The 140,114-nt window shown below is 38.4% G+C and overlaps 4 protein-coding genes across 8 annotated transcripts in view; 2 read left to right on the forward strand and 2 right to left on the reverse strand.

Moving 5' to 3' along the window:
* NKAIN3 (sodium/potassium transporting ATPase interacting 3) overlaps positions 1-26,242 on the forward strand; it is a 321,325-nt gene extending 295,083 nt beyond the window's left edge. Inside the window, exons 5-7 of one of the 3 annotated variants that reach the window (XM_015855766.2) lie at positions 5,793-5,853; positions 18,840-18,923; positions 21,724-26,242. In XM_015855766.2, the coding sequence (XP_015711252.2) occupies positions 5,793-5,853; positions 18,840-18,923; positions 21,724-21,737 (159 nt within the window). In that variant the 3' untranslated portion in view covers positions 21,738-26,242. Of the gene's footprint in view, positions 1-5,792; positions 5,902-18,839; positions 18,924-21,723 lie in introns of all 3 variants that reach the window. The other 2 variants (XM_032442741.1, XM_032442740.1) reach the window with 2 other exon arrangements.
* Positions 26,243-44,296: 18,054 nt separating this feature from the next.
* On the reverse strand, positions 44,297-57,053 carry GGH (gamma-glutamyl hydrolase). The gene is given in 10 exon segments (XM_015855745.2): positions 44,297-46,583; positions 48,183-48,320; positions 49,352-49,442; positions 49,547-49,653; positions 49,998-50,136; positions 51,905-51,989; positions 55,235-55,285; positions 56,188-56,302; positions 56,577-56,733; positions 56,736-57,053. Coding segments are annotated over 10 exon segments (1,308 nt in total). The 5' UTR covers positions 57,039-57,053; the 3' UTR covers positions 44,297-46,461.
* A 1,287-nt stretch (positions 57,054-58,340) lies between these two features.
* On the reverse strand, positions 58,341-73,261 carry TTPA (alpha tocopherol transfer protein). 2 transcript variants are annotated; one of them, XM_015855743.2, is made up of 5 exons: positions 73,026-73,261; positions 65,909-66,062; positions 64,571-64,764; positions 61,938-62,048; positions 58,341-61,033 (listed from the first exon to the last, which is right to left on the reverse strand). In XM_015855743.2, exons 1-5 carry the CDS (start codon positions 73,218-73,220, stop codon positions 60,854-60,856), a joined length of 834 nt encoding a protein of 277 aa, XP_015711229.1. In that variant the 5' UTR covers positions 73,221-73,261; the 3' UTR covers positions 58,341-60,853. The 2 variants fall into 2 exon arrangements, with proteins under 2 accessions (XP_015711229.1, XP_015711230.1); XM_015855744.2 differs by lacking the exon at positions 73,026-73,261 and adding an exon at positions 69,387-69,500.
* A 21,204-nt stretch (positions 73,262-94,465) lies between these two features.
* Positions 94,466-120,129, forward strand: YTHDF3 (YTH N6-methyladenosine RNA binding protein 3). 2 transcript variants are annotated; one of them, XM_015855721.2, is made up of 5 exons: positions 94,466-94,822; positions 96,530-96,554; positions 101,866-101,951; positions 103,178-104,770; positions 115,584-120,129. In XM_015855721.2, the coding sequence occupies exons 1-5, from the start codon at positions 94,799-94,801 to the stop codon at positions 115,605-115,607; spliced, it is 1,752 nt and encodes a 583-aa protein (XP_015711207.1). In that variant the 5' UTR covers positions 94,466-94,798; the 3' UTR covers positions 115,608-120,129. The 2 variants fall into 2 exon arrangements, with proteins under 2 accessions (XP_015711207.1, XP_015711206.1); XM_015855720.2 differs by lacking the exon at positions 94,466-94,822 and adding an exon at positions 95,073-95,640.
* The last annotated feature ends 19,985 nt before the right edge of the window (positions 120,130-140,114 follow it).

The following is a 140,114-nucleotide window of genomic DNA, read 5'->3' on the forward strand; positions in this document are numbered from 1 at the left end:
AACAGTAAACTTCACAGACATTTTGAGAAGATACATTTATTTTAGCAAACTTATTCACTTGTTTCTCCCCTATCAATATAAAGCAAAAGTACCCAGCAGCTCTTGTCACCAATTTTTTAATTCATTTTAAGACCTATCTAAGTTGTAGCCTCTGGGAAAGCTCTTAACTAGTACTATAAATGGAAGAGCTGGACAAGACTGGCTCTAGGTTATGCAATTGAAATTGCTAGATAATCTTGCTAACACTTGATAATTTTATTCAAGTCACATCCAATAGATTTTAAATTGAAAGGGAAAAAAAGATACTTAGATGCTTAGTATAATGTACTTCACAAGGTGGTGCTACCATATACTAGTTTACCTGTGTTACACACACATTCTCCAACAGTCAGACCTACAGAATGCTGAATTAGTTTATTTGGCTGATTCTTTGTTATTGTAATCAGAACTCTATGAAACACTGTGTAGTAGCTTAGTAGTGATAAGTGACCTATTGCGCACCTGATTTTGAAGAACAACCTAATAGCCTAGGGCAATGCTTCATGTAATCCCCAGTATGTAGTTCTGGTCTAGATGAACTGCAATATGTGCAGGAGATAGGAAAGTAATCACATTATGTGAAAGTGGATTTTAAGACAAGTAGAATGATTTAAATAAAAATTGCTTAAATCATCAATTTTAATAAAAAAATATTTTACTCTGAAAACAACAAACTTGATTTAAATAAACACTTTTAATTTTGCATTTGGCCTTGTTTTCCTAAAAAAAAGTTAATCCACATTAACTGGTAACTATTAAAATACATTAATTTGCAAGTAAATATACATTTTACACTCAATTTGGTTCTTCTCTTTAATAGGATATGTTATAGTAATATTCATTTATAAAGTAATTATAGCACAGCATGTATTTGCTCAAATGATTAGTTTTTTTAAAACGTCTTGTGTGTTTTCATAGTTTCTTACAGCTCAATGATGGACAATTATGTAATCTAATTTCACTTCTATTAATTTAGGCATTTATATTTCATGCAGATGTCCATATTGTGAGCTTAGAGATTTTAGTTAGACTAAAACATTTATGTTCCCTAGAGGGGAAAAAATAACGGACACTAGTATTTCATTTTTATCCGAGGCTCTTGGGAGAATATATATTATACATTAAAAGTCCTGATAATAACGTTGTATAAATGTACCTATGTTCTACTTATAGGAAAACCTTTTGTATACAAAACAAAGTCCCTGTCCCTTAAACAAGGTGACAATTGTTTCCCACACCCTGAGTTTTCTTGTGACTATGATTTGGGGAATGTGTGTGATTTTTACCAGCTACTCATCAAAGAAATAAGAGGTTTTGTACCAAAATTTTACATGAGACAATATGGTGCACTTGCAGCTTGGAAGGCCAACCATACCCTGAGCTGCATGAAAAGAGGAGTGGCCAGCAGGGTGAGGGAGGTGGCTGCCCCTCTCTGCTCTGCCATTGTGAAGAAAACCTCCACCAGATTACTGCATCCAGGCCCGGAGCCCCCCAGACACCAGAAAGATGTGGAGTTGTTGAAGCAAATCCGGAGGAGGGCCACAAAAATGATCAGAGGGCTGGAGCACCTCTCATTTGAAGAAAGACTGAGGGAGCTGGGCTTGTTCAGACTGGAGAAGAGAATAAGTGTCCTTATTATACCTAAAGGAATTTTATAAACAAGGAGGAGGCTGACTTTTTACATAGTCTAATAGTGATTGGACAAAGGGGAGTGCTTTTAAACTAAAGGAAGAGAGATTTAATTGGATGTTTAGAGGAAATTTTTCTTTCAAAGAGTGCTGAGGCACTGGTACAGGCTGCCCAGAGTGGTGGTGGATGTCCCATCCCTGGAGGTATTCAAGGTCAGGCTGAATGGAGCCCTGGGCAGCCCATAACAGTGGGTGGCAGCCCTCCTCAAAGGAGAGGTGTTGGAACTGGACAATCTATAAATTCCCTTCCAACTGAAGCCATTCTGTGATTCCAGCCGTGGCCAATGTCTGACTCTTCTGAGAGTTATTTGATTTTTCTGAAAGATGGACTAGATGCTGTGACAAATATCTAAGGATTTTATGTATTATTTATTCTTACCAGAGCAGGATATATGCTCTAAGAATGGTGCAGCTGAGTGAAGGCAGAGGAACTTCCACTTCATTTTCATTTTCATTTTCATTTTCATTTTCATTTTCATTTTCATTTTCATTTTCATTTTCATTTTCATTTTCATTTTCATTGACTTCTGAAACAGTTTACTAGACATGGCTCTTCAAGCAAAGTAGTCAGTACAAGGATCCCAAAAGGTTCCCATGTGTTTAAAATACATTGTCAAGACCACTTGGTGTCTAAATTGCTCTCTGTGTCAAGCTCTGGGTTCCCATTTATACCTCTAATTACTAACAACATTTGATATCTTGGACATCTTGCTCTAACTACTTCATCATTCCCTTTGAATGATTACTGAAATCCAAAATGAGCAAATTAAATATCTTCCAGGTCATTTGCACCACAGCTTCTTTAGTTATCAGGGGATGCACATTTATGCCTATCACTTGGTGCCAGGCCAATAGCCTGCATTTCCAATAGACAAACCAGGCAATACACATCAGTCAGCTTACTGCAAATTGGCAATTAACATGATGGCTGGATGGGTTCACATGAGCATAACATTATTAATTAAGCAGCAGCTGAGTTAATCAAGATAGTAAAAGTAATTTGTTGGAATAAATATTTTATTCATGCGTCCATCAACAAAGCATAAGATATTTTAATTAATACATTTATAAAAATATTCCACTGTGGTGAATGTAGCTCTGTTTAAGGATCTTAGCACAGGTCTAATTTGATCCCACTTCATCATTTCTTGTTAACTGTAGTGTAGATATCAGTTACCAATTACAATTACAAGTTTGTTGGTTACAAGCCAAATATTGCTGTCCACCACAGAGCGCGTATACTGGTTATTGTTCCTCTTTGTTGCATGTTCTTTCAGAAACGAGTATGTTCTCCCATTTAATTACAGAAAGTTGTTCTTGAAATATGGTCAATTACAATATTTTCCATATGATTAAAGACCTGATTTTTCCTTTTCAACAAAATTTACTGAGGAGATAAATACATTTGTTAATGTATGTTTTAAACAATTATGCAGGATAAACATGACATGTAGCTGTGATTTCTGTCTAATTAAGGAACTTTATCTAATAATTAAAAGAAATACAAAGAAACACTAATAAGCAGTGAAAGGCTGCTGATTTTATAACAGATATGGCAAAGACATTAAAACAGCCTTCCAAGCAGTAACATCTATGGGAAAAGGTCTAATTTAAGGGGAAGATGTACTGAAAGAGCAAGATGCAAGCTGTTATGGCTGTTAAAACAATCAGGTTTACCAAGCCCCACACTTTTTGGAGGGCAGACTGCTTACAGATTTTTCCCCCCTTTTGTTTGTTTGCTTGTTGCTTTCCTCTTTTGGTCCAGTAGATTATTGTATAGAAGAACAGAAATCTCTTTCTATGCCAGGAGGATGAGAGGTGGGGATAGCATTCTCTCTGACTTTGAGTAGGAAAAAAAAAAAATCATGAAGTACAGCAATGGCAAATGTTAAGGAAGTAGTTGAGCTGCCCTCAAAAACATTTAACCTACAAAGGTTATGGGCTGAACTGTCATGCTTGCTTCCAAATATTTCAGTCATATACTTTGGGAGAAGAAACAAACCCAAGTGACTCACATACTGTCAGTGGTGAATGGAAGTAGTGTATAAATGGATGATATTCCTTCATGAAAAGCCACCTATTTTCTGGCATTTGAATAGTACTTAATGCAATAGCAATTTACTCTATGTGTAATGTTCAGCAAGCTTAAGAAATATACATCAAGTATGATTTTTTTCAATCTCTTGGAATCCTTTATGTAACATTGCTTCAGTTTGCATGCACGAAAGACTCTTCCACCCAGTGTCCAACTGATTAAGGTGGCAACTTTTCCCTAGTAAATATGACTTCCCACCCCCCCAAAAAAGCATAAGAAAGCCAAGGTTGCTGCCAATGCTGGAGCCTGATCAAAACCAGAAGAAAGCTGGATTAAATTCACTAGTTCCTTTCCCAGAACCCCAGCGAGGTGATCGGCCAAGACAGGAGGCTCTGGCAGTACTAGGCCACAGTATTGTGGCAGCTCCCATTCACAGGGAACTCAGCCTTGGGTGTGCTGCAGCTTAATTCTCCACAGGGAAGATTAATCCCTTGGAGGAGGATTAAGCTGCAGTGAGCTGAGGCCACTTTATTTCTGAATGGGAAAGGCCACACAGGGATTTAATGTACTTTATCTTCTGTGCATTGATTTCACAGCTTTAGTTAATTCATCTTAACTTCCCTGAATTCCCTTGTGTGGACAAGCTTTTTGTCTGCGGAGACTCTTGGAGCTGCTTGTAAAGCTCTTGGTGTAGCCCAATGAGAAAGCAGGTTGGAGTGATTTCTGTGCCTCTGAAGGAGCTTATACCTGTCTGGATACTATTAAATTGCCTCTTTCTCAAACACTTGATCCATGACAACCTTAAAAGAACTATTTTAATTAGGGATTTTTTTTCTTATTGAACAGATCAAAAAAAGGATTTTTTTTTGAAAACTAATCTCTGGGTTATTTTAGAAATCTCTCATGAACAGCCTCTTCGGGGCTTTCAGATAGCACAAATTATGTACAGCTGCACAAACAGTATTTTCTCAAGCACGGGCACGTCTGGGCAGTGCAGTTTAATAGATTTCCTTTCCCAGTGGAATTTTCTTCTTTTTGGTGATGGTCATAAGAGAAAATTTCGTCCATATGAAAAGCAAATAAAACTAAAAAAGCAGAGTTCCTGTTCTCTGGTCCTGAAAATTTTAATCCCTTCCTCTCAGTGGCACAAGTGATACAGACCTAGGCTAAGGAAAATGTTCCTGTGGGAGCTGCTGTTAAAGTGGTGGCATGATTTTGCTGTCGTCGTCCTTTGGGAAAATGAGTTTTCTCTTTTCTTGTTTAGTGAATGTGATTTAAAGGCAGGCCCTACTGATAAAGTGTTTCCTGATGCTGATGAATCATATCCCAACTTTACTGTTTAACGTCATGACATTTCACATACTGAACTGAACTTTTGTTAAGCAGTTAACTGGGTCACTTTCTGCAAGACAAAGTGACATCTCTCACGGATTCTGTAATAAATTTACTAACAATTCCATAGCAGTCAGTAAATATTTTTTTCCCATTTTAATATGTAAATTAGGTAAATATGTAACCAGGTAGATATGTAAAATAGGGGACTATCTCTACACACTTATATTTAGCAAATGTACGTATAACAGAATTACAGGATCACAGGGGTTGGAAGACTAGGGATCATTGAGTCCAAGTCTGCTGCCAAAGCAGGCTCCCTACAGGAAGTTATACAGGTAGGCATCCAAACTGGTCTTGAAAATCTCCAGAGAAAAAAACCTAGCAACTTAAAATCACTATCTAAGTGCTTTCTCATATAATGTTCAGACCTAGTGTTTTGGAGTAGCATTCATTGGTGCTGATCTCAGTGAGACAGAAAAACAGGAAATGATTTTAAAATAAAATGCAGCATGAGGAAAGAGAGAAAGTATCTGTAATTTAGCTGTGTGTGCTGAATTTGGTGTATAAATTAATGAAATAGGAGGAATTTTTTTCTAAATATAGCTGTGATAGATGTACTTATATGGACTGTAATAAAAGTTTATTAAGTGTTCACTGTGTTCTTATGATTACTTTTCCTCTTTTTTTTCATGCAGCTGATTGGATTTGTGTATGCCTGTTATGTGATCAGTATTTTCATGGAGGAAGAGGACAGCTGTAAGTACTGATACTCACCTATTCATCTCTGGAGCCACAGTACCTGGGGTGAGACTTGGTCTTGCATTAACTACCAAGAAGAACAAAGCTTGAAAAAATGGCAGAATCTGACATAGTGCACAACCGATATTACTCAAACACATATTTACTTAGGTACTACAAATGTATGGATTGTCCTTTCTGAATTTGTTTCTGCACAGAATAGCACCTGAGAGTGATATAAATACAGTAGGAAAAAAAAAGTGTTGAGATCTCAAGACGGTATTTGCTAACATCTTCAAAATCTTATTGAAAACATAATTCGAGTAATTCATGACTATGATGGGAATGCAGACTTTTTGATTGAAAACAGTGTGAAGTGTTTTTTTCATTGTTACGAACAGTATTTTGTTCAGTTCTCCATCATAATGAAACAGATATTAGTGTCAAATATACTAATGCTTCCATTTAGGTTTTTAATGGGAAGAAAATGTATCAAAGAAATTCTCAGATGATACTGAGTAAGATGAAATCATAAATATGCTGTATATGTAGTTCACTATGAAAAAGGCTAAAGCAATCTGGACAAAAAGACTGGTACAGTAAATGAGAAAAAGTAAGTGAGAAACTTGGAGAAGCAACAGAAAATGTAGGACTTAAGGAGGAGGAAAAGCCTAGACAAATTCCTTTTGAAAGACAGAAATTGCTGATTAGTTGGGAACTTGTAACACATGATAAATGTGAAGAATATTGTGGCAGCAAGTCAAACATATAACTTGAGATGTGGATCAAAGACCAGAAAGAAATCAAGAGATAATTGTCCTTATCGTACAGCTGTGATGAGTCATTATGCAGGGCTTCATATTGATGTCTGGAAACTTTCTTTGTGAGACAATTGCTAACAGAATTGCTGAAAGTGTGAGACTTCATTAAAAGACCAGGAAGGCTGGCAGATTGATAAGCAAGAGAAACCAAAGTAACTCTAAAAAATAATGGTGTGTGTACATTCACATACGCATAAAGACATAGATATATCTGTACCCGAGAAGACAGACTCTTTACATTTTACATAAGTATTTTAAATTATTTGATTTTGGTGGGGTTTTTTTGGTCCTTCATTCTGTGCTTCACACACCAGTGTTTTAGGCATGCATTAAAGTAATACAAAACTCACATCAAAGCATATGGCATGTTGTTGGAAAACATAGTGACTTGCTAAAGAGTATAAGCAGTTTACATTCAGGGCCTTATAAGTGCATTGTTGTCAAGTTGATAGCCTTATTTACTTGAAAATATGCTGGAAGTGTCAGCAATGTCTGTGACCGTCAACCCAGTCCACTCTGACTGATAGCCACCATCTTTTTAGTTTCATGCTATTTGTTACCAAAAGAAATTTAAATCACTGAGAATAACAGTTGGCATCATTAATTAAAAAATGAAACAGATCAAGTTCTATGATGATCCAGTACTTCAAATTTACACAGCATCTATTCTCCATAAACAAGCCAAGTACCTGCATTCAATTTCTACTTGTATTCCAGAACTACCAATTGCAATTGGTGTTTTGTTAGGAACATATGGTATTATTTAGCTCTACACCCTTCATTAGCATTGTGTCAATTTGGTATTTTCAATTATACCTTTATAATCTTCCAGATTCTTGTGCAAATAAATTTGTTTTATTTAGTGGAGGATCATCAAGAGGAGGGAGTAAGAGTAGTGTGTTGGAAGTGGAGTGAAGATACAGAGCTGGCACATCTAGGAGGTTTTACAACAAGTGGAGTAAAATAATTTCTATTTTGTTGTTGCTTTTTAATTTTTTTCTGAGATCCTGAATCCAACCAAAAGCAGCCTCTTGGTATCTCAGCTGGGGCTAATTTGTTTCTTAATGCCCATTTGTGTTTTAGAGTCCTCCGTTTTTATAGGTAAATATATTAAAGACAAATGTTAACTCATTTCTATCAATTCCACAGATATGTTTTAAATAGAGAAACATCTATGTAAGCTACAGTGGGAAAATGATTTGGTTTGGTAATTAGCTGAGAATAGCAAGACTTATTCTGGAAGCTTCCAGCATAATGAACAAAACATTATGTAAAAGGGAATTGCTGCGGTACCTGAAAATAATCGAGTTAAAAGTATAAAGGTGATTACACTGGGATAAAAGTCCAAAAAGCTGCAATGAAAGAGCAACTTTATTAATTTTAATATGATGCATCATGTTCTTGTCTTAGGTAAATGCAATCATCCTTTTATATTTTTGCAGTAGTTTGCATGGAATAAATCCTCAGCCTTCTGAGAGTCAGAGCCTTCCTAATTACATTCCGCAATACTCAGTGCATCAAGTTAACCCCAGTTCTTGATCTGAAACCTGTCAGGGAGACTTAAAAAGTAATAATAGCTGCCTGTTTAGCCTCTGTGCAGTCCTTAAATGGATTTTGAGGCTGACATTTTGGCTGATGGACACTTTTCTGAACAGTAATAATGCTTGAGGAAACATTTATTTCCAGCTGTTGCTCACGTTACCTACATTTCAGACTGCGGTTAACTTTTACTTAGCAAGAAGATGATAGCAAGTCAAAAGGAATGAAAAAAAGACTTGTAAAAGTCACACTGCTGTAGTGGAGTTAATACCTTCCATCATTCATCCTAATGAAAAAGTCTATTTATATCTCTTCCTTTCATTTTTTTCATTTCTATCTTTGTAGGCCTATCAATCTATATAAGCCCCTTTGAAGGAACAGAATAAGTGAAATCCGTAATCATAAAAGCCTGTCACTATCCTGTTTGTGAATCATTTTCTACTAAAAATGAACTCAGAAGCTTGTTACTGTCCTGTCAGAGTTACAGAATGGGTTTAATAAAGTGAAGTTTGGAGACTTGGCATAATATGTTGTTAAAAAATTATTAAATTTATAAGTATTTTCTGGACTTCCTTTGAGAAATGAGTACTATTTCATAAACTTGCCATCAACACTTCTCTAAAGGGATGTTCTATACTGTATGTTACTTTGTGAAGTGGAAGCTGAGTTGTAAATAAAATGTGTAAGAAACAGGATGTGAAAGCAGAGGGGAACATTTATCAAAAACCTACAACTGTCATTTTTAGCATTTATTATAAAAGTAAGACTGAAACATCAAAAGGTCAGTCCGAGGAAGATTGATCCTCTCTAATAAATAAAGAAAAAATTTAAAAAAAGAAAGAAAAAAAGAAAAAAGGTGGGGGAGGTGGGCCCTTACATTCATCATATTGGAAAGTTTTATCCAAAAAATGAAATCACAAGAACAAAATTAAATAAACAATGTTTTGTCTCTCCCCTACACTGGCTGAATTCAGTGTTCAGCTGTATTTTCAGATCATGAAGATGAATCTGTTTTTAAAAATAAATTTTAATTCATACTGTGGTATCTGTAGGAACCTCCATATGGTGTCATTATATAAATATTAAGTAAACCAAAATATATTATTGCCAACATTTAAAATTACTATATTGCCTTATCTAACATATGGCATTGTATTTATACATACCATTGAACATCTGTTGTCAGTAATCTAATGAGATAGACAATTTTTTCTTCGTATTTAATTTTTGTAGCTACACAGTATGTCCAGCAGTGATACCTTTCTTATAAATACATTATGTTTTGCAAAAAGAATGAAGAATTGACACTGCTATTAGTAGCAAGAGACTCATACACGTCTGTATGATTACCTTTATATATAAGTCCACGTTTTGTAACTAGGTAGTATTTGGGAACTCACAACTAATATCTACATCAACTGCAGTTTCCTATATACTTGAGTCTGTTTACCTCATAGAGTAGATTATTTCTATAATAAAGCATGTAACATGAAAGGCAACCAAGATTGAGGAAACTTCTCCAAACTAAAGGGCCTTGCTAGAATTAAACATACCCAGACAGTGATTGTCCTAATTTTTCTTACTGGAAACAAGGACTTTTGAAGCTTTCCAAACAGTAGCCAAAAGCAAAGATCGTTACTGGGCTTTAGCACTTACTGCGGTCAGCTTTAGGTCATATATCAAAAATCAAAACAAAATATACTGTTACTGACCAGCAAATGAATATGCTTGACATAGATTTTTTTTTTTTTTTACATGATCATAAGAAGCTTTACGGCCCAGCATTCAAATATATAATCTAAAGAAATCTGTCCCATTGGTATTTTACTGACTAGATGCAGGCTATAATATATATATGTTTCTACTTACATCAGGCTCAGTTCTCTTCTATACTGTAAATATAAAGGATGAACCTATTGTTCTAACAACACTGTGTGGTGTTACAGTCCTCCAATCTATCATTACCCTTAATGTGTGAATTAAGTGAAAATGCATTCTCACTCCTACACTACTGACAGAATGAGTTCTGATATGTATAATGAAGAAGCAAATACATATGGGTCATTATACTCTTTAAATTAACACTATATTTCTCATTTAGATATTTCATTTTTCTTTCCTTGCATTTATTTATTTATTTACTTTTTTTTTTTTTTTTTAAGATTATTTTATTATACAATTTCCTGAACAAGAATTTGTTCTTGTTCCTATGGAAACAGTTGTGCATATATAGCTCAAAAAAGAAAGGTAGTGTAAAGCTGTTATATATATATATAACATATATATATATATATATATATATATATATATATGTTATATAAAGCTGTTAAAAAATGTAAACATAAAAACTATTGTATATATACTGTTGTGTGTATATACTATTGTATAATATTAATACCACTGTATTAACAGAATGTGGAAGACATATTGATCTTAGTTAAGTCAGTCATAAAAAAAAAGAAACATTGAAGAATGATTCCCTCTTGTTTATTCTGCTTTAAAATCCTAGATGAATAGTCCATTTCAGAAAAACAACTTAGAACAAAACACACAGTCCATTTTCACTCTTCTAGCAAAGTGTAGAAACCAGTCTTGTCTCCAGTTGTAATCTCCATGGTCTGTTACAGAACACTACATTCTAGCTGAGAGATAGCCTTTAAATAATAGATAATGCATGATATATAAAAGGGAAAGTCTTGATCCTGGAATATTTCTAGCAGCAGCAGACTGTACTGTAAATTTAATGTGAAATGCAACATATAAGATTTATCCAAATATGATGTAGATGAAGCGTGAGAGAGTAGTATCATCTAGAAGACATGTAAACTAGCTCAGTTCTTCATTGATAGAGCATAGTCTACTATAAGGTGTGATGCAAAGAACATGAAGAAATTGTCCTTGAGTTTCCATAGAACTTGGGCAAAATATCTTCAGTAAAGTATTCTTTTTTTTTTTTTTTTTTTACTGCTTCTAATTTTATCAATCTATACCATGTTTAATTATGTATTAAATCCAAGATATCTTTCCTGCCATATGTATGATAGTCAGCATGCTATTCTCATGCTAGCAAACTGCTTATTTATTTTTCATTATTGGAAAGAGTAAATCACGCACTCTAAGAGTCCTCAACTGTCTTTCCACAGTTCCTCCTACAAACACAAGATAAAGTTTTTTCCCGAAATTTAGTTAAAAATGCATCACCTCAGACATCTTAACAAAAAGAATTTCAATTGGATATTCCTGGAATGTTAGTAGATGAGAACAGTAGCACATATCTAATGGCTTATATGTGGCTTCAGTTAAAACGTTTAGAAATATCTGCATGGAAAGCAAAATATATTTTATTTAGTATTTGCAGAAAGAATTAATATATTTTTCTGCACAGAGAAATATATCAGAACAGTATTAAACACTGGAATGGGCTGCCCAAGGAGGTGGTTGAGTCGCAATCCCTGGATGTGTTTAAGAGCGATTTGGATGTGGTGCTCAGAGATTTGATTTAGCAAAAGGTTGTTAGAGTTAGGGTACTATGGGTAGTCTGTGATTGGACTTGATGATCTTCAAGGTCTTTTCCAACCTGGGTAATTCTATGATTCTATAGCATACATTGGCTAATTTTGACCTCTGTGGAAAAATGCATGCATAGACATATGTATACATACATACATGGATGTGTACATGTATATTTAAATGCATATACATATAAACATACATATTCTGTGTCAAACATAGGTATATATAAACTCCCCTTTGCCTTAAGTTGATTATCAGACTGATAACTAGAAAGGAGGATTTTTAAAGACTAGTTCATAACTACCTCATATATGCCAGTTTAGCAGTTGTAATTCATATCAATCATTTCTGCTACTGATTCTGAATAGTATATACCATACCCCATTTATATATATTAATATATACATAAAAGACTATTCACTTAAAATAGAGATATAGTTATAATTTTGTAATTTTCCTTAAACTGGAGATCACACCTGTCTTCAGTAAACCAAAATATATTATTACCAACATTGGTTTACTGATGTAATAAATAATGTTCTTACTAAAATGGAAACATGATTCTAATTTAGAGGGGATGTATTTCCTACTGGCAGCTCATTGACATTTTTTAAGTCCATGCATTGCTCACCTACTCCCAGATACTCACTGCATGCCCTTCTCTTCAACTAGCTGATTTGATTCAAGCTTCTACTTAGCTAATTTAATATTGATTTTGTTTTAGTCTCCACCTTCCACCTCCTTGGCCTTTCTGTTTAAATTAAATCTGCTTTTAAGCTGATGCCATCTCAGCCCCCATTTGCCAACACCTTAGCCTTTTCACTTAAATTGCATCTATTGTTAGATCAATCTTACTCCAGCATCCAGCGTCTGTCTCCTGAGCTTTCCACTTGACATCATATACAGGTCTAAGCAGTATCTGTTTCTGTCCCTAGCTTTCACCCAGCTTCTCCATTAAAATTAAATCTCTTTCCAAATCTATTTTCCACTTCTATTTCCAACCTCCTTACTTTTTCATTTCTAAATGGTAACAGTTTTGTGTCTGCTTTAATTTGTGGAGCTTGAAAGGAAACTTTTCAGACTCCCACACTTCTATATAAATACCATCTCCCCCAAGTCCTGTTAAATGTAGCTGGGTTCTTCCAGTTTCCAGGCCTTAGCTTACAGAAGATCCATGTCAATGTTTTTGCTGTTTGAGGGATAATTTCCCCTAGCCCAGCTACAACTACCCCTCTAATTGCTCTTTTTTGCAACAATAAGTGCTGCTTTTGATGTGAGACGAATAAGTCTGGAACAAAGTAGGCTCCTGTTGTGGAGAGGGATTACCAAGCCAAAGTAGTTACAAATTTAAGAGGATCCTCACCAGCAGTGAAATTGGCATAAAATATCTTGGTAAATTATCATAAATTATCTTGATAATATCACAACTCAGTAAAGTACATTGAATCAAGCTATGAATTTCATGTCACAGGTAACTTTGGAAGATAATTTTATTTGATAATATAATATTCCAAAGTATGATAATATCAAATAAATAAAGAATAGTCATCGGTAGTTTAGCTGTATTTTTTTAAATCTCAGTTCTGAATATCATAACCTAATTATAATTATTTATTTTATATTTTGGAGCCCAGAACTTCACACAATATCCAAAATGAGGCTGAACCAAACCTAAATATAATGAGAGAACTGCGTCTTTTGGCTAGCTGACTGTGCTGTGTTTAATGCACCCTAAAATGCAGTTTGCCCTTTTGTCTGCTAGGGCCCAATGCTATATTATTTTGAATCTTCTGTCAACTGCATTATTGTATTTAGAATGTGTTTCCCATGCGCTCTTTCTCTTGTCCTCTGTAATCTAGGACATAGCTAGACTCACTTCAGTCTTCATTTTACATAGTTTTGTCCCAGAACAGTCAATATTAACTGTTTCAGTGCAATTAGTTTTGTTAGCTGAAATTTCATCTCAGTGCATTTGTATTTTTCTCAGTATTGCAGTTTAGCAAAACTAAATAATGCTGTGTTACTTCCATCATTTATATGATGACTTTTACTCCTTGGCATTGATTTCTCTACATTTTCTTTTCCTTCTTAATCATCACAGTTAATCAGGACAATGTGCTATTTTATGGGACGATATTTCAGGACTTACAAAGTTTTCATAAAAATGTATTTTTTAATTCATCTTCCTTCAGTGAGAGATTTTTTTTATGGACAAAGTCAATATAGCATTGTCTTTCTTTATCCTTAACAGATTAATACACTAGTGGTGTTGCACATTCATCTTTCTCCACATTCAACTTTCTAACAATGAGAAAACCATTTTCCTTGCTACATGTTTCCTGACACACAAAATATTCATTCTTTTCTTCTGCATCATACATAAGACCACTGACCAGTGTAAGCTCTGGTTTTTTAATGCTATAAATTCTTTGTTCTTTTTTTCATAGCTGAGAATGTAGTTACAAGGTGTTTGGGATTTTTTTAAGACATAATTTGAGAATAAAGAGCTTAATTAGTGAAAACGCTGGTAATGATAAAATATATATTAAGAAATAAGCAAGACAACTTGAAGAGCCAGACATAAGCATTAACATGAGGTAGTGTTTCCCCATTTGCAGAGAAGCATTTACAAACTAGTACTCACTGCTACAGTTGGATGCAATTAAATAGCAGACTTAGCAGGTGCATCTACAGCAACTCTGAAACAGAAAAATCTCATATTCTAGGGGAAACAGAGCATCATAGAAGGACTCAATCATGTGTTCAGAGGGACTGGAGAATGCTGGTTTGACAAATCAATAGAAGGGTTATTTTGCCAGCTTCTCCATCTGAAAAAAAATAAAAAAAATAAACAAATAAGGGCAAGAGCAAAGGATGATCAGAGCTTGCTGGTTTCTGGTCATCCAGAGAGATCAAAGATTGAAAAAAGAGGTTTGATAATCTGGAGATCACAGAAGGAGTTTATCCAGTTCTATTTCTGATCTGTAAACTTGAATTCAAAGAAGGCACAGTAGGGCCACAATCTTATCTGCTGGCTAGTCAAAGCGAGTTTGTGCTGGGATGAGAATAGCACCTAACTTGTGTATTAGCAACTGTAAGTGGAATAGATCAATTCCAGTTGGTCCTAGCATCTGTGTTAAAGACTTTTGAAATGGTTGTGTGGTTTATGGCATCAAACTAAGCAGTAATATAATGGCACACTAATGCATCACATACATCCTTGAATCATACAGCTGAAAAATATCAGAAACCAGATTGTGACTTCTGTCTCTTCTGAAGCCACTGTGGACACATCTATGTGATCATGTGCTTGGAGAGGGGACTGAAGATATATATACATCCTTCTGTACAACAGTTTTTATTCTTGACTACCTGATCTGCCATTTTTGTGAACTGGCTGGGAATGAATTGTGAAAAATCATTGGCATTGTTTTTGTTTCAGTACTACGCATACCTAATTGCTACATGTGCCAGAGTGCTAGAGTTGAACTGCTAGAATGTGAAGAGCTGTTTTTGATGAATGACCATGAGTGAGTCAAAAGCCTATGGGTGAAAATCAGAGGCTGAGGCAACAAAGAGAACTTTGAGGCTGGGGTCTACTACAGGTGGCCCAATCAAGCAGAGCCTGTTGATGAAGCTTTCTTCCTCCAGCTACAAAAGTCATCAGTGTTTGCAGACCCTTGTCCTGCAAAGGGACTTCCACAACCCTGACATCTGCTGGAAAAGTAGCACAGCAAGATGTAGGTGATCCAAGAGGTTCCTAGAGTGTATCAAGGATAACTTTCTCAGCCAGGCAATAGACAGCCCCACCAGGTGGGGATGCATTGCTGGACCTGTTGATGACCAGAGAAAGTTAACTGATTAGTGACATCAGGATTGTAGGATTCATGGGCTGTAGTTACCAGGTAGTGGTGGAGTTCTAACTCTTGACAGATATCAGACAGGCAAAGAGTAAACTCAGGAAGCTTAATGCCAGGAAACCCAAATTCCAACTCTTCAAGAAGTTAGTCAGCATATACCCATCTGTCCTCAAGGACAAGGGAGCATAGCAGAGCTGGCAGATCATTAAGGAAGCTTTCTTTTATGTGAAGTCTGAAAGAACTGGCACCAGATATTTGGAACAATCTGACTAAATCAGAGAAAGATATAAGAAAGTGTGTTTCTTGATGCCTGGGAAACAACTGAAAAAGTAAAGACCTTAGGAAGAATGACTGAATCACCAAGGTTGAAAATATCCAACATTATCCAGTCCAACCATCGACCTACCACCAATAGCTTCCCACTAAACCATGTCTCTTAGTACAACATCTAAACAATTCTTGAACACCTCCAGGGATGGTGATGCCACCTCCCTCCTGGGCAGATGATTCCATCACCTGACAACTCTTCTGGGGCAGAATTTCTTCCTAGTATCCAACCTGAACTTCCCCTTGTGCAACTTCAGACCATTCCTTCTAGTCGTCTCGCTAGTTATGTGGGAGAAAAAAAAAAAAAAATTAAATGCTTATCTAGAAAGTTAAAAAGCTAAAAGTAGCTTGTAAAGCTACAAGTGCAAATATTGGAAAATCCAAAGTTTGAACTTCATGCAACTAGCCCTGACAGTTCCCCATTTTTGCTTCTTCTTTCTTGTTGACTTTGGCTCCTTGTCTCACTATCCATCACACTCTTTAACTAATTACTTCTGTTACTTTACTTAATGACCATGGTTACATTACAATATTGCCATTCAAAAAATCTTAGCACAGTGTGAAAAATGCAGTGAAAAATAGTATTTCAAGACCCATTGATTACTATTAGCTTCTGTAAATAAAAAGATCCATGCAAGCAGCTTCTAGCCTTCCCATGTCCTGGACAGGGGATAGCCAGAAGTGCCATCAATTCTAGCTATCATTTTGAAGGCTTACCCTCATTTATAAAAAGGAGAGGCAACCATCAAGAGGATCTAAGCTGTTGTAGGACAAGAGACTGCAGGATTTCTTAGGCGTTGTGTTATATCACTGCTCTACTCATACTCTGTACCTCCTTCCAGACACACTTAGAATGTAACAGCTTTGAAAGGAGAAATCAGTAATACAACAATGGGCTTACAAGCCGTGGCAACTGTTTGCACAAGGTCTGCAAGAAAGTCAGAGGAATATTACCAGAGAAGCTGAATTCCAGATGAAAGGTTGGGAAGGGAGAAAGGAAGTTTTCAGATCTCTGATTCTTCAACCTTACCTTCGAAAAGAAAGGAAATTTCAACTGGCATATGGATGAATGCTCTGCATTAATAATAGTAAGGCATACCTATATGTCATCTGTCTACAAAAGAATAGCCCTCAGAGTTATTGATGACAGTGGATACACCTTCTTCAGCTAGCAGCACGTTGCACTTTTCTTATTCAGGCAGATTATGACAACTGCTTCTCTGATATGGCCCAAGAGTGAATGAACACCATTTTAATGGACTACCCTTAGTGGGCAACCAGCACAGATTTGCACTTCCAAGCCCAGCAGGTAGTGAACTCCAAAAAAACATTTCATACTGGCCATGAAGCATCCAGCATAACTGCAAAACTGAGGTGACACAAGGAGAGAAAAATTCTCTGGGAATACAGATCATGTTATGCAGCCAGCTGCTGATAAAATAACTAGTTTCTGCTGCAGCCTGCTATTATCTGTGGGGTGCTAAAGAATCCTCCTCTCAGGATTTTAAGTTTCTCTCTGCATGACTGTAGTTAATGACTGGACTCTATGGGTGTTCCATGCTTAGTGATTGAATATCCCTGCTGATACTTGTTGGTCTTTTAATAAATTAATAAATAAAGGCATAGAATTATAGAATTTTATGGAAGAAAAAAAAAAAAGTTTTTTCATTGAACTTACTTCCAGGCAGCTTTCTTTAGTTAATTGTTGTAATCCTATGACTATACAGCATGTATTATCCATAATCCAGTAGTCAGAAAAGAACAAAATCAATTATTCAAATCATCCTTAAAGCAACATTTTCCCTTTGGAACATGTATGCACACATTGCTGCTAACTTGTCTGATTAAACAGAGAGATGTGCACATCGGAATAATTCAGTCAACATTAAATTTTATTTAATGTTCTTTTGTAACCTTAGTTCTAGGACTCTGCTAGACATAATGCTGAAAATATCTGGTAAAATCTGCCTGAATTCTTAAAATGAAAAGTAGCACACAATTCAAATAACTGGTAATGAATGTTAAAGAGCTATCAGCCAAAAAATAGAGTGCATAATGGAAAACATCACATTCTGTTCTCCTGTGTGATAGAGCAGCTCTTGCCTTGAGAATTATCCTCGCATGAATTTCAAGTCAAACTTCAGCTTTACTACTGTAAAACACGCTTTGAATTGCAAAAGAGGAAGTCTCAACTAAGCATATTTGAACATCTTATCTCAAAACTTTTTTGATAGTGCTATTAAATGTGTTCTTTGTCAAAGACGCATCTGTGTTTCCCATCATAAATACATTCTGACTTCATTTCTTTCTCCAGAAGATCTGTTGGCAGAAGAACCAACTGATTCTGTTACTCTGGAGGCATGATTTTTTCCAAAAATTAATAATTAGCTATGGTTTATGTTATACACACACATATATATACACACTCATTCAGAGAAGATTCTGCTGCTTTTCCATATCCAGCTGCCACCTGTATATTCTGAACTTGTTTCTACTGTTGCCTTACATCCTGCTAGTCCTTTGGTTTGTGAAAGTTGAGAAGAGGTTACGTTCATGAGCTAAACTCTTCACTGGCCACATTTCTAAAAGCTTCAAAAGGAGTAGAATCTGAATCATGAAATATATGCTGAGATTGCCCTAATACCAAGATGCTACATTAACCCACAGCAGAGCTGTGAATTAGCATGCATGCTGACAAGCACACACCTCTGGTCAGCCAGAGGATTCCTTGTCTGCTCAGGCACTGTGCTATGTGGATCCCAAAGACGACAGAGCACAGAGCCTTCTGGAAGCCACACTGTTTTTTTACCTACTTCTGGTACTGCAAACCTGTACATGGGCTTACTTTCTTTTTTTTTTTCTTGTAATAATTTTTCCATACTTATTTTTCAGTTGACGCATTTTCATTTCCATTTGTTCATTTCTGGCACTGTTGTGTTTTCAGTTGATTTTATAGGCGGAATTGACACATACTCCTACCGACAACCCCCCCAGGAACATGTTGAGTTAAAGCCTGTAAAGCCTGTAGGTAAGGTTCTGGTCCTGTGGACCATATTAATGCTTCTAACTGGACTGAAAGTTAACCTTCTCCTGACGTAATTTTGGCATGAGGTTACTAATAATTTAATTATACTTTAATTAGAACTTAATTAAAAATTAATCCACATAAAACACGTTAGTAAGGTCACTATGTCATTGATGACATATCTACTAAGGAGAGGATTAAGAGATAGCACCATGTCTGCCATGTTGTGTCTTGGCTTAACACAGGGAGAGGCTCACACTGAAGGATGACATTGCTTCCCTGCTGACTTTTCAACAAGAAGAGAGCTGATTTATTGCTGATGATTCATAAATCTTAATGAGATTAACCCACTTGTGGAAAAACAGAAGCTTTTACATTTGGCCTGCGACTGAAAGAAAAATGTTTCCAGAAAACTACATCAGCTTGAAATCTATAGAGTTTCGTAGCAACTTCATTATCTCTTTGTTGTCAGTTATTTGTTCCCACCATGACAATCACAGTTTTCATAGGCATGTCCTACAAAATAATCTCTGTGTTATCTGATGATAATTTTGGATACACATATTTACATTTTAGTTGAAGTATATGAAAGTACCGAGAGATGTTATCAGTACATGTATTTTGGAAGAAGATCCGATTGCCTCAAGTAGATGATATTTCATTGTATTACTGGTGAAACAGAAGATACTCTTTTGGAAATTATTCAGTGTATATAAGTTGTTACCTTGATGCCATCTATATTTCCCTTAACCTCTGGTTCTTTCAAGCTTCTTAAGTGTAACACAAAATGATTGCAGATAAATGATTGCACTTGATTTAACAACTTATTATACTTTATTTACCAATGAAGATAATTAAAAAATATGTGTAGAGGTTTCTCCCAGTGAATGCGTGTCCTGGGAGTCAATTTAAAGAGGTCAATTGCTAACAAAGTGCTTTGAGTGGCCACTTGAACTTTGCTTGAGACTATACTAATATTTGCATGTTTTTAAAATACGTTTTACTCATGCTGAAGCTTTCCGTTTATAGGAATAAAGATGAACAAAATGTTGAAAAATCCAGTGGATAAATATTATGGAATTATGAAAGTCCCAATGTGAGAAAAGCCTTATCTTAGTGTTACAGTAAGAAATATTGCATTAAGGCATTAAGACAAAATAAAATAACAAGATGTTTGATGTAGCGTTAAGTATATCACCATGTTGAAATCTGCATTTACATAACATTTCATTAGACACTCACTTTAATACATTTTCTTTGGGAAAAGTGACAGCAGAAAGGAGTTCTGACCATTCTTAAGATGTTTGAGACTGAAAAGAGTAATTGGTATATATGAAGAAGAAAGTCGCAGATAGAGTATTTACATCTTCCTATTAAAAATTAAAATCTCTTTAATTTTTAAGCTGATGTGAGGTTAGATGTAAAGCAGTACATGAGCAAAATTACTGTAATTAATGGTGAGAAAAAAATATTTTGAGGAAAGATTTATGTATCCATCCCTTCCTTCTTTCAAAAGCTGTTCATTTTTGTACAAAAGTCACATAATATGAGAATTTGTTCTTTGGTAGCAGATTTAGGTTAAGTTGCTCAAAGGATCTGGGGGATGTTGAAGAGCTTGCAATACTGAAAATAAATAGCATCTTCCCATTTCCCACATATGAAACAAACAGAAGTAGAATGTTTTCCTTGAACCACGGAGTTTCAATTAAAATAAGTGGAAGGCAGAAGAGACAACAAAGGGAGTGGGAAAAATTGTTATGTTCTTTTTGAGTCACATGACATATAGGCTGTAAAGAAGACTGTTTTGTCTTCAGTTTTGTTTGCTTCAAACATGATATCAACAACCAAGTCACTTGACACTAATTAAAATTTTATCTATGTGCTGCTAGATGGAAAATAGAGAAGGATGTGCACAAGCAAAGGAAAGCAGAACATTGCATTTCAATTTCATTTGGGTTTCTTCATTTTTATCATAATGTTTTGAAGAAGTTAAAAGTGTTGCATTTTGGCTTTCACTTTTTTTTTTTTTTTTTTTTTTTTTTTTTTTAAATCATGATTAATGATTTTCTAAAGTTACATTTTGCATGAGCATCATTTCTGCTTGGGTGAGTAGGTCTGATCTAGTTCTATTCTAGTTGTAGGCAACTCTGTCTGGACATACACTGAGTCCCTAATTTCAAAGGAGAAATTGCATTACTAGAACTGTTGCAAGCTTGTGAGATTCACAAAGTGTCTGAGAAACTGTCAATTGAGGGGTTAGCACTCTGGCTGTTTTGTGTCCTGCCCAGTTCATATCTTCTCTCGAGAGCCTGACTACCATGAATACATTGTGAAAGGCCATTGCAGAATTTCCAAGCTTGAGCACATGGCTTACAGGCAAATGTGAGAATACATATATTCAGCAGGCACATGAATGTGTGAGTCCAGCTCAAAAGTATGTTTGTCATCAGATGAAAATCCATAACCTAGTGACCATACATCTTACTCTGCTAAACACTGCTAAAATATATTATACTGAAAAGAGTCTATTGTTATGTGCACTTCCAGCATTTTTCATCCCTAGCAATACTGTTCCCCACATTTTTTGCTTTTCTGTTAAGCATAATGCAAACCTACCTCTTCGTATCCAGCTACTCGTTCTTGACCTTTTATGTGAGTCTTACAGATGAGGAAGTTAGTGACTGGATTTTTTGGTTCATTAGTTACTAACTTGTCAGCTGCTGTGAATTTACATCTCAGAAATGAGAAGCATAGGACAGGCTTTCATTTGTAAATAATTCATATATTTTGTGTTTTTCTTTAGGTCGAACTAAGTAACAAAAGTTCGCTCAAGACTTCTGATGTTGTAGCTAAAGAAAAAGACGTTAAAAGGAAAGACCAACCTTGTGACTCATCGTTCTGGAAGAAGCACATAGTCACGGCGTGCGGATTGTTCTTCCCACAGGCTCAGTGTCATTATCAGCGTTGTTATTTGGTAGATCTTTGTAGATGATCTTGAATTTTTGAATGATTTACTTATATGGACTCTTGTAAATTGTAAATTTTTTCTTTTTTAATTTTAATATTTTTACAGCATTTAATGTTAAGGCATGAAAACAAAACCTGTGAAATTTATGAGAAGGATGCATCTTTCTCAAGGAAGTCAGTATTTTTTATCTGATAGAATCATACTGTGCCTGGTAAAAATCATGTCAATAAACAATGATTTGGACTCCAAATAATACAGCAGGAGTTAAATCCTAATGGTGCAAAGGAGCTCATTTCCATGCTGTATTTTGAAATTCACAATGTCCAATCCTAGGTTTTTTTTGAACTGCTGTATGCAGTAGGGATAGATATATGATTCTGCTTGACCAGGATGTTCCAGCACTAGTGTACTCATCTAATTATTGCAATTCATATATGGCTCCTTCTCCCTCCCTAATCTCTTTTACTCTGAGCCCATCAACATTAGCTTTCTCTGATTCAAAAAGAAATAGAATGGCCACGCCATCTGTGGATGTCAGTCATGAGAAACCCTTAATTCCAGGGTTCTTTAGGTGTCTGTGATTTGCACACTTTTAAACCCTTTTCCTCCCTTCTCCCAGGAAGAAGCCAAGCATGAATGTACAGTATAAGGGAGCACCTTCAGCCTTAGAAGCCTCTGGGAAATAATTTTGCTCCTTATTTAAACGTAAACAAGCAATTCTGAATATGTGTACAAAAATTTGTAAAGTTATTTGTAAATACTTCTAGGCAAAGAATATGTATGTAACTGTTGTATTTTGTTTTCTATTCTGTCACCACTAGCATAAAGTGATACACAAAAGCTACTTTATTTGGGAAACTGGCAGTCTTTTTACCGGAACTCTGTGTTTCTTTCTTCTTGATTACTGTTTAAAATGCCATGCACAGTTTTACATGCCAGAGTTACATCAGTCCATGTAATGTGCCACAGCATCAGTGTAAATTTCACCAGGGCTTGGGGGCAATTTCCCTTTTTGTGTTTTCTCATTTTGTGTTTTCTTTGATGGGATTGTCATGAAAAACATTCATTCTGATATGCATATCTCTCTCTTTCCACTCAAAGCTGAGCTAAGGTCCACTAAGTTCCTTCATAAATTTACCTAATAGTCTTCAGATAGTAAATTGCATTCCAACAGCTTTCAGATTCACAGTTTGCTGTTTTCTCTTGAAGCTTGTCTATCCTGTCTTTTCCAGTCTGAGCAGATGTGAAATAGACGAAGACTTACTTTGATTCTTTCCCTTAGAAAGTCAGTTTGTGTTAATTAGTTATATGAACCTAATGTGATTGTTAATACAGTCTATCATTGTTAGGTAGAAAGGCTTTTGTGGTACATCCACCTGTTTCCCAGTTAGTTGAATCAAAAACCTCACCATCCTTGGGGAAATCATCAGCTAAACATGGATTAACCTTCCCTTCCAGTATGAAGCGTTAAGACAAAGTCAACAATAAAAACTGAATAGAACTCTTCCTTACTATTCTTAGGGCTCAATATACCTCAAACAGTAAGTGTTTTTGTGTAAGGTCAGACTGTGCCAAAACCAGGAATGCTGTACATGAAAATAATGCCATCTGTCATCATGTATTTGAATGTTTCTGATATGCTATTTTCTCATATTTTCTAGAATATTGAAAATTAAGAGGTTTTTCCTGTCTTTAAGACTTCATCCGCGTGAAAAAAAAAAAAAAAAAAAAAAAAAAAAAAAAAAGAAGTATCTGTCACAAAGCTAGTATAAATAATATCAGTTTTGAGGTTTCATGAAGAGGAGACAATGTGAATTTCTTTGTAGTTGCCATATTCTAATAAGGCAAAAAACATTTTTATCTACTTACGTAAAATGTTACTTTTGCTTAGCACAAAAGATTGTTTCATTTCTTTGTACGATACTTTAAACAATGACAATGTCTATTCAGCCAGTGCCTGCAGCCTTCTGAGTTTGAGATGGCTCCAGAATTTTGGAGACTGGCAAATCTGAGGGTTGTTCAGAGCCAAATGGCTTTCAGGAGCTGCCTTGTTTCTCCATTTCAGAGAGTTCACAGTGTGGGTATCTCGTATTGATTCCAGTGATCAATGCAGTTCACATATGGGCTTTGCATTTCAGCATTAACTTCATGGAATTAATTGTTATGGGCTGATAGATAAGAGGCTTCCAAGTGAAACCAGTTCTACCATGAGGACCAGAGAGGAGAAAAGGGAAGGAGTACTGAAGGAGTACTACATCCCCATCATTTGCACACATTCACCTTCAGAACAAATGCACCCTATTCTGACAGAGCATTGGAAGCATATATTTAATTTCCTACCAATACAGACATATCTGCTGGATCGTGTTTTACACATTTCTCTGGATATACCTCTTTCCTGGCTTTCTGTTGAACCTTCAGATTTTCAGCTTATTAATGGGCATGCCACAAAAATTCTGCAAAGACAGAACCTGACTGCTCTTCTGTCTATCTGAGGTATTGATCACTTTTTAGATGGAGAACACTAACGAGAATATTACAAGTAAGCTTAAAATGTTGGAATCCTTACTAATACGGCAAGTTTCTCATCTGTCTCACTTAATGAACAGAACAACCCTAATTGAGTGGAATTTGTCTTCATTAGAACAAGCAAAAATGGACACTGCAATGCCGAGGAAAACTGTCTTTCTTTTCTAAATTGAGACACACAAAAATAAATAAATAAATAAAAAATAGTAACTAGAAATCTGTTAGTGTTGGGAAAAACAATTGAGAATAATAAATGAATTGAGTGTTAATTTCTGTGTCATCCAATGCAGTATACATACTGGCTAAAGTTATGGAAGTCTTGAGAAATAATGCTATTCTAATATATATGCTTTCAGCAAGGTGTTAGGTGACTCTCAGATCAACCAGAGACATAACTGCTGACTTTCTAAATAAGCTTGGATATTTTTGTTAAATTTAAATGTAACATGCAATTCAGGGGATGGCTGCATTTTTACTGCAAAAGAGAGTTTGCTCTTAAAATTTCAGAGCAGACCATCAGTTGGTATAAGCTGTACTTTGGTGGAATTTGTGTACCATAGTATAACAGTTTATAACAGCTTGAAGATTTGTCCTTCTGCCTTTCAGATCTTTTTCCTTCCTGCAAGTCTCTGGCTAATTCAAGTTCACAGATAATTAGATCTGCAATGGTACTTTTTCTGATAATGAAACTGGACACGTGACTGCAAAAAGATGGTGTTACATATTCAGTAAGGATTGGGCTGGGTACAAACAGAGTTTTTAAAAAGCAGCTGATGTTTTTAGGACCTGAAACAGGAAATGTATAAAGAAATGTTTATGAACAGATCTTTTCATGACTGATAAGCCAAGAAGGCCAACTGTATCCTGGGCTGCATCAAAAGAGGGGAGGCCAGAAAGGTGAGTTATGTGATTGATCCACTGTACTCCACCCTTGTCATCCCCATCTGGAGTACTCTGTCCAGGCCTGGGACTGCTGCAACACCAGAAATATTTAGAGCTGTTGGAGTGGGTCCAGAGGAGGGCCACAAAGATGATCAGAGGGCTGCAGCACCTCTCCTTTGAAGAAAGGCAGAGGGCTTGTTCAACTTGGAGAAGAGAAGGCTGAAGGGAGACTGCATTGTGGCCTTCCGTTATGTGAAGAGAGCTTATAAACAGGAGGGAGACTGACATTTTACATGATGTGATAGTGATAGGACAAGGGGGAATGGCTTTAATCTAAAAGAGGGGAAACGTAATGTAGAAGTTAGGCTGAAATTCTTCACTCAGAGAAAGGTAAAGTTCTGGAAGAGGTTACCCAGAGAGGTTGTGGATGCCCCATTCCCTGAAGTGCTCAAGGCTGGGTTGGTTGGACCTGGGCAATCAGTGTCTGGCAACCTTGACCACTGCAGGAGGATGGAACTGGTTAATTTTTGATATCCCTTAGAACACAAGCCATTTTGTGATTATATGATAGAGTGATGATATATTAAAATTGCTGGTGTTGCTGGAGACAAAGTGGTTGGGCTGTTGTCCAAAGCTTTTTCCTATCCATATTGATTTTTGACTAAAAAAAAAACTGAAATTATTACATGTTTTGAAGATCAATCATGATTTCAAGTTCCTCTCTAAAACAGAACGGTTTATTGCCTGTATTTATACAAAGTCCTTATAGTGTTAGAATATGATACTAACTGCTCTAGATGATTTACAGTAGAGCTGTATCAGTTAAAATCACAGGAATTTTACCTGGTTTTATTTAACATCTACTTTCTTTCAGTAGTGCAACAAATTTTATTAAGAAGATGGTGTTTACTGTATATTATTAAAATACTAGAGTTTGAATCTAGAGGTTTGAGCATGTCACAAAAATAACTTTTCATTGCTAAAACCCTGGGACAATGCATTTGGTTTACACAAAAGGATTTAGTCCTTCCCCAAGAATGGCAGATTTTCCCACAGCTTTTAGTGCAAGCATTCTTTGTTCTTCACAGCTGCCACGCAGGGATCTGCTCTATGTATGAGTCTTTGGTTTCCTCTCTCCATCCAGTCATCAACTTGAGTATAGCAGAACTCCACTGCCTTCATGCCCCACATGGCTGGTGTGGCATTTTTCATACTGGCAACTGCTCTGTGCACCCAGCTGTCTGCCTGCCTTTCATGTGGGGATTATCTGATTTTTAAAAAGCCAGCCCAGCAATCTATCAAGTTCCCTTAACAGCCTTTGACAGCGGCAAACAAAAATTGACATCCCAAACTAATTGGCCTGCCTCCTTGTAGAATCAGTCTCATCTAGTTTAATTATAACAAATTACAACTTAGGAGCTCTTTTGTACACTGAAGAGGTTTCTTTTTAAATTGGTAGAATGTTCCTTCTACCCAAAACTTCCACATCTGCAAGCTGTTTTGGGGGGGGGTTTTTGGTTGGCTTTTTTTTTTACCCCCCTCAAATAAATTCAGCTCTTATCCACTGTGCTAAACATCTTGTTAGAATCTGATTCTTTAGTGCCTGAGATGGTGATGATGCTATGCAATTTCTGGCCAGAACAGTGTTTTTCACATCAGAGTTGCTGCACTGTATCCTGAGGTACCATTTGAGGAATAGTGGGGTACCTCTGCATAGCATGGAGGATGCCCTCAACCATACAGCTGTGAAGGAGTGCTCTTTGTCCTCTCTATCCAGGAAACCAACTATCTCTAAAGCGTAACTGGGGATAAGCCTGAAAGATTAATTAATTTACACCAGAAGAAGATCACAAATTTTATGGACAATCAAAGGATTCAGATCCGTGCTATTTCCTATCAAGTTCACTGCTGCAAGATTTGTCCTTTATAATTGTGCTTGTATTATATTCTGGTGATCTGGTTGCAGCACCCCAGAGCATCCCTGATCAGTTTTGTGTACCAATAACTTTCTGCTTCACTGTAACGTTTCACGAGGCTCTCCAGGCCTCTAAGCAGTTTCTTAGCAGCTAAGGACAGGAATCTAGCTTGTACTGCTTGTTTTTCAGCATCTATGTGTAAGATGTACTTTTTTTTTCCCACAGGTTGGTAGGTAATACCTGATAAATTACGGTTTCTTGCCATAATTTCAATTTCTTTCATACAAGTCATAATTCAAATGTTTTTCTTTGGTTTTAAACAAATTAAGCATCTGGATTTATTCCTGTCTCTCCATGAGTGCCTGCTCATCAGCCATGCTACACAGCCTTGTATGTGATAGCATTGTCGCATAGCTGCTATGGCACAGTCTATTGCCTTTCAAAACCAGCAGCAGACTCTCACTAAATGGCATCCATGCATAAATAATACTGGGAAAGCAAAAAGCATTCTCCTTGTTTGGCTTATTCCCATGGAATCTAATATCACAGCTTTAAACTTTCTGTGTTTTTGTGTTTTTTTTCCTATTTATTTCACACCAGCCTTATGCAAACGTTATCAAAAAACTCAGGTGAGTCCATGCCAAGCAGACTCACTGAGACTGAATAATAAGTTATCTGAACGTGACTCCAAGAGTAATATAAATACTCTTTTTTTTTCCACAGTATTGTGTATCTGCCCAATTAGTAGAGCATCATATTCAAGGAAGGATTACAGCATTTCCTAACATCACATAATTGGAATGGGAACAGTACTACATGTGAGCAAACAAATCTGCTCCCTGCATTGGTCCATATTATTCAATAAAATGTCACTAGGGTGTATTTATCCCTCTTTGTCTGCGTAGCCATAAAAAGAAGAGCAAGTGGGTATAAAGACCCAAGTGCTGAGACAGATGAAAGCCAGCAACTTTGTTTAAACAACCTTGGCCTGATATTCACAATCTACACATCAATATGTTGTTTCTTCTTAGCAAGTAAAGCTGTCTGGCTTAAAGGCTGCAGAGGGATTCTCAGGTGTGTGATGACCAGTACTTCTATGCCACACTTACACATACATATTCACACTTGTATTTTGGTTTCTGAGGGCTGTACAATTAAAATAAGACTGTTTGATCTGAAGATCTGAGCAGTTGTATCTACCCTGCTGTAGGGAGTGTTCCTCTGAGGGACCAAAATTACTTCAACAGAAATCGTAGCCTGCCCACACCTAGGATTCATCCTGGCTAGCGGCTCTAGAGGGTGACCATAGGAATCCAGAGCTTAGAGAGGAGCAATCAGTCTTGGCAGCCACAAGCAAGATCCCAGCCCTAGGCTATATGGTCTGCACCAGCCTGCTGGGAAACAGCCCTGTGAGCTCCACAGAAGTTCTCCCTTTCTTTGCTGGGATCTACATTTAACTGCATATAAACCCAGGACCTGAGCTGTGCTGTGCCTGTCCCTGGCCAGGGCCCTGACTGGACCTGACTTCTTCCTGGAGTGGTGATTCCAGCCCTGGGCTCCCAAGTACAAGAGACATAGAGCTACTGGAGAGGGTCTAGTGAAGGGCCATGAAGATGATGAAGGTACAGAAGTATTTCTCCTGTGAGAAAAGACTGAGAGAACTGGAACTGCTTGGCCTGTAGTAGAGGAGGTTGAAGGGGCTCTCATCAGTGTCTGTATGTACCTGAGGGGAGAGGTACAGAAAAGACAGAGACAGCTTTTGCTCAGTCATGCCCAGTGCCAGGAGAAGGGGCAGTGGGGCAAACTACTTTCTGAACACCAAGTGTGTTTGATGGAGCTCTGGCACAGGCTACCCAGAGGCTGTGTAGTCTTGTCCTTGGATATGTTCAAAAGCCTCCTGTATGTAGGACTGGGTGCCTTGTTCTGCTGTCCCTGTTTGGTCAGGAGTTGTGCCAGGTCTCTTCCAACATCAGCCATTCTGTGATTCTGTGATCTGAATCACTAACACTTGCTCCCGGCTCTGCCTCAGACCTGACATCATAATCATTTTCACTGGTGCCCTCTGAATGGTACCACTGTTCACATTGAGCACAAGGGGCCAGGGCCCACCACCTGCAGCTCCTCGTTTGCCTCCCATCACTAATCATATTTCTCCCACTTCCCCTAACAGAATTATGTCACACATTTGTTCTGGCCCCAACTCTTCCGCACTTCCCCTCTTCTCTCTGTGGGTTGGGAAGGGGACACTTGTTATTTGACTGTGTAAAGTATCCTCCACTAACACTGTAAGATGCTGCAGTGATGAAAATGAGGCAGTTAGACTGGGCTAGTTGGGGATGAAAGACCTGGCATGTAGCCCATCTGTTGATCTGTGATTTGCCAGGTGTTTCCCAAACCTGCCAAAAGGCTTTGTGTTCCCGCTTCTCACTGGTGACAGGTGACAGGATGAGAGGAAATAATAGACTCAAGTTGTGTGAGGGTGAGTTTAGGTTGGATATCAGGAAAAAATTCTTTATTGAAAGGATTGTTAAGCACTGGAATAGGCTCCCCAGGTAGGTGGTTGAGCCGCCATCCCTGGATGTGTTTAAAAAGCATTTGGATGCAGTGCTCAGGAACATGATTTAGCAAAGGGTTGTTAGTTAGGATAGTATGGTTAGGTCATGGTTGGACTTGATGATCTTGAAAATCTTTTCCAACCTCAGCAATTCTACGATTCCATGATTATATGATTCTATAGATTTTATTTAGGATTAGAAAATACTTGGCCTTCTTTCCTCAGGCAAACAAATATAGAAAGCTGTGTTCAAGAGATGAGTTTATGATGCATGCTTGATGACAAACACTAAAACCATGTGCAAGAGCACATAAAGATATTGTCTTTATGACAGATGAATATATTATCTTTATGTACTCTTATAAAGATGTTATCATGCTAATTTAGATTTAATCTTGTTAAGGGTGCCATGTGTTGGGAAATGATTTGACTCAGAAGCATGATTAACAGATGCATGAAAAGTATCTGATTTAAAAGACATTTCCATGACTCTGTCCAGTCAGTAAGAAATTAAACCTCTGACTACTCTTAACCCACCAAATCTATTTCATATTGCAAGAATCTGAAAGGAAAATCAAAAATAGAGAGATAGCCCTGCAAAGGAAGAGAGATCTAGGAAAAGAAATAAATCAGTCTTAAAAAAGGGAACTTGCTAAAATCAAACTAGGTAGTAAAAGTAGGAGAAAAAAAAAAGGGGGGGTAAATAATATATATGTATTTTTTAACAACACCAGGACTATTTGCTAGAATGAAAATCCTCTCACACATATGCACACAAGCAGGTACCTTTACCATTGCTTTTATCATACTACAGAGTTTCAAAAACCCTGACTGGTTTTACAGTCTTTTATCATTAAAATTTAATATGCCAAGGACTATGGATTCAAAGGCATATTAAAAGCTATTATTTAACTGTTATTCTGCTGTGCCCATCATGCCACCTCATGGTTTGTGGTAGAAATGCTATGCTCAAGACTGGTATTTCAAAAATGTAGCAGTAGAGGAAAAATAATAGCGCATCTACTTTATTATTGAATAGTCACAAGCCCAATTGAGACCAACCAATGTGAAGTGCTAATACGCCATTATTGAACTATATATTATACATAAGGACAAAACACCATAAATCACACCTCCTTTTAACAATTGAATTTGCTGTTTTATTGCAAACGTATTGCTAACATGACATTTAGACCAAATCTGATTTGTTAGTACCCCAAAGACAGCTTCTACTGTGAAACAACATTCCCATGTTTGCCTGCATTAGGTAGGTTAGCTGGAAAATCACAGTTATAATTTCCAGAAAGTATAATTTCTTTGTTTCTGTCTTTCCAGTAATGGGCAATATTATTCACTTACTGCTGGGTAACTAACACAAAATTCCAGTCCTAGTTATGGGTAATATACACCTAAATGTCAGGTATCAATTTCAGATTGACCTAAAAGTCTTACCTCAAGAAAAACCCAAAAGCTCAGGAGAGTGTGATTTACACTTTGGCCAAAAATTCATAATACAGCAATGACAACTGGATTATACTTTTACATTGGCACAAATTATACATTAAAATAGAAATTGAAGCTAGGAGAATTGATGGGCCTGCAGCACACAGTTTGTTAGATTTTGCCGAGTCTGTCAGCTACACTGAAATCATTTGTTAAAAGCCATCGGTTGGACCCAGGAATGTGCAGGAATAGATTCATTTCACTTGAGTTTATGGATTTTTATGAGAAACTTAGAAATTTGGAAGCCCAGTCACATGACATAGTAGTCAAGCTCTTCATTTCGGTATCGCAATCCCATGCAGGTACAAGCCTGAGAAACATGAAACAAATATACTTTCAAATCCATCCTCTTTTTCTTTTGTGATCTTCCAATGAAGCACACTCAGCTTCAGACAGTTCAGAGAATGGTCAACTACTGAATACCTGAGGAAATCTAAATAGGCCAAAAGTATATTTAAATGAAAACATTTATTAGTCAGGCACGCATGTTTCTCCTTGATAACTGGAAATGAGGTGTCAAAAATGTAAATCTCTTTTCTATGACCTAGTTAAGTAAAAACCAGATACCCAGTCCAGGACACATGAGAAATGACTGCATAGCTGAAAACAGTTCCTCCTTTTTTCCATCATAGGGATGGAAGGATAGAGAAACCTTACTTGGTTTTCTCTCTTTTTAAAAAAGGGACTTTTAGGTTAATGATGCAAAAGTGAATGGGGACTTGAGGGACATTTTGCACTTTGAAATTCAGCTTTTGTTCTTAGCTATTAGAAAAGGGTGTGTGTCTTGCTTTTGATGCATTTTGATCAAGAGAGAATGAAAAACTATCGGTTTTCTTATGTCTAGAAAGCCTGCAGATGGGTTCTTTCTCCTTTTTGCAGTGAATGCACTTGTTGGATCAGCTATCAACTGTACAAAATTATTGACGCATTTGTAGATTGTCTTCATTTTTCTACCTTGACAAATTTTATGTTCCCAAAAGATGACTTACTGTTCAAATAAATTAAATTGTTAGCATGATCAGGAAAAAAAAAAAAGGAAAAGAAAAGCTGTTAATAGTTACTGATAAACAAAATACAGAAAGGTGACTATGCTGGTTTATATATTTGCTATGAAAAAACATCTAACTACCCCTAAAGCTCTTTCTGGGTATTGCATAAACAAAATGTGACATAATTAGTCAGAATTTGGGAGGGAAATAGAAAAGTTGTAAGCTGTGTGCTCTTACCCTGCTTCCAGTTTCTGGGATAAATTTGTCCATCTATGGATAAGACATTGCAGTAATTGCTCTCTGACTCTGAGATTCTTTCTTTCCATTCAATAGAACTATTACAACTCTGTACAACTGATTTTCTGCTTCCAAAATTGCATATAGATGACTTCCTGGCACTGGCTGAAACATCCACCCAAAAGCTGTCTTCTGATAACACTCACCTCCTTCAGATCTTCAGAATGACTGATGAAAATTTGCCCAGACCATTACATTAGTAAATAATGTTGTGTAGATATGTCTTTGTCCTCTTGTAGAAAAATGAAGACCCAGATTCCTTAGTGGATGTGGCCACTTACCGTAATTTTATGCGAATGTTAATTCAGGTCTAAGCTTTACAAGGAAACAAAGAAGAAATTGCAGCCCTTCTCTCCTTATGCTAGGAGGTTGTGCAGCAAGAGTGCTTTGTTTGTGACAGAAACTTCAAGGAAATGGAGGATGCTCTGGGTTTTTCTGAAGAACACTGCCTGCCAGTGAGACCTCAACATAATGGCTCAGACTGTACTTGTGGCTGTGACATAGAGTCCTGCTCTGAGGCTTGGACTGTCATGTTTAAACTCCTGTTATAGCACTCCTCTGTAAAAGGAGAATAGCAATAATTATGTAGCACTTGTCCACAGAAACAGTATTTGACTCATATTTGACTTATTTAATGCAGTGAAGCCACTGAGTCCAAAATATGATGTTTGTTTAACAGCTATACCAGTAGCTTCCAGGTCACCTTCTGAGATTCAGTTTCCATTGAGTCCAGGTGGGAATTGCTATGTAATTGCAATGAGAAAGTTGTTATCAAAGTCTAACCTGAACCATGTTTACAAGAAAGGCCTGAACCTTGTTTACACAGCAAACCTGTGCAGGCATCTGCCTCTTCCCTTTGTTTCCACTTCTCTGAAGCCAATCTGATAAGGGAATGCCTAAGGTCTACCCATTGCTATGTTTATGTATAAAGACACAGCAGCTGCCTTGACCTTGTATTACCCCACATGGATAAACTTAGGTAGAATTTTGGGCCTCAAGCAACAGTGTTGGTCAAACAGTTACACTGTTGTGTAACTGACACTGACCCCTTGGCAAGGTTGTGAGCCAGACAGCTGGTTCTACAGTCCATGACTGGCCTGGACTGGGAGAAAGCCAGAAACTATTCCCAGTAATCATTATGTATGTATACACACAAGTTTTAGGAACCTGTGGATTAGCTGTGCTGGGACATTCGGAAAAAAAAAAATTAGAGCTTTTTATTTTCTGCACAGTGTGACCCCAGTGGCAGCTATCCACATCTAGCTGAATAAGTGGTCTGTCAACTAAGTGCTCATAGGGGCAGGCATGACTGTGGTATCGTGACCGTGTTGCAAAGCTTCTGAGCTTGAAGCACACACAAGTCTGACCACCAGATCCCATGGCAGGAGCAGGAGGCTCACAACATCCCTAGGGCTCCTGTTCCTTCAGACGGAATGGACATGACTTACAGAGAGTCATTGTATGTGACAAGAGGTTGAATTTTGGCTACGCTTGAGCTCAGTGTGTGTGGAAGACTCACAGGCCATAAGATCTCCCTTTCCTTTTCTTGAACACTTTTTCTTCCCTTTACATACATGAATTCTGAAGAGTACTTCAGAGAAGAATACCTAAGAATTCTTCCCTCCATATTCAGTGAGTGGAAGCAATTCAGAATAAAGACTTTAGTCATCAAAATGTTAACTTCAAGGGCTGTGCAAGGAACAAAGCCCAGCACAAGACAAAGCAATAGTAGGAAACTAGTGGAGAGAGAGGGATTTTAAACTTACATTTAGGTTTTTGATGCCTGTGTTTCAAGGTGTGTTATGAGAGTCTGCAGTCCGACAGTGGTGTTGACTGCCTTTATATAAAAGGGGAAGGTTCTTGTCCTTTATTATGTATGAGGATTATATATAAAAGACTGTGCCACATTATTCACACACAGCTTTAATAATTGTTCTTTACAGACAGATTGAAGGACTTTAGTTATCAAGAGCTACACATGAAAGCATATTACTGAGGTGCATTTTTCATTTTCATTTGGATAAATTAATCAAGTATACCTAAATTCAGGAACTAAGAATAACATGTTGTCATTTACAATACTGGGTTTTACCTTATGTCTCCTTTTCCCACAAGGGAAAAGAGAGAAGTGAAAAACAACAACAGTGAAGCCAATTCTGAGGAATGCACTAAGAGACACAAAGAGAATTGTGCTTCTTTGTAAGTGCTATTGAACACTGAAAAAATGCATGAAAATGTAACTAGGAAATCTGAAAGTCTTCTGACACTGCCTTCACTTTGGTATTCATTTAAAAGGTAACTGTGCCACAATAATCCATGTTGTTGTTGACACATTATGAGGTCCTACTGCTCTCACCAGAACTTATTGTTGTTTTTGTCTCTTGTTTTTGCTGGGCATGCTTTGTGTAGGGTTGCAGCCACTACTCTTGGATGAGTCCTTCCTCCCCATTCAGAAATTACACTTGTTGGTCACAATTTTGATTATCATCTGAGGACTCATGATCCGTATTTCTGACAATGTCATAATCTTTTGGGGAATATGAGCTATCACTTGCAGTGAGTGATAGCTTTGATCAGGCTATCAGATTAAACCTATTTGGTGTGAATACACAGGCTTTTAATACAGTAAATCTTAAATCCAGTGTTGCTAGACATGTACATCTCAGACATGGCATGCTTTATGCTGTGTACCATGCACTTATTTCAGCAACCCTGCAGACAGCTCTCGGTCTTTGGAACTGGCTCCACTGACAGTAATAAAGATGATTACCAGTGATCACAGCCATAGAAATAGCTGAGTTAGTGCTTGCTGAAGTGACAGTAGCCTGTTCCTTGTGTACACTCAGTGCTCTGCATCACAGTCATCTTGGTTTAGTGTCTGCATTCTGTACATTAAATGGATAGATAAGGTGTGATTTCTATTATTTGATACCTTCTTCTCATTCTCAGCTGCATAGGAAACTAAAGGGCCATTAGGAGCAAAGAGACAGAAAATAAAGTGAAATGTATTGAACTTATGTTTTCTTGTTGATTCCTCTGCATTGACAGTGGGCTGTGGTGCTGCATTCCATGCAAATATTGGGATCCAAAGAGTAAGGCTGCTGTGTGACCAATAAGACACTATATTAACATCACTGCGCTCCTCTACTGTGTCCCTGTGAGAAGCAGGGAGGAGGGAGAGGTGCACAGGTCTCATGGGTCAAAAGGGAAAAATGCAGAGAAAATATGAGTGTGTGAAATGCACTTGGACCCAGTGAGACACTTGGATAGTTTCCACAGTGAGACACTTAGATAGTTTCCACAGATGTTCTTTTCCATCCAGCAGGTCCAGTAGCTGCCCATCCACTCTTTCACCTCTTCAAGGGCATCTAGCTCACTCCACCTCACTTCAGTTTTTGGCCATTCCTGCAGTGTAGATGGGAAATGCTGGTGAAGGTAAGGAGCAGCTCAAGTCGTACAAGGATTGAGCTGGAAACTGGCTGCATGCTTCACAGCTGATAAGTCGCACATTTCAATCTCACCTTTCAGCTGAGGGTTGTGAAATCTGTGCTGTTTGGCAGCAAAGCTGTTCGTCCAGTGCAGATGAGGATGCTGACTGCAGGAAGGCCCCACTGGGGCCATACTTGCAGGCCCTAAGCAGTAGATCAGCTGCCACCTTCTTTCTGTTGAAGGAATTCTTCTGATTTCCACTGTATGATCACGGTGAAATACTGCCTTGCCTGCCAGAGTGATACTTCCCTCCTGGATATTTTCTCACAGGAGACTTGGAGAAACCATGAAATTAGTGCCCCTCAGTATGTAGTGTAAGGACTATTCCACTTGGATTTGACTTTCTCACAGTGTTTTGCTGGTAGGATTATCAGCACTGATGGTCAAACGGTAGTTACATACACAATATGGGGGGTTTCATCCTGTCCTGATTTGTCAGGCTGAGAAGAAATCATTGGCAAAGATCCACGTCCTTCAGATTTTGCAGCCCAGTGACTGAAGTCTGCAGGTATTTGTTTGAATTGACAGTAAAAGTCAACTAGTAAGTCAAATTTCTGAAGTAACTCATTATGTTAACTGACTGCAACTGCCATCTCTTGCTTTTGCTAACATCCAGGACCTAAGGGCCAGTTTCTTTGATGGCACTGATGTATTCCTTCTCATTTCCATATGTTTGCTGTATTACTGAAGTTGCCTTAGCAAATCCCAGCATGCTTGTTACTGCGCAATGGTTTCCAGCTGGCAGAAGACATAGCAGGAAGAAAAAGACAATGCCAGCAGGGGAAGAGAGGCAGCTCACCACCAGTCAAATAGCAGGCCTGGCCAAAGCCAGCCCAGGGTGGTCATATTCCCATATCTCCTTGTAGATCTACTTGTGTCTGGGAAGAGCTTTTTGGCTCTGTTTGTCCTTAAAGGAGGGAAATTGGCTGTTGTAAGACATGGTACTGGGGAGTGTGGTAGCAGGGGTAGAGCACACAGTCAAAGTGAGCAGCTTGGAAGTTTGCTGACGTGAAGCCTTCCTCAGGCTGCCTAAGTTGCAAGTCAGCAGACAGGGTTGTATATTTCTTCTCAGACTCTCCATATGCCTTCACACTCTCGCTCTTACTCTGTCAATCCTGGAAAATGACACTCAGCATCCAGCAAGTTCAGATCTGTAGTTCATTGGCTGAGCAAGGGCCCCATCTCCAGGTGGAGATATCTGCAATGCACTGAGGAAATAACATCAGTGAGGAGGACCCATCCTGGCTGCAGAGCCTCAGTCAGGGTTATTTGGTACCAAAGCAGTCTGCAGCTTAACTGTAATGATCAAAATAGAGCTGCTGCAGACAAAAGAGAAAAGAAGATTGGGCCATAATCAGAAGTGTCTAGAAAGCACGAGGTTTTTCTACTGGAAAATTTCATGAGCAAATTTCCATAGTTAATGGCATCAAATGAAAATGCTTTGCAAATGCATATTATAGCAAGGCTCAGTAAATGTGAGAACAGCAGATGGCTTATATACATCTGAGGAGTTTTTTAATATTTAACAAATAAGTGAAGATTGGAGAGGAGTGTCAGTCACACATCTTGTTGCATGTCTAATCAGGCAGCTGAGACGTCCCAAATTTTAATTGTCTCAGATTTTTAGTACTCCAAACTAATTTCAGATCGTGTAAATGAAGCTCTTTAATTTTTCTTGGCTGGTTTGAAGTATTGGTATCTGGATTATAATTTATTGGTAAGTTCTATAGGACACAGAGAACAAGACAACTACCAAAAATCCTGATACTCATTAAAGTATGAGATCATGTTTCTTTTTAATTACTTCTCATGTAATTAATCATCCATCTGTTTGGATTATATTCTTCAGTACTACAGTCATGAGTTTAAAAACATGCAATGAATTCATGGCAAGCTTAGCAGGAAGCTGCGTTAGAAGAATAAAAATGATGTTCGGTGCTGATTTAAAAGCTGCTGCACTGTCCATAAGAAAAATGACCATTTATCCCTTCATTTACCATCTGGGGTCATCCATCTTTCAACTAAGTGCTGAATATAACCATAAAGTTCTATTATTTTATTTTACTTCATTTCATTTATTATTATTATTATTTCTCACAGTAATGGCACTGTATAAAAATGCTCTCACTTTTCAACATGGGGGCAACTGGTACCAGGAGATGTCTACTTTGTGATGCCCATAGCAGAAAGAAGGTTCATTAGGAACACAAAGGCTCTGTTAGCAAAGTCACTGCAGGGATGAGTACTCCAGAGAAGTGCCCAAGAGGTTTACTGTGACCACCACCATCCTTTTTTCAGCCAAACATAGGGCAGCAGTAGGGAAACTTGGCTCCTCCTAGGAGGGAAATCCATGCATGAGAGGATGGGGAGACTGCCATGCCTGAAAACCTGGCTGTTCACCTCTTCATAAATAAGAAAAAGGAAGGACAGCAAATTGAAATAGCAGGAGGGGGCTAAAAACTTCAGAGGAATCACTATTAAGCACTGCTACGCTGTCAAAGTCCAAGCAGCAAAAAAAAAATCCCATCTGTTTGAACAACAAAATATTTGTGAATATAAATCTTTTAGTTGTGCTGTATGGGGTTAGATTTCTCTCCCATGGTAAACTAAGGAAGACAGAACATTATCTGGAACTTCATGACCTTTCTGAATACCACATTATACCCTTTACATTATTCATAATGAATGACGTAAATATAAGGCATGTTTTGTGCATCCATTTGCAGTCACTGGTATGGCACTGTTGAAAAGAGACTGTTGGGCTTTCTCTGCATATTGGAAGGTGAAAATCTCCTAAGCTGTTTTAGTGTGTTGTAACAGATCAGGTATGGTTTGTGAAACATGTCAAACTCAATCAACCACATCATTTGTATTTTCCACCTACGTAATCCTGTGGTCAGACTGACACAGACAAACAAACGGCAGAATAAAGCATTGCCAGATTCAATCACAAGTCAGTCCAGGATTTTGATCATACAGCTGAGGTACACTAAACACCTGGCAAGGCAAGGAGGGGTCCCTCATATAACCATCACCATCTGCACTGAGCCTTTGCAGGGACTATTGCTAAAAGGTTGGTTTTTGAACCAGCCTAGGCTGCCTTCAGTGAATCATTTGGGGACTCCCAGTAAGCCCTGCTGTTCAAACAGGTGTCATTTGGTTGATTTACTATTTCCCACTCCTATGTGATAAAATTCAGCTTTTTTCTTTTTCCAAGTTAAATCAGTGTATAAATATATATTTTCTTTTGCACCATAATTATTCCCCACTTGCTGCCCTAAGGCGCAACTAAAAGCCACAGTGCAAGTTTCACTTCTTTTTTAGCTAAAACAATTGGAAATCAGCCTAGATTCATTCATTTCACTTGTCTCAGAACTCCTGGATGTGGAAAATGATGAAGAAACTGCTGATTCTGAGTGGGTTTCTTAGGGAAGCTTTGCAAACACCGTGAAAAGAGAGTAAGAGCATTGATACATAAGACTGAAATTGCACGAGTATGAATGAGTATAAATTCCTTATTTGAAAACAAAACAGACAATGAGGTTCTTCAGATTACTCCCTTTTCCCGTGGGAGTACAAGATATTGTAGTTAGATTTGTTTGTGAGGCTGCAGGTGGTTCCAAATTAATAAAGGTGTGAATGCAGTGAAGCCTCGAGGTATAGAAAGGACTAATTCCATCCAAGGCAAAAAAACATGAGTCTGGCCAAACTGCTTGGAGTAGATTGTCCACTGTGAAAAGAAAGACCTGTGTATCCTTGTAGACAACAGGTTGGCCATAAGCAAGCAGTGTGTCCTTGTGTCCAAGAAATCAATGGTATCCTAGGGTGTATTAAAAAGAGTGGCCAGGAGGTAGAGGGAGATGTTCTTCACAGTTCTGTGATTCTGTGATTCTGTGATTCCCCCTCTACTCTGCCCCACTGAGGCCACATGTGGAGTACTGTGTCCAGTTTTGGGCTGCCCAGTTCAAGGAAGACAGGAAGATTCCAGAGAGAGACAGAGAGGGCTACAAAGATGATGGGGTACCTGGAGCATCTTTCTTGTGAGAAAAGGCTGAGAGAGTTGGGACTGGTCAACCTGGAAAGAATGAGGGGGGAATCTCATCAATGCTTAGAAATATCTAAAGGGTAGGAGTCAAGTGGATGGGGTCTGACTCTTTTCAGTGTTGCCCAACGGCAGGACAAGGGACAATAGGCACAGACTGGAACACAGAACTTACAGTTCTGTGATTCTACCAGGGACTCTTTGGAAAGTCTTGGAAATTGTCTGTAAACTATTGACTACACTTTGTGCCTTTTCTGTAATATTTCTCTTCTAAATAAGTCTCAGTGTCTTTTGGAAAAATAGATCCTTAGGGGTTATCTCAGTGCCAAAACTGCTTAGTAAATCCCTGGGAAGCACAGATATGGAAAGTCGAAATTTCACAGTCAGAAGTTAAACTCTAGGGTTAAGGTGATTACAAGCTGTTTATTGTCATACCCCCAAAAAGCCATAGGGAGAAACTAATTTCCTAATGTGTTCCTAGCTAGAAAATTATTATTTTAGGCTTTCTCTCACTGTCAGTGTCTTCAGGAAAATTATAAGAAATTATACGTAATCACAAAAAGCTTCTGTTGTTCTTGGAAGGCACATATTCATAGGTTAATAGTACTCAGTCCAGTTACTTTGATGATGTAAAGCTACAGGTCCTAGAATTTACTTGTTTGAGTCTTGTGCTCTGTTAGCTTTCCTCATTTACAGAAAGCTCACTTGCAAGGGATGTTCGTTTCACTGTTTTTCTGAGCAACACAAAGAAGGACTATGCACTCTTTAGCTTAAGTTCGGAACAAATGCCTTGTTCAAAAGAGCTCTTTCAAGTAGTGACAGATATTTCTCTTCATATGGTCTGCACTTCTTGGGTGAAATGTTCTTTAAAATTTTGGTTATACAAGAACTTACAGGGAAAACTGGCTCTTAAAACATACTGTCTCTATTATGAAGCTGTTGTAAACATTATGAGGAAGTGATGAAACCTAGAATAGTATCCTGATCAACAGATGGCCCTGGGTAGGATATTCTTCACTATGTGTCCTATAAATAAGAACTGTTGTGTGAAAAAGACCTGCCCTGGGGAAAGACATAAGGCTAACAAGGGAGGGTAATCAATCACTGCACAGTATCTGTCAATCTGTCTTCATGTAAGCACTCAAACCAAAATAATCTGAACACACATTTAGAAACCTTATTGGGATTTGAAAGATAGCCAAGTCACATTGCTTACTGATAGCACCACCAGTAGATACATGTAAGTAAACTCCATAGAAGGAAAAAACCAAACAAACAAAAAAAGAAACCCCAAAACAAAACAAAAAGGTGAATTTAAAGAAATTACCTAATTGCTATTACGAAAGAAACTGTGAGAACTTGTGTATATCCTCTCACCTCAAACACAAACATTCCCAAGTATGCAATTGCATGTCATTTCAGTTGTGTAATTACACATTGTTTCTATTTCCCCAGGATTCACTTCATAAAATGGTAATGTAGAGATAACAAACAACTAGGAACCCATTTGTGTCCATTTTACTTACTTTTTCAAAATGTCCCCATACTTATCTCACTATTTAAAGAAAAAAAAAAAATAACATCTGCAGCAGGCTACTAATTTTTTAATGAAAAACTGCACAGGACCACAGTATTTCTCAATATCTTTTTGCTGAGTGGCATCTGTGGCAACGAATGAAGCTGCACTAAGGATGAATTGTCCCCTTCTACTCAGCTCTATTCCCTCTCTACTTGGCTCTCATGAGGCGTCACCTGGCATACTGAGTCCAGGCCTTGGGCCCCCAGCACAAGGACGTGGAGCTCTGGGAATGGATCCAGAGGAGGGCTGCTAAGGTGATCCAGCACCTCTCCTGTGAGGGAAAGTTGAGGGAACTGGGCTTGTTTAGCTTGGAGAAAACTCAGGGGAGACATCATTGTGGCCTTCCAGTACTTGGAGGGAGCGTATAAACAGGAGGGGGAACAGCTGTTTACAGGTGGATAGGTGAACAGTGATAGGACAAGGGGGAACGGTTTTAAACTAAGACAGGTGAGGTTTAGGTTAGATATTAGAAGGAAGTTTTTCACATAGAGGGTGGTGGCACACTGCAATAGGTTGCCCAAGGAGGCTGTAGATGCCCCATCCCTGGAGGCATTCAAGGCCAGGCTGGATGTGGCTCTGTGCAGCCTGGTCTGGTGACTGATGACCCTGCACATAGCAGAGGGGTTGAAACTGGATGATCATCATGATTCTTCCCAACGCAGGTCATTCTATGATTCTATGAATTGAAAAGTTAAAAATTATCCCACAAACAATCTAGTCAGCATTAAAGTAGGAAGAGGGTCACAAACAGCTCCTCTGAGCTTTGAATTAATGGTCTCGCTGGGGAATTTTGCACCACCAGCCAGCTCAGAAAGGATGGCTTGTAGATTTACTGGAATTATTACTTAATCCCACCTCAGTTCCTCTTCTCCTGCCCTGCTAATCTGGCCAGTCATGCCTGCCTTATTCTGTCTACTCCAGTCTTCCATCACATGCTCAACATCCTCGTGCATATGTAGATACCACGGTAAGTATCCTATTTAACATAACTCAGCTTTCCATACACCATCATGCCTGATTAAGAAATGGCAAATGAACTACTGGTTTACGTGGGCCATCTCGTGGTAGAAGTGGAATACTACACTGAAAACCATTTCAAACTTCCTTCTGAAAGATATTTCAGTATGATTTGTAAGATACACGGTTACTCTGCTGACCATTGGTTTCCCCTACACTGCAGTAAGCAAGATGATTAAGCTCACAAGCCATACACTGAATAAGCTGAGAATATGGCCACAGATTCCTTTTCTTCTCTCCCCAGCATTAATCTTGAAAAGTACCAGTTAGTTTCTGAAAAATGAAATGATGTTGTAAATCACTGAGAGCAGAAAAAAAAAGGGTCTACTGAAAGGTCTTAAGGAGAACTTTAAGCCTTCTGTTGGGTGGGCAGCAGAAAATTCTGGATCCCTACACCTCTATTTTTGACTGGAAAATGTATTTTAAGGAATAAACAGAAACCCTCATTTCACTGAATTTCAGATAGCAGCTACTCTGTTTATATCTCTGGAGTTTCAGGGCTGTGAGAACACCCTCCAGCTCCATAACCACCTCTCACCTTCACAGTGGTTGAGCTGTCCATGCAACACCAGCTCTGACATCGTGCTTATTGAATGAACCTGCTGCAGAAAATCTGTGCAAGAAAGATCATTAGCAGCCTTGGAGAAAATTTCTGCATCTTGGCTCAGCAGATGAGTTTAAGTGTCTCTAAGCTCAGGCCTTGGGCCCTGTTGGAGCTGTGCTGTAGGTATGTCTGTGCATTGCCATAGAACTCACTTGTCTTGATGCTGACTTGCTTATGTAACTTGCTGGCTTGAACTTGAACATGACCAGTCACTACAGACCTGTCTAGCAGCCGCCAGACTGAGGCTGACCCTGGCTGTTGTTACCAGGCTTCTTTTGCTTTTCTTACTCACTTCCCTCTAAAGGAAGTCACCAGCCTGCCAGCTTTTCTGTCATAGCTGGTGGGGCAGCCCTTTTCCTTTCTTTATTCTTAGGCAATGATCTACAACAGAAACACTCAGCTTGGATCACATGAATAACTGCCTTACCAACTTCCAGTGAAAACTAACCTTCAATGTTGTTCCATCACTTGCATTTTACACTTAAAAACCATAGCTCACCCAACTGTTTCAGCATTCCCTCATTTGCCTCCAGTGTGATTATCACCTAGTCAACAGTAAGCAAAAGAGTAAATTCTTAGACTGAAAATTAGCCATCACAACTAGAAGCTTTGTGAATGTATATAGGTATTATATAGCATACGTGCAGCAGTTTTACAGAAATGAAGTGACTTCAGAAAGTCAGTAGATACAGAGGTAAATGTTCTCATCCTACTCTAGTTACAGTGCCAAGTGGAAGAAGGAAACAGAGATTGATGGCTGCATACTTTCTAGGACTAACTTATCACAGACAGCTTCCTCACATTCACCATTACAACACAGAAATGGTTCCCAAAACCATGCCAAGTGGACACAGGTTAGAGCAGCCTCCCACTTGTGACTATCACAGAATGTTCAGTAATGGAAAATCATAAAGATTTGTTGCTTTGATAATAAACACAGGAGAGAAAAAAAGTCAATTAACATTAATGCCTTATCCTTGGTACGTAAAGGAGAACACAAATGCACACCTACTTGAATAAACTTTATTTAGACTATCATAGAAAAAAGAACCACTGATAGCACCAAGAATGACTTTACAAGATAAAGGATGTAAAAGGAACACATACAAGTTCATGATAAATACACCACTCTCTTACCATATTACACACAATATTCCTTGAAGTTGCACACTTAAGAACTAATTACTCCTACAGCAGTTAGCAGATATTTCATTTGCCAAGCTGGTCCCTGTTTTAAGGCTAAATCCTGCCCTTCTTACTCAGGCAAATCCTTAGAGTTATTCTAAAGAACTCAGTCTGAATAAGAAACAGATGGCTAGACTCTGTTTGTAAGTATTTCATCTCAGCTGCCACATCTATATGCAACAGTAGAGCAAGCGTGTCCTTTTACACTGGATCTACTCAGGAACCAACAAATATAGTTAATATAATAAAGTTATTCATGTGAAAAAGTTCAATTCAGTGAATTTGGCAAATGTAGAAATAATCTGCACTGCAACACATCTAAGCTTGTGATTACAAAGCAGTGTTCATACAGTAGTCACAGTTAGAGTTTCTTTATATTATTTTAATTAATGTTTTTCACATTCTCTATATTACGCAGCTGTTTCATCAAAAAGAACAAGCTAGAGAGTCCTTTAATTAAAAACCCTGAGAAACGTACCAGCTTTATTCAGATACGGTTGCTCTGAACATAATGCCTCCTATTTTATTACATGGCTCCACATCAGAGGCAGATGGTGGTGGTACAGCAGTAGAGGTTATTGGTCCCACCAATATTCCCATTATTTTATTGCTGTGTGACACATGGCAGCAGAGGGTCGGTCTGACAAAATGGAATCCAAAATGAAAGTGTGAAGCAAAGGGGTGGAATTGAATTCCCGAGGAAACGTTCTGCCCTTTGTATCTACCTACCATCATTTCCATATAAGTAAATAGGAGGCATTACTTCTGGCCTGTTGTACTGGAGAGTTTAAGGTACTACAAAACAGAGCTGAGGTATGAACCTGTTTTTTTTTCATAAACTCCAAGTCCCCACTGTTGTTAACGTGGTTTGGAAACTGTGCAGTAAAGTAAATATATAGTTGATTGTCTCATCTTAGTTTTTGTACACAATATAAAATTTTCACTAATAGAACCAAATGCAAAATTATGTCAACATCGAAGTTGTTTCTAAGTTTCTAAGATTCATTTTTTTAAATTCCAGCTGTATTAACTATCCAACAAAACACAAGTAGACTACTGTCTCTACTGAATGGAAAACTACCTTTAACTACAATGAGAATTCTACTCAGTAACTATAGAAGAAGTTAGGATGTGTATAAAGCAGAAGTTAGGTTTACATTCTTTTAAAGACCTGTTTCTTTGTGTGTATCTCCTATCTGTCCTCTGATTCCAGTTACTCTCAAACAGGCTCTTCAAATACATATAAATGGAATTTAAAAAGAACGGAAAGTGGAAACAACATAACTATGCTCTTCACACTTACTTATTTTACCTGATATTTGCAATGCCTATTTTAAAATGCATCTTCACACTTACACAGTCCTCAAAAGGTATCTTCTTTCTGAACAGCAATGGATGTACAACACAAAGTTTCAGGAACCAGGTATAACACACCCCGTCAGTGTCTCTTTGCTATCACGTTTACTTATGATTTTGAACAATGTTTTCAAATAACAAAATAATCCCTTTCAAGAACTTGGTTACATAGACAAATTTACAAGCCCAAGATCCAATGTCTCATTTGTTAAATCACATGAAGAGGGTAGGATTTTACTATACAATATACCCAAAGCTCTAGTGCTATCACAGCACACAGCATTTTACAGAGACAACCTCCATATTTTGAAATGAGAATGCAGTGCTTTTCCTCATACTAAACCTGAAAATGTCCAAATTCATAGGGAAAAAAAATCAAAAAACTTTTCCCAGAAGAAAAAGGTATTTTTCTTCAGCAATAAATAATAACCCAAGACAGCCATTATGATCTAGAATGTAAAATTTTAGATTAGTGGTCCTACAGTACAGAAGAAACACAGGATAAGTTATTGTAAAATAAGATAATTATTCTGTCTTTCTGTCACGTGCACTGCATTAAATCAGTTTAATTATGCAATGCAGGCAAATAATTCTATTTATCAATATCACTGCCACACCTCTGATAAGATACTCAATCAAAAAAATAGACTTGCTGGAATGAAGAAAACGTTCCTGTATAAACTGGAGTATAATTATAAATCAACTCTTTTGTTTCTTCACCTTCACTGGGGAAACGGTGCAGGCTCTTCCGGGCTGTAAAACATTTCAGAAGTACAGATCATTTCACTGCTATCAGCCTCGACAGTATCTTTGTTAGCAAAGTTATTCTGTGTTGCATAACAGCAAACAAAATTACAGCAATTTATATAAGAATCATTAAGGTACAGATTGAGAAAGTTGTTTAGAGCAGTATTTCCTTAGTGAGGAGGAAGAAATTCAACTTTTAATTTAAAATCCACGCTATAGAAGAAGAATATTCATAATATTAGAAGAAACGCATCAGAGCATCATCCTACTGAGAGATGCAGTGCAAACACTGCCTTTGTTTGTAAGGAGAATAAAAACTGAATCCTGCTCTAGTTTGTCATGTTGGCAACTCTACACATGTTAAAATTAATTACAGAGGGATATGAAAATGATATGAAATGAATGGCTTAATTATACACTTACATATGTTTTCTTAATTTTTGTCAGTTGAAGAGAGTTTACATTTTTTGTCGTACATGCATAGATTCATATGCACTGTATCTCAACAGAAAGGAGAGTTATGAGAAGAGCTGCCACATCTACTTGGATAATAGCCAGAGTAACTACCTCTGCTTAGAAAATATATCATGTCCAACTATTGCACTGCAAAATCACTAAAATAGATGTATCTTCCCTTTTTTAACCTGTAAGAATCTTATTAAAATAGATACAATACAGGAAGCTTATGGACACTGACAAGGAATTTCATGTGATTTTTCTACCTTTGTGGAAAACAGTGTAGGACTACAGTATGCAAGGAAATAGCCTTAAACTTTTAAGTGTAAATATGACTTTTATTTCTACACACTTATTGACCACGTCAGCACGCATTTTGCTTTTTTTTTTTTTTAAATCACTGTCCACCTTCTCCAATTTGGTCATTCCTTTCATAGGAATCAAAGAATAGTCTGGGTTGGAAGGGACCTTTAAGATCATGTAGTTCCAACCCACTGCTATAGGCAGGGACACCTCCCTCTAGAACAGGCTGCTCAAAGCCCCATCCAGCCTGGACTTGAATACTTCCAGGGAGGGGGCATCCACAGCCTCACAGGGCAACCTGCTCCGAAAGTCAAGGAGTAAAATGTAGAGTCCAAACACAGTTTAAATACTGATTATGTATTTTATATTCTCAGTCAATTGAGACATCTCAATGAATAGCCTGAAACCAGTATTTCAGCAAAATGGTGTAGGAAAAATTGATAAATGTATAATCAAGTTTAATCACTTTAAGTACTCCCATACTTCTTGAGTACTTAAATACAGTGAACAGACTACAGTGGTAACTCAGTTTAGAACTGAGGAAGCGTCTAGAATTATGAATGGATCATTTTTTTCTACATTAAAGTCTTTGTGCAAGGGAAGATATGACATTACTGAGATCATTCAAAATGAAAGAACATCACTGCACAGGCGAGACTTTTGACCCAGATTGCTGGAAAGATCTGGTCTACTTTTGCTAGAATGGCCAGTCTTTTGACGTCACTTTTACAAAGCCATTCTACTTCTAGTATCCCTCACTTTTTATAAGCCCATAAACGTTGCAAAGTAAGCTTTTCCAGAAACAGTAAGAAGTAGTTGACTCGCATTTACAAATCATAAACTTACCTTCATTAACAAAGAAGTCAGCTATGTAATATGCAGCTCTTACAGCTGATGAGGAATGTGGAATGCCTGTTGAGTTCTTCCATTCAAAAGGATTTTTTTCTGGATGCCACTGGACACCATAAATTGGATATTTGTATGCTGCAACAAACACATTTTCCATCAAAGCAGATAAGCAAGATCTATACATTAAGAGTGATGTGTTTAGTCTTACTGCAAAACAAAGTCAAAAGACAAGCTACAAAAAAACCTCACTCATCAACAGCTTCACAAAAGCTTAAAGAGCAGGCTGAAACAGACCAAGTATCAGGATCTCCTTGAAGACTCAGTCAAAACAGAGGCAGCTCCCATTTGGTCTGTGCCCAGAAGAAGCCAGTCTTTAAGTCTTGCATAAAAAACAAAGCCAAAGCAGGTGATTGATAACTGCTTTGTGATAAACTGCTTGCAAGCACAGGACATGTTATCATTAGCCTGATTAGGTCTTCTGATCAAACTGCTATTCTCCTGCTCTTCTGGAGGACTGCCAGCACGTCATACAGAAGAATCCCATAGGTTGACAGCTGGGCCTTATTGTAGAGCTGCTAGTTATGCACTAATCAAAATAAAGCCAATATGTGTTTTTTTTGAGATGAGCAAGCCTGGTAAAAGACATATGTAACATCGGGTAGGGAATGCAAAAGGATTTTGGAGAAGAACAATTACCAGTGTTGTTGGTGTCAAAGCAATGAGAGATATTGCTGTTATTTCAATATTATGAATTGTTCTCCGTGTACTCAAATGGGTAATAAAGCATCACAGGAAGGCGAGCATAAACAGACCATCAACAATCAAGATGCAACAGAGGTACAGTAGGGGTTAGGCTATTACAGGATGAGTGCTATACACTTAGTACCAAAGTATTGGAAAATTCCAGTGCTAAAGTATCATACACATCATGAAGGGGAATAGTGAGTGAAAGAAGTAAGTAGTTAAGCTCAAAAATGTGTACTCAAAAGAAAAACTTTCTCTGCTAACAGTACATCTATCACAGCCAGAGCATAGACAGAGCCAGGTATAATAACAACCTTGTTATTATAGCAGTAACTTGCACTACAAATCAGCATAAATTCTAGCACACCTCTGAACCCACAGAATAAGTACTTTGATACAGTCATATAAATTCATTTTCCTACCTTCCATGGTAGATATAAATTCCAATTCATCATCAGTGTTAGTGGTCAAAATATTATAGAAATTATACAGCTTTTCATTCTTTGTGAAATTCTGCAGTAAGGAGGAAAGAAAATAAAGATGTGTTATCTGCTCCTTTATTTCTAGTTTAGACAGAGATAACGCATTTATGTTTGTGAGGTGAAATGATCAATTACCTCCATGGAAATGCTCCACACGTGAAAGTTTGATGTCAACGGCTCATTAGCAAAGGCATGAAACAAATCAGTGGGAAGATTCTTGAATAATCTACTGTGTTTTGCAGCTGTCATAAAGAAAAAGGGAAAAAAAAAATGAAAAAAACCCTGAGATTGCCCATTACTCAAGCTGTTAACAGGCTGAATAGGAAACACATTTAATAAAACACCACTTTAAAACAAATTTTCAGGATTCTGTGGTAAAACTTTACAACCTAAGAATGTACTGCAAGGAAACAAAATCAGTGAGATAAATACAGAATTGCAGACTTTAAAAAAGTTTGGACAACATAATAAGAAAGTACTTAATAATCAGAACCCCCCCAAACATTCAGCCTTGTGTACTTCTCCCAAACAAAACCACAATACCTCTCAGCAAAACTTAGTCATGAAACGTAGTGGGATTTCTCACCTGCTGTAAAGTTCAAAGGGAGTGAAAAACCATTTGTCTTGGTATTAACAAGTAAAATTTCACCACTTGTGAGATATGTCAGCAACTCGTGTCCAAGACATGTTCCCCATACTGGGAAATAATCTCCTTTATCATTAGCCTTCAAAATAAACAAACAACAAAATAAAGTACTGAAGTTTTACAGAAAGAAAAACGAACAGAACTTCCTGCTCTTTTCACTTTTCCTTCTGTAGGTAAGAAATAAAACTACTACAGCAGTACAGACTCTACCAAACAGCTATAACAGTTCAGCAATTGAAAATAAACATGTCAAATGCCTTCGTTTTAGTTTAAAAACTTAAAAAATAAAATAAACAAACAAGCAAACAAAAAGAACCAAAACAAAAAAACAAGGAATATCTGGATGGAAAGTATCTATTAAAAAAACCCTTAACATTCAGCCTATTACATCTCTGCTAGTGTACTGTTGATTATGGTAGCTCACCTTATATTTATAAAACTGCTAATATTTCATAGTGCTAATCAGGTCTTAAAAGATGAATATTAAAATACACAATCATCAGTGATGGGGGAGCCTTTTAGTCACTGTAAGTACATGTATCAACCAATAAGTCTGCCTCTCCGGTCATAAACTTATGACATACACAATTCGTTGTGAAATGGCAATAGAACTTTGTAATAATCCTGCAAACGCTTACAGGAAACCACAAGAAACCACCACCCCAAGCTGCACTTTACACCATGAGCAGTTTTGTAGAGACAAATGAGATTACTAGCTTTATAAAATTCTAAGACTGAGGTTGAAGGTGACTCATGAGTCATCACTATGAATAAGGACAAGAGACAGATGATAGAATAGCAACATTAACATCACAGGGACCGAGCAGTAGGAAACTGGTGCACTCAGCTGCAGCTGACTGGTTCTATGGATGCCTGGGCTTTCTGTGTCTGTAGACAAGAGCAGAGAGGAATTCCTCACTGCCAATCAACACCTCCTAATCTGGTAAGAGTTTAAGCCCTACTAATTCAGTATAAAGTTCAATTAATCTCCATTACTTTCAACAACACGCTTACAAGACAGCAAAGTTTTACTTCAAAATGTGTTTATTATCTAGGAAAAAAAAAAGAAGAATCTCTTGTGCTCAGAGAGAATTAAATTTTCTTTTAAACTTCCTGATGTTCCTTGAAAGAAACAGCTTTCCTGAAAATTCAATCTTTTCCTAAAAAAAGCTAATGATTAGCAATAAAAAATAACTAACTCCACCTTTCACAAGCTTTTTGTCATGTTATAAGTTAAATCAGTGTTAACTTCAAAAATCTGCTTTATTTACAGCTACTAAGCCACTGGAAATGAAGTAACACACTGAAGTAGACATTTCATATGTACCTTCAAAGATGTATTTTAATCTACTTACATATAGGAATAAAGGTGCTTCAGTGACAGTAGAATATACGTTAGGAGAAGCTTTAATGTTATACAATTGGAGATTGGATTGTTTGAGAGCATCTCTAGAATTCCTTCCAAGTCTAAGCCTTATTTATAAGACTCTCACTATTACGTTTAGGTGGATTTTTATTCAGCATTTAATGTCAGTGGATACTTTGTACTTTTGGATACCTTTATTGTTACTTTGTTGCAGGTTCAAAACAGCAATGAAGCCCCTGGTTACACTGAATAAAGAACTGGAATTCAAGACAAGGATACCACATATAACATGAAGGGGCGTCAGGTGTCTGAATCTTAAGCTTTGAAATGAGTTTTTGAAGCAGAAGCTAGCAATGAGATGCTTTTTGTCAGGCTTACGGTTAACATGCTGGAAGCCAGTGGGAAACTGAGAATATGAGCCTCCTCGTCATTTTGATCTTTGAACAGTGACAGCAAGAACAGACTGTTCCTTAGTAATTACCTCTAATGCCTTGCGGTAAAATATCTTAGCAACCCTGGAGTATTCTGAAGTCCTAAGATCCACACCACCTCCTGGAAAAAGTACTCTGAAAGGCAACATCCAAGAATATGATTAGCAACAGTGAATTATGTGATCAAATTCAAATCTGGACAGTGTAAAGAGAGAAGAGTCAGAAAGTGGCTTTAAGGGTCTCGATTAGGACATCTACATTTCTGAAATCTAGAGTTGGATACCTAAGGTTTCCCATAAACAGGAGGGATCTAGTCAGAAATAGAAATTGCCTGCAATGACTCTATCAGACCCTCCCTCACATCAAGCTGCCTCTTCCTATGACTTTAAAATCCTATTCTCAATTCATTCTGTTTCATCTAAGTACAGAAAAAATTATGAAGAAAGGCTAAGGGAATTGGGCTTGTTTAGCTTGCAGAAGAGAAGGCTCCAGGGAGAGCTCATTGCAGCCTTCCAGTACTTGAAGGGAGCATATAAACAGGAGGGGGAACAGCTGTTTACGAGGGCAGATAGTGATAGGACAAGGGGGAGTGGTCTTAAACTAAGAGAAGGGAGGTTTAGGTTACAGATTAGGAGGAAGTTTTTCCACACAGAGGGTGGTGACACACTGCAACAGGAGGCTGTGGATGCCCCATCCCTGGAGTTATTCAAGGTCAGGCTGGATGTGGCTCTGGGCAGCCTGGTCTGGTGGTTGGCGACCCTGAACATTGAGGGGGGAGGGGGAGTGGAAACCAGATGATCATTGTGGTCCTTTTCAACCCAGGCCATTCTATGATTCTATGAAACTGTACCCCTTCTTATGGAAGATAATACAGATCAAAAAGTTCCCATTGAAAGGTGAAAAGGTATACTTGGCTGTAACCTTTGATAGCAGAAGATCTAATTTAGCTAAATAAGACAGAGTAATCTCAGAGAATATTTAAAAAAAAAAAAAAAAAAAAAGTGTGCAATCTTTTTCCTCCGTAAAAATAAATTAAACAAACAAACAAACCCAACAAACCCTGTACCTCTGTGTGGCTTCCCAACTACTAAAATCACAAAAGCAAAAGACTTCATACAGTCTAACAGGTCTCATTGGTGCAAATGATGACTTGTGTGATCAAGTACTTCTAAAAGTAAGTAAATGAAGTCTCTCCCAGCTAAAACTGGAATGCTATCCACAAAACTGAAATAACCAAGTGATTTCTAACCCATTGTAGTGGGAACTCAACTGGATTTACAAGAGCTACCTCCATCAGCCACTGAGTTTTCACAAAAACATGAGGATTTCCTCAACATTTCTGTGCTCTGGAAAGGGTAATTTGTAACTTGTTCTAGCTACTTATTAGTATCTCAGTGATACATTCCATATAACAGCAAACATCTACAAAGTCAGTGAGTATGCGCTTGAACTCCTCAAGTTTCCTTCAAGGTAAGCAGTGCACAGGATCCTACAAAAGCCATCAAACATTTGGTGGAAAAGTAGAGCAGTATTCAAATTATAAATCAAATTATTCTCTAATTTAAAGAATAAATACAGCTGAAAATATTCTCAAAATAGAACAAATTATAGATTTCTACAGGAATTTGTTTAGACAAATATGGTCATCCTCATATGGAGGAGGTGGGAAATGAATTTCACCTGTTCCTTCTGTTCAAACCACCATAAACTGGCCAACATTAATCAGAAAAAAACAACTGACATTTCTGCTAGTGCAAGGCGGAAGTAACTCATTAAGCAACAATGATAATGGCTTGTTATTCTGATAGGTAGGTCGAAATGCAGCTACCTGTATTCTACAATCTCACTGATTAGTGCTGATGCACCATGAATTTCAAAGGCTGTCTCAGGAGTACTAAGCTACGCTCATAAAATTCTACCTCTGCTATAGTCACTTTCACAGTCTTAAGATGAAAGCATTTAATAATAAAGAATTTCCAACTACAAAGAACCTCAAGCTAAGGTCTTACAACATGAAACATCAATTTGTTTCCTTCTTATACTAAGTTCCCACAGTATAGAGTCCTTCCTCCCATAGATCCCATGTGTTACTTATACACAACTGCAGAATGGAAGCCACGAACTGACAGTGGAATGTAATGAGAGGAAATATAGATCATTCTTACCCACCTACATAACACAGACCCAACTATCAACCTCAGCAAAGACAGAAGGATGAGAGAACAAGATCTACTCGCCTAATCCTCCGTTAAGCATTGACAAAGACTGGGGGGTAGAAAGGACATTCCACTGTCCTTCTGGTATGAAAAGAGAGGGTGGCAGTCATGAAGAAGTGATGAAATTACTCATTTTGTCTCCAGTACAAAGAGACACAGGGAACACAACTGCCTTACACTTCCTTTTTCTAGAACACTCTGAAGACCCACATCTTAATGTGTAGGGAATGCTGTGGGGCATGAGATGACACAGCTCTCTCCAGATAACCACTGGTCTAAACGTTCAAGTTTTAGTCGTGGTGATTAATATTGTTATTTACATAAAATTTATGGAAATATTAATGGTCTAAGATGTTAATCTCATGACTCCAAGTAGACCAATTACATGTTATGGAATCACACACAAAAAAAAACCACTGAAGTGTAGCACCAATTGATGTAGTTCTTCTAAAAAGTGATCTCAGCCTAAGACAAACATAAAAGGTTTTGATTTTCCTTAGATCACAATTCAAAAAAGTGTTAAGCTTGATCACATGTGGAAAATGTGGAAAGGAGACATGGGACAGTTACCAAGGTCAGCAGAAACAACAATATGTTTGCCCTACAGAGACCTAAGCCTCAGAATCATGGCAAGCAAGATGGACCATTTAAGAAAGAACCCAAAGAAAAAAGGGTAGAAGAGAATGGAAACCAGAATCCTTGATGATGGAGGAACTATGGAGAGTACTGAAAGAGAATAGAAGAAAAGAGAAGATAGGGTTGGAGCAGAGAAGGCTGAATGATGACACACCCAGCAAGAGGTATTACATTTCAAAATCAAGGTGATCATTCAAAGGAGAATAAGAAAAAAAGGAAGTGACCTACTTCACTTGTAAAGAATAAACCAATTGTTAACCTCTGTCACTCCACTTCTGACTACCTGCACTGGAGAATACTAACACGAGTCCTGACAGTGTTGCAAATAATCCAACATGCTCCAAATGGAAGAAAATGGAGCAGATCTACATGGGATGAAACAGTGCTCTGTCTTAGAACAGATTTATATGTCCACAGTATTCGGCACAAGCTCTCAAGAGAGCAGATAGACAACATACTTGAGAAAACAGCAGATCACAAATTAAGAATTATCAGTATTTTAAAAGAAAAACAATGCTCAAAACTTACCCATTAATAGAGTGGAATATTTTATCATACTCTTCATCTGAAAGATTTAATCTGAAATACCAAGAAAATGGTTACGAAACACATTCTATATAAGTATTTAACCATAAATATATAAACAGGAACCTGTTAGATACGGCTCAGGATTAGATGCTCTGAGACCCCTGGCAACCGATCATTAAATTTAACATTTACATAAATGGTGTGGCTATTATTTCCTGCAAACTGGCAACTCCGGTTTCTGATTGATCCCAAGATGTGCAGAACTGCAAACAGTTGGTCACACCCATTCTTCAGAAAAGACTGACAGGTGGAAAGATCAGTAAACAACAGGAAAACAGTACGATGGCTCTACACTCACGCAAAATGAGTAAGCTGGGTATGTTTGGTGTCCAGCTTTGCAGTATCCAACTATGCTTAGAAAACTGGAAGCATCCATTCAAGGTGTGATCAGCAAAACTTCTGGTCACAACCATTCTGAAAGCTTCACCAGCTACATGAGGAACACTAGATTAAATTCAGGCACTTTACCCTTACTGGTCTGTGTGGCTACATCCGATTATGGTTATTCTGATGGTCCACTAGTGTCATTTGTACGATTCTCACTTTAACATCTAACAACAGTGCATTTACTACTCTAGAGCCAGACGCTGGCTATGAAACACATTCAGTTCTACTTACTCTATTACTTTTCACTCAGGAACTAAAATATTACACTGCAGGGTTACTAGCAACCTGCACTTTGAGCAAAACTGGACTTTGATTTCTTCAAGGACAGCCTTCCTCCATTACTTCAGTTCTAGGATAACAGAATGTGACGATAGTATCTCTCCAGATGTTTGTGTTTGTTTGGCAATACACATTAGACTGGCACTCAGAAAATCAGCACGAGTGCTGCCTGTGCCTCCAATAACCTTATGTTAACCGTTACTCATTTCTAGGGATATAAAACTCACCTTATGGGCACAATGCGGGCACCAGCAGACTCCAAGAACTTCACATATGAAGCCGCAATATAGGAACTCCCGTATTTGTGGAAGGCATCAAAGTGACATTCCTGTGACAGTATCCCTGACAGGTCCAAGAGAGAAAATCAGCACGATAAGAAACATTGCACGCAGCTGTTTGGCACAGAAAGAATAATTAGGCTTTGCTGAAGCACACACAGCTCTGCAGGCAGGTTTCAGCCACAAACACTTCACCTGTTGGAGTTTACACAGTCCAAACCACCATTTCGCGACTTCCACACCGCAGAAGCCCGCACGGTTTCGGTTTTAGTAGCTATGTGCGGCAGATCAACACGCAGATACCACACGGCCGCCCCCCACCCCCTGCCTCTTCTTACCGACGATGGGCCTCTCGTTGGGCTCCGGCTCGCGGCCGCGCTGGGCGAGGGAGGCGGCGGTGGAACAGCGGAGCAGGAGCAGGACGACGGCGGCGGCCGGGAGCGGAGCGAGCCCCGCTACGTGCCCCATGGCTCCTCCACAGCAGCCGCTCCGAGCTGACAGTTCCGCGACTGGCTACGGGGCACGCTGGGTAATGGAGTCCCGCCGGTCTCCCCGCCGGCTGTTGGGCACTGGGCGCACCGGGCCCTTTGGTCGCCGTTCTCCTCACACTGAGCTGGAGGAGGTGGCCATGCATCCGCCAAGGGCCTGGCAGGGCAGGGCAGGGAGCATCTGCCCACCCCCCTGCGGCTTCCCAGAGGCCTTGGCGCTGAGGGCTGAGTTGTCAACCGCTTCTCGCTGCCTCTGTGGCTTAAGAAGATAAGCCGTGTATATTGACAGCCCGGAAGGCCAAAAGGCTGCATCGCTAGAGGGTGCCCAGCAGAGAGAGGATTGTTCCTTCTGTTCTGCCCGTGTGAAGTTTTGTGTCCAGACCAGAGCAGTGCGCTCTGGCAGCCCGGAAAGCAAATGGGATCCTGGGCTCCATCAGGAGAGGGGTGGTCAGCAGGGATAGGGAGGTGATTGTCCCTCTCTACTCGGCTCTTGTGAGGCCCCATCTGGAGTACTGTGTCCAGGTGTGGAGCCCTCAGTACAAAAAAGACATGGAGATTTTGGAAAGGGTCTGGAGGAGGGCCACGAAGATGATCAGGGGGCTGGAGCACCTCCCCTATGAGGACAGGCTGAGGGAGTTGGGTTTGTTCAGCCTAGAGAAGGTTGCGAGGTGACCTCATTGCAGCCTTTCAATACCTGAAGGGAACTTACTCCCAGGAGGGGAGTAATCTCTTTGAAAGGGCTGACAATAGCAGGACTAGGGGAAGTGGTTTTAAGTTAAAAGAGGGAAGATTTAGGTTGGATGTTAGGGGAAAGTTCTTCACTAGGAGAGTGGTTAGGCCCTGGAACAGGCTGCCCAGGGAGGTTGTGGATGCCCCGTCCTTGGAGGTGTTCAAGACCAGGTTGGACAGGGCTCTGGGCAACCTGATCTAGTAAAGGTGTATGTTTGGTGGCCCTGCCAGGCAGGGGGGTTGGAACTACGTGAACCTTGAGGTCCCTTCCAACCTGGGTCATTCTGTGATTCTCTGACCACGGGGTCCCCAACACACAAAAAGTGTGAAAATGTTGAAATGGGCCCGGAGGAGGGCCATGAAGCTAAGGAGTGGACTGGAGCACCTCTCCTACAACAAGGCTGATGGAGCTGGGCTTGTTCAGTGTGGAGAAGGCTGCAAGAAAGACATCACTGCAGCCTTCCAGTACTTAAAGGGAGCATATAAGCAGGAGGGAGACTGACTTTTTACATGGTTTGATAGTGACAGGACAAGGAAGAACAGGTTTAAACTAGCGGGAATATTTAGATTGGATGTCTGGGGAAAATGTTTTACAGAGGGCAGTGAGGTGCTGGCATGGGCCATCCTGAGAAGCTGTGAATGCCCCATCCCTGCAGGTGTTGAAGGCCAGGTTAGATGGGCCCTCAGCAGCTTGAGCTGGTGGTGGCAACCCTCCTACCCGTGGCGGGAGGTCAGAACTGTATGGTCTGTGAGACCCTTCCAACCCAAGTCTTTCTATTACACTGTGGTATCACCAGCAGGCATCAGAAATAGGTAGCACTTAGTGAAAGTAATTCCTGTGTCACTGAAAAGTAACTGAAGCTCTTAAAAACAGAGGAGACTGGATGAACTAGAAAAGGTTTATTAATATAATTATGTTAACATGTAAAAAAATAAAAGAATTAAAAGGTGCATTAAATCACACTTATAGGCAGTAGCAGCGTTTAACAGCAAGATTATTTTTTAAAGGCACTCCTAGTCTTGTTAGAGAAGAGTAAGGCACGAGCAAGTTTACTTTGCAGTTGACCTATCTCCACACATCACACTTTCCCTTTTTTTACACACATCTCCTGATTATTTTATGTCATTAGCAGCAGTGACAGTTGTTCCTCCTCCAGAGCTTTTAAGTTCTACTTAACATGTAAACATTAAAAATAATTAACAGTTCATGAAAAAACTTACTGCATCCAGTGCTCTATTGCACTACATATTCATGTTACCATTTATTAGTAGGTCCAGGATATTTTTTGACCATATTTAGGACTTCATAGAGATAGTATAGTTCAAATGAAGATAAAAGCCACACATCTTTTTCTCTATGTAAACAATCAAATGAAAGAATTTAGTTTTTGTTAGATAAAACTGCAATGATAAGAGATGGGTTTCACAGTAACCTGTTCACAGAAACATGGTTTGTTCCTTTACATGGTGTACATTCAAGGATTAAAACAGAGAGCTTAATGTTAGTGCAATAGCTTCAGTTCTCTATCTCATAAATGACTTGGAACTTGAGTTATACACCTGAAGAACTGCCAAATGACCGACTACTTATTTTCTTATAAAAAATAATCACCTCGACAGAACTATTTAAAGAGCTTTTTCATATCACAAAATAGTTCAATCAGATAAAAAGTAGGATATGAAATATATGAATATATGAAAAATACTTATTCGAATTTAGGCTCTGCATCAAAGATATCCTGAAATAAAAGAATGAGAATGCACTTGAGGAAATAAGAGAACAGAAAAAGGAAAACTCTGGTCAGTTTTGAAGGAATCTTCTATCTGACATTGAACTTAGGCAGCAAAGGAAACTCTGACCAACACATACTGTGTAGGCCTTTCACAGTTGTTACACACGCTAATAAAATAATAGCTTCTGCTGGCTTTTGCAATAATGAAGTATCAACGATAAAGTAAAATGTTTCTGATTTCATAGGATACTCTCTTTTCTCTCCCCTAACCATTTATTAATACAACATCCCAATGTCCTACATGTTTTAAGATAACAGAAGTTAGCATTTCTAGCCACCTGAAAAATACACTGTTATGATGAACATTTAGATGGAATGCTAAATGTTTAAAACTTACATGAACTTTCTCTGGCTTGTTATAAAACTGATAAAAACCGAGTATACAAATTCCAGCAGTTGGTGTATTAATAGAAATTTTAAAAACAAAACAAAAAACCAGGAACAGTGAAAAATAAATTACCGCTTTAGATTATTAAATCCTGAGGAATGTAGGATGATACTGCTGTGTAATACATGCAGCATTTTATACACATACAGCATTTATACATGAATTGTGTCCCTTTAAAAATCTATTCTCTGTAAGTATAGATAGCTTTTTTCATTACAGAAATACAAAAGAGGACTCAACAGAAATTAATAACAAATTCTTCCAGTGTCCAACACTACACAGGCTGGCAAGATCACTTTTCTGAAAATAAAAATCTCCTAGACATCTCCTAGGCTAAGGTCCAAAGCACCCTTAAACCACACAGCAGGTATTTCTAAGTTCTCAATCCATGAAGAATAATACACTTCACCCTTCAAGACAGATACTGCAGCCAGCAAAGAGCTGTTGACCTCCGCAGCAATGTACAACAGAAATTAAGAGTTCGCATTACTGAGTTGCTTATAGCTTATCTGCAGACAACATCTCTTTGAAGAAAGAAAATCAACATTTTTTCCTCTCTTACCATTTCCTCCTGATTCACACTCTCCTTTGAATACGTACATGGCATTTTCCTCATCTACTCATTTACTGTGTCAATTAGCACAAAAAGGGAAATTGCACAAGCAGCATAAAAATAACAAATGTTTCAGTAGTGATGACTAATTCATTATTTGACTGTGTGATCTTAGCAGCACAAACTTACAAAACAGCCATTTCCCTGAGAATCAATTAGAAAAGCAGCCCCCTACTTGTAAATTAGGCCTGTATTCATACTTCTGCATCTAGTCTACCCCATCTATATTCTGTTCTACTGTAATTACTTGGCTTTGTATCTTATCATCTTGACAAGCCAAGATAAAATAACTAAGCATAAGGATTCTGGACTGCATTAATTAATAAGTTGTCTTCCAAGATTTAACAGGAGCTGTATCAATATCTGATATACAGTGTAAAACTACTGGCATGCAGCTTTACCAGTTACAAACGTAGAAATCATTAGTCTCCTTGGACATACATATTGATATACTCCAGTTAGTATAAAAGTGCAGTCAATGTAATTCTGCTCTGAATAGACATTCTGCTTTAATTTACTATGATTTCAAGTTTACAAGAAAGATTTCATATCAAATTTATTTCCACTTCCAGTCTTCAGGAATTGATAAAATACTCTCAAAAGGTTATTCACGGGCAACCAGAGAAATGCTCTGGAGATAATCTGCAGATGCCATTATGAAGTCAGTCCATTCCTTGGCTAGCTCTTCAAAGGAACCTCCTTGCCCCCCATATTCCTGTGGAAGAATGCTGACTGGAAAGTGTTCAGTCAGACTCTGCAAGTAGTTACTTCCATGCATATACACCTAAAACAAAATGTGAGAAGCATTTACTTCAGTATGAATGATTGACTCTTGAGTAAAAACAGACAGCAAATAAATGCAATACAAGCACTTAAGTCTCTGGATTGGCTGCACTAAACACTAATATGTTCACAGTGAGCTCCTTCAGTAAGGCAGAAAGTACATTTTAAGTCCAAAACTCACTACACCAATATAGCTAAAATAATCTGTACCAGGGGGGCTGGGGCTTGGTCTTGTCCTGACGTGTGTCATGTAGTATTCAGCACCTGGCCATTACTATCTGGTCCTGCTAAGCACATTTGAAGATAACATTACGTACAAGGTATGTAGGTTCAAACAGGTGCCAAGGGAGACATTCTGAAGAATCTGTACTTACATTACAGACTTACATTACAGTCCACATAATTCAGTTCAAATTAAATTAGATCCTGGACTGCTTTCCTCCAGCTTAACCTTTTAATTCTGTAGTTTTGGTTGCTATTTTCCTGCTTTATTAGAGCTAACTTGAAGCCTTCTTCATATTGCTTTTGGTCAAAAACTTTTATAGGTTTCTTACTAACAGTTGACAAGAATTTTCTGATTATTAACACCATTAGTTGACAATTTCTCACAGTCATTTGTAGACAAGTACCTAGAGATCTGGGGCCTATTTCTCGCTAATTCTGCGGAAGATACGCTGTGTGATCTTAAGCAAGTTATTTAACCCTCCGTTACAGTATATTTTAGAGTAGTGACAACAGCAACTCCTACGTTATTGATAACTGCAGATGTTTTACAGCTAGATTACAGAGGGCAGTAGAGTACTAAAACAATGATTTATTCTCTTCAAAGTTCAGATCCTAAGGGAAGTGTTGCAGACGTTTGTTTAGGGGTTTTGTGGTAGAAATAAATGTTTGTGTGCACTCACCCGCTGCTTTATTTTTTCAGTGAGAAAAGGCTTAATTAGAGCGAAGACTGGGTGGAACAATAAAGGCTCATTAATCAAGTGGATACCTCGAACTTTTAGTGGAAAGGAATCCTGTCAAGACACATGAAAAACAGCATGAGAAAAAGGAATTATTGAAAAGATTCTCTCATGAAGGACAAGTCTGAAACTATCTAAGGCCACAGGTATTCCTCCTGGCCTTGCTAATTCTTGCACTGTGGAATACACTTAGTTTACACTGATTAGGAAAACACATTTTGTTCTTCTCATTAGTAGGGGGAAAAAATAACAAGGAAAGGCTGACTATAAAAACAACAAATTGCACACAAAAAATACACACCAAGCTTTACCTCAGCTTTTCTTCTGAGGTACAGTTCTTCATAGCAAAGATCCTGCTGCTCCTTTACCAAAAAAGCTATCTAGACACGTGTTTTTACTGGCAACTCCCACAGCCCAGAGATATATATATATATATATATAGATATAGATATAAAAACAGCAAATTCAGTGGTTTATATTTGTAAGTTAAATAAATTATATTTATTTAAGTAAGGAGTCTTAAAATTAGTGAATTTGCCCAAGCCTGAAGTTCAGCTTTACAGAAAGATTATTGTTATAGTCATAGAATGATTTGGGTTGGAAGGGACCTTTAAAATCATCCAGTTCCAATCCTCCTGCTATAGGCAGGGATAAACCCTATAATAAAAGTTGTATCTCCTATACGCCTTCATAATTTAAAATACTACTAGTTGGGTTTGAGTTTCATATAGAGGTCCCACAACTTCTCAACCTGCAAGGAAATAATGACAGTGTACAAAGACAGTATTATGCAATGGGGAAGAATAACTCCTGTTAAATCCCACCTGATACTACTATGCTGCAACTGGTGTTTATAAAAATGGCTATATCGTAACAGTCTTCTATGGATAAGAAAAAAACCCACACACATTTCTTAAGTGCAAATCCTATTAGATGTTAATGTATGATAAAGACCTTAATTCTGTCAGATTTTAGGTTTACTGCACATTATTATCATTTGTTTAAAGCCTAATCCTTCACAGAAGGATTTGGTTTTGCCTCAAGGTAACTGACACAATGTCACCTACTGATGTTACTATACTTTCTATTCTGTTTTACATTTATTCCCTTTCTTTTAGTCTGTTCCTCCACACAAGATAGCAATCTGCAAGAAAGACACATTTCACAAGAAAAACATAGGGTAAAAACCAAGGTTCCTAAATTTTTACTTAGAAGCATATTGATCAACACTAAAAACAACCTCTAGATGAAACATACAAACCCACACCTAGAATGATGAAAAGGATCCAAAAAAGAAAGAAAATAAAAAGGAAGACAAATCAATTGAGCTTATTCCTCATCTAAGAAAACAGCATTTGAAATGCAATCTTTCTTTTTTTTTCTGTCTTTTTTTCAATTGCTATAAGAAACATTTAGAAGCTTGAAAAACATACAACAAACCCGTAACAAGATGGAATCATTTTATTCAAAGAATATCCTCATTTGAGGTAATGGATTGAAACCTTCAGATTTAATTGCAAATCCTATTCTATTTCCTTTCTACTCTCAATTTCAGAGTTATAAAATTACTAACAACTTGTTTACTACCTCAGAAATCAGCAGAAACATTCTCTCAACTGTTGTTCTCATGGAATTGGCCCAGGATCATATAAACATCAGTATTTTTCTTATTCTAGATGAAAAAAAAAACCAAACAAAAAACAAACAAAACAACAACAAACAAACAAACAAAAAACTGAAATACTCATTGGTTTCCTTGAAGTTCTACAGCAGGGATCAAGAAGAGCTGATGAAATTCTGATGCTATCAGCTTGCTGACTAAGCTCTGAATTACCCTCAGATATAAACCTTGCCAAACCAGAGTGAGAGATAATCTCCCCAGCTTATTTCTACATCATAGGTTAACAGTTTATCATTACTGATTTTCAGCTTAACTTCTGAAGGAAGGTAGGATAATATGACAACAGTGTAACCTGCCTGCCAATTCTCTGTCTCTTTCCTCTCTTTTTGTACAAATTGATTGGCAAAATTCAACTCAATTTGACAGAAAGGAAAAAGTCTTAGAGGTGAGGTAACAATGAGTTGCACAAAATAACTCGTTATTGGGAAACACAAGCAAAACAAATGCCACATGCTGTTGGGAACAGATGGATGGTCTTGGCACTATCATCTATACTTGCTGACAAGTAGTAACCACTTGGCCTGAACTGAACTTAGAACACCCTGTTTTTCATCTTCTCTAAGTCTCAAGGAAAAGAAAAAAAATCTTTGAACAGATCCTTACAGAAGTAGGCTTTATCTGCTTAAGAAATTCTTGCATTGTAACAAGTCAGTGGAATTTTAATAAGACATCAGAGGTTAAAGGGCATTTGCTGCTATACAACAACAGACTTTAAGTCAAACTGAGCATAACATATGCAGGAGTTATCTGACTTTTTGTGGATATATGATTTAGTTCTTTCAAACTGTATGACCTCTAAAAAGGGCTATAGAAGGAAAAACTACCATAACTTAAGATGGAAGAAAAATAGGGAGTTACAACAATGAAGAAGCATAAAGCAGTATGTTTAACTTACTGTGAGCACAGCAGCAATTTTCTTGGCCACTGCTGGACTGATTTGAAATGCATGAGCAAATCGCCACCCTTGAAGATCAAAGATAGTCTTGACTCCATTCCTCTGAGTCTCAATCTCCTTTACAATGAGTTCAGATGTGATCAGACTCACACGAAACACATCGTATGCCGTAAATGACGTGGGATCCCATTGTCCTGAGGGTTAAGTACATCGCACTGCATTACCACAAACATACAGCACACATCTTTACTCTCACTTCCTACTGCTTCTCAGGGATAAGTAATACATTGCACGTACAACAATAGCCTACAGTACAAGGTTTTGCCACAAACATCTTAAGACAATACCAATCCCATTAGCAGAAACCAAGGGGAAGCATGGTATAGCTCGAAGGGGCTAATCATTGGCAATGCGCTGCAGGAACTCCAGAAGGAAACCACATATCATCAACCCACATGATTTTGCTTCAGTACAGTAATAATGCCAAGCCTCAGTGAATTCCATTTGCTTTCTTGAGACCTGAGCAAAGAATTGCATGGGATGAGCCTTCACGTTGGGCACAATCAGAAAGCACAGCTTTGCAAAGAAAAGCATTTTACTCTACTAAACCAGCCAATATTAAAACAATTATTTGAAAGATGGTAAAAATCATTTCTCTTTCCAAAATAACCACAAAAAATATGGCAATGTGATTTTTAAATTATTATTTTTAGGACTTTAGGGAGTACATAGTACATACGTCAAAACAAACAAGGTATTTGGGGCATAATTTATACAGGGTTCTTCAGCTACATCTGAATGGTGAAAACTCAATGAACACATTTGCATCTAAGCTAGATGTTGGTACATGACAAGGTGTACATGTTTTTTCTACTCTTTCTCCCATCTGTACTCCATCTCCACCACAGTCAGAACATACATTTTATAATTCCCATGGAAACAAAATTACTGTTTGGAAACTTGAAACCTATTGTAACATATTGTAAGCTTTAGTAGTTTTTTTATGCAAACAAGAATTCTACTTAACAGACAAACTTCAGAAAAGAATGAATGCATAACTTTAGACATACTAGTTATGAATCAAATGGTGTAACTATTACTGCTCAATAAATACATTTATGTTAACCCAAATGTATTTGTAATAGGGGAGAACAATTACTATCTTTCTAGTTAAGAGATTCTCATATTACATTCCATTTTATCAACTCCTGGTGTTACACCCATTAGATACTTCTATTTTGCTGCTGAAATTGTGATAGTTTACAAACAACCAACCAAACAAAAAGAATTAGTACAAGAACCACGTATGAAATGGGTCCAAGAAATATCATCACTCACCAATTCTGTATATTAGGACTTTGCTTCCAGACGGGTCTCTTGATCTCAAGACTCCAAGATAGTTAGCACGCAATAGACCAAGGACAGAAAATGGCTGCAAGTCTGCACTTATTTCTGGGCATTCCATTCTCCACTTCTGGTAGTTCTTCAATAACTGGAAAAAAAATAAGCGTGTCAGATATCCATCAGGTATTACATAAAAAAAAAAAAAACACAGATAAAACCACAGTTTCGATATGTGGTCACAGCCAGAGGTTTAATTCATTAAATTAGTTGTCATTTCATTTTGTATTCAAAGCAAATTGCTCAGAGAAGCAGAAGGCTGCTATACTTGATCAAATCAGTGAGTTGTTATGTACTTAGAATCATCAGCTCATTAATGGAATACAGATCCTACTTTGTGTCAGAAAAGAAAACTGGGCTATACAGAAATCACCAGTAGTTTCAACTTTCAAAGCATTAAAAATATAATAATAGAACAGAGTTCTCGGGTTACATTTAGGATTATTCAGATTAATAACTCATAGGATTCCTTCAAATTTTGGAAAACTTGGAAAATATGTACAGTTGATAATGATTTCATTTTACCATTTGACATACATATGGTCATCAGCATATCTGAAGCACATTTTCAAAGTCCCTCCTACTCCTTAGATAAGGCAAAATACAAGCGTATAATGTGTAAGGCGTGTAATCCTTCTCTCCCATTATCTATTAGGCAATTTTCCTCCCTCAGAATGGAAATAATGTTAACCTGTTTTACTAAAAGAGAGGTTGTGTCCATTGTCACGAACACAACTGCCCTCATTCCTAAGGCTGGAAGGAATCAACATATGCTAGCACTAATGAAGGATGGGGAGGACTGTATGTTGAATCGGAATGGTCTAACTCTTAAGGAACAGTCAGTTAAAGGAGTTTCTTTCTGAGGAGACATCTAGCTAGCAGAATTACAGATAATATTGTGAGATGTTATTGTAGGTAGAGATGGATCATTAAAAATTAAATCATTGACATGGTAGTTCCAAACTCTAATTACAGTTTATCTTTTAAAATAAAGAAGTTAACTGGTGGTGGAGAAAAGGAGTAGCAATGATCTGCAACTGAAGTTATTTATGACATTCTGAATAGGTAAGTAGGAATCTATGCAAGATTGTCTTCTATTCACCAGTTAGCATCTCCCTCTGCTCTACCACTTGTGCTAAGCCGTCCAGCACTGAGCTTGGAGGACAGAGGGGTAGCTCTGGCTATCAAAGCTTGTATTTTCTATTCAGATGTCCTAGAAAACTACAGTTTGGACTCCTATCATTTTCAAAGGAGCTAAGTGAATCAGAATTTTTCAGTACTTTGTACCACAAGAAAAGAAAATCAAAGGTTTAAAATCTTAAGGTAGAATAGACAGGCTACTCTTTCAAACTGTTACATTCAATATTAAAAGCAATCTGATCCTCAGTATAGTTTCACAAATTAAATATGCTCACAGAAATGAAAACATCAGCCAACTCTCCTTTATTTCTGTTAATTCATATTTACTGATTTCTAAATTATACCACATTCCGTAACAGAAGCACTACAATTAAAAGAACTGTCAGCTCCAATTAATAAAACCTTTAATAAAACCCTCAAACTTCCCATATGTATGCACTGATCATTTTCTTTGTAGAGAGAATGGCTGGAAGGAACCTCAGTGGATACCAAATTCATCCCTTGGAATGTATCAGCTATGTTGGTTAATCACAAAATCACAGGGGTTGGAAGGGAACTCCAGAGATCATCGAGTCCAACCTCTCACCAAAGAAGGATCCCTACACCAGGTTGCACACGTAGGCGTCCAGGCGGGTAATGCTAAACCTAAGATTTACCGTCGCATACCTCATAACTTGTTCATGTTACACAATTAACATTAGTAATATTTTCTAACTCTTTATTTTCAAATTTCTTATATTGTTTCATACAAACATACAATTCTTCCTCAGCTTAAGAGTATTCTTAGACAAAACTGCCAAGATGTTGTTTGTTAAAATAATTTACTTAGAAGTAGATGGTGCAATGATCAGCAATTAACTGTATAATTTCTAGAAACATTGCCTGTAAGTATGTACTTGTAGACACAAAACCAGGACGGTCCATCTGCCATACCAGAATCCCATCTGACTTGGAAATAAGCCAGCTGATAAAAGCCTTACTCTAGACTGTACACTGTAAACAGAAACACTTAACTGCTAACGTATTTCACTAAAAGTCTTTTGACCTCATAAAATTAAGCTAACGTAAACAAACAGAGCAGGAAGTGAAGGAAACCGAGTTAATCTGTGGAATAGAAATTCACTGATTGCAAAGATAGGCCAGAAGAGGTACTACAATTATCTCACTCTGCTGGAATTTGACTCCTTACAAAGGGCACTGTGGAACAATCCCAAACACTGTGCCAACCAGACAGCACTGTTTACATACTGTGTTATTTATCTTCATCTTTCCAAAACAGACAGTTAAACAGCAGCAAAAAAAAAAACAAACAACCACACAAACAACCACAAGAGTGCTATCCAAATATCTGCTGCTTCATAGCTTGTCCCTTCTAACATCAGGTGTACCCCATCATAATGAACCAACTTAACAATCATATTAATATTTTAAGCAGTTGTTTGAAGAGCTGCTTGCCGAAATCAAGATGAGAATAAATATAGGTTCATTCAATCCCCTGAATAATCTCAGCTTTTAGTTAGTTTCTTCTTTTCATAAACATTAACACTTCCCTAGACAGAAACATCGAAACCTCTATTTCTAGACCTGAGTAGGAAGGGAATAGTGTTCACAGCCTTCAACACAATAAGAATACTTAAAAAAACATAAATTACCTACTGACTGCCCATGATTGAATAAACACACAGTTAGAGCACTTATGACACCCTCTAAGCATGATACTTTTTACACAGACACATCTAAGCTCCACACGTTCTTCCCTTTTCCAGAAAGCCACAAAGTGCTCAAGTGAATAGTTCTCACGTCAAAAACTATTCGGCCTGATTACCTGAAATGATGATTCAGTTCTGAAATAAAGGTCAGCATTAGATAACTTTCCATAACATTCACAGCTAATTTGGAGACATTTTCAGTGAACAGCCACTTTCTCAGCTGCTGGACATTCTCAAGTCATACAGAGCCACTTATATGAGCAATTCTTAAACATAACCGAATACAAAAATTAACAGTGGATTTTACAGTTTTAGTTTATTTTAAAAATTCCTAGAAGAACATTGCTTAAATACAGGAATTTATATGGAATATTTAAAACATAGGACAATTGGGGTTTTGTTTTGTTCTGTTTTTAGTTAAGATAGCAAAGGAAAGTGTCAGTTTTGTTCATAATAAGCAGCCTGAGTACAGAATGTAAATGTAATATAATCAGGAGAAAGGGGAGCACTCATTACAATCAAAATGACTCATACATTTACAAGAAAAAACAGCTCTATATAATTACCTGTGTACACTTAAATATCTGTGAAGCATCTGAAAACAGACACGAAATAACTTGATGAGCAAAGCTGGATGAAAAACTCCATTGTCTGGAGTTAAGCATCAAGAGATTTCTCCCCAGGTCTTAGAAGATAGTTCCAGATTCTTAACGTCAGAGATGTTATTGATTAATCCACATCTCACGTGATATAAAACAAATGAAAGTGAACTCAGTAGTTGGACTAGAAAACAATGTTTGCTATAAAAACTGATGTACATCTACATGAAAACCAATTATTTTTCCTGATTGATAACCATATTAACAAAGGTGCAAGACAGGATTAAGTTTGTGTGTATACACATATACTCACACCTTGATGCTGGTGTTTCATTGTTGCATTTTTACTGAATTTAAATGCCTTCATTCTTTGCCTAAAAGTATCCACTTAAGTACAAGACAGTACAGGAGAGGGGCTGCTATTTCTCTGTATTTCACATACCACTACTGAATCCAAGCATCAGCAGTTTTGATCAAGAAAGCCAAACATACCCACACAGCTGGCACATTAAAAAGGACTAAACCCATTGCTTTAACTCAATTAATGGTGACCCAGCGCACTGCTTCTCAGTTTGAAACTTTTGCAGTATTAACATCTGATCCGTGCTTTTATCTCTCACAGGGATTGCAAAGGCAGAAGTGAAAGAGGCTGCAACAATACAACACCATTCCTCCTCAGTGGTATTTTTTGGGGGATGTAAGCCCTGACAGGGCTGTTTCACTGGACAGGAAAATGCCTTACTGGCATATTCAGGTCTTTATATGTTATTTCACAGTTGTTGTTAGCCCATGTCAAAGGACCTTCCGCACACTCCCAAAGACAAATCTCTGACAGGATTTCACAAAGGTTTTAAGGATTACACACATTCTCACTGATAACATTCACACATTTGAAATCCTATAGTAGAAAACATTTGCTTAAATTCACCTCTTCTTCCAGGAGTCTGTACTTAAGTGATCAGGGCTCCCGCATTCCTTTCCAGCCACTTTCAAAGGTAAGGAATTTGTACAAACCTTTCCTGTGATCCAAAATTCAGGAAAATAATTTTCTTCTACTGCAAGAACAGTCTGCTGCTGAGCTTACTTAAATATATCATTGGCTTCAAAACATACACATTTTCCAGTTCTTTGAGTTCTTCAGTTCCAACTAGCTACTTCAGTGGTGGATTTTTTTCTAACGATGATATGTAGAAATAGTTTAGTACTTTAAAGCAAGACTGGAATTGCTAGAAGAAAAATGTAAAAGATTTCTGTTCCACGATACGATTCCAAAATGGAATCACCATCTAACTGATTATTTTCTGGAAGATTTCCAAATGTTGATAAACAAACTCCTAGGAGGCCAATAATATGAGTTAATATGAGTTACATATTAACCTGGCATGCATCATGAAAGAGTCTGGTCAGTAACCAAACTCATAATTCATATATAAGGCTAAGTATAAGCCCATAGTAAGAAGGATGGCGGAGAAATCTTCCATTCTTTTGGTCACAGGCACTGCTGAGCCACAGACTCTGATCATCCCTTACCTGTTCTACAAGTAGGATCATCACTTACCTGTTCTACAAGTACCATGCAGTAGTGCCATTTTCCAGATGGGGAAAATCAGGTTGCACCAGACTGGACTCTGAGCTGAGAGGGGATATGTACTCAGGTGGGGAGGGTCACCTACCATCTAAGACAGAAGACAGGAGGGCACTGTCCAGGATGATACAAAAACGTAACCTCATCCCATGAGGTCTCATTTGGGTTCAATGAATCTTTTTTTTTTTTTAAAGTCACCACAGACTTTTACACAGTAATCCTCTTGGACTCTTCTAGAATACACTGATTGCAGATAAACACGTTCCTCTATTTATTTATTTATTGTCTTCTTCCCACACTGTTTCCAAAGAGCTAGAAATCAATGTCAGCTGACATGCAGAACATTATGTAAACAAAAGAAATCTGAGGTGGAGAGATTCAACACATGACTTTCCTGAACACTGAAAACTCTTAGAACACAGAAGTATCCAAACAAGCATTTTAGAGTTAGCAATAAATACAGACCCAGAAATTCCAAAGAGATTCTAAAATGCCTTGATTCTTCCACAGTAGGGCCCAAGCCCTAGAGAGCTGATTCACACAGAGTGTAAGAAATGAAAATACACTGCTCTGTAGACTCCATCTCTAAACCTGGCTTAGACACCACACTCTTAAAGACTAGTCACAGAATCACAGAAGGGACCCACAAAGATCACCAGGCTCCACAACGGACCACACAAAATCAAACCCTATGTCTGAGGCCTTTGTCCAAACGCTCCTTGAACTCCATCAGTCTGGCACCAAGACCACTGCCCTGAGGAGCCTGTTCCAGGGCCTGGCCACACACTGGTGAAGAATCTTCCTAACATCCAGCCTGACTTTCCTCCCAGACCGTGCAGTCCAACCTACAGCACATCTAACAACTAATCACAAGAAACTGCAGAAAACTATGGGCCAAACTCTTGAGTGCCATTGCCATATCTACAGGATTATCAATTTCCAGGGCAGCAACACAAGCTGGAGAGTGGATCATCTACTTTTTGAAACATAGCAGTAAAGGACAGGGGGAAAAAAAGAAAAGAAAGGCACAGTCCTACAATTGCTACTACATCTGATATAAGCCATGTCACAAACTTAGAGCAACAGTAAGATGCATGAATAGCCAAAGGAATCTGTCTTGACTTGCTCATTATTCTGCTGAGATTTAAAGCTGTCACACAAACCTCAGGAGTCATAGGAAAAGAACATCAGATAGAATTAAAGCTAGTTACTATTATGAGCATCATTCTTTTTTACCACCCTGATGATGCAATATATTTACACGCAAACAGTCTTCAGTTATGCTGACACACAAAGCTGAACTTGGAAGACCGAGAGCATACAAAAGCAGAAAATGAAAGGTGAACTGTGTTGGGCAATGTTATATCAACACCATCAAGTTCCATTAAAACACAGCTTCCAGTTGGCACAAGCTTTTAACCTAGAAAGATTTGGAAATACTTTCTGCTGAGATGAATTAGTGGTTATTAATCTTTCTTGCAAAAAAGAAATGATAACAACCTGTACTTCTGACTGCAGAAAACAGGCACGCAATGTTTTATGGCAACAAGCCATACAACAGATAGGAATGGAACAAAACTCACCAAAGCCTGCTAAATTACCAAACTCTAAGAGAAATTTCACAGACAGAAACCTGCAGCAAAACTCAGAGACATATGAGTTACTAATGACCTGAGCAAGAAAAGCAAGGTAAGGATGCCCTTGGAAGGATGCTGTTAGCTGAGCTGTGACCTTACCGCAGGTACCAGAATCTTTGCCAGTGGGTTCGCACCAAGTTAGCAGCCTTGCGATGTCTCCGTGGCCTTGCTCTGCAGGTGTGCATGATGAACAACGCGCTATAGCCCAAATGCCCTGCTTGACCCATCTGGCAGCATACTTCACCCACTCGCACGCCCGCAGAGGGCTCCCAACACCCCCAGGAGCAACAGTGCCCACCCACATCTCCATTTCCGAGCTCACCCAGGGTCCTGGCAGCTGAAACAAGCACCCCGGTGTCCCGAGGTCTCCCGCTTCCCTCTTACCCTCCAGGCCAGATCCAGGTTGAAGTCTCTGGCTCGCAGGAACCTCACCAGGAAGGCGTCGCTGAGCTGCTGCGGCCAGCGCTGCCCGGGTTCTGCCTCCGCCCGCCGCCGCAGCTCGGCCACGGCCCCGCGTACCCGTGCCGAGTGATCGGGCAGCTCGTTCAGCCGCTGCGCCATGCCTGCCCCCAGCCCCATCAAGAGCCACCGAGCGGCAAAACACAGCCCTGCCCGGCTGCCTCCGCCCCCGGCGGGGCTTAACCCCTCCGCACCCTCCTGGGCGGAGAAGGGAGGAAAAACGGGCGGTCCCAGCTGGTCCGGTTGGCCTTGCCGCCTACCAAGTTAATCTTTTTTTATGTTATTGTATTTCAAAATGTTTATGTACTTCACCAGCGTTTAGATTTTTAGGCTTTAACACATGTCCTGTTCTTTTGTATTTCTTTTATTTTATTGCTTATCGCCCCATCCCTGTCCCCAGGGGGTGACATGGGATACCACCTTCTGATGGTGTCCCCGGGTGTTGAGTGCCTGCACCACCCACCTGATGCTGTCTCTGAGGGAAGAATAAAATCTTGGAGCACCCAATCACAAGCAGGAATCACAGAAACATCAAGGTTGGAAGAGACCACTAAGATCATCTAGTCCAATCTTTGACCCATCACCACCATTTCCACTACCCATGTCCCTCAGTGCCACATTTACACATTTCTTGAACACCTCCAGGGATGGTGATTCCACCACCTCCTTGGGCAGTCTGTTCCAATGCTTCACCACTCTTTCTGAGAAGAATTTTTGTCCTCATATCCAACCTGAACATCCTTTGGTGGAACTTGAGGCCATTCCCTCTCATTTTACCTGGGAGACTAACACACACCTCATCTCATCCTCCTTTCAGGAAGTTGTAGAGAGTGATGAGGTCTCCCTTGATTCTCCTCAAGGCTCAACAGCCCCAGCTCCCTCAGCCGCTCCCCAAAAGACTTGTACTCCAGAGCCTTTGGAGATTTGTTGTCCTTCTCCATTCATGCTCCAGGGCCTCAATGCCTTCCCTGTAGTGAGGGGCCCAAAACTGAATTGCTTGAAGTGCAGCCCAATGATGGAAATATATTCAGTCGTCAGGAGGAAGTTAATTCAACTTTGCTGCCCAGAAGTGAGCTCCAGTTAATGAAGATGAAGAGTTCACTGCTCCTAATGGTATTTTTATTATAGCCATTTCCTTTGATTAAGCTTCCTTTGAGATCACTTGCCCTACTTATGCTAAAAGCCTCACTCATTTAACATACCATTCATGAGGCCTATTAAAAAGCTTATGAAACTTTGTCCTGGGTTATCTTCCTATTCTCTGACTGTGTGCAGATATGCTTCATGTTTGCTTACTTTTTGATCATACCTGTTTGGACTGTTCCATACTGTTGAAATGTCTGCAGGCATCCCCCTCATTTTTCTGAATGCATACAAAGCTACTTAACAAAATTCAGGTGGGTAAAGAGGACCAAGAATTATCTTTCCAAAAAGGGGCTACAGCAGGAATTCAGGGAGACTGAACAGGAAATGAGCTTGCAGGAAAAAAAGTGTTGCAGCAAAAGGTACAAGCTCAGAAATGGAACTGAGGTGAGCAGGAGAATAGCAGGGAAGAGAAAGGTGCCAGGAAATATGGAGCCACCCAAGATCAAGAGGGAAAAGCAAGCTGGGAATATAGGAAGAAACAAAGAACAAGAAGAGGTCATACATTGCTTTTAAATGCCTTTTCCTAATTTTTGCGTGCTTATTTTTGTCACCTCAGTGGTCAGATGTGGCACTGAGGGATGTGCTTTAGTAGGCACAGTGGTGATGTGTTGACGGTTGGACTAAGATGATCTCAGCGGTCTTTTCCAACCTTGATGATTCTATGATTCTTACAACTTAGAGTTTGGCCCATAAAACATGAAAGGTGAGAAAACACACGTACCTCTTACTACATCCTTCAGCTATCAACTCATAACTTTTAACTAGGTCTTTCACAGTTCAGATTGCAGTGTTGGGTCTGTGTTTGACCAACATTTGTTTTACCACCAGTTTCAGTGATTTCCGATAAGACCGAGTTGCAAAAATATCTGCATGTTTAATGTTTCTATTAAATCCCATGAGTGAATGTGAGTCTATAGCACTAATTACAGCTCCTGCCTTTGACAGGGAAGATATATCATCACATGTTGAATACTTGACCTCTCACCTGAGTAATTAAAACCTGTTGTAAGAGAAGGTTTGTATGTTTTTGTTTTGTTTAATTACATCTGAAAAAGAGCTCAAGTGCTTGAAAGCTCTTAGTAAATTGCATGTGCCTGTTTGTAAACATTACCTTTGCAGTGTCCTTGGACTGATGATTACAAAGACTTTAAACTGTATCAGTATCTCTTAGAAGTTGGAATTCGGTATATTCCAGACACAATCAGGCTTTCCAAAGATAGCTGTAATTTGTACTCATTCAGTAGAAAACTCAAAGTCATATAAAGTCTGCACTGCACCTTTCACAGGTCTTCTGTGGCAAATGCTCAAGTGTTGCATAGCCAGCTATCTTAGACCGACTGTAAAATGCACAAGCAAAGTAGATAGGTATTTTACATATGTATACAGAAGGTGTTAAAAATGCCATCTTTCTGGAGGTTAAAGAATTCACCTCTATCTGCTTAACCTGATTTTTCTTTAGCTGTCCTCCCATGTGAAGATTTGCAGCACATCCCACAATTTCCCACCTAGTGGTACCAAAGATCCCACAAGCTCACCTGGAAAATGGGCAGTGCAGCTTTGGATGTGCTGCCACCATGATCCCTTGGCCCAGAAATGAAGGCTTGGGGCATACAGTAGTGCTGCAGGCAGACTTTAGGTTGTTCCAGAGATTTTCTAGCCATGATCTATGGCTCAAAAATCACTTTTCTTGTTTTTATTTATTTATTTATTTATTTTTAAATGGGACTTCACTACCTCAAAATCTACTAAAGCTCAAGGGAGATAAGACTTAATAGATGTTTAATGACCTACGTATTGCCCTGTGTCAGTTATTTTTCTGAATTACACCAAGATCAGATTCTTACTTGCATCTCAAATATCTCCCTTCCCTTACACTGTATATAAGGAAGTATGTATTAATACAAACTTCATACTATTATAAGAAAGGGTGTTTCTAAGTTTTTAAACATATCAGTAAGTTCATGGTTTTTTTTAAAGCCCTTTGCTTAAGTAAACTGAGGACAGGGCACAGGTTACAAGGATTCCAGTCTCATAACATGCTGCCTGTGTGTGAAATCCTAGAGCTACAGAACGAAATTGGTTGTGTATTTGTGTAGTACTCAGTACCGGGGAACCCTGATAGAGGTCCTGCCTAAAGTTCAGGGACTGGGAGATGTTATACTCTACAGTAATCTATAGCAAAACTCCTGAAGCAAATGAGAGAAGACAGATCAGCTCTGAAGCTCCATTTTCCATGCTCCTTTGTTGTTCTTTGTTTGGTTTTGTTTTGTTTTTAATCTCTGCCCTACAGTAGCAGTTATATTTTCTTTTGATGAACAGTATGGATAAATGTCTTCCACAGACACGTTTGAACAAGCATTAATAAACAATTTCTGTAAGAGTGAGATTAAAATTTGAACTTTAAGAGATGCCTGATCCCTGGATCAGATCCCAGAGATTTGATCCCTGGATTTGTTCAAGGTGAGGTTGGATGGGGCCCTGGGCAGCCTGGTCTAGTATTAGTTATGGAGATCAAGAGAAAAAAAAAAAAAAAAAAAAAAAAAAAAAAAGAGGGAAAAATGTATAGTATAAGCACAACCCAATCAAGTTTCATAATTCAGCTCTGTAAGACTGTAATCTTTGGTGTTTGAAAGAGATAATGAAAAGCACTGACAATGAGGAACTGGCAGTGTAACTCAAGGGCTGAGAACTGATGGGGAGACACTTTGATCCTGCTGCCTTGCTCTAACAAGAGTACGAATCACCTGCGCTGAACCATGTAGCAAAAGTGATGGTTTACATACTGCCAGATTTATTGGCATCCCTTCAGATTCTACACATATTGAGGAAGCAAGAATGGCTACAACAAGCTGTGCTACATGGTTAGGAGAACATGTATCACATTATATGTACTTGAAGAAATGGAAGAAAGAGCTATGTAGGTTCCCTTCACTCTGCCGTCTCTTCCCTTCTTCCACATAAATCTGTGCCTGTAATTGTTGGAAAAGATATTAGCCACATATCGATTAAAGAATTCAGGCTTTAATAGAGCTTTTTAGTGTTTTCTACCTATCCTTCATTTTTGGTTGAAGTTTGCCTAACTAATTTCAGTGTAAGAAAGAAAAGAAAAAAGACAAGACAAACTGGTAAACAGAGCAGCAAATTTCTCATTATTCCCTGGTCTGTGCATTTCACAACCTCCGTCTGTGACTGTGTGTTCAGTCTGGCTGGCTGCAGTGTCCCTGTGTCCCTGCCTGGGACCTATGCTCATGATTTTTTGGTGCTTTTTCAGCTTGTCAGTATTTCCACTGTATAAAGATAGAAGTGATAAAGATGTAAACTCAGGTTTCTGGAGCTGACAATCATTGAAAAACTGAGAGCAAAATCAGCAAGCAGAATCAATACAGTATGTATTTGTGCTTCCATATGCCTCGAAATTCTCCTTGCATCCATTATGGGCACACAGTTGTTGCCTTCAGCTGCCCTTTACGGGTTATGATTTGCTGTAGCAAGTTCTAATTTCCTTTGCCTTTACTGGCAAGTACTCACTAAAAGTATGTTGTTTCAAGGTGTGGTTCTCTGTTTCCTTGTACCTGCAGCTCTTGCAACTCCTTAGTTTTGTTGACTTATTGATCCTGTTTGTGGTGTGCAGCAGGATACACAAGGTAATAAATACAAGTCTTGGCACAGAAGCAGCATCTGCCCTGACTCAGCAGGTTTTTGCCTGAGAAGAGCTGGGTTCTTGAAAACTGAGTTTTTTAGCAGGGAGTTGGGCTCCTGACTCCAAGCACTGAAGGAGTGCCCAACTCAGAGTCTGCTCCAATTTCTGTTGCTAAAACATAGTCACTGGAGGAGAAGGGAATAAGCTGTTCATTGTTAATGCCCACTTGATGGTTAGAACATTGGCCAGGACTATAAGAATTCCAGGATAGGTTCCCTCCACCTGCTTCCAAATGCTTGCTTCCAAAAAAAAGTGCCTTAAATGCTATAAAACAGTACTGTCACAATACTGTACACACTGTCCCTTAGCCCTAGTACACATCTTTCATTAAGATTATATGTGTCCCAGTGTGTATAAGATGAACCTGACTGGGTAACAGAGTGACCAGAGGGACTCTGGCTCAGGATCTAGCTCCAAGAACTTTATACATACAGAAATATTCAGAAGGAGGGACTGTAGAGCAATTTTCTCATCATCCCAACCCTCTAGCCAGTTCCTTACCCAAAGAAGGGTATACCTGTCTAGGCCAGTTTCCTCAGGAGAATACTGTGAGAGACTGTGTCAAAGGCTTTGCTGAAGTCTAGGTAGACTACATCAAGGTCTTTTCCATCCATCGTTAATGATTTAACGATTCTATTTTAACAAGCAGTGCTAGGGTACACCAGGCCAAACAGAAGTTACCAAGCCACTGTCCTATTTGAAACAATGGGCATCCTCTCACCTAGACAAGCTCCAGACTGCCAAGATGTATGTGCTATAACCAGAATCAGGCTACTTTAATAAATGACTGTGTGGAATCTATGCCTCACTTATGTTATGCCTTAACTAACCCATTAACCAAAGCCTTCACATCTCTTTACAAATGAAAAACAAATGCAACAAGTAGGCTTCATCCCTACTGCTAACAAGGTCTCTGAGATGAGGTGGGTTACTGCCTCACTCTAAATGAATAAAAATAATTTTCTTCACATAGAATTTACCTTATCATGATGTGGATACTTTGGTAAAAATCAGCCATCAATAGAAGCTGTGACTTTTCTGGAAAATGGTTGATTATAGATGAGCATAACACTGATCAAAACTCTCTGTAAACATACTTCACAAATAAACTTTGGAGTCAATAGCTCTTCCTCTACTCTAACTTCCCTTCCTAGCACTGGATTAAAAACTAGTCTATGCTGCCTCCAGTTGGTTTTGTTTCAGCTGTTTAAGATGAGCAGTTGACAACCTTATTTCATTTTAATATCAGCTTCTCAGTTTACAGCTGGAGGTCAGTCATCTCTACTGTGTTTCATAGTGTACTTTTATTGAAAATACTCACTGCCCTGTTGGCATAAAGCTTAATGGGCCTAGGCATTAATAATTTATTTACAAAAGAACTTGCAAAGTTGTTAGATCCGGGACCTGTGGGTTCACTGCTTCCTCCTGGCACTGTACTGGTCCTGCTGGCTGGGCATGTGGGATTGAGATGAAGTACACCTGGAGGGTAGAAAATGGTACTCATGTGAACTAGGAGAAGACTGCTTTCCATCCACTGCTTGTGGCATGTCTCTAACCTGGATTGGAGAGCCTTGTACAGAGTAGTCACCAAGGTCAATTGGGCAACTCTTCAGTACAGGGGCCGTGCCTCTTATTTATTGATCAATTTATTTCTCTGCAGGATAGCAAAACTGTGGAGGAACAATATTTTAAAATTTCTGTTGATGTTATTTTCAGAGGAAATGCATGTTTTTCAAGAGTGGTTTTTTTTCAAAAGCTGTATTGAGAACCTACTGTTCGCTACATGACTCATTTTCAACAGGTGAAACTTACAAAGCCTGGTTTCCCTGGATCTGTGATTCAAGTTTGAACCATCTGGAACAGTGCAAAAGTTTGCAGGTTTTGAGCTGCATGGAGATGACTCGTCCACCTAAGCAGACTAGAGAGGACTGAGGAAAGCTGAGCTCATGCTTTTCTTGGGGAGAGAGAATGGAATCTATTACTTTCCTAGTTCTTATGATTTGGAAGAGCTTAATATCTTTGGGCCTTCTTGTTGAATGTTGTTATGTCATTGTTAGCTGTCAGGTTCTGATCAGGAGAGATGGATCAGAGACTAACAGACAGGCAGGCAACATGGTCGCATAAAGTGCATTTATTCATATGCAAAACTGTGAATCGTGTGCTGGTGGGTGGGATTTTCAAAAGTTCTTAGGGCCTAGAGTGGAAAATCCATTTATGTACCTTATCTTAACCAGGATAAAATGTCAATTACATACGTAAGTTACTTTGAAGTCCTATCATAAATGACAAGAATAGGATTTGATATATCATTTGATATATCATATAGTCTTAGTCTCACTTGCCGTATTTAAAATGGTAGACAATGGGAGTTTTAGCACTGTTTTAGAAATCTATCATTCTAAAAAGCTTACATAAAACCAATAATAGCACCTGAAAACCTTGAAAAAGTAAAGTTAAAACATCAGATGTTTCATTCACTTTCAGTGTTAAAATAACATTCAGAAAACAAGGCTTAAGGTTATAGCAAGATATTTGACATTGAGACAGTATTCCTACAAAATTTTACTCTGATACAATCAAATATGCTTGGTAAGGGATCTCCCATTTTCTATGGCCAGTTAAAATACATGGGAGCTACTCCCAAATGAAGTTTCCTACTTTATTATATTCGCCCAAAAGATCAGTGGTAGTTGTTGGTAGTATGGCAACAGAGGTTGAGCCTTCCTACCATTATTCCATTACATTTTGTTGCCATGTGACAGATGGCAGCAGAGGGGCAGTCTGATGAAACAGCACCTGACATGGAAATGCATACAAAACAAAGGTGTGTCATTGAATTCCTCAATGCAGAAAAAGTGGCAACCACTGACATTCAGCAACACTTGTAAAACTCACACATTTATGGAGACCAAAAAGTGGACGCAAGCACAGTGAGGAGGTGGAAGTGCATTTCAATTGAAGCTACAGCAATATGAAGCACAAGCCACATTCTAGACAGCCATGAACATCTGTCACACCTTGAAATGAAGAGCATCTTGATTAGCTCATCTGCATAAACAAGGCCAGAGAAGAAGACAACCTTTCTCTTGCAACACAACAGCAACAAGCCCAATAGCAGTTTGAAGACTGTGGAGCACACTGGCAGTCTTGGCTGGACTGTCTTACCATGCCCACCAAACAGTCTGGATTTGATGCCTTCCGACTTCCATCTTTTCAGGCCAATGAAAAATGGATTGCATGGGCAACATTTTCACAGCATTAACGCCATTATAGCAGCTGTGAAATAGTGGATCACCTCCATTGGTGCAGATTTTTATGAGCGTGGCATGCAAGCTTTTGTCCATCACATGCAAAAAAATGCACAGCTAATGATGGTTACTAAGTTAAAAATAAGGTTTTGTAGCTGACAATTTGCTCTATCAGCTAGTGCTCTTGTGCTTTATGTATCTGTTGTAGTTTCCTTGGAAATAAATAGGGGGCATTATTTACTTTCACCATGACTTCAGAGAAGACGACCAGTGAAATGCTGCAAACACAGTAAAGGCAAAATTTCATTTACTTCTACACATGAGGTCAGCAGCAAAGAGCCATACGTCTTGTTAGGTAAGCTGTACTGACACTGTCAAAACCTGTGAGCAAACTCTGACTGATAACTGGGTTGCAAAAAAGACTGCAGAGGAAAGTGGGTAGAGTGACTAGGAGTTTAGATCTGATACCAGATACACAAGACTGATATGCACCACTACACAAATTAATTTCCCGTATTTGAATGGAAAGCAGATATGATCAGTGAGTCAAGAATCTCATCTTTGGTAGTTTCTTTTTGTTGTTGTTTTTTTTTTAAGGAATACCAATTAGCTCTAAACTGTTATTTTTTAAACAGAGAACAAACAGTTTTTATATGTTTCTTAAATAACTTATTTACACTGTAGATACCTCCAGAGGATTTAGACTGTGATCCCTCCAGAGGACAACCATCCAGTTACTCCATTCCAAGATTACAAAATTTGCTTTAAAATTATGCTGAGGGGAAAGAAAAAACCAATGAGAGCATATTGTGTCAAAATATTTGTGTTTGAATTTAAAATGTCAGATGTATATTTAGACGTTACACTTGCAGTGATTAGACAGTCAACACTGTACATTTCGGGAACAAAATAAGTCCAAATTGGTACATCTCATGTTAAAGTAGATTGGCACGTCTCTGAAAACTTTGAGTTCAAATAGGAATACCTTCTGTGAAAAAAAAATGTTCTGAGCCGTTACGCTGCACAGTGTAAATGAATATTCAAAGTGCTTAAACTGGCACAAACTACTGAAAGAGAATAAAGCACTTCTGAAAACTATTTAGTTTATCAAGAAATCTATTTCTGGGAACTTATGAAGAAGTTGAACAGAGACTAAGCTGTACCGTTTAAGTCATTTAATTTCTAAGCATTAGGGCATTATTTACCCATCTTCCGGACTGTAAAACCAAGGCTAATAAATAACCACATTGCATAATCTTTCCTTGCTACTTTCAGGGAAGTCCTGTTTACACAGACTCTTGCTTGCCAAGTGAAAAAATATTTGAGTTCTTGAATGGCATATAAACTTTAATCCAGGTTGGCATTCGCTACATATTCACTGACTCAACAAATTTAATAAGTAAATGATATATTTTTATTCTTGATATTCTTTACATATTTCTTCAGTCTTAATCATATTGAAAGTCTTTACAGTGGTGCCATTACAGAAACATAATAAACCCACTTCTATCTACTGTCAACATTTCCCTAGTAGCCAGAGGACAGAACTATCCCTAGGCACTGAAACAGCCTTTCCCTGCAAATTCCTTGCTGCTATCCAGGCAGGGGAACTTGCTGTGATGTCAGTGAAATTAAATGTAAGTCATGAGCACAGAAGAGGAGGTACCTTCACAGAATCATAGAATCATAGACTGTCTTAAGTTGGAAGGGACTTGAACAATCATTGAGCTCCGACTTGCGTGCTGTAAGTAGGACTGTCACCCACCAGATCAGGCAGCCCAGGGCCTCATCCAACCTGGCCAAAATATCTTCAGAGATGGGGAATCCACAGCTTCTCTGGGCATTCACAATTTCTTTTTGGCTTAAGCAATTCATGAAGTAGTTAAGCCAAAATGTTTGTGATTCCTAAAAAACTCTGAAGATGAATAATATTAGGCATGCAACGATGCTGATATTACTATTGTTGATGTTCCTGCATTACATTCTACCCTGAGCTTTTGTGTAGACATAGAACATAAAGATACCCCTGGTCTCTGACAGCTTGCATCTACATACCAAAAAAAGATTAAAAATGACAGAGTTGGAGAGGGAATAAGAAAACAGTAAGACCACACTAATATACAGAAAACTTGTTGCCATAAGTTAGATGATAACATTGAAAAAAGCATGAAAAAATAACATTTGAAGAAAAGTAACATAGTTTTGATGTTAGAGAGAAATGGGAGTATAGGAATGCACAGAGAGAAAACACTTTCAGAGGTGAACAAGAAGCAGTCTTTACAGCATCCTCATGGAATAGCTGTAATTAGAACAAGACTGCACTTCACAAGACCAATCAAGGGTCTCAGTAAATGAGACAACCATTGAATAGGAGGCAGGGAAAGTCTGGGCAGGAGGGGGAGATTGCTGACTAATCATCCATGAGACAAGCCAGGAATTGTATTTCTGTTTTGGTTGCCAGTGAGAAATGTTTTGGAAGGGAGAAGTGACAGTCCTAAAAGAGTGTGAGCAATTGCATGGAAATAAATGGCATTTCATATATATATACATGAGCAGTCAATATAACCACTGAACAGGCACACACTGTACTCTATCTCACAATAGTTATTAGTCAACTCTATCTTGTTGCAAAGGGGTACCTCATCCTTGAATTCACACAGACTTATTTCCATCTCATATCAGCCTGTTTTTACAAGTGGGTAAAAGGATTTGCTTCATTAGAAAAATAATATGGTCTTAGTGCAGATCCCTGGGATGGCCTGACATTAACCCCCTGTTGTTTTGACAAACAGCCATTTACTTCAGCTTTTTGTTTTGTTGTTGCTGTTTTTTGTTTTTTGTTTGTTGTTTTTTTTTTTTTTTTCCCCCTCACATACTAATGTTTAATTCATGGCAAAATCCATGGTTATTTACCAGCTTCAATCATCTTTATTATGTGAGAAAGCCTGTGCAAAATCTTCTCTGCTTTAAGAACATCTTGGCATGCTGTCTCACTAGCCAGAGCACTTTTCTTCCCCTTCACAAAGGCTGTGTTGCTCTGGCTTTTAATCAAGTTACGCATCTGCAGTTCTGTCCTCAGCCTGACTTCTCTGTAAGCTTTCCAATATCTGTTTTACAGATTGCCCCAGAAAATGCTTCTAAAACTGTAATGTTATTCGATTGTGTGAAGCTACACCAAGAACGGGTTTGGCCATAAGTTAATAGCAATTTCAGAATGTGGCAGGGAAAATAATCCTTATTTAACCTAATCATTATTCCAGTTAGTGTGCACTAGAAAATTTATGAACTGAAGAAAGCATCATTATTTCTCCCTTAGCATTAAATTATAACAAAGTTACATTTTCTCCTTTTAATCTTGGTATACTTATTGCTCCTAGTTGTTGCTTTGTTTTTTTTACAAGCAGTTCTGACAAGCTAACTAAACCACTCGTTTAAACACATGAAAAGTTACATAACCCCCAGTCAGTGAAATAGAAACTAACCTCTTTCCTGTGTCTTCACTGACGTCCTACCAAGGCAAACAAGACCTATTCAGCACTTCCTCAGTTCTTGAATTTGTATTCTCTCTTCAAATTATATTACATCTGATAACACTGTGTGCAGTGTTAAAGCACAGAGGTCAGAGACCTTTCCTTCTGAGTGTGGATTTCAAGACGCTCTCTGCTAAGCCTGCCACAGACAGCAGTTCCCTCCTTTCCTCCTGTTCTCCCTCCTCCTTCTCTCCTTCTTTTAGGACTCAGAGGACCGAGGGCTTCTCTTCTGGCTGCCTGCTGAAACAATCACATGCAGTTCTGGCCCAGCCTATGCAGCACACTCACATCTTCTAGTGGTGATTCTGTTAATTTTGCCACTGATACAATCTGAACATATATTTTCAATCTTCTTTTTAGCCATGACATTGAATCAGAAGCTGTAGATAACAATGAGGTCATTACAAATTAATTGAATAAATACATAAACAATAAAACCACACAGAAAACAACCAATAATTATGATACTTAAGCAGCACAATCACTTAATCATAATAATGTCAATTTTGGCTTAAAGAAAAATGTTGGCAGTGTGCATATTGAAAGATGAAGATATTCAGATATCAAAATGAAAAGTGATACTCAGCAGTAACAACTGACTGAAGAAAAAATGTAGTATACATATAACATTTGTCTCCTTCTCAGAGCTACAATAAAAAGATAATAAAAGGAACAAGACTTTAAACAATTAAATTCATATTAATTGAGGATTGCACTAACATCTTCTAATCTGCATATTTCATATTACTGAAATCTACATTGTTCCAAAATGCATTCCAGATAGTAAGGAAGCCTCTTTTTTGGGATCTATTTTTCAATTCTTGCAAAAACTGCTCTCTGAATTTGTGATTAATTTCTTCTCTGTCTTTCCGATGACTCAAATCCTTTCTGTTTTTTTTCTTCTGTGAGATCAGTATTGTTAGGCTGATCTTTCACAGACTATATTTCAAGTGTGAATATATCCAACTTGATGTAGGCATTCTGCAAGTGAAAGATTAGCTTCTCATGTACTTCTCCCTCGTTTGCATATCTCACTTTGCTTCCAAACCTGGAGAAAGGAACCTTTGTGCTTTGGCCATGAGCTAACCAGATTTTCCATTATATCTAAATGTCACATTGCATTTGGCTGCAGTGAATTATCAATAACAACGTCTGAATTCTCTGGATTTGTATGAGCATCCTTTAGGGCATTTTATTATGGATTATCTAGAGGCTATTCCACTGTCAATTCCTATATGCTTTTCCTTTATATTCTGTCTCAATGTGAACATTGAACATTTTTGTCCTGTGCCTCTCAGATTGTTCTGCTGTGGTGACTCCCATCTTCATGCTAATTCTTCTGTTCACACAACACCTCTGATTTCTCCTCAGTATTACCTTCAATTTTCCCTGGATTTCCCCACTTCAGCTCCCCAGCTCCCTCATCCCAACTAAGAGAAATGCCCTTTGACAGGCACTTCCCTCAAAATCACATGCAGGTGAAAACTTGAAATCCCAGCATTCTCACCTCCCTCATCTTTGGGCAGAGGGAGAGGAAACTGGATTGGCCCAGGGGCCAGCTTCTCCTGGCAGCTGGAGGAGCTCCCGAGAGGTGCTGAGTAGATGTTTGACATAACTAAAACCCTCTGATAGAAAAGCAGCATCAGGAACAAATAATTATGCCAGACAGATTGAGTGGTAGGGGAATTACTGGGCAACTGAACAGCACATACGGGCATATAGAGACCTCTGCAGTGAAGTGATTTTTTCAGAGCTCTGAAGAAGTTGGCTTGCATCAGGAACAGCAATTGTGCAGCAAATGGCTAAATAATTATCTGAGAGAAAACAAGCCTTGGTCTTCACAAGGAATTTGGCACAGAGTCTTCAATTCATATCTGCATAAACCACCGTTAAGTGCCTTCCTGCTCCTACCCCTGGCCATGCACAGGAATACTGCAAGAGCCTTCCTGCATCTCTTGCTGGAAGTTAAACTTCTTTCAGGATAGATGAAGCAAACTGGTAATACGAACCTTCATTTTTATTTAATGCATTTAATGAACAACTTACCCAAATCATTTTGAATGGAACAAAATTAATGAAAAGCCAAAAATATTAATGAAGTATCTTCCAAAAAAAATAGTTATGAATTACAATTCTATGAGCACTGGAGAAGGAAAAGTACTTGAGAGCATTATATCTCCACGGCGGTGAAAATCTAGTACTACCTATGATATAAAAAACTTGGCTTTGGAAAAGGAGGAACCCAAGCACTTGGAGAGAAGCCTTAATCCTGTTGCCAGTAATATTCCTGTTGGAGCTTACGCTAATGAATTAAAGTTTAACATTTCACAGCCACACTAATCCCCTCTTGCCCCTGAATTTCTGAGATACACTGGGCATGGCTAAACGAGTCACACCGGGGTTGCTTATTTCAAGCACCACCTAGTGGATCTACTAAAAAAAAAAACAAATAAACAAACAAACAAACTAATGAAAAAATATTTGCTTTTTATAAGAAGGAATGGCAGATCTGTTTACCCTTTAAATGTTGCTATCTGATAACCCTTGCTGAAAGCAAGTCACAGCAGCTCTGAAAAAGCAAGTGAGAGAGAATGATTGAGATGTCATGATTTTAACAATGAAGAATAACTAAACAAAGAATCACAGAATCACAGAATTGTAGGGGTTGGAAGGGACCTCTAGAGATCATCGAGTCCAACCCCCCTGCCAAAGCAGGCTCCCTACACCATGTCACACAGGTCGGTGTCCAGTCGGGTCTTGAATATCTCCAGAGAAGGAGACTCTACCACCTCCCTGGGCAGCCTGTTCCAGTGCTCCGTCACCCTCACCATAAATAAATTCTTCCGCACATTCGTGCGGAACTTCCTATGCTGTATTTTCATCCCATTATCCCTAGTCCTGTCCCCACGCACTACTGAAAAGAGACCAGCCTCGCCACAATGGCCCCCACAACTCAGGTATTTATAAACCTGGATCAAATTCCCCCTCAGCCTTCTTTTCTCAAGGCTAAACATGGAAGCACTCCTAAGGTATTTTACTGATTAGAAAAGTGTGGCTAGAACTGAGTGCAGAAACCAAGGCTGAGATAAAAAATAATCCCCCCCACCCCAGAGACAATTTTGAGTGGACTGGAACTAGGGGTGTTGATCCAGCAGCTGATCAATGTGCATTATGCACATAATCACAGCCTCAGAAATCTGGACAGCTTTTGCGTCTAGAGTGTAATACAAGGATGCGGGCAAGATTTCATGTCTCTCTTTGATGAAGCTATTAAAATAAAAATAAATTGTACTACAGCCAATGGATTTGGTCAGATTTATTTGATATTCATTCATTCTATTAGACTAAATTCAAAATAAAAAGTTCTTTGCTTTAATTTCTGCATTGTAGATTAACTTAGATGAATACATTCATACTAGGGATGCTGTGCAGCTGCACTGGCAATATAGGTGTAATGCTTACTTACAAATAAGAAAGTAAAACTTTCCCCTTCTCCTCATTCAATTAGAATGTTTTAAAGCCACACAACTACAAAACATGAAATGATTCATAGGCTGCTTCTCCCACATATTTTGGTCAGTGAAATAAACAAACAGAGATATTAACTAAGTTCTATTAGCCCTTGGTGATTCATTCCTTTTATCATCACACTGATTAAAGGGTGGGTGGGTAGATTTTTTTGCCTGCAGTGGCAAATTGTGGTGACTGTTTAGCAAGGCAGAACTAATACAAAATACAAATCACAGAGCTGTCTTCTGCAGCTTCTATAATTTTGATGGGCAAATGTAGCTTGATGTCAACAGACGCAACTCCAGTGTACACTGATAGTGGTGCTGAATTTGACCTCTCATATTACTCAAAGAGAATGAATGTACATTTTTTTCTTGTTTTGTTCAGTGAGAGGACACAGCACCCAAAGTATGTGTAGAAATACATCAGCTCTTCAGTAGGAACTGTGCTTTCAAGGACTGAGAAAATAGCTTGTATCTAGATCAGAATATACTGGCAAGACCTCAGTATCCCACAATGAGGACGTTTTTAAAGAGATAAATCCCTTAAGTCAGACAAGGATGAAGAAATTTACCACAGGTCATTGCAAAAACAGTTTGATTATAAGTTGAGTCTGGACCTTAAAATGTTTCTCAGGAAAACAAAGATGGCAATATACTCTACATAATTATACATAAATTGATTATATACAGTGATACAAATGAAACCAGGGTATAACCTTAGATAGCAGAAGAACATGATCCAGATGCAATGTATACATGTACACTGTTACGGAGATGCTGAACATAAACATTTTTCAGGAATACAATTCTTCACTTCACAGAATCACAGAATTGTAGGGTTTGGAAGGGACCTCTAGAGATCATCAAGTCCAACCCCCCTGCCAAAGCAGGCTCCCTACACCACGTCACACAGGTAGGCGTCCAGTTGGGTCTTGAGTATCTCCAGAGAAGGAGACTCCACCACCTCCCTGGGCAGCCTGTTCCAGTGCTCCGTCACCCTCACTGTAAAAAAGTTATTGTGCACATTTGTGCAGAACTTCCTATGCTGAAGTTTCATCCCATTACCCCTAGTCCTGTCCCCACGCACTACTGAAAAGAGACCAGCCTCACCACTATGGCCCCCACACCTCAAGTATTTATAAACCTGGATCAAATCCCCTCTCAGCCTTCTTCTCTCAAGGCTAAACAGACCCAGTTCGCTTAGTCTCTCCTCACAGGGGAGATGTTCCAGGCCCTTCACCATCTTAATCTTCACTTGTTGCACTACTGAACACTTTCTTGGTGGGTTTTGCTGAATTTATCAGGGGAAGTGCAGAAGTGATACAAAATATACATTTTGGCCAGAAAAATGGTGTGGCTGTGATAGAAAGCGTACCATACTGCTTTTATATTTCAGTGTATTTTATAGAACTCAGTGGACACTTTGGTAGGTGCTGTACGTCTGAAACTCAATTTTAACAACGTAAGTCCATATTAGTGGTTAAAAGTATTAATAGAAGATTAAGACATCTTGCATAGATATAATTGTATAGACAGCAAGGTCTAGTCATTAGTACTGGGTTTGGGGAAAGGAATTACTCTGACTTCCTGAGGATCTGTCAGAGCAAGCTAACTTGGAGCTGGCATTGGAGAAATCCTTCCAGTTCCTTTTAAACTGGTTAGCAGCTAACATCTCATGCAACATTATACCACATTATACCACTAAGCACTGGAACATGCTGCACAGAAAGGTGGTGGAGCCTCCTTCTCTGGAGATATTCAAGACCTGACTGGATGCCTACCTGTGTGACGTGGTGTAGGGAGCCTGCTTTGGCAGGGGGGTTGGACTCAATGATCTCTAGAGGTCCCTTCCAACCCCTACAATTCTGTGACTTGACTGTCTGTCTAACCACTGACAAACTACATAGCAAAAAATATATATATATATATCTAGGTGGTGTGATTTAATCCATCACACAGCTAAAAACTGCACAACCACTCACTCCCCTACCTCCAGTGGGATGGGGGAGGGAACTGGAAAAATGGTAAACTTTGTGGGCTGACATAAGGACAGTTTAATAGGAGAGAAATAGATAATTAATAATAACAAATTGGAATAAAAATAGAATATACACAACAACTGATACACAATGCAATTGCTTACCACATGTTGACTGACGCTAAGCCAGTCTCTAAGCAACACCTGCTCCATCAGCCAGGTCCCTGTGTTTGATTGTTCCACATGACACTACATGATATGAGATATCCCTTTGGCCAGTTTGGGTCAGCTGTCCTGGCTGCACTCCTTCCTACCTCCCAGCTCCTTGCTGGCAGGGCAGCGTGAGATGCAGAAGAGCGTTTGGCTCAATGCAAGCACTGCTCAACAGCAACTAAAAAATTGCTGTTATCAAAATTATCCTCATCCTAACTTCAAAAGACAGTACCGTACCATCTACTAGGATGAAAATTATCTCAGTCCAAATCAGGGCACAAGGAAAAGGTGGAACTGCTGCTATATACACTGTGGCTACTGGTTGTCTTTTCTACCCCAGTATTTGCTTGTTACTCTTCCCTTTGAGTTACAGTTATGCTGCTGGCATAGCCAAATTTCAAACATGCAGTTACAATGAGCGTGATTAGGACAAAAAAGCAAGAGAAGACACTCATTTCAGATCAAATGCAAGCAGATTTAGATTTAAAACTAATGGACAGAGATGATCTCAGGGAATTTAATAAACAAAGATGGTTTGTATATATCTTTTAAATAATTATTAGACTGTGTTTCTTAAGAACTAATAAGAGAAGATCTGTCAGCAATTAATTATTGCCACTGATCCAGCCTACTCTGATATGTGATTTATACAATCACTTAAGCCGAACAGCTAGCACACACTGTTATCAAATATGTCAATGCTTTACATTAGCGTATATGTGGAAAAAAGCTTGTCAGTGTGGAAAGCTCCTGTCTTACCTCATGGTTTCAGGTAATGGAGCCCATCAAGATTGATACACTGGATAACAAAGAATATAAAAACAAAGCCAGGAGTTAAGATTGCCATTCTTACAGTGGAATAAAAAACTGCATTGGAATTTAAAGCTGCATACACAGATTTAGCTGTGTAACTGCTATAATGTTACCCATTAGCCATTGCATTCTATTCCACTATCCATCAATTACAGTTTGATAAGTACTATGAGTATTTGCAGACCTTCCATACCATCTTTTCCTTTGAACTCTTTCCTAAGAGCAAGCCTGTATTTCCTCATTCCCAAGAAAAGGAAATGCACTGACAACAGTAACGTAATGTACAACATTATTACACTTCTATAGAGAGCATATTTTCCAGAACGCCTGTTCCGTATGTTGAAATTCACCACCCCATAGATGATAACGTAGTACCAAAGCTATTCAAACCCTGTAAAAGAATGCTTGCTGGAATCTGGGACCTGTTCTGGCCTTCAGCATGGGATTGTATTTCACACAGGATACAGAGTCTGTAGTTGTTTAATTACCACATGAAGGCATGTTCCTCAGCAGTGACCCACCTAAGCTTTTGATTTTGTATTATTAACCATCCACAGACCCTCCCAATCACACTGAATTACAGTAACTGTGGTTGGTGGGAATCACTGGAGCCCACCTACTTCCACCTATTTCTTAGTGTTTTACCAATACTAGATCATAATTCACAGATTGTATTTTAATACAGCTTTAGGCAGGAGAAACAGAAAACCATTGGTAGCACACATTTTTCTTCTTCTGTAACAAGCCGCTTCACAATCTTTTTGAGCTATTTGATTATGCCAGAAAACACGGGCATCATGTTATTTACAGTTTGTCTGTTTGCTATTATTAGTTTGTAAGACTCCCAGGCTCACTTTCTATCTGTAGCCAAGACTTAATACTGTACCTGTTTTACAGTCCAGTGAGAGACTCTGTTGGAGAAAATAATGGTTATTTGGACTTGGTCTTCACGTGCTAAGAAAAGAATCCTTAGAAATGAAAAGAATCCTTAGAATGAAAAGAATCATTTTCTAAGAACTTAAGAACATGTGTCTTAACTGCTTTTGAAGGAGTTGCCATATTGCTTTTCCTAATTCTTAAAATATGTATGTTCTTTTTCTATTCTTGTTCAATAAAGCTGAAGAGAAAAATGTCATTCTTTCAACCCTTAAGTTTACTATTAAGTTGACACAATCACTACTCTGAAAGCAGAAGGGAAAAAAATCCAAAAAGTTTTGTTGAATGCAACAGAGAAGACTTTGATCTTCCATGGTTAACCAATGAGCAGTGTCCTTTCCCTGAGCTCCATGGTAGTCTAGAAGGGTCATAAGACCTTTTCATAGCCATTCAGTACACGCCTCAAATAACCATGAGAAATCAAAGAATCATAGAATTACACAGGTTGAAAAAGACCTTGAAGACCATCAAGTCCAACCGCAGCCTAACCAGTACCCTAACTTTAAAAACCCTACATTAAATCATATCCCTGAGCACCACATCCAAACGGCTCTTAAACACTTCCAGAGATGGCGATTCAACCACTTCCTTGGGGAGCCTATTCCAGTACCTAACTACCCTTTCTGTAAAGAAGTTCTCCCTAATATCTTGAGGCCATTTCCCCTCGTCCTGTCATTTGTCACTAGTGAGAAGAGACCTGCCCCACAGGAATTGGAATCCTGTCCTGATGTGAATGTTGCTGTTGCTGGTACTTCTCATCAGATCAAGGCCAGTGAGGAAATTGCCAGTACAGTGCTTTAGACATAGCTCCATCTGCAACAGCTCTGCAAATCATTACCCATGCAATTGTACCTGTGCAAGTCTCCTATACACTAATCTGATGGCAAAGGGTTGTGGAATCAAACTCTTACTGTTAAGATCACAAGCAATTTTCCCACAGATAATTATTAGAAAATGGAGAATTAGAGACTGAAAAAAAAAGGGGGACTAAAAGCATTTTGAAAAATGCACCATATATACCTCCAAAGTCTCTAGAGACGCATAATGCAGGAACTTAAACTATAGTATTACAGAACTAATTGCCACAGAGCATTCCAGCAAGCCCTCAGAGTGGCGCATTATTCCCCATCAAAAAGGTTTGTTTGAGCGGAGACTCTGTAAAGCTTGCAATGCAGACTGGAATCCTGCTGAACTTGTACTCTTTAAGGACAGTTTTCACTCCACCACATTCCTAGCAGTACAGACAAGAACAATGCAGAATCGGTACAAATATTAATATCTTATTAAAAAATGAAAATGTTTGCAGTGCGTTGGATTTTTGTCACACAAATCACAGCGACCAATGCAAGCTGAATTCTGAATTACTGCAGGCTTTATTTATTCCATGATTACATTGCAAATTCAGCTGAATAGATGGTATTGAGTCACAAGGGGCCAGTACTTTCTCAAAGGTAACACATTAGTTTTCCGAGGGGAATAACGTTTAAAACTCTGAATATTCACCATCTGTCATCTACAAAAAAATTAATGACAGAAGGCCAAAAACTTATTTTCATGTTTCATATGTAAAAATACTCAATGACTGTCTTCACATCAACCCTCATCCATTCCTTTTATAGTCTAGCTAAGGCCATTTCTTGCTATCTGTGATTCTGTGAAAGAATGACCCGGGTTGGAAGGGACCTCAAGGATCATGTAGTTCCACCCCCCCTGCCTGGCAGGGCCACCAAACATACACATTTACTAGATCAGGTTGCCCAGGGCCCCGTCCAACCTGGCCTTGAACACCTCCAAGGACGGGGCATCCACAACCTCCCTGGGCAGCCTGTTCCAGGGCCTAACCACTCTCCTAGTGAACAACTTCCCCCTAGTGTTTAGAACTTTCAGAACCTATTGCCTGGATCTTTCATCACCCTTATAGTTTCCCTCTGGACTCCAGTTACGCGCAACTTCCAGTACAGAAACCACTTTGGCCATTCTCACACTCCATCCTATCACAGCCCCCTGATCTCCGTATCTCCCAGGGTCGCAACCATTCCACCAGCACAGCCCAAACAACCTCAGACCCGCATTCACAACCGCCCCGCACACACACACACGTAGCGGAGCATGGGAGCCTCGCATTCCTCAGCTGTCCGTGCGGAGCATGCGCACTACGACACCGACGGAGCGCGGGGGGGAGCTGCTCCGGGCCCTTCCGCCTGAGCTTCGTAGTGCGCATGCGCGCTCCCGCCCCGGCACCATTTGAGTCGCTGGCAGCGGGCGCGCGCGGGCCTATTTTCAGCGCCACGTGACATGGAGGCGGGGACGGGAAGGGAAAGGTCAGCAGCGACGCCGGCGGAGGGGGAGCGGAAGGTCAGGGCGCCGCGGAGCGGAAGTGGGAGCCGGAGCTCGTCCGCCATTGTGGGGAAGCGGAGCCCGGAGCAAGGGGGGGGAAGCGGCGCTGCGTGCGGCCGGCCGGCTCCTTCCAGCGGCAGCCCCATCGGCGGCGAACCCAGGCGGCGGCGACAATCAAGCGGCGGCGGGGAGGAGGAGGAGGAGGCGGGGGCGGGCGAGCGGCCCCGGCGTGCGGAATCACTCGAGGCCCAGGCGGAGCGAGGGGATCGCGGCTCCCCGTGAAGAATGTCAGCCACCAGCGTCGACCAGGTACCGGCCGCCCGCTCGCCGCTATTCCCGCCGCTATCCCCTCTCCTCGCGGCCGGCGCTCGGAGGGCGGCGGCCCGGCGGCCTCCCGCTCCGTCCCTCCCTGCCGCCATAGGGATCGGCGCCCGCGATGGCGGCCCCTGCCCGGCCCCGGCAGCCCCTATTTATAACCGCCGGGCCGCGCCAGCTCCGCTCCGCCTCCCCGCTGCGGGGCCCAGCCCGGCCTGGCGGCTCTGCGTCTGCCCGCGCCGCTAGCGAGCCCTCAGCAGGCCCCGTAGGCGCCCGTTTCCTCTCTCCACTCCCGTAGAGCTTCTCCTGGCTCTTTGTGGCTTTTCCGACTTGTGGTTATCTCCTTCTCTCTAATTGTCTTTCTCTCCTCACCCACGTTTTCTTCTTTCGGGCCTCCTACCTTGCGACCTCCCCTTCTTCCAGCTTCTCGGATTCTAAGCAAGGCTTCGAGGTTTTCTCAGCCTTTGCCAGGCCTCTGCCGCTTTTCCTCTCATGGCGGGCACTTTTCTGCCTCGGTTCTCGCTTCTTCCTTGGGCCTCTGCCTCTCCTTCAAAGTTTTCTTCTCGCAGCCTCCTTCCCCCCTTTTATTTTCTCTGTGCCTTCAGTGTTTTCTGCCTTTTGTCTCTGTGCATGCTCTCCGGTTTCCTTTTGTGCACTTATTTCTAGCTCAGTGGTCTCTCAGCTTTCATTGCTCTCCAGCCTTCCTCGGGGGCTGTTGCTTCTCGACTTCTTTTTTAGCTTTTATCTCTTGTTGCTCTCTGCGTGACTGGATGAGTTGTATCCCAATAGATGAGATGTTGAGGTTTCTTAAGGTGGTTTTCTTCTGGTTTTGGGAGAGGGAGGTGGCCTAACTCTGAGACAGATGTGTATACAAGCAAGATGGAGGTGGTTTTTTCTAACCTAGCCTAAACTTTCAAACCAGTAAATACTGAATCTTTCAGGGTTAAAAACTGCTGGGGAGTAGTGGAGCCTGAGAATCTGCTCGTGAGGAGATGAGTTAGATTCTAATGGGTTAGGAGTTGCCTATTTCTTTTTAAGCTGTTTTATTTTGTTCTAGAGGAATTCAGGTTACCGTAACTTGTTCGTTTACAGTGCTTCTTAGTACATGGCAGATTAACAGTGTTTTGTAATGACTAATCCTAAAAAAAAAAAATAAAATTCTCCTGGAGGTATTATTTCCTTGTGTGAACGCGTAGACATGGTATTATTTTCTCGATGTAACTGACTGAACAAGGAGCATATTGCTTGAAGTTCAGCTTGCAATACTACTGTATATTCTTTTCTACATTTAAAAGGCAAGGCATTATAGGTTGTTTTTTCCTGATAAGTACCCATCAGTCAATTTAAACGATGACATATGATAATGAAGCTCTAGCACTGGCAGTAATCTTAAGCTAACTTTCTTTGTTCTTTTAGGCTACGCTATGTTTATTGCTTATGTTTCTCAAGGAGGGGCAATCAAACAGATTTCTGCTGCCACTTAAGCTTTGCATGTTATAAAAGTCTGTAGGATATTTTAATGATGAAATTGGAATTCAATTTTGAAACTCTTCAGTTGGATTTGTACATCAGCTTTTATAATGGCTTGGATTGATATTTAAATTGAAAAGAATTGGTAAACTTAAATTATCTTGACAAAAACATCAGAGGATTCTAACTGAAATTTTCTGTTTTGCTTTTTTCCCCACTTCCTATGTACAGAGACCTAAAGGACAGGGAAATAAAGGTAAGTTGATTCACTGTCATTTTGTGTAAATGTCTGATCTTGTTTGTGGAGCTTAATGTGTTCTGAGACAATTAAGGGAAGGGAATGCTGCTGTAGGATGGCTTATTCCAGATGAAGACAACAGGAAATTATGTACCAAATATTACTTCCCAGCATTTTTACTGTGCTACAATAGTATCTCCATTGAAATTTTTATTTTTCAGATTACTGCCAGGAGTAATAAGATAATTAGCTGTTTTTTTGTTGTTTTTATTTTTTGTAGCTGGTGTTGTTTGATACATTTCTATGATCTCTTTAACAGTCTACCTTGGACCTTTCTGTACAGTGAATGGAATCAGTGTATTAGAATCGTCAGGAGAAGTCTTTTGAGCAGCTTCCTTAGCTTGAGAAATAGGAGCCACGTGACTCCTTAATTACTCATATCTGTGAGCAGAACACATCACCCTTCTTATTTTCAGAAAATATCTTGGCTCTGTCAGTAGAGAATATTTTTGTAGTCTTCCTAAGCCTTTTTTGTTTGTTTTTTACTTCATCTTTTTAAAACATTTTTGTATTTAAATTAGGGTTTATTCCCTCCCACAGAAATGACCAACTACTTTCCTTCACTCTGAAATACTTGACCAGTCTGTCCTATGCAGCATATCTGATTATGTCCTGCAGTTTTGGTTTTTTTTTTCTGGTCTGTGGCTTATCTTTGATATTAAAAAAAACAAACAAACAAAACAAAAGAAACCCAACCCAATAATTTATTTGGGTTTTCTATTTAAGTAGTCAGCACGCTTGTGCCAATCAATTTCTTATCTGCTTAGTAAGCTGAGCAGTAGGATAGTATGCAAACAGCTACCTGTGTGATGCATTCACTGTGCTTGTTTCTGCATGCAGATTAGAAATGTTTTTGGGGAACTTGTGTACTTTTTGACCCTGCTGTTTATTATCTGAACTAATCTGATTGTTCTCTGTGAAGTGTCATTTAATGTTATCCACACTCCTTATTCTCTTGTTCTGTCTGTGTCCAGATTATTTACTTCTATTTGTACCACTCATGTTGGCATGTGCTTCTTGTATCTTGTTGAATCTGTCTTAGCACTGGAACAGGCTGCCCAGGGGGGTGGTGGAGTCTCCTTCTCTGGAGATATTCAAGACCTGCCTGGACGCCTACCTGTGTGACGTGGTGTAGGGAGCCTGCTTTGGCAGGGGGTTGGACTCGATGATCTCTAGAGGTCCCTTCCAACCCCTACAATTCTGTGATTGTGTGAATCTTGCCTGTCCCCTTCTGATTTCAGCATGCATTCAGAGAAAAATAAACCTGTCTGCCTCTTTAGTTTCAGTTCAGTCTTTTTTCTTGGGTACTTGTTCTCTCCTATTCTAATACTTAAGGATTACTTCAAGGCTTACTTTTTACGATTTTACTTTGAAACAGTTGGGTTTCTGCCCTTTGTGTTTCTCTTAAATAAAAAGACAGTTTCATTTTAGCACATAGTTTGTGGCTTTCTGTTCTTCAAATGATGTTGTCTGTATTTCTAGAGAAGTTAGAACAGTCAGAGAATCATAGGAGTAGTTTTTAACCTATACATCCAATGGTATGTAAAGTATTGAGCTACGTTTGAGATACTGTCCTGCTGTTTGTTTAGTAATTAAAAAGCAAAAGTCAGTGTATTTTCATATGCCACAATTTGTATGTGTAAATCAAAGACAGCTTCAGCTTGTCTAAATAAGGAGGTTCTTGTACTTCTGAACTTAGATTTTAGTGGATTGCATCCTGTTAAATAATGTACAAATCTCCTGGTGAGAATATGATATCAATGAAAATGGAGGTGAAACAAACCAATAAAAAAACAATAATCATTGCAATTCTACTAAAATATAAAGCATAGCAAATAATTTACAAAACTAATTGAATTTGGTGTTAGATTAAAGGATGTGGTGATTGAAGATGGTAGCACAGGATTGGCTCAAGTAGTTGCTGTTAGATCAGAGGTTTGTTAGAGAGGATATATTAATTTAGTGTCAGAAATTCTTCCTGTCCAAATGTTAGCAGACAGTCATCTTTATCAGCGTCATGATGTGGTCCCAGCTTAAAGGGGCTTTGAGGGAATATATGTTACTGAGTCAGCAGATTAATCTGAAGTTCTGTGCGTATATATAGGAATGGTGATGTTGAGAAGGATACGATTAGGTAGGGAAATGAAGTATTTCTCATGTTCAAATAAAAATACTAAGCCTTCAAATGATATTGAGAAGTAACTTGCTTGTATTTTCTAGTGAATGCTCTTGATGCTTTGTTCTAGTTAGTTAAAAGTAGGTGCCAAGTGCTTTTTCCTTTGACTGCAATGTGTGGGTTTATACATCTCGGTTATAGAACAGTGTATCAGTCAGTTGGACGTTCATTCCAGTATTTCAGAGACTCGAACCAGTAAATGATCTTATCTTGAAAGTTTTCTTACTCTGTTTGTCGAACACCTTAGTGTTGACATAAGACATCCAAACTGGTATTAATCAAATGATGTCTTGCAGCGGGGGTGATAAGGACCTGATGTTCACCAAGCTCCCCTTCTCCCTTGCTTTAGTTTGTGCCAGCATATTGCACCTATGAAAGGAAAGTGCTGACTCGTGTTTACCTGTATATACTTTTGGTTTTGTAGGAGGTTTATTTATAGGATTAGGTTTAAAACAAGATTGGAGCACTACAGGTTAAGTACTTAGATGTACCTTATTAATCTGGATGTAGTGACAACTCTAAGGGGGAATTTAATCTTAATACTTTTGGCCATCATTTGTGCAGTTTGCTAGTGGTTATTCAAAGGATAGCAGCAGTTGAAGCAACTTAAGCTTTAAATTACTTTATTTGACAAGTTGTTTCTTCTTGGTATCTAATTACACTGTATTTTTACATGGAAGTATGCAGTATTTTCAGGGTTGGATTGATACAGATGCTTTTAGTAACTGTAGGTTAGTTTCTGGTAGTATGCTTCATCACTGCCCTGCTCAGTTAGAAACCTTAATATGAGTTTTTGGGTATGAGGCATGCATCTTAAATCTGTTTTCTCTTGTTAAATACGTGCGTGGGCTGCATTCTTCATTATAAACACCTTATGTAAAGTTAGAGTGAAAAGCTAAAGAGACAGTTGTAGTGATGCTGTTTAACTGAGAAGTGTATACATGTAGTAGAGATGGCAGCACAGAACTATTTTGTGTTGCTGACTTAAGATCTCAATATAGAATAAACAAGAAAGAAAGCACATTTATAAGAATATTCTGTTAGTTACGGCTGACCAAAATAAATCTCTTAAGAGACCTTTAAATGCCTCTGGAACAATAAACATGGCTCCTGTTATGAAGATCAGCTGTCAGTATGAAGAGATTAATTTGGATAGGATTCTAATCTTGGCATGTAGTTTGTATAGTTTGTATATTGCTTCATGTGTGGCTGCATGCCTTTAAGAAACTCGTGTCCCTCCTTTTTTTTTTTTTTTGTTTTTGTTTTGTTACAACAAAATTGTATATGGAGATGTTGCTGTTTGTAGTCTTTGGTTAAGACTAAGCAATAGTTATGGCGTGGGTGTGTAGAGACCTTGAGGATCATTCTCTTGTGTGACTGGGCCAGATTTGAAAAGGAGTATAGAGTTCTAGAACATCCATATGTTCCCATTGTGTTTAAGTTCATGATGGTTAATGAAACTCCTTATTTATGGAAAAACAAACAAAAACTAATATTATCTTAATTTGCTATTTAACTTGGAAATATTTTTATATCATGTTTCAATACACTTTGTGTTCACCGTTGTTAGTCATACTTGTCTGTAGCTGGTACACAAACGCTGTGTTAGTGTTTAACAAAGTCAAGAGATCTGTCTTTTAAAACCCCAGGATGGGAGGTTGCTTCCCTTCTTCTCAGGTAGTTGCTTTGAAACTAATCTTCTATTGTTCTTTACTAAATGATGATTTTCCATCTCTTGTTACTGCTATCTGAAATTAATACGTTTTTTCAAGTTTGTTTGTGTATCCCATGTGTTTATGTGTATTCCTTTGTTATTTTTCGAGTTAGTTTAATTTGCTGAAGACAGCTTGTTACTGAAATCAAACGTGGAAGAAGTTGTGAAGTGTTTGGTTTGCAGTGTTAGCTTTAGTTGGGGGAGGAACACAACCAAGCAATAAAACATGCTCTTAAAACACTTTCTATGTACAGAAAAACTTGAAGGTTTACTTATATAGCTGTATATACTTTTCAGAGGCTTTTGCTAAAAGAGAAAAGCAGGTGTCAACTTGTACCTGTGTTTTCCCAACCGTTAGAAATTCTGCTGCTTTGCTGTAATTTCTGGTATCATTCATTCTCAGAGCACTTTATTGATTACTCTAAAACTTGTTCGCACCAAACCTACTGATAGGTAACAGCGGCAAAAAAATGCCCTCAGAAAAGCAGTCAGTTCTTTTTGAGAAGGCTTCTTTGTCTTTCAGTTGTATAATTTCACATAAACTACCTGCTTATTTCAGTCACCATTCTGCTTTACACTCTGGGAACTGTGGAGTTGAGTAGAAAATTCTGCAATTTGAACAATAGCCTGGGGAAGGGGGGAATTGAGAGATACCTCAAGTAATTTGAGCAACTGGAAAATGCCAAGCAGGTATTAATGCCTTAAACGAGGCAGGTTTATTAAAGGTAATAAATAGAAAGCTAAGAAGAGCAGATAGGAAGAGATTCCTGGGTATAGTGGCATGTGTGCTGGGAAAGGATTGTAAACTTGCTTTTGGGGACTTGAACATCTGTTTCTGTCTTGCATTGTCCCTTTGAAACTTAACATGTTGCTAATTCGGTGCATTCTAATAGTCGTGTAGGAAATAGAAAATCAGACAGCCGAAATAGGCCTTCCTTGTTGGATTGTTGACTTTAATCCTATCAGGAGAAAGGTGTATATTACAGATTTCACTGAACCTGTTGAATATGTGTGATCTCACTGGTCTGCACATTTGCACTTAGTCTGGTACTTCTGGAAACGCTGGATTTACTGCCCATGCAAATAAGGTGACTGTAGTTTTTCTGTCTGTGTAGTTTAGGAAATTCCTCCTCCAGGAAGGTAACTCTGCCATCAAGAATAGTTTGCTTTGGTCTTTCCAGACTTCTTCTGAGATTTGACTGTAGGGCTTAATGATCTATTTTCTTTTATTTGAACAGCGTAAAGCTTAACAATAATGTATTCTGTCTCAATAAAGCATAAGTAGAAGCATTTCAGTGAACAGGCGATTAAGTGTTACTTAGTTTAAAAGCGTATCGTCACTCTTCCAGAAAGTGTATCTAATACAAATATAATTTTAGTTTCAGTACAGAACGGTTCGATTCATCAAAAGGATGCAGTAAATGATGATGATTTTGAGCCATATCTAAGTAGTCAGACAAATCAGGTAAGTGAACATTGCTTACTGTCTTGAAGTTAACTTTGGAGTTCAATGGAATTCCATTCTTAGTTCATTTTTGAATGATGTTTCTTGGCATTACTTGCCTGAATAGCTGTTGAGATACAGTTTTGTATCGTATTGTATTTAATATATACAACATTAAATAGTTAAAGCTGTCTTAAATTCTGGACAAGGTCCTGCTGTTAGTAAGTGTGCTCTGATGTCTCCTGCTTATGTTCCAACTTCAAAAATAACTGGTTACAAGAATCTTCAAAAATAAAAAAAAACCCCATACAACCAAAATAAAACCCTACACCTTACGTTTGCAATGAATTGTATTTTGGATGAAATTCAAAACAACAGTTCCATTGGCTCTGAGAAAATATCAAGTGCATGGACATGATTCCCTTTGAGACTGGTAGGAATATCTCACAGTTGATTGCATAATAGATTGAAGCATCATATTACTGGAGTGCAGTATAATGCTTCTGCTGGAATGTTAATGGCTTATTTTCAGAGCTTTGAATTGTCTCTGTAATCAGAAGCTAATATACGTTAAGTTTATAAGTTGTAGTGGTCTTGAGAGGGAAAGGACAAACTATTAAAAGACTTGAGGACTCTTCCTACTTTTCCATTTCCTCAAATAACACAATATTAAGGAGGCATTGTCTAAGGGATGATAACATGCTGCGTTTTTCTTTCCAAAACAACATCAGATGTTGTGTGGTGGGTAGTCCTTCAACTGTCTTGAAACTTCATAATCTAAAGACATAACTGTTGTGATTTCTTGGGAGTGTTGGGAATGGAATTTGGATTAAGTGAGCAAACTTTGTTCTGCTAGACCACAGATTGTTCTTAATGGGAACTTTAGTTTGAATATTGTTCCTCACTAAATAAAGATGTTCTTCTGTTCTTTCTACCGTTACGTTCTGGTAGTTGTCTCCTATTTAGACAAATCTGACAAGAAAGCAGCAAGAATACAAAAAAATTAAGTCCTAATTGCAATTATGTTTCTTTGTTAATAAAAGTTATGAAGTTGTTATGCCTTGGTTTTTTCAAAGCGGTTTCTGAAAGCTTAGCTACTTCCAACGGGTCTTTTTACTCATCTTTCTTACCTTTGAGGGAATGGGTAAAGTTGTGAGTTCATTCATACGATTGTTAACTGTGTATTAGAAATATTTTGTCCTGAGCGTATAGCCTATATTGCTGATTTTTGTTTTATTCTCTTGCAGAGTAACAGCTATCCACCAATGTCAGACCCATATATGCCTAGTTATTATGCTCCATCCATTGGATTTCCATACTCCTTAGGCGAAGCAGCATGGTCAACTGCAGGTGACCCTCCAATGCCATACTTGACAACTTATGGACAGATGAGTAATGGTGAACACCATTACATACCCGATGGTGTATTTAGTCAACCCGGGGCATTAGGAAACACCCCTCCGTTTCTTGGGCAGCATGGATTTAATTTTTTTCCTGGGAATGCAGACTTCTCTACATGGGGGACGAGTGGATCTCAGGGACAATCAACACAAAGCTCTGCTTACAGCAGCAGCTATGGCTATCCACCTAGTTCTCTTGGGAGAGCCATAGCAGATGGACAGGCTGGATTTGGCAGTGATACTCTGAGCAAGGTGCCTGGGATTAGCAGCATTGAGCAAGGCATGACTGGACTGAAAATTGGTGGAGATATGACAGCTGCTGTAACAAAAACTGTAGGTTCAGCTCTGAGCAGTACAGGTATGACAAGTATTGCAGCCAACAGTGTGCCCCCGGTTAGCAGTTCAGCACCTAAACCAACCTCATGGGCTGCCATTGCAAGGAAGCCTGCTAAACCTCAGCCGAAACTCAAGCCTAAAGGTAACGTGGGCATTGGGGGCCCTGCTGTACCACCACCACCTATAAAACACAACATGAATATTGGAACTTGGGATGACAAGGGGTCAGTGGTAAAAGCTCCCCCAGCCCAACCAGTACTGCCTCCTCAGACTATAATCCAGCAGCCTCAGCCATTAATTCAACCACCAACACTGGTGCAAAGCCAACTGCCTCAACAGCAGCCTCAGCCACAGCAACCACAACAGCAACAAGGACCTCAGCAGCAGGCCCAGCCTCACCAGTTACAGCAGCAGCAGTTGCAAAACCGCTGGGTAGCGCCTCGTAACAGGGGTGTGGGCTTCAGCCAGAACAATGGAGCTGGTAGTGAAAACTTTGGTTTAGGTGTTGTATCCGTCAGCTCCTCACCTTCTGGTGTGGAAGTGCACCCAGTGCTGGAGAAACTAAAGGCCATAAACAACTACAATCCCAAAGACTTCGATTGGAACCTGAAGAATGGACGTGTGTTTATAATCAAAAGTTATTCAGAGGACGATATTCATCGCTCCATTAAGTACTCTATCTGGTGTAGTACTGAACATGGTAATAAGCGCTTGGATGCTGCTTACCGTTCCTTGAATGGAAAAGGCCCGCTCTATTTACTCTTCAGCGTGAATGGCAGTGGACACTTTTGTGGAGTGGCTGAGATGAAGTCTGTTGTGGACTACAATGCATATGCTGGCGTCTGGTCTCAGGATAAGTGGAAGGGCAAGTTTGATGTCAAATGGATCTTTGTCAAAGACGTTCCCAATAACCAACTGCGGCATATTCGCTTGGAAAACAATGACAACAAACCAGTTACCAATTCGAGGGACACTCAAGAAGTACCCCTAGAAAAAGCCAAGCAAGTGCTTAAAATAATTGCTACTTACAAGCACACCACCTCCATCTTTGATGACTTTTCACATTATGAAAAGCGCCAGGAAGAGGAGGAAGCCATGCGTAGGGTAAGAAACCTGTACTATAGTAGCTCTCCTGTTTTTTCGATTCTTGGTGACCTTATTATTTCATACAACAGAAATTTCTCAGTGTGAGTGTTGAATCGGAACGTGGTGCTTTTTTGCCAAGGTGTATGTACTCGAGATAACTAGTTCTTAATGAAAAGATTAACTTTCTTGAACCGGTGTTAATAAAACAAGTTACGTGTTTTAACCACAGTGCTAACATTGGCGTGCATAAGTTGACTTCTGAGTGTTTTTTAAAGTGAACAAAAATTAGATTACATTATCCATAAATGAAGTTTCCCAGTTTAGACTTTTTTCAGTTTCTGAATCATTAAAGGAGGAGACTTGAAATTATAGATAAAGTTAATGTTATTTACAAAATAAATTAAGATTCTATTTTAATAAACTTTAACAACAAGATTACCGCGAAGAGCAGATTTTCTGCTGGACTCAGTTTGTCTTTTATAGGCTTCTGAAACGTACAAGTGATATAACGATGACTTATGCAGTGTCAGGATTATATCTTTGGCAATTCTGACAGTGCAATTAAAAATCTATGGAGTTTGTTTCTGTGATTAAAAATGTACCTGTGATAAATCTGTAGAGAAAACTGTAATTTTGGAGGCCAACATTTCAGAAAAGGAAAAAAGACTTTCACTTCAAACAGTACTTGCTTGTCAGGTGAACTCTCCCACCACTAAAAACTGCTCTGTTCACAATTAGCCTCAATATTTACTTTTGCTATATTTTATTCCAGTCTTGTTACCGTAACAGTAAATACATGATTTATCTTACGGTTAGAACTGCTTCAGGGGTCTGGAATTACTTTACCTAGTTAGTTGATATTCAGAAGTGTGAGTTTGCATCAGTGGGACTTTGCTCTCTGTTCGTCCATCACACCACTTACTGCATAAAAATACCCTTAAGTCTGTGGTTTATGCTAAATAGGAGACTTGTGGGATATTAAAGTCCTGAATGTGTTCTTCTTTGAAGCTGTCATCGTTCTGACTGCAAAAGAATTTCACCTGCTCCACTATCTCCTTATCTCTGTTAGGTGAGGTCCAGCCTCTACTGCCATACTGCCAGCATCAACCTCTGATGCCATAGGCCAACATAATAAAGCAGGAAGCATTAATTTTAGAGCACCCCTTTTTATTTTCTTCTGTTTTTGCTGAATTTTTAAGAAACAGTGGTGTCCTAAATTAATATTGCTGCTTCTGTGCCATCTTGATGATGGGAGATTGGACCATGATCCTGTCTAATATTTTACGTAAGAGGAAAATTTTGATCGTTTCAGGTTTTAGTAAAACTTTATGGTTTTAGTAATGTTTCAGAAAGGCAAGACTAAGTGTTTCTCTGTAGCCTTCATGTGTCAGAAGTGCCTTGATTTCTGATGGTTTAAGACACTTTATGAAGACCTTGTTGACTTCATAAGTACAACAGATACTTTTGTGAAAGCGCTTACCAAGGGAGTCATAATTCTGATGTGTCCTAGCAACTGTTTTCTGGTTTGTATCCCTCCACAGTAGGTAAAATCCGTGACACATAGTGGGAGGGAGGGAGCGAGCATGGATTTAGTAATGTTTCCATGTATGTTAAATTTAAACATCAGCATATTAAACGCAGCATTTGATAGGTCTCTAACTACGTGACTGCGATTGTGTATTTTATGTAATAAAGGAATATTGCTCTTTAGTATTTTCAGTGATGCATGCAGTAACTGTATGACTCAAGTATTGAACTTTACATTTCTCTATTAATACAGCTGCTTTTCCCAGTTCTAGTGAAAGCAAACATACTTGTTACTGTATTCGCACAATGGACATCAATACTTTTACAACAGCATGCAAATTGTTTTTGTAGCAAATTACAAAAAAGGAATGTAGAGCTGCGTGTCTTAGATGTCGGTGGGAAGTTCTTAACAGAGAGTGGTGCGGTGCTTGAACAGGCTGCCCGGAGAGATTGTGGATGCACTGTTCCTGTAGGTGTTCAAGATCAGGTTGGATGGGACCCTGGGCAGCCTGGTATTGTACCAGATCTGGAGATTGGTGGTCCTGGTTGGGGGCTGGAACTTCATGTTCCTTGGGGTCCCTTCCAACCCTAGCCATTCTATGACGCTGTGTCTAGAAGTGAGGTTTCCTTTTTGAAGATGTATTTAAGACATGCCTGAAGGAAATTCATAGAATTCATAGCATGGCTTGGGTTGGAAGGGACCTTAAATATCATCTAGTTTCAACTCTCTGTATTGGGCAGGGTTGTTACCCACCAAATGAGGCTGCCCAGGGCCATATCTTAGAATATAGGAAGTCCAAATTAAACTCATTCCCTTAACAACTAGTGTTGGTTTAAAACCTCTAGGTTTCTTCTTGTTCTGTTATGATGTAGTATGGGAACAACTTATCCTTAAGCTGTAAACATTCAATTGTTAACTCCTTCATGATTCACACATGGTTTAGAAATGCAGTAATTAGTATTGTAAGCTCTATTTTATGGTTAGTTGAGTAATCCTTTATTACCTAGGGTCATCTAAGTTTATGGAGCTGTATATGAATTAGTGCACTTCTTACTGCCAGTAGAACTGAGTATTCCATGCAAACTGAGTTAAGGCCTGTTTTCTGTGGCAGCTGTGGTTGTTTCCTGTGCTTCTGTCATAAGTTTTCTTTTTGCTGTTCATAAAAAAAATAATACATCAGATGGCAGTAGTCACTTGCATGTTCCTTCATGTTTGGTTACACATTTGTTGTTGCAAAGGCGGTAGCAAACTTTCCTACAGCCAGTGATGTAAGCAAAACAACATCTGATTTATAGATGTTGTTTTACTCTATAACTGTTCATCCCAGCTAACTTATTTGAAAGTAATTGGTTGTAAATATATATATATATATATATATATATATATATATATTATTTATATAAACAAATTTTATATGTTTATATAAACAAATAAATAAAAATTAACCCTAAAATCTCAGGGTAATCAATAAGTAATTTCTAATCTGACTTGTCATTGTTTTGTTTAAGTTAGGACAGCATACTTGTAAAAGTACAGTGAATGAGACTTCCTTAACTTTGCATTTGATACAGGCTGCTTTAAAGTGTCAATATTAGAACTGCTGTATCAGTCACTGCTTGATGTGACCCTGCTGTGGACCAGATATGTAAAAGTAGGATTGGGAACAAACTTGTGCACACAATTTTCTTACTGCTGAGGTTCTAGTATCCTATTTTAAATGTACTAAGTTCCTTACCAAGAGAGTGGTGAGGTGCTGGAACAGCTGCCCAGAGGGGTTGTGGATACCCCATCCCTGGAGGTGTTCAAGGCCATGTTGGATGGAGCCCTGGACAGCTTGGTCTTGTATTAAGTGTGGAGGCTGGTGGTCCTGCCTCTGGCAGCGGGGATGGAGCTTTGATAATCCTTGAGGTCCCCTCCAACCTAATCCATTCTATGATTCTATACCTTTTAATCTAAGGAACAAGCAAGCTCCTTTTTCGTGAGGTTGTGTCAATAGTAATCTGAAATTGCATCAGTTGCATTAATCCTTAGGTTGAAGTATTGTTTTGTGGTTGTAGTGTAAATGTGTGTGACTGCAGACTGAAAAAGTTACAGCTTAAAATACCCTGTTTAAGAGTATGTAATTACAGTAGGAAAATAAGTTGCAAAAAATCTATTGTATTTAATACACCTGGCCATCAATAAATACATAGGTCAAAATGAAGCCTGACTTTCATTCAGAACAACAAAAGCAAACCAAACAACCAAGCTCTCAGCCAATTAAACAAATAACATACCCCCAAACTAACAAACAGCTGTTGAAATCTTCCAAGGTTTTCACTCAGCCAAAGGGGGTGACTTCTTAGAAGTGTCATCATCTGTTGTTTGAGGACCTCTTTTGGTGTTGCTTAGTACTGAATTCTACCTCTTGTTAACATAAGGTGGACAGAAGGTCATGGTTCCTCCTAACTGTGGACCACTGGCTTAGTAACAGTAGCATTAAATTGTTTTATTGTAACAGTCCTGAAAAATGATTATTATCTGTAGGAGAAGATGAAATAGTAATGATCTTAACTGCTTATCTAATTTGCATTTGGCTTTTTTTCTTTACAGGAAACTTAAAGGGCAGGTAAATATTTGCCATGTTTGTTTTCCTCTGGCACTACCTTGTTGTATGAGTGCTCGTATAGCCAGAACTTTCTGACTCAGAGTAATTTCATGTTTTTTCCTTTGTTGTGATACCGATGCGGCTGCTGTTTCTCTGATAAGCGGGTCTTATCAGATGGTAGTTTTAAACGTGTTAAACAATATATCTTTCCACTCCAGGACATTGCTGTCTTTATGCTTGATTAGATGTTTCTAAAAAATATCTTGTAGGGGAATGAGGGAAGAGAAAAAACATCCATAAAGTCTTCACTGTTATCTCTTTCCTCCTGCTCCAGCTCATTCAGCTCTGTCAAGCTCTGATATAAACACATAATCCTTGCACAAGTCAAAGAAAAGAGGTAGTTGAATAGCATTTTGAATGTGGGTAATTGATAGTTGCGCTGTAGTCTTGTGTGTGTGTGCTAAAGATTCAAAACAGTAAGTACAGGAGATTTTTATTATCTTGTGAGAAATGCATTTGCTATCTACTTTTCAGATTTTGAGGGTTAGTACTTGTTGCATATCTGCATTTTTTTCTTTATAAATAAGTGGTATAGCAGGTATCATGTCTGCTGCAAGAAAAAAAATAATAACTGGTTAGAAAGTAGATTGTTTTTACTGTTGATGTGCATAAAGTGAAGGTAACCCTGGTTGTGAGAGATGAGAATTATTTGTTACAAGATGAATTTAGACACTGATCGAGGTTTTTCATCCTGTGATGAAGTATAGTTCCTATGCCTTAATATGCTTTAGCATTGTGAAGCATTTAGGAGCACCTGAAAATGATCTGCAAGTTTTCTTACAGGCATATGAATTTCAGTGCCCGTGGTTTCTGTGCATTTCGCTGAGGCAATTGTTCTTGTTTAAAGTTAGCATTCAAAGTTTATTACAGGATAAAGATGATATGGAGGGGTTTGGATATTAAAAGATGGTATCAATGATAAATAATGACAGTGTAAGAATTTAAGTAGTGATGTAACCTGCCTTTCTGTTGTAAGGGAAAAGCTGTTACATCAGGGGAAGTCCAGTACTGAAGTGTTGAATGAAAGGGTTGGAATGCAATTAAGCGCACAGGTAGTTTTAGTTTAGAAAGGGACCTTGTTCCCTTTCCTTTTGATTTGAAATTCCTGCCTGCAGGAGGAAGACTTCAGAGTGTTTTCTACTGAGCAGAGTTTCCAAATTTCTCTTGCAGAATACAGACCCCTATTGGAAAAGCTCAGAATATCATCTAACTGGTTTTCCTGAATGCTCCGAGGCAAATCATTTTTGGAATCTAATGCTTTAATGTTCATAAATATGAAGGTAGCTTCTTAAAACAAAAGTTTGAACTTGAATTGCGTATGGTTTGTTAGAGCTGCAGTGTTTCTGAATGCGGTGTTGGAGTTCTTGTATTTTTTAAGACACAGGAGCAATTCTAAGTTCCTTACAGAGCAAAAGCAGATCCATAATTGTTCACGAGTGGCCTTTTGCATCCTGCTCAGATGAATCTGTTGAGAACAAATAGCGCTGAACGCTATGCGTGTGATGAAAAATGGCCATGTAAAGTAGTCACAACCTGCATGACTTCATTCTACTTTTGCCTTGTTTCATTAACTTATGCCAGAGGTGGACTAGTTAGGAGAAAGCTGAGCATAGATTGTTTGGTGATACAGAATCACAGAATGACCTGGGTTGGAAGGGACCTCAAGGATCATGTAGTTCCAACCCCCCTTCCTAGCAGGGCCGCCAAACTTCCACATTTACTAGATTGGGTTGCCCAGGGTCCCATCCAACCTGGCCTTGAACACCTCCAAGGACAGAGCATAAGGATGTGTTGATTTGATGGAAAAACCAACAAACCAACAGAAGAGTATGAAGCTGAAATATCTAGAAACACTGTTTGCACAGATTGAGTTGAACTAAATTGTTGAGTTTTAGCATGCAAATTGATTGGTTTTAACCTTCAGAATCATCTGAAATCATGTTTTACGGTGTTTTTTTAATCAGATGAACTGTCTGAGCCAGGTTCCATTTAAGCACTTGGTAGTGTTCATAATAGGAGAGCTAATTGATTACTATTGTGCTTCTCTACTTAGTGTCATATTCAGCTGTGAAAATGTAAGCAAATTTGTATGTTAATTCCGTTTTCATATGGAATAAAATGAGAAAGTGAGATAAACTATAGTCATGATTCTTCATGGCAGGTGTTAAATTGAAATTTGAGTTGCAGATTGTAATTTCTGTTACGTGTATGCAGAGGGCATTAGTTGTGAGGCTTAAAGAAGGTCTGAGAAGTTCTCCTGCAGAGTATGTTCTAGCCCTGCAGTGAATGTCATTTCTCTTCTAAGGCAATTCTAGATTTCTTAGTGGAGTTGTTAAGTAAAGTCTTGTTTTTGTTGTCCATGGACTTCTGAGTAGAAGTTGTCACTTGTCTGCTTCCTGCAGTTCATCAGATATCAGTTCTGAAGCTTGAAAAGTCAGAATTACACAGTTTCTTATTTTACTTTTTAATGAACTTCCTTCGATGGCTGTAGTGTAGCTAATTAAAATCTGATATTTCAACATGTATTGCACTGTTGGGAAGCACTTACTATGTCTAGTTAGAATTGGGCAATCCATCACTGACAGTACCCATCTGGGAAAACAAGTCTGGAAGTGCTTTTCTGGCTCATGGAGTTTACGTTTGTTTTTTGCAGCGCCTTTCTTTGTGTCATTCTGTAGTATCTTTAAATTAGTTGAGTTTCTTTCCCACCTCTGCCTGATGAATGTTCAGACCTTGTTATTTAGTGTACTGTGGAAGTTCAGATGCGAAATACATTTCTCTCTTAAGTATAACAAAATATAGAATGGTCTGTCCCACTGAAAATGATCTGCTCAAATATAATTTACCATGATCATTGTAATATTCACAGTTTTGCTGTTGCCGAATCTTTCTGAGGTTAAAATAAGTAAAATGCCATCAAAATTAATATGGAAAATAGGATTTTTGGGTTTTGCAGCTTTTCAAACTTCCCTAGCATTTATATGCTTGAAAGCTGTATTTGCTGCCTGGAGCTCAAATGATCTACAGCAGCAGGGTCTTGGATGAGTATTAATTCATATGGCTTACTGGAAAAGGAAGTGCTCTGGAGTTGTAAGATTTTATTTGACATCTTTGATTTTTAATTTGTGACTTTTACTTTTCATGTTGAAATAAGGAATAGAAGAAACTAAACATTTGGGAGGAGATGGTATTTGAGTGCTTGAATTTCTGGGTTCATCTTCTAGAGATCCTTCCCACCTGGTCTTTCCCTCACAGAATCCCAGAATCACTAGAAGTTCTACTTAGTTGTCTTTTAATTCTTTTATCTGGTTGTGAGATAATCTGTCTTCAGATTCACCTTCCCTCTGGAATTTGAGATGTTGATAAGGACCTGCGTTTCACACAACCTTAAAAGTTTCATTAATATACAGCCAATGAGATTCTTGCTATAAATGGGGTAAACTATTTCTAGCATTTTTTGCTTTTTGCACAAATCTATTCTTGGTTGTGGTCTTGAGCACTAAAATCAATGTTCATGCTGTCCCAGCTGTAGTGATACACTGGGGTACGATGAATGGCAGATTATGGCTGAAGTCATTAGTAAATGAGGTTTCATTAGCTTTGCTGTGGCTTTTTCTCACTACCTCTACAGCTGTCTGTTCCACCTCTGCCAGGTGTTCCAGCCCACGCAGTTGGGTTGGCAGAGGTGTGTGCCTGCACTTCCCTTCACAGAATGCAGTCTGACGTGTTTGCTTATGTTGCAGATCAACATGAAGATTAAATCGAAGTCTGCACTGAAGCAACTAAAAAATGCTGCATGTTCCCTTTTGAAACTGCTGTAAGAATGCTGTCTCTTGACAGGGCAAAGCAGACAGCTTCGAGCATGAAGGTTTTAAAGATTGCAGCGTGATGCACAAGTTCAGCAGAGTTTGTTTTTTTTTACAAGTATAGTTGATTGTGCTGGAGTTGAACATGTGGGGAAACTACCTGCAGTTTGTGCAAGTTTGCAATCCCACATGGCTTTAAAAATGCACAACTTCAAATGCTTACACCTCTTAACTATCACAAAATAAACATAAGTCCTTCTCTCACTCTGAACTTCATTTTGTAGGACCTTGGAGCGGGGGAGGTTCATCTTATGACTGTAACAATTCTTTTTCTTAGGTTTCCACTTAAATGTTGCTACTAAAAATGAGCTTTTTTTTAATTTCCCTTGTTTGGGTAAGAAGTTCCAGAAAGTGGTGCCATACATCTCAGCATTTTCCTTCAAATCAGATCAGAACATATTTTTGTTTCTTTGAAATTTTGTTGGCATAGAGATTTTGTTAAATCAGAGGATAAATTGCATTGTGATTGCTTTTTAGCACAGGATTTTTCAATTAGTGCAATGAAATTTTCAAGTCAGCAATTCAACGAATATTGCTGTTTTGCTCGTTACATATCTTCCTTTACTCTCAATTGAGACATGTTTCTAATGCCCAAACCTTTTAAAGTTCACCTTGATTTGGTTTTGTCTGTTTGTGTAGTAAGTTGTTTGCGTACATGAAGCTTGCTCACCTCATGGCCTCTTGCTAGCTGTTACTGCTAACCAGCTGTTCCATTCCCACATAGTTCTAATTCATACGCTTAATTGCTTTCCACTCCTGCTCTAAAACTCCATCCAGAGCTGGGTAAACTTACTATGGCAGATCGGGAAGTGAAGCAGGCTGTGCTGGCCTTTGGCAGGGAATGTGGATTGACCTGAGGAGCTTTTTACTCTGAGATGCCGAGTTTTGGAAAAGATGTTACTCACCTGAGTCTAAGGAGCATAAGGAAGAGAGACAGTAGTTTGGAAAGCAGAGGGAAACTGTGTAATCAGCTTGACTGCACCTGCAGATGGAGGGAAACTGAAGATGCTACTTTTGTAGAGATAGTATTTTAAATAGTGAAAATATTGATACGTTATTATTTAACATAGCAGTTTTGTAGCCTGCTATAGTACCACCGTAGTGGCTCGCAGCACTTGGCAGTTAAGTCTGCTAATAGTACAGCAATAATCTAAGATGTACATAAGCAGGCTATTTTTGCATGCTTTACGTATGTAGTCAGGCATGAGGCCCAGTGATCATGTGTTTTTAGCCTAGAGATACACTCTTAACATACCAGTATATATTAATTTAATTTAGTGACTGATAGCATCAATCTCATTTTAAAATCACTATGCAAATATAGTCTACGCATCTCTGAACTGGGAAAAAGAATATTGCGGAATAATGCTAACATTGCTCCTTAAATAGACAGAAGTTCTGTTGTGGAGATTGGAACGAGCTAAGTTGTACAGCTGCTGGGGCAGTGAGATTACTGTTGTGACCAAGAGCTCTGCAAGCCCTACATCTTTGATATTCATCTTGAAGCAACCTTTCTTGAAGCAGAATCTGTCTTGAGGAAGACTAGATAATGAGCTGTTCTCTAGGAGCTATCTCAGTATTATGTATGCTCTCATTATAATGTCTTTTTGGGAGAATTTATTTGGAATTATTGGTTAATTTTCACCTTCTCTAAGTAGTTTCTAGCATAATAAAGTTTCAGCATGATATCAGATAGTGGTTTTGAATTGTTTAAATGCCTTCTGGTTTATTTTGGTTTTCCTTGCTATGTTTGTGTTCCAATTATAACATCCTGTGTTATAATGTGTAAAAACAGTGAGAATTAAGTTCTGTTTTCTTTTAAATGAGGCAGGGAGCTATCGCTTCCAGAAAGTATCATCAAACATTTACATCATTTGCTCAGTGATACATATTAAAAAATATATAATAATAATTCTAATGGAAGAAAAGTTCTTAGTTTCCAAGAGTCAAACTGTGGTGTTTTTCTTCAGTCTAATTAGCAAGATTTGTAATGAAGGCAAGAAAGAATAATTGCTGTTTGTTCTTTTCCTAGAAATCATAATACTAAATTGTGTGCTTATCTTAAAGAAAATGATAAATCATTGAAAATGTTACTCCTCTGTTGGTCTTGTAATACAGTGGAAGATTGTATTAGTTTCTGGTAGACACACAGTGAAATGAGTACTATATTTTTTACCCCTACAAATTTTCACATTGCTTATCTCTTTTTTTTACACTCATGACATCCTTTATACTAAAAGTAACATCTTATAACTGTTGTAGCTTTGAGGTGAATATCAGCCTGATTGCAAGTGACGCTTGCATTTGAGTGGTTTCTGTCATCGTTATTATCTTGTTTTTGATTGTCTTTTTCCCAGCCCTTCCTACCTCATTCTTTTTGTAAGTAACTTTTAGACAAAAATATTGCTTAGTTTGCCTTTTTTGTTTTATCTTATCACAGCACTGTGTTTGCATGGAGGAAGATGTACTGGTGCAACTTGTTCCTTTACCTGTTGATCTTAAGCACATTGAAACATTTATTAAAGCAGTCTTTGATTAAGGTATCTGGGAGCGTGATCTTTGTTTTTTCATTCATCTGGTATCTACTGTAGAGAGAAGATGTACATAGAGATGGATGTAAAGTTATAAAGTTAGAAGTCCTTGAAGGCTAGTTGCTTGATTTTAGAGAATTTATAATGCTCTCTCTCTATATATATATTATATATATATAATTATATATATTTATAAAGCAAATAATGTTTCACTTTGTGTATTAACATGATTTTCTTCTTTGTTTTTGTTCTCTTTCAGGAGAGGAATAGAAACAAACAATAACTGTATGGAGATATCCTGCTAGAATTACAACACTAATGATGTAGACTCTGGAAATGCCTAATATGTCTAAGAAGACGTTATTAAAGCTTTTTTCTGCTTAAGGTGACATCTTTGAACACTTTAACACGAAATTGACTCTTCTTGTAATGGTTCTCATCAGTGCATCTGCCCTTATACTCTCTCACCAAACACACTTGAGAACTGTACCTTCGTCAAGCACTTTCTGTCCTGAAGCTTTTACCAGTATCTGCTGTCTTTTGTATTTATGCATCCTAGCTAAGGCACAGGAGACTGAACGAATGCAAGGATTCATTAACTCTTTGAATTTGTTAAATACTAACATTTAACCATTAGAAGTGGTTCAATGATGTGAGATTCACATTGCTTCAACTTAATTTTTTTTTTCTTTGTAGTTTTTTTAATTGTCAGATTTTAGCTATTCAACAGATTAAAAGCAAATCATGCCATATTTAGTTCCTGGAGTAAAACTCAAGTCTAAATGTTCATGTGAAAATTATTGTAGTAATCTTTTAAAATGGCAAAGCAACTTTAAGCTGCAGTTTAGCCAAATGAAACGTAACATAAAATTATATTAGAATGACATTTCCCTTGTTTCAAACTGTTTGGTGTAAGAGAATATTAATATGCAGCTTGGTGGACACCACCAGTTAATGCACATTTCTTTATTTTTTTTTTTTCTGTAACATGTATACTGAAAAAAGTGCATTTGTCTGAGGAACTGTTTGTTTGCTACCACTCGATGAATCTCAGTTTTGAGTAAATGTACCTCAGTCTAAATCAGACTTTTTATGACCTTTATAACTACATTTAAAATAATCTTTAATTCCTATTTCTGGGTGTTTGCAAGCCTGACAGATTGCTATCATGAAAGTGAAAATTTACTCCTCTAGGTGATTCACTAGCTAAATAAACATAATTCTTGTTTAGCAAGCATATACTGTTCTCAAAGTTTTTTGTTTCATTTTCCCAACATTGAGGTGTTTTCCCCTGTCTACTGTTAAAAATATTGGAAAGAAAAGAAAAACAAAACAAACCCTCTTTGATCCATGGAGAAGACGTAGCCATTTTATCAAGATTTTTGTTAGAACACGAGGAATTTTAGAATACGTATTAAACTGGTTACTGCTCTACTAGCTTTTAACTCCTCAAATCGTATCTTTTGTTTCAGTTTATATAGCCACACGCATTCTGTCTTCTGGAAGAGAATATTAGAAAAATGTTAAGCAGGTGTATTGACTGTATGAAATACTGAACAGCCTGTACCAAACTCCATGGATAGCTTTCTCTTTTTAGAAAGACAGTGTAGAAGTCAGATATGTTATAGCTTAAAATAGCGATACGGCATATTATTTGAACGTTTCATGTCTTAATGTCCAGCACAGATGTTTATATTGTTTTGAGCCCTTCATTTACAGATTCTGGCAATCAAAGTTCTGAAGCTTAAGTGGTATGACTTTCTTTTGAATGCAGACTATTTTGCTGGATTTTAGATTTTCTTTTTTCAAGCCCCTGTCTCTCTTCAGACTTTTGATATACAAAACATTCAATACATGTTATTTCTTACTCATTATTTTAAATATTTGAGGAAGAGGAATAGCAGATACGAATCTTAATTTTTTACTGCTTATTTTCTTCAAACTCCCAAGGGGAGCCGCTTCCATGTTTTGGAAAGAAGCAGCAGTATCTCTTAAATACTGATTAGGTGAGGAAGGGAAAGGAAATGCTAAGCTCTTATTATGTGAGGAGACCAAGAGAGTTTTCAAGGCCCAAACCTTATGAAATTGGCTTGAGCCCCCAAATCCATGCTTCCCTGTCTTTGTTTCTCGCTAACAAATTTTGTAGGTATTTGTTTCCCTCTGTTGGCTGACCTGTGGATTACTGCCTGTTGTTCCAACTGTGACTGATCATTTGAAGTGACAAAGATCAATATTCAAAGAACGCAGTCTTTCTGATAATCCTTCAAGGGATCAGCGTGCTTCTACTTCTTTGTTGCAGAAATATCAGGAAAAAGCACAGGTGTTTCCAGTTAAAAGAAAGCTGCTGTTAGTCAGGTATTCAGGATTTGATTGCATGTGCAACATTACTTTGCTTCTGCTGCAGTATTCATATTTTTGCAGACTTAAGGTATTTCCTGCTTTTACCCCTTGCCTATTTTACTCTATAGCATGAGCATTGCTCTGGGATTGAATCAGGTTTAGAATAAAATGAGTTTGTTACTTTGCAGACTTTGAAAGCTTGGAAAATGAGAAGGGATTGTAACAGAAGGAGGTGATCACATTTAGAGAGCTGTGACAGTTCTTACGCTGTTCCAGGGTTGTTAGTTGATCTACAAATAGAAGAGTTTAATTGCTGATGGTATTAGTCATGTTGTGACCGACTTGCAGACTGCTGAGAGTTTAGTATGTGCAGCTGAAATTAAAAGGAGTCTTATGTGCATATAAAGTGCTGTAAAAAAAATAGTATATACCATTGTAATATACAGCTGTGGAGTGCTGTACTGGTTAATGGACACATGACACTGCTAGCCTTCAGCTTCCTTATGCACGAGCTATTTTCCTCCAGAAAGAAAGGGAATGGTGCTTAATATCTCAAATAAACGTAGAAATACTTTTTTTGGTCTCTTTTTTTTTTTTTTTCTGCTTTTTTTTCCCCCAATACGGTGAAGCTGTGTTAATGGCTGTGTGCTAACAGTGGAGTTGGTAGAACCCTATTTCTGTTCCTGATTCTACCTCCTCTGTGTCAGGATTTGTTTTCCTGTGGTCCATACTGAACCAGTTAAACCAGCAGAAAAATTCTTGAACTGTCTGACCAGTGAGGTTAAACTTTTACGAGGAAGATGGTGGGAGGGAAAGGAAGAAGGCTTGCCCTTTCAGGAGCAGTACTGAAAAGGGGTTGCTGCATTGTAACTATGTGCTCACTAGCTGGTGAACCATATATGTAGTAGTATTGTGAAAACTGCAGAAGATGACTGCCCTTACCCCCCCCCCCCCCCCAAAAAAAAACCCAAAAGCTGTTTTTAGTGCAAGATTTTGTTAGCGTACAGAGAAATAGGATGTTATTGCATCTCTAGTACAGGAGGAGGGTGAAAATGCTGTCTTTTCCATTTTGAGTAGTTTTCACACTTCAAACTCATCTGAGAAGTCATAGAGAAACGATTGCTGAAAGATTGACCTGCCTTATTGTACAAATTGAGACAAATCAACGTTGTGTGAGCTTTGCTAATCTTTGGGTATGTCTTGTCTTTGTAATATCAGCACCTTTAACGTAGGGGGTTTTTTGGTGTTTGACAAGAAATAAATCCTGTTAGTTGAATGCTCAGGTTGCTGACTTAAGCAAAACATGGGTGCTACTTTATTTTTAAGATAATTGGATTGGGGAAACCTCAATATTCACAGCTAGACAAAATTCACTGCTTCACATCTTTTGTTTTTCTAGGCTTAATTTATCAAATACCATTTTTTTCTGTAAATCCTCTTGCTTTTTTTCTCCTTGGATACTCTGACGGTTTCAAAGCACTATCTGGAAAGTTTAGATGCAAAAGCCCCTTTGCCAAAATCATTTTCATCCCAGACAAATCCACCAAACATGATGAGCTTTTTAGTCAAGTGCAAAGAAAACCCTTGGTGTTTAGAAGGAAGTATATTAGTTGTTTTTCATTCCTTAGTCAAAATTCTGTCTTGAAGTTGCTTTCTATGTAGTACAAGTGTTTCCACACCTGAAACATGTTCTTTTAAACAAATTCTTTTGATGTCAGTGCATCTTCCTTTTTCCTATTTGAAACTGCCAATTTCACTGAAAACATTGAAGCAACGGTGTTTAGAATTCCGTAAATGGTGGTTATCTTTGTTTTGGCCCTTTTGCAGCTATGTTTCTGAAATTATTGTTAGTTCTTACACAAGAAAGTATTTAAATGTTTGAGGTGTTTCTAGTAGAATGTGAAAAACCTTTGTGGAGCATCTTTAAATTTTCTGCTGCACTCATTTCTAAACGAATAATCCCAGGTATTCAAATATAAATAACTCTTTATGAAGAAATGGCTTTCATGTGGCTTTCAAAGCTGTTTGAACTAATTTTTGCTGCCATTTTATATTATGGAACTACACTCCTGTTTTCCATGTCTTTATTCTTTTGACAGGTGGGAGGTCAGTATAATTTAATGATAAATTGAGAGAATAAGAGAAGTCCTATTCAGTTGCAAAAGAAGCTGTTTTACATTTTTGTTTTTATATAAATTACCGTACAGTAACTTAAATGAAAACCTTGCATGACAATTGACAATTTGATCTTAATTTTTTTTTATCTATTTTCAGCCTGGCATGTAAGCCGTAGTTTGTGGGAGAGGAAAGAATTATTCCATGAGTTATAGGAATCTTACGTAAAGTTTGGCTTCGTTTAAAACTATAATACTAGTGTACAGCTGACATGTTTTCATCAAAGCATCTGTTCTATATTGTCTATTCTACTTTATATACTTGAATAAAGTGCATTTGAATATGGTGAATATTGGCCTTTCGGTTCATGAAGTTAAATTTCTCAACTATTCCAGGCTTTTGACAGTATTTAACTTCCCATAAAAATCCTGAAACATTAATTATATACTCATTGTTCAGGGATCTCTAAGCCAAATACTACTAATAACGCATGTAACATTTGTTTGTTAATGTTCCGTTATATGCATAATGTTTGTTACCACTTCTTATCTGACCTAGTCCTTCCCCAGATGTAGGAGTCTGACAATAGAAGTCAAACATGATTTGGATGTCTCCTCCAGCTTCCCTTTGTGTTGCACCAGGAACATCTGTCGTAATGCAAGCAGAGAGCACAAGTAGGTTGGTCTTCAAGTATCTTCCTCCAGAATTTTGCTCTCAGTTAGACCTTCAGGAGGCAATGAATTCCTTTCTTTCATCTAAGTAAGCATTCTTTCCCATTTTCCCATTCCTTTTGGGATGACTCCAGTGTCTGCTGCTACCTTGGGAAACATGACCATGGATGCTTTTTTTTTGAAATTCACATAAATGTTCCCAACTCGGTGATTTTCCTTTGAGGACAAAAGAAATCTGCTAGTGGAGTTTAATTTGTTTTGGTCTGTTTCAGTCTGTTTGCCACAGGAGCTGCTAAATTCAGTTTCCCAGATGATGAAGGCCAATCTTTTTAATCTAACTCTACAGGACGTTCTTTTGGAAGGTGGAGAGAGGCATCGTTTCATTCAAGTTTTGAAGAGCATATAGTTATTCCCATGTAAGGATCTGCTCTGGTTGTTTCTTCGAGTTTTAGGGGTGGTGATAACTGATGTGTTAACAGTGGGAGTTGATAAAACTGTTTGCATATCCTCTGTGCATCTATGCTTGTCATCTAAATACTGAATTTATTTCCTTTGCCTGTAAGATTAGTTTGTGAAACTTGAGAAACTTTTTGTTTTTGTTTTTAATTTCATCCACTCAGGCTATAACATTTCATCTGCCTGCACGAGTTGATGTGCGTCTTGAGAATGAAGTGGATGTTCATGTAATATGAAACAAAATACTCTACACTGATGATTGTATTTTAAGTTGAGCTTGCGGGCTTTCAAATAAACAAGCTGTCTGTGTCCTTGTACATGAAACGTTATACTTTAACCTTGAACTCTGAATTGATGCATCTTTTCTTTCTCGTTCTGCGAACATCTCAAAGAACCTCAGATGTTTAAAACTAGACACCCTTGTTTTATGCTTAGTCTGGGAATAAAAATATCTAAGCTAAGCAAGTTAAGGGGAGGTTTAGCTTTAGTTTGGGCTCAACTCATACATTTCAACAAAATGGTAAGGTAAAAGGTTGTGGGTCTTTCATTATTTACTATAATTGTATATCTAAAGTAAATAAATAAATAATAATAATTAAAAAGAAAAAACATCAAAACATTATTTTGCAGACATTAACATATGCAGCTGCTGTTTAATAATAGCCAACAATCTTCAGTATTTACATCAGTTCAGTGTAGCAACTATGTAGATGATGGGAGGACTAAGATCTTTTCCTAAGTACATAGTTTTTAAATTGTTTAACATTCAGATGTTTGTGTTGCGCGACTGGGATATATTGGATGTGAAACTTACCCCTCTTCAGCCAGTCCTCTAGAAAGTGTTGCTACCAAATTCTTTATTTTTAAAACATAGAAGGCTGCCAACTTATTTTATACCTGCTTAACTGGTTTGCAGCTTAGTTGCCATGAGATGCTTCAATGGATCTTGTGAGTGTGGTGCTTCATCAGAAAATGTATACAATTGTATTTAAATTCTTCAAGTTAATGTATATTAATTGCTATCAACTTGAGCTGTATTCCACTCAACTTCATATTTTAATATTACGCTTGGTCTTTCCGTTGTATTGGACGTCCTCTTTAATTTCAACAATACCATATGCAGAACAATTTGGAGAAGTTTTTAGTTCCTGAAAATTTATGCTTATTTTCAATGTTAATAAATAACTATCCTACATACCCTTTGGGTTTCTGGTGAGTATTGATGATTTCTTGGCAAATTAGGAGGTCAAAATGTAGAAGCTGGAATACTTGTCCTGGGAAGTGGATAAAATGCTGCAGTACCGCAGTGAACTCTTCAAGATGAAGAATGTTGGACACGTTGATACAGTGCTGTGGGGTCCGCTATTCACTAACACTTCAGTCTTCTCACATGCTGGAAAAGCATTATGAGTAAAGAATTGAAATACAGTAAGTATACACAGAATACCTTATTCCAGTTGAACTCCTAATTCAGTCTGGTTGTCTCGTTTATCTTGTAAAGTGCTTCCACTTTTCTCTCAACCTGATGATTTTGCTCTTGGATTTATTACTGGAGTTGGAACTCCAGTATGAGGTTTCCTGCTTTACTTTCTCTTTAAATCATGCTTTTACTGAGGCTTTGAAGGTTAATGATGTTCTACATAGGCCATGGCCTGTCCCCTTTCTATCTTTCTTCAGAAAGCTGCCATTGATGTTTTTTAGACTTCCTTTCCTCATTTCATGGTCAGCGATGTTTCTATTATTGCTTACTTTGAGTTGCTCATCTATTCAAGTATTACTGCTTTTCAAGTTCTAGCGTATTTATGTAAATAATCATTACTCTTTGGAGCAGGTTATATTGATAAGTTGCATCATTTTTAGCCTCATACCAACTAAATGAGAAAATAATGAAATATGATTAAGCAATTTCTGTGGTCATTGTATTAAATAATGAAGGTTTCCTGGACAAACCTGTATTTTGAACACATTCATCACTGATCTCTCTTCCAAGTTGTAGCTGGCTTTCTGTCTCAGATCTGTCTCTATGGCACTCAGTACTTTTTAGGCACCCTGAAAAAGTCTATTTAAAGCTTTCTGCCTTAGTAAACTGTGATAGGGTTTGTCACTTAATATCTTTAGTTCTAAGAATTAGATTGCAACATAAATTACATTTAGTGAACCCGCCTGCTTTCTCTGCAACAGAAAATTCACTTGAAAGGACACCTCAGTGTTCTGCTTCTTGATGTTTTCCTCCCCTTCCTCACAGTTGCACTAATCATACCTGTGGCATATTGAAGAATGAGCTGCTGGTTTATTCGTTTGCAGCAAGTGGGAGAGATAATGGGAAATCTTTGAAGCAAAGTTAGAAACAGATGGAATTGTGTGAAACTTCCACCTGCATGAAGCAAACACAGCAAAGAAGTCTGAGGAGAAAGGAAGTCAAGGAAAAACTCTAGATGTAGATGTACTCTGATGTACAATTCAAATGATTGCAATGAATAAAACCCTGTTGCTCAGGAGAAGTTCAGAATGCTTCAGTTTTCTTTATTCTTTCATAAAGCTGGAAGGTATTTTCTGAGCCCTTTCTCTCTTCTACATCCTCAGATCTCAATGATAAACAAACCTGCAAGCATTGAAGGAAAAAGTTTGTGTAATACAGAAATTGGAATGAATTAGTTTGGAAGTTCAGGGGACATAAAACAGAATACAAAGAAAAGCATCAGTCTGAGGTGCTGCTGTCTGAGTGACTGGAAAATAATGCTGCTGTCTTGTCAAGATGGGTGTGAGTAAAGAGGCTCTAAAGGCAGCTTCTGGCTATATCAGCTCTCAGACTGAATGAGTTGCTGTGTGTTAGACTTTTGCTTCTCTGAAGGTAAGGCAGACTCAAAATGAGACCTTCCCTGCTGCGGAGTATTTGTCTTTCAAATGATGCATAAAATTAATGATTTATGCAGGGAAGAACAATAACCTATCTGTAACAGATTAGGAGTTAGTGAACCTCTTCTAATCTTAATGAAATACTTGGAATCTGTGTTACATGCAAAGGCGGACTTGTCTTCTGAGTTGTGTCTTACTGCCTGGTCTGTTGTGCTGTTCCTGGTGTGGGGATCAGTGCCCACTGCAATATTTATTCCCTTTGGGGTTCCTGTTATTCTTGCATTAGGAAAGGTGGTCTGCTAATATCGGTTGTGGAGCAGAAGTGGGAGATTTTCATGTAAGAGAGCTTTGTTCTCAGCTGCTCAGGAATATTCTGCACATCCAGTGCAGTGGGCTACAGAAAATTCTGCATTTATTCAATATTAGCCTGGATTTGATTTGATAGTGCTGTTGGACAGCGCTGGGTTAAATGTGTGTTGAGGTGAATAGAACAGCATAGCAGCTCACTGTGCTGTACTCTTAAGTTATTTGGTGTGGTAAAGGCCTATTTAAATAAGCCAGCTAATTTATTTTTTCCTTAATCCTGATGTCAAACAATTTGAATACAGCTAAAGGAGACTTGCTACTCTCTTGGCAATCAAGTCAATCCTGAATATAATGTTTAAAGCGTTTATTTCCACAAGTGGTGTGCAATACCTTGTGTGTTCTAGGAGAAAAATCTTAACAGCTAAAATGCACAAATTTAATACAGTAATTTTTACCTTTACACTTAGTCAACCATTAGGAGGCATCAACTCACCTACATTTAACTGATAACATGATGATCTTTAATTATGGTAAATCACATTTTTCTACAGTAGAGTTGAAGGTTACACGAAGGTGAGATACTTGCACCAGACATTTCCCAAGTGGATATCCCTGGATTTGAAAACTTGTAACTAAATCACACTGAGGAGGTGAAGATGGTTGAAGAATATACGACTGTTTTTGTGGTGGCACTGGACAAGGGTTATATAAGAATTAGTAGTGGCAGGATGCATGGATGCTTGGGGAAGGGCAGCAAACGAGCAATTAGGGACTGAGAAGGGTACAGTGGGGAGGCATGGAGTGACCCATGAGTATGTGGGTGTGGAAATGGGTCCAAAGGATTTTGAAATGATGTTATGGGGATTTTTCAGTATTAAGATTTATTGAACAGGAGGAGGGAAACTGGCATAATGATGGGTATTGATTGCATTGTGCATGTAGGAGGAATGAAGTGCAAATGTGGGTCTTAGCTTGAGGGATGGCTGCAACTCTCTGTACAAACGTAGGAGCTTGACATTCAACCTCTTCTGCCCAAGGAAGGAAGTCAGAGGGGAGGTAGCCAGGCTGGTAAGTAATTTACCCACTAATTGCTAGCAAAATGCAAAGAAAAATGAGCTTTGTGCAGCTTTTCAAACTCAAGAGTGAGTACTGACTCAAGGGAGATTGCGCCTCTAAGTAAGAAATTCTGCAGTAGTGGTTAACGTGCTTCAGCCTTTCCCTGTCAGCTAGGTCATGCCATTAATGCAAAACAATCATGTTGGAGTCTTTACTCCATTAACGAATTAATCAAAACATAGCATGCGAGTAATGCTGATTAAATGCACTCATTTTTCTTCTTTTTTAGTCAAAGTTGTGTAAACAGTTGTCTTAGAGTTCATAACACAACACTGCTCAAAAATGATCCTCTAAGTAAATGTGTGAAGTATGTGAATAGAACTGACTCATTCTGCTGCCTGAGCTGATATCCAGAAAGTAGGAAAAGATACTTTTGTCCTAAATTTTAATAAGATTTAGAAGTTTGATGCACAAATAGGCAGATTTTTTTTTTTTTCCTGGTGTTTTATAATGGAAAGCTCACTCATATAAGAATCAATATATGAGTTAGACCACGAACCCAACTGATGTCGCTGACTACAAGCAATTCTGAATGCCTGTAAAACATCTTAAGAGTAAAGACAGCTTAATCTGTGTCTCTTGTGTGCTCTTCTGGCCTCCGACTGGCTGGGGATTTCTAAATCAGGACCTCTTCTGCATTTTGTCTCACTGACTTCAGTTACTTTATTATTTGAGAGTTATGTAAATTGTTCAATGCAACTTCAATAGAAAATCTGCAAAAGGAGGAAAATTCTATCTTCTTCACTTTTAAGTATTAATATATGTGAAATAGAGACATGACTCATTTGACAAATCAGAACAAAAGAGTTCATTGAGAACTTTCTCTAAGCACTAAGGTAAGCATGGATTTTCTTCCTTAAAGAGAATTTAAGCCAAATAGGAAAAATATCAAGATGATAAACTGAATGTTTCTTTACAGGAAAAACAGCATTTGCTTTACAGAATTAAATCTATACCGTCCATGTCAGAAGTTTCAATTAATGGATGTCTAAAAGGACAGTCCACTGGTCCTCCATGTTGTCTTTCCCCTGGAAAAATCCATCATGACTCCAGCAATTAGTTACCTTTGGAGAGAACTTGGTTGACATTTCCAGCTCTAAATGCATTTGGTGTTCCAGAGGACACACATGCACCAGCAACCTCCAGTAGAACTAAATTTAGCTGTTAGGTGGGGGCTGCACTCCCACTGAATCAAGTGCTCCTGTCCCTGAACAGAGACAAGATGTGCTTGATGCTGGGTTAGTTACTGGTTTGAGTTCATTCCTATTCATTTCTTCCCTTGTGCTCGTGACAATGCATGTGGAAATTAGCATAGGACAACCTGCTCCCGGTTCTTTGAAAGTCAGGTTCTTTGCTGTTAGCTGAACTTTCAGCTGCTGTAGGAGATACTTCCTGTAATAAGGAAACAGTGCTTAGGAGCCCAGGCTTTTCTTCCAGAAACTTCTGTTCCCAGAAAAGGGCAGAGATGCTCTTGGGTGTTATCTCTTCTGTGCTGCAGGTTTTAACATGAGCATTCAGCCTTCTTTTTTGTTGTAGGAGATTGAATTGCAAGTGACAGCTGTACCAGAATTTACATAGAACTCATATTATTCTAATGCTAATATAAAGACGTCTTTCCTCAAGTTAGCTACTTGTGAAAGAGTGTGGCATAGTATGGGAAAAAACCTGACAAAACTGAGATCATGGTCATAGGATATAGCAAGTGATCACTTGGTCAAACTTCATCAGTTGCACACAAGCCTGCTGCTTCTAGCTATGACTCTGTGCGTGTTACCCATTGCTAGAGCAGGATTGGGGCGATTCTAAGCCTCAGTTCTGTGCCAGTCATGAAGACATCCCTGACAGGAATTATGAACTAAACTGATCAAGCATGCAAATATTCTAAAGATAAGCTTCACAAACTTATATTGTTTCACTCTTTCTGACTCTCACTTGATCCCAAGTCAGGATAATTATGACGGCTCTTTAGGCAGAGTTTGGAATACGTACAAGATCTCCTTTCTAAAACACCACAGATAATGGCCTTGTCGTCTGCTTACATCTTCTAATTGTTCTCCAACTACCTCCTTGCTTTGCAACATCCAGTATGTTGCAAAGGCAGGTACAAGTGTGCCAAACTTAAATGCTTTTTTGGGGGGGACTTTGTGCTATCAGCAGTTCACTCACAACAATTAGTCCATCCAACCCTGCCAACCAGGAAAGCCTGCTGGTAAATCATAAGGCGTATAACTGGAGAACTGAGCCGGAGGAAATGGAGATTCAACTTCCTGCAAGCATATCAGAAAGATACAGTCTGAATGGTATGTAGATGGTAAACATGGACTGCTCTGTTGTATTTGTGCATTCAATAGCACTATGGAGTGCATATTAGGAATCTTAATTTAACTTTCTTTAATGATTTAAGTTAGATTTTTACAATGGTGCCTCTGTAAAATCTCTGCCGCTGTAAATAGCAAATGACTTCACCAGTTTATTACAGTCCAGGTAAGTAACACCAAACTTCATTTTTCTTGATGTAGGCTTTGATTGCAAAGAAGCATGACTGTAAACAAACTGAAGGCATTTTTGTGATCAGTGGAATGCATTTCTGTTTTAAATCTGGAGCAAATGTATCGACACTATTTAAGCATCCTTGACTTGAAATATTTCAAAAGCTCATTCAGATATTTCTTGGCAGATTAGGGTGCTCCACCTCCAAGCTATATCTGGGACATTAGAAATATTATCTAAATTTTAATAGGTACAATTTAATGCATGAATTTAGCCTAGTAAAACTAGAGAGCACAGCCATTTCCTGATAAGAAGTAGCTAGCAATAAATAGGAGTGTCTGTATAGATTTACTTAAAAACATAAACTAGACTTGCTTCTTGTAGGTGAATTAAACTGCTATAATAGGAATGCACTGGGAAAAAATAAAAACAAAACAAGAGTTGAAATCTATAGAGAAGTTTTGCTATGCTAAGGATGTGGGAGGAATAGAAACAAAATGATTTACATCATGTTTCCTGGAAAGGGTGACGGAAAGATGAGTCTGTGTATAATTTTAAGGCAAAATTAGAATGTAACTATGTTATCGCTCTTTGAGGAGAGAGAGAAGGGCTGCCGTCTACAAGTTTAAATGCATACCAAATAAAAAGGAGAGTAGGTGCAACATCCAGCAATCTCAGTTTCACCATTGGATGAGTGAGATGCCTGTCAGCTATTTAAGTGCTTGTGTCTAAGTATGATTTAGGCAAATGCACCAAGAATGCAGATGCTGAGAGTGTATAGAGAAGAGTTATTGCTGTTCTTGGGCATGACAGAAGCTGCTTAATTTAGAACTATGAGACCATCAAATGCTGCAGTGTAAGGGGTAAATATAGCTCTCAGTTCTGGAGGTATCGGGTTCTGTGTGATAGAGAGACAGAAGCAATTGGGGTAAATTGTAGAACGGAAATACTCACTGCATCCGTTCCGCTAACCTCATGCACCAAATATGCTTCAGGGAGCATTAACAGGAGGCATCCCTAAGTAGTGCCTATTCCTGCACGGCTGCCAAGGTCAGGGGAGCTCTGCTTGTGGAAGAAGAGAATGAGTCCCTCCTTGGTGGCGATGTGCCTGGGATGGTTTTCTGAAATGGTCAAAATGGGAAATAGTCAAGTGTTTTCACCTTATGCTTCCCGGTTTTGTCTCAGTGTTGCAGAAAATGGGCAGGTGTTTGGAATTTGTTTTTTTTTAGGGATCTGTGGCTTGGAGATTACCCCTCAGCATCACTGCAGGGGGAGCTGACTCATCACCATGAGCTTCTTGGCAAGGCTGTGGGCTGCTCTCTATTCTGCCTCTAGGACTGTTCCCATAGCTCTGAAATATTTCTGTTACTCTCTGGCACAGCAGAATCATGCAAAGGGGTCTGGCTTTACCAGAAAGGAAATCAATTTCTCTGTCAGCAGTTAAATCCAGCTTAGCTCCCAAGCTGATGAAGATGATGATAAACTATTCATAAACATTGTTTCCTGATTCTGGTATGCAGTCTTGAAGGGATGCTGCTGCTCCAGCCTTGGGGAGCAGGTGTTTAGTTGTACGCTGGGGAAGTTGCTTTCAAATGAAGGTTTCTTTGTCTCTCTAGCGCTGGTGTGCTTAAATGTTGTGTGAAAAAGCCGGATACTCACTGACAGGAGAACTTGAAACTTCTGAGACGTGACAGCAGAGGGAGCTATTGAGATTAGTTTTGCTTGCTTCCACTGGAAAGGGGAAAAAAAAATAAATAATTTTTAAGTTAATTTCCCTTCAGTACTGTAATCTAGAAAAAATTCCATGATATTTCAGTACATTTTATATTAGTGTCACTGTCAGTATTGAGATGCTTCAGAGATCTGAGCTTCAGAGCAGCTTTGTAAGTAAATTCCAAGAACATGAACTTTGTGGAGCCATCAATGTTATAAGTGCATGCACTCCCTACTAGGATGTACAGTATTATTTATTAAAATCTGCACCATAATCTGAGTTATCTTTAGCCGGTGTTATTTTTATGTCTGTCAATATTTCTTTCTACTGTTCTGTATTTACTTCAGTCTATCTATCCCAAATGTTTGCATAACGCCTGGAGCTGTGTGGGCATTGCAGAAACATTTCCAAAAGCAAGATAGATGTGGGCAAAACATGTTCCTGTGTTTTTAAGGCTGTATTAACATACAGACTATGGCAAAAGAGTAAGAAGAGAAAAGTGTTTGATTTTTTTTCTAAATTCTCCTTGTTACCTGCTGGAAGGAGCAGGAAAAGCTTCTGGTCCATGAAAACCACAACCACAGAGGCATATGCTCCCTCAGTCAAGCTGGGTGGCACATGCAGTGCACAGGAGAGAGAGAGAGGTGGGCTCGAGGCAGATCCATGCTAGAATCCAGGCATCTCTGTTCCTGTAGACTGGAACTAGAATTAGGATGTCTGTTTCAGAGTGTTTTCCATGCTTAGTGCCTTTTGTTTGCAGCAGGATTCTATTATCACAGAATGCCTGTTCTCTAGCTTTGAGTAGCAGCAGGAAGAATACATTCTTCATGATGACTCCTGTTTAGTTATCAGCTGAATGCACATCAATTTCAGAAAGCAGGTATTTCATTTGAAGTCACTTGAAGATTATTCTTGCTCATTTTCCCTGTGCACAGAAATCTGAATAGTTCTGCCAGATCCTTGAAATCAGTCTACAGTTCAGTGCAAATTGTTAAATATTACTTTGCTGCACATTCTCTATGGTAATTGTGTTAAGCGCCATCTAATTCTTGCATTGATATTATTGATGCTTTACTTACTCTAAATTCAGGCATTATACCTTTATCATTTAGGATATGTACATTTTCAGAAAGCAGGACTTTTTGCAAGACAAGTTAAAGGTATTTGTAATCTTCTTGATTCCTTTATTTATTCCTTTATTTATTATATTTATTTCCCCCTGTGACAGAGGGGCTCGAACTCGATAATCCTTGAGGCCTCTCCCAACCCAAGCCATTCTATGAATCTATGATCGATTTGTAAGTATCTATAATACAATGAGGTTTTCAGGAAGTATTTTTCCTTGAAACTTCTTATGCTAATGTAGATTTACACAATGAGAGTTCTCTTAAGTAAAAACAACCTTCATAACTTCCTTATGGTTTGTTTTCATTCTTGCTCCCATTCTTTTTCAATCAAATTCTACATTTAGGTGGTCGAATATATTATTGTTTTCATCTTAGAATTACTGCAATCGTTCGTCTATAGGTTCTTATCACTGACTTGAAATAGCTGAAAATGAAGAAAATCAAACAACCCGAATTTCAAAGAGCTTATAAATAATTTAAACCCACTAAATTGAAAAATGAAATATATATGTATATAAAAAAAAAAACACAAAAAACCTCCATATGATCATGAATGATGAGAGAAGAACCATGAGGAATTCTTGAGACTATTCCAAACATCTGGATTTATACACAGATTTCCAGTATATAACAGGAGAAGTAACCTTTCCTTTGACTTTAGCAGTTTGTTGATATAATCCATTTTTTTTTCCTGCAAACTAATCATGCCATTCTTAATTTCTAGACTGAGCATCAAAAGAAAGCTCGGGTGCTCCGACGTGTCTGTCCATTGTAATTACTTACTTAAATATTTTTTCGTGACAGGTTGACCTTGTTAAGTTCCAACTGTTGTGTAGTAAAATAGACTACAGCATAGTACTATGCACTGCGATAACCTTGCTCTTCCCATGTTTAATTGTCCTTCCTTATTGCCTTTCAGATGTCTAGATAGCTTTCAGTTATGGCTTCTAAAATTATGAGGTTGATGCTGAAACTCTGTCACTTCTTGCAAATGTAATACCTGACCTTCGTGGCTATATTCTGCCACTGGAGCTCAGAGATAAGCAACTTCTTGTCATTTTCATTTCAGTGGTAGATATACGTTCATGAGACAGGCTGAAAGTCTGTAGAACTTTGACAGTTGCTTCTTGTAAGTAAAAAAAACAAAGAATCAATCAACCCAATTTACTTTTTTATTTGAATATTGACTGGTGTTGAACACTGAATGCACTAGTCCTCTGTAATGTCTGGTCTCTCATGGAAGTAGTCTGTGGATCAGAAAGAGTGGTTCCCTGTTGTAGATACTGAGATGTTGTTTGCTGTTTATTTCAGACACAAAGGTAAGTTTCAGAATTCAGTTCTGGTGCCTGGAGATTTGCATTGCTCCTTAGACTGAGGTCTTGCCTGGGCAACTGGCATCAAAGGTTGCTGTTGACTGCTACTGGATTTCTCAGGGGTTCCCACTTTGGCCATATGATCTTTCATGTCCTTCAACTTGAATTATTATTAACAAAAACTGAGAACTACTACAATTCCAGATGCAGCTTTATGAAGGTTGATTGTGTTTTCCACTGCCAGGAGCTGTTAAAATCTTCAGTGGTACTAAAATACTTGGTTTCAGTCAAGTTTGTTTTCACTTGATTAATTATGTCTTCACAGAATTCCAAGGGCTTTTTTCTGAAACTCACTGTATGATCATTCGTAGATGTAGAAGCGAAGAGTAGAAGTCCTCACTGCAGTTATACAAACAATTAGTTGGAGTAAGGTTCTCATTTAAGCTAGAGGAATTTATTACGTTGCACATAGTATGAGAACTTCTGCCTTCAGAATTTAGTTTTCTTTCTCAGAGCAGCTACAAATAAAAGATATAAACTAGTTACTCTTTAAAAGATTGTCACGCTTCTGACGTTATTCATAGTTATCATATCTATTATTGCTATCAAACACATTACTTGTTATCTTACACCACTTTGTTGAAAAAGATTTCTCATGGTATACAGTCAGGACAGCTGCTTCCTAAATTCTTGATCAAGGGACCTTTTATAAGAAGGTAAAGCACTACTCTTTGAAAAGTGAGGTGAAAAAGATGCAGTTAATTGTGTTATATTGGACATTATGTTATATAGTTCAATGGAAAGCGTAATGACAAATAGCTTTGCCATCATCTTATCACTCAGTTGTTTTAGGCCTTAGATTAGCTGCTTTCTGAATGTGAATAGCAATGTATCATGAGCTAATTCTCCTGAATGAACAGTGTTAGAAATAGATAATCAAGTAAAAATCCATACTTGCTCTGACACTAATAAAGGAATTAGGAGAAAAAAATATGCTATAATCTTAATAAGCAATTGTAGCATTTGTTACATCTTCAAAATACAGGGTGTAATCTTGTCCTTTTTTTGCTATGGGGCTTAGAGGCTAGTGAACAGTGAAGGGACAAATGCAACAAAATATTTTCCATTGCTTCAAAAACTGCCCCTCAAGTTTGAAACAGCTCCATAGGAGAAAAAATATTAAAATCTTTTCAAGTTCATACCATTTGCAACATGGAAAATTAATTCTGAGTTCCAAAGCATGTTATTTGGCACTCTCAAATTGGAGCTCATGGGAACTTCAGAAGATGCAGTGCTTAAAATATTATTCAAAAGAAACTGTAACTTAAAAAAAATAATAAAGATTAAAAGTTAGTCACAAATTATCAAAAAAACAAGGCTTTCCCCCAAAGCATCATATGTTTAAATAATTAACCACATTCATGTTTGATCTTGACACTTAATTCAAATGCAGGATAGAATCCAGACCCAAACTGAATGGAAATGCTGGTATTTTTCCCTCCTCATTTGCAAGATCTCTGCTCAATGCCATTTTGCTTGTTTACTTCTCTATGATGCTCCGCTTATCTAGTTATGTTTAATAACACACATGCTTTGATTTTTGATCATGGGAAGCTGGACTCCTGGGCAAAGAGAAAGTTTGATCTCCTGAGACTGTCTAGATCATAGGCCAAAACATCGAAGCTGTAGATATGGTTTCTATTGACTTAAATGGGAATTAAGACTTCAGATTTAACTTCGGTATCAACTACCTGCTCTACATTAGCTACATGATTCCTTTCTCCTAGGTTTTAGTTTAATCTACAATCCTGTTTCAAACTTTCTTCAAAATACCTTTTGTATTCTTTAGCAGACTCAGTCTTGTCTCCTCTATCTCCCTGCTTCGTTTTCCTTACCAGCCATCCCAACATCTTTCTTAGCACTGCTCAATTTATATCTCCTTGCTTTCTAATAATCAGTTTGTTGATATTGATTTTTTTTTCACCTGCTAGAGATTCTTATGTTCTTTCTTCCTCCAACCCTAACTCTGTCTTCTCTGAGTTCATTATCACTTTTCCTTTTCTTATCCAGTTCCACCTATGTGAAGACTTTTCACTAATGTTGAACCATTAGATGATCCCCAAATAGACTACATCTGTACACTTTATATAGAGATGTATATTTAATTTTATACATATTGATATAAAAAGCATGCATGTATAAAAAGAGAGTCCTTCATTTCTGTTATATATTTACACATTTGTACCTCATTTTTGTCTCTCAAGGCAAACTTGCTTTCTTATTTCATCCAGTGCTGTAAAAGTATATTTTTGAACATCACCTTCTTTTCTCTTGCACAATAGAACAAATGGTTAATGATTTTTTGCTGTTATTATCAAGAGAGATGTTCGGTTTAATCCATTTACATAGGTAACATTTCTTAATTTTCTGTGTCAATTATTATAACAGCTGTCTGTCCATAAGAATTACAATCCTACCCAATTCAAATGTGCAGGATAAAACTGAAGGGATTTTTTTTTTTCCTGGTTATTACTTAGACTTTATCAATTCTTTGTCACATCACATATAAGCCTCATTTCACACACTCTCTCCAGCCTACCCACTTTCCTTCTTTCACTGTGACTATACCAACTTCTCAACTATGCTAAGATTTATCTCTTTTAATTTTTCAAATAAAAGTCAACAGGATTAATCATGCTACCATTTCATCTTGATACTCCTTCAAAGTCTTCATCTCCTCTATGTCCTTATAGAGAGCTGTAAGTGTAACTACAGTAAGGCTGATGCTGACCGGTAGCATCTTATTTCCCTCTGCTTTGTCTGCCGTGAGCTGAGATTCATCTGGTTTTTATACAGCTTCCAGTTTAAGGTTGTTGTCCATAGGTAGTGACTATTGCAAAAGATCACAGAATGGCCAAGGTTAGAAGGCACCTATGGGTCTGTCTGTTCTAACCCCTGCTCAAGCAGGGGCACCAGAGGAGGGTGCCTAGGCCCACATCTGGCAGCCTTTGAAGATGTCCAATGCAGAGTCTCTACAGCCTCTGGGCAGCTTGTGCCAGTGCTCCATCACTCACACAGCACGGAAGTTCTCCTGATGTTTGTAGAGTACCTCCTGTGTTCCAGTTCCCTTTGCCTATTGTCTAGGCACTGGGTACAACTGAACAATCCTCTTTGCTTATCTCTTCGGGTATTTACAGACACTGATTAGATCCAGGCGGACCAGCCCCAGCTTCTCTCATAGGAGAGATGCTCCAGTCTCCCAGACATCCTGTTCACCCTCTGCTGGACTCTTTCCTGTACATCCACTAGTACTGCCCCACAAGCGGATGAATTCTAACATCTATGACTTTATGGCATTATTTATGTTTCCTTACAAATTCTCATGGTGAGGCAAGTATGTTCTTTCCCCCTTCCTTTTCCCATCAGTTTCTACAGTAAAGGAGTAAAGGAGTCCTGATCCATCAACAAGTCTCGTGGGTGATGTCATAATAGAGTAGTAGAGGTGTACCTATTTATAGGTTAACATTTTGGAGGCAATGTTTGTTTCTCAAGGAATAATCTTATTCTTTTGAAAATCCTGGAAACTCATTCAACCACAAAAAATACATTATTTCCTCAAAAGGCCTCGGAGTTGATCTTAAAGTTCTGTTAGTACTTCTTCTTTTTTAATTTGCCGATGCCACTAATGCCAATGGCAGAAGCTGATGTACTTTTAAGTTTGGTGTACTCTAGTGATGCAGTGAAGGCAGGTGCCTTGCTCCAGATCTGGACGTTGCAAATGCCCTACTTCCAGTCATGCTTCGTTTTCTAACCTTCTAACATTATGGCTAAACACCAAGTTTGTACTTCCTGCTCGCCAGCAGATGGCAGTGGTGTAGGAGCGTTTGAGCACAAGGGTTCTAGTAAAGTGGATTTGCCACAACTGTTCTCAGGCTGCTAAACATTCCATCTCTTTGAAAATGCAAGGGGATTCTGAGCATGTTTCTGCTTGGTCTGCATAAGTTGACTCATCTCATTGGGACTTTCTGATCAATTGGTAAGTTATTGAAAGCGGGTTTTTTTGTGAGTTACTTTTTCCAGTGTGTGAAATGATGCCATCTTTGCTATTAATGAGAGTAAATGATAATACAATAAATGAAGTACTTTCTACACAGCTTTTCCTCAGTGACAAAGGACTATTGAGAATCTTCAAGCATTTTCACTTTTTTTAAAATTTTTTTTTTAAATTATTTTTGGGTATTAGTAAAAAAAATGATAAAATCACATTCATTAAAGTTCAGAATTGTCTTAGTTTTGGAAGTTCTGAGCATCACAGTACCTCACTTACACTTGAACCTCCTCAGGATTCAGAAAACTGGGCATTTCTTGGCTTGTGTTTCTAACAGAGCAAGTGAAATGTGAGATCGAATAACATACACTGACAGAAAATGTTGCCTCATAAGTTGAAACCTTATTTGTAAGAAGAATGTTTTTGGGTTCTGCAGAAATATTTGAGTATAGGGGAGAGAAACAGTAAGTGATGTCATCAAGGAAGTCAAGTAAGAGGTGACTGTGATAACAAATACATGTATATTTTCCTTTCTGTATAAGATTACATAGGTGATATATTCTTCCTTCACCTGAAAAAGACGAAAAAGAAATACTTTGTCTACAAGGAAATGGCACTTGAAAATTCCATGCCACATATTAAGGATTAACATTAATCTGTAATAAATCCTACACTACCTCCATTTTCAGAATGACATGCAGTAAGTACATAAATATGATGTGCTTCTAAATGTAATTAGATACGAGACAAAATACTTCAGAAAGACTCCACATCAGACACGACAGCCCTAATTTTACTGTCTTTTTCTTATCTTCTGGCTTGTTTCCCATGGCAATACAAATGATGGCAGTGCTGTGTGGCCATAAGATTTAAGATGAGGACAACACAGAAAAAAATACACTGAATCACTGGTCCAACTGCTTACTGGATTTGAAACCTAAAAAGATACGATTAATTCTGTTGTTGTTTTTAAGCTTCCATCATGTTTAGAATTGCAAAGGTAAGTACCAGCTCATGTTTGGGTCTTCAATTCAGAACCTTTGGGAGGAAAGATCCATCCGTTACATTTCCATACTCTTTTTCCTGGGGAGAAAGAGGCATTGAACATTCATTTTTTCCAAGTATCTCTTATCAACTAAAGCCACGTATGTAATTGCTCACATATTTTGAAATTTATATTAAAGGGCTACTGGCCTTTCTGAAATATGTAATAGTTAAGGCCTTTGGCTTAATTCAATGTTTCATGCAGGAGCTGCGTGGCAGAATTCTGACTTCAACTTGGAAGCCTGCAGATCATTTTCTGCTTCAAAATAATTGAAAATGAATAGAAAAGTGAGGAGTTGTCCAAGATGAAATCAGTTATTAAAAGATAAAGATCAAGCTCAAATGCAGATCATGATCTGCTGGTGGTTTGTACAGCAGGGAGCACACCACAGTTCTGGGCTGGGGATACAGAATATTATTTCAATACAAATAAAGACTGCTCACACATGAATGATTTAACATAGTGCTCATGGGGCCAGCGAACTGTATCAGTCAGTGCTTTCTATAAATACTGAAGACAGTTCACGTGAATTATCAGCATGATTACGTGGCTCCAATATTGTTTGCTTTGTTCTTTAATTTTTGATGGCACTGCCATTTTGAGAGAATTTGCGCAGTGTATTATAAAGAAGGAGATATGCTGTACTTAAGGTGAAAATAGGCTCAGCACTTGCAGGAAAAAATATATATATGTGTATATATCTGAAGAATATTTCTTATTTATATTATGCTTATTTACATAGGTTTTAATGATGTATAGGAAATGGAGGTATAAATTTGCCCACAGAAGTACATGTGCACACCTCAGAAACCTGCAGGTACCCTTGGCATCCAAATGACAGAACCATGTGGGAAAATGGGCTTTTTAATTCTTGTTGGATAAAAATGATATGCAAGGTTCAAATCCACAGGGAGCTGAAGAATTACAGGTAGAAAATGAAGGAAGAAAATGGATGAGTGAAAAAAAAAAGAAGTCTGATTTGTGAATACTTCATCTACGAGAAGTGACGGCATCTCAGACCATCCAACATGGCAGGGCCTTATGGGGCCACAGAGAGATATGCTATGGGAGTAGAAGGGATGGGACAAGAGCAGGAGAAAGGGAAAAATCTTTACAATTTGATAAAAGCATCAGTAGCCTGCCAGTCAAAAGCACTGTGGAAAAAAATGAGTGACACTGCAAATGAAGACAGATGTTATTGAAAAGCAGACAGCCATTACAATGGAAAGAAATGGCATGACACCATCAGAACAGGAGTAGCTCTCTGTACGAGCCTCACAGAGACAGGACTGTATGCTGTGGCCGTTGGAAAGGGATTCTAATTTTGTTCCAAGGGGTGTTGTGTAAAAATTATCTTCATTTAACTGCTTAAATTGTGTTCCACTTGCATCAATCACCTCCTTTTTTGCTCCTGATTTGCGAAGCAGAGGGAAGTTAAATAGGCAAATAACGTTGCTATGTACTTTGTATCCAGTTGATGGAAACCAGTTTTTAAGAATGCAGTGATGTTTTGGAATGTAGTAAACTCTACTAGAATATGCTTTTTATGATTACCAGAAATGCCATAACATTTCAGGGTACTGGCTTCTGTGGGCAGATTTATAGGATTGAAAAACTTTGAGGAGAACAGATGTGAACACTGAAACCAAATGAGAGCATGCATTTCTCACATCTGTCCCTTTAATTCTCAGTGTCTTTGTGACTCTGCTTGGAATAGAACGATGCTATATCTGTCATATGCCAACAGATGGCAACATTATAAGTCCATTTTTAAAGATGGTTAGAAATAACCATCCTCTCAGCTGCTCCAAATTTAGTCAGGAAAAAAACAAAACAAAACACACACACACACACACACACAAACCACAAACAAACAAACAAACAAAAACAAAACACAAAAACCAAGGAAAAATTAATTGTATCTTTCCTTGGATGTGAAATGGTTTTGCATGCCAATAAAATGCAAAAAAAAGATCCCTAACCAAACAAAAATAAGATAAAACCAAAACAAAACCCAAAATACATTCCCCCCCAAAAAAAGTAAAAATAAAAATCCTAACAAACAAGTGCTGTCACAATGTCACAGGTACAATTATTTGTTCCTTTTAAAAATGCTTATGAGCTTTCTTGTATTTTTTGCTCTTACATACTTCACATTAAATTTAATGCTTAGTGTTGTTAGTCGTGGATTTATAAAGCTACCCTTTCACAAATATGTATGAAACAATGTTTAGTGATGCTTCCTAAGCCCTTTGAGATCCCAGAAGTAATAAAGATTTAGTATCAATAGACATCTCAGGTGTTTTCTATTGGTTTACTTAATATGTTTGTGTAGTGCTTTATCAGAAGCAGCACTAGCAACACAGAAGTCACAGGGTGAATTGATAAGATGAACCACTGATCCTACTGGCTTAAACTGTGAAGGTTTATAACGTTGAATGAAATTTAAACCCAGCCTTTGCAATTTACAAATGAGGCAGTTTGCTTAGCTTGCTGCAGCCTGTTTACTTGCCTTTGTGGGCCATGGTGACATGCATTGGTGGTTGGGAGGTTCATGGCAGCCAACCAACCAACCAACCAACTGGCTGCAGTTCAGCCAGTGTCTCCAGGAGGTGGCACAGCAGAGCTGAGGCATGAAGCGGGATGGAAAATAAAGATGTCCCAGCAGGCAGACCTAACAGTGTTGTGTTAGTGGTGCAGCCAAACTGGACAAAATCTTCAAGGGACAAATATCTTGCTTTAAGTTGTGTTTGGGGTTCAGAGTTTATTGATTTTTATTTTTATTTTTTAATTTTCTCTGTGTGTTTAGTTTATATATGTACACTGTAAACAGAACTGATCTGCTTTTTACTGTGAATAATATTCTAATTTAATTATAAAGTAAGTATAATCACAATAAAAAGTAAAGTAAGTATATGATATATAATATCACAATAAACAAAATATTTTTGTTTAGACAGTCTTTGACAATAGTTTTCTTAAAGTACTGTTCCATGAAATTAAATCTGTGGGCAGTCAGTTCTTGTAGGGATAATCCACACAGAGTCAGAGGGAAGGACTTCCAGAGATGAGGGTAGTACTTGAGTGCAGGAGAAGGTGTCTCGCTCCAATTTACAGGAGGGAGGCAAGGTTCTTTTGTGTATATACCGTAATGGGCTTTGCGATAATTCTGCCGAATGTTTTCAAAATGCTC

This window comes from Coturnix japonica, chromosome 2 (genome assembly GCF_001577835.2).
Source record: "Coturnix japonica isolate 7356 chromosome 2, Coturnix japonica 2.1, whole genome shotgun sequence".
NCBI lineage: Eukaryota > Metazoa > Chordata > Aves > Galliformes > Phasianidae > Coturnix > Coturnix japonica.

What these genes read in the sequence shown, in the direction of transcription:
- TTPA (XM_015855743.2), bottom strand. Translation starts at nt 73,220, where the DNA reads ATGGGGCTGGGGGCAGGCATGGCGCAGCGGCTGAACGAGCTGCCCGAT. An exon ending in ACCTGGATCTGGCCTGGAGG is followed by an intron (nt 66,063 to 73,025) that starts GTAAGAGGGAAG and finishes TTTTTTTTCCAG; the next exon opens with TTATTGAAGAACTACCAGAA. An exon ending in AGTCCTAATATACAGAATTG is followed by an intron (nt 64,765 to 65,908) that starts GTGAGTGATGAT and finishes CTTAACCCTCAG; the next exon opens with GACAATGGGATCCCACGTCA.
- YTHDF3 (XM_015855720.2), top strand. Translation starts at nt 95,599, where the DNA reads ATGAGTTGTATCCCAATAGATGAGATGTTGAGGTTTCTTAAG. An exon ending in AGATGTTGAGGTTTCTTAAG is followed by an intron (nt 95,641 to 96,529) that starts GTGGTTTTCTTC and finishes TCCTATGTACAG; the next exon opens with AGACCTAAAGGACAGGGAAA. An exon ending in TAAAGGACAGGGAAATAAAG is followed by an intron (nt 96,555 to 101,865) that starts GTAAGTTGATTC and finishes ATATAATTTTAG; the next exon opens with TTTCAGTACAGAACGGTTCG.